The following is a 143,721-nucleotide window of genomic DNA, read 5'->3' as shown; positions in this document are numbered from 1 at the left end:
TAATTCTAGAACGCTTCCGACCGGCTTGGGAGGCGTGAATTTCGGCTCAACTGCTCTGCCGCGACTGAAACACTGCGTGTCCGGCTGGAGTTGCATAATTCTAGAACGCTTCCGACCGCCTTGGGAGCTGAGAATTTCGGCTCAACTGTTCTGCCGCGACTGAAACACTGCGTGTCCGGCTGGCGTTGCATAACTCTAGAACACTTCCGACCGCCTTGGGAGCTGAGAATTTCGGCTCAACTGCTCTGCCGCGACTGAAACACTGCGTGTTCGGCTGGCGTTGCATAATTCTAGAACGCTTCCGACCGCCTTGGGAGCTGAGAATTTCGGCTCAACTGCTCTGCCGCGACTAAAACACAGCGAGTCCGGCTGGCGTTGCATAATTCTAGAACGCTTCCGACCGCCTTGGGAGCTGAGAATTTCGGCTCAACAGCTCTGTCGCGACTGACACACTGCATGTCCGGCTGGCGTTCCATAATTCTAGAACACTTCCGACCGCCTTGGGAGCTGAGAATTTCGGCTCAACAGCTCTGTCGCGACTGACACACTGCATGTCCGGCAGGCGTTGCATAATTCTAGGACACTTCCCACCGCCTAGGGAGCTGAGAATTTCGGCTCAACTGCTCTGCCGCGACTAAAACACCTCGTGTCCGGCTGGCGTTGCATAATTCTAGGACGCTTCCGACCGCCTTGGGAGGTGAGAATTTAGGCTCAACTGCTCTGCCGAGACAGACACTGCGTGTCCGGCTGGCGTTGCATAATTCTAGAACACTTCCGACCGCCTTGGGAGCTGAGAATTTCGGCTCAACTGCTCTGAGCGACTGAAAAACAACGTGTCCGGCTGGCGTTGCATAATTCTAGAACGCTTCCGACCGCCTTGGGAGCTGAGAATTTCGGCTCAACTGCTCATCCGCAACTGAAACACTGCGTGTCCGGCTGGCGTTGCATAATTCTAGAACGCTTCCGACCGCCTTGGGAGGTGAGAATTTCGGCTCAACTGCTCTGCCGCGACTGAAACACTGCGTGTCCGGCTGGAGTTGCATAATTCTAGAACGCTTCCGACCGCCTTGGGAGCTGAGAATTTCGGCTCAACTGCTCTGCCGCGACTAAAACACTGCGTGTCCGGCTGGCGTTGCATAATTCTAGAACACTTCCGACCGCCTTGGGAGGCGAGAATTTCGGCTCAACTGCTCTGCCGCGACTGAAACACTGCGTGTCCGGCTGGCGTTGCATAATTCTAGAACGCTTCCGACCGCCTTGGGAGCTGAGAATTTCGGCTGAACTGCTCTGCCGCGACCGAAACACTGCGTGTCCGGCTGGCGTTGCATAATTCTAGAATGCTTCCGACCGCCTTGGGAGCTGAGAATTTGGGCTCAACTGCTCTGCCGCGACTGAAACACTGCGTGTCCGGCTGGCGTTGCACAATTCTAGAAGGCTTCCGACCGCCTTGGGAGCTGAGAATTTCGGCTCAACTTCTCTGCCGCGATTGAAATACTGCGTGTCCGGCTGGCGTTGCACAATTCTAGAACGCTTCCGACCGCCTTGGGAGCTGAGAATTTCGGCTCAACTGCTCTGCCGCGACTGAAACACTGCGTGTCCGGCTGGCGTTGCATAATTCTAGAACGCTTCCGACCGCCTTGGGAGCTGAGAATTTCGGCTCAACTGCTCTGCCGCGACTGAAATACTGCATGTCCGGCTGGCGTTGCATGATTCTAGAACACTTCCGACCGCCTTGGGAGCTGAGAATTTCGGCTCAACTGCTCTGCCGCGACTAAAACACTGCGTGTCCGGCTGGCGTTGCATAATTCTAGTACACTTCCGACCGCCTTGGGAGCTGAGAATTTCGGCTCAACTGCTCTGAGCGACTGAAAAACAACGTGTCCGGCTGGCGTTGCATAATTCTAGAACGCTTCCGACCGCCTTGGGAGCTGAGAATTTCGGCTCAACTGCTCTGCCGCGACTGAAACACTGCGTGTCCGGCTGGCGTTGCACAATTCTAGAAGGCTTCCGACCGCCTTGGGAGCTGAGAATTTCGGCTCAACTTCTCTGCCGCGATTGAAATACTGCGTGTCCGGCTGGCGTTGCACAATTCTAGAACGCTTCCGACCGCCTTGGGAGCTGAGAATTTCGGCTCAACTGCTCTGCCGCGACTGAAACACTGCGTGTCCGGCTGGCGTTGCATAATTCTAGAACGCTTCCGACCGCCTTGGGAGCTGAGAATTTCGGCTCAACTGCTCTGCCGCGACTGAAATACTGCGTGTCCGGCTGGCGTTGCATAATTCTAGAACACTTCCGACCGCCTTGGGAGCTGAGAATTTCGGCTCAACTGCTCTGCCGCGACTAAAACACTGCGTGTCCGGCTGGGGTTGCATAATTCTAGTACACTTCCGACCGCCTTGGGAGCTGAGAATTTCGGCTCAACTGCTCTGAGCGACTGAAAAACAACGTGTCCGGCTGGCGTTGCATAATTCTAGAACGCTTCCGACCGCATTGGGAGCTGAGAATTTCGGCTCAACTGCTCTGCCGCGACTGAAACACTGCGTGTCCGGCTGGCGTTGCATAATTTTAGAAAACTTCCGACCGCCTTGGGAGCTGAGAATTTCGGCTCAACTGCTCTGCCGCGACTGAAACACAGCGTGTCCGGCTGGCGTTGCATAATTCTTGAACGCTTCCGACCGCCTTGGGAGGCGAGAATTTCGGCTCAACTGCTCTGCCGCGACTGAAACACTGCGTGTCCGGCTGGCGTTGCATAATTCTAGAACGCTTCCAACCGCATTGGGAGGCGAGAATTTCGGCTCAAGTGCTCTGCCGCGACTGAAACACTGCGTGTCCGGCTGGAGTTGCATAATTCTAGAACGCTTCCGACCGCCTTGGGAGCAGAGAATTTCGGCTAAACTGCTCTGCCGCGACTGAAACACTGCGTGCCTGGCTGGCGTTGCATAATTCTAGAACGCTTCCGACCGCCTTGGAAGCTGAGAATTTCGGCTAAACTGCTCTGCCGCGACAGAAACACTGCGTGTCCGGCTGGCGTTGCATAATTCTAGAACACTTCCGACCGCCTTGGGAGCTGAGAATTTCGGCTCAACTGCTCTGCCGCGACTGAAACACTGCGTGTCCGGCTGGCGTTGCATAATTCTAGAACACTTCCGACCGCCTTGGGAGCTGAGAATTTCGGCTCAACTGCTCTGCGACTGAAACACTGCGCGTCCGGCTGGCGTTGCATAATTCTAGAATGCTTCCGACCGCCTTGGGAGCTGAGACTTTCGGCTCAACTGCTCTGCCGCGACTGAAACACTGCGTGTCCGGCTGGCGTTGCATAATTCTAGAACGCTTCCGACCGCCTTGGGAGGCGAGAATTTCGGCTCAACTGCTCTGCCGCGACTGAAACACTGCGTGTCCGGCAGGAGTTGCATAATTCTAGAACGCTTCCGACCGCCTTGGGAGCTGAGAATTTCGGCTCAACTGCTCTGACGCGACTGAAAGACTGCGTGTCCGGCTGGCGTTGTATAATTCTAGAACGCTTCCGACCGCCTTGGGAGCTGAGAATTTCGGCTCAAGTGTTCTGCCGCGACTGAAACACTGCGTTTCCGGCTGGCGTTGCATAACTCTAGAACACTTCCGACCGCCTTGGGAGCTGAGAATTTCGGCTCAACTGCTCTGCTGCGACTGAAACACTGCGTGTCCGGCTGGCGTTGCATAATTCTAGAACGCTCCCGACCGCCTTGGGAGCTGAGAATTTCGGCTCAACTGCTCTGCCGCGACTGAAACACTGCGTGTCCGGCTGTCGTTGCGTAATTCTAAAACGCTTCCGACCGCCTTGGGAGCTGAGAATTTCGGCTGAACTGCTCTGCCGCGACCGACTCACGGCCGTGTCCGGCTGGCGTTGCATAATTCTAGAACGCTTGCGACCGCCTTGGGAGCTGAGAATTTCGGCTCAACTGCTCTGCCGCGACTGAAACACTGCGTGTCCGGCTGGCGTTGCATAATTCTAGAACGCTTCCGACCGCCTTGGGAGCTGAAAATTTCGGCTCAACTGCTCTGCCGCGACTGAAACACTGCGTGTCCGGCTGGCGTTGCATAATTCTAGAAAGCTTCCGACCGCCTTGGGAGCTGAGAATTTCAGCACAACTGCTCTGCCGCGACTGAAACACTGCGTGTCCGGCTGGCGTTGCATAATTCTAGAACGCTTCCGACCGCCTTGGGAGCTGAGAATTTCGGCTCAACTTCTCTGCCGCTACTGAAATACTGCGTGTCCGGCTGGCGTTGCATAATTCTAGAACACTTCCGACCGCCTTGGGAGCTGATAATTTCGGCTCAACTACTCTGCCGCGACTGAAACACTGCGTGTCCGGCTGGCGTTGCATAATTCTAGAACGCTTCCGACCGCCTTGGGAGCTGAGAATTTTGGCATAACTGCTCTTCCGCGACTGAAATACTGCGTGTCCGGCTGGCGTTGCATAATTCTAGAACACTTCCGACCGCCTTGGGAGCTGAGAATGTCGGCTCAATTGCTCTGCCGCGACTGAAACACTGTGTGTCCGGCTGGCGTTGCATAATTCTAGAACACTTCCGACCGCCTTGGGAGCTGATAATTTCGGCTCAACTGCTCTGCCGCGACTGAAACACTGCGTATCCGGCTGTCTTTGCATAATTCTAGGACACTTCCGACCGCCTTGGGAGCTGAGAATTTCGGCTCAACTGCTCTGCCGCGACTGAAACACTGCGTGTCTGGCTGGCGTTGCATAATTCTAGAACGCTTCCGACCGCCTTGGGAGCTGAGACTTTCGGCTCAACTGCTCTGCCGCGACTGAAACACTGCGTGTCCGGCTGGAGTTGCATAATTCTAGAACGCTTCCGACCGCCTTGGGAGCTGAGAATTTCGGCTCAACTGTTCTGCCGCGACTGAAACACTGCGTGTCCGGCTGGCGTTGCATAACTCTAGAACACTTCCGACCGCCTTGGGAGCTGAGAATTTCGGCTCAACTGCTCTGCCGCGACTGAAACACTGCGTGTTCGGCTGGCGTTGCATAATTCTAGAACGCTTCCGACCGCCTTGGGAGCTGAGAATTTCGGCTCAACTGCTCTGCCGCGACTAAAACACAGCGAGTCCGGCTGGCGTTGCATAATTCTAGAACGCTTCCGACCGCCTTGGGAGCTGAGAATTTCGGCTCAACTGCTCTGTCGCGACTGACACACTGCATGTCCGGCTGGCGTTCCATAATTCTAGAACACTTCCGACCGCCTTGGGAGCTGAGAATTTCGGCTAAACTGCTCTGCCGAGACTGAGACACTGCGTGTCTGGCTGGCGATCCATAATTCTAGAACACTTACGACCGCCTTGGGAGCTCAGAATTTCGGCTCAACTACTCTGCCGCGACTGAAACACTGCGTGTCCGGCAGGCGTTGCATAATTCTAGGACACTTCCCACCGCCTAGGGAGCTGAGAATTTCGGCTCAACTGCTCTGCCGCGACTAAAACACCTCGTGTCCGGCTGGCGTTGCATAATTCTAGGACGCTTCCGACCGCCTTGGGAGGTGAGAATTTAGGCTCAACTGCTCTGCCGAGACTGAGACACTGCGTGTCCGGCTGGCGTTGCATAATTCTAGAACACTTCCGACCGCCTTGGGAGCTGAGAATTTCGGCTCAACTGCTCTGAGCGACTGAAAAACAACGTGTCCGGCTGGCGTTGCATAATTCTAGAACGCTTCCGACGGCCTTGGGAGCTGAGAATTTCGGCTCAACTGCTCATCCGCGACTGAAACACTGCGTGTCCGGCTGGCGTTGCATAATTCTAGAACGCTTCCGACCACCTTGGGAGCTGAGAATTTCGGCTCAACTGCTCTGCCGCGACTGAAACACTGCGTGTCCGGCTGGAGTTGCATAATTCTAGAACGCTTCCGACCGCCTTGGGAGCTGAGAATTTCGGCTCAACTGCTCTGCCGCGACTGAAACACTGCGTGTCCGGCTGGCGTTGCATAATTCTAGAACACTTCCGACCGCCTTGGGAGGCGAGAATTTCGGCTCAACTGCTCTGCCGCGACTGAAACACTGCGTGTCCGGCTGGCGTTGCATAATTCTAGAACGCTTCCGACCGCCTTGGGAGCTGAGAATTTCGGCTGAACTGCTCTGCCGCGACCGAAACACTGCGTGTCCGGCTGGCGTTGCATAATTCTAGAATGCTTCCGACCGCCTTGGGAGCTGAGAATTTCGGCTCAACTGCTCTGCCGCGACTGAAACACTGCGTGTCCGGCTGGCGTTGCATAATTCTAGAACGCTTCCGACCGCCTTGGGAGCTGAGAATTTCGGCTCAACTGCTCTGCCGCGACTGAAACACTGCGTGTCCGGCTGGCGTTGCATAATTCTAGAAAGCTTCCGACCGCCTTGGGAGCTGAGAATTTCGGCTCAACTGCTCTGCCGCGACTAAAACACTGCGTGTCCGGCTGGCGTTGCATAATTCTAGTACACTTCCGACCGCCTTGGGAGCTGAGAATTTCGGCTCAACTGCTCTGAGCGACTGAAAAACAACGTGTCCGGCTGGCGTTGCATAATTCTAGAACGCTTCCGACCGCCTTGGGAGCTGAGAATTTCGGCTCAACTGCTCTGCCGCGACTGAAACACTGCGTGTCCGGCTGGCGTTGCACAATTCTAGAAGGCTTCCGACCGCCTTGGGAGCTGAGAATTTCGGCTCAACTTCTCTGCCGCGATTGAAATACTGCGTGTCCGGCTGGCGTTGCACAATTCTAGAACGCTTCCGACCGCCTTGGGAGCTGAGAATTTCGGCTCAACTGCTCTGCCGCGACTGAAACACTGCGTGTCCGGCTGGCGTTGCATAATTCTAGAACGCTTCCGACCGCCTTGGGAGCTGAGAATTTCGGCTCAACTGCTCTGCCGCGACTGAAATACTGCGTGTCCGGCTGGCGTTGCATAATTCTAGAACACTTCCGACCGCCTTGGGAGCTGAGAATTTCGGCTCAACTGCTCTGCCGCGACTAAAACACTGCGTGTCCGGCTGGGGTTGCATAATTCTAGTACACTTCCGACCGCCTTGGGAGCTGAGAATTTCGGCTCAACTGCTCTGAGCGACTGAAAAACAACGTGTCCGGCTGGCGTTGCATAATTCTAGAACGCTTCCGACCGCATTGGGAGCTGAGAATTTCGGCTCAACTGCTCTGCCGCGACTGAAACACTGCGTGTCCGGCTGGCGTTGCATAATTTTAGAAAACTTCCGACCGCCTTGGGAGCTGAGAATTTCGGCTCAACTGCTCTGCCGCGACTGAAACACAGCGTGTCCGGCTGGCGTTGCATAATTCTTGAACGCTTCCGACCGCCTTGGGAGGCGAGAATTTCGGCTCAACTGCTCTGCCGCGACTGAAACACTGCGTGTCCGGCTGGCGTTGCATAATTCTAGAACGCTTCCAACCGCATTGGGAGGCGAGAATTTCGGCTCAAGTGCTCTGCCGCGACTGAAACACTGCGTGTCCGGCTGGAGTTGCATAATTCTAGAACGCTTCCGACCGCCTTGGGAGCAGAGAATTTCGGCTAAACTGCTCTGCCGCGACTGAAACACTGCGTGCCTGGCTGGCGTTGCATAATTCTAGAACGCTTCCGACCGCCTTGGAAGCTGAGAATTTCGGCTAAACTGCTCTGCCGCGACAGAAACACTGCGTGTCCGGCTGGCGTTGCATAATTCTAGAACACTTCCGACCGCCTTGGGAGCTGAGAATTTCGGCTCAACTGCTCTGCCGCGACTGAAACACTGCGTGTCCGGCTGGCGTTGCATAATTCTAGAACACTTCCGACCGCCTTGGGAGCTGAGAATTTCGGCTCAACTGCTCTGCGACTGAAACACTGCGCGTCCGGCTGGCGTTGCATAATTCTAGAATGCTTCCGACCGCCTTGGGAGCTGAGACTTTCGGCTCAACTGCTCTGCCGCGACTGAAACACTGCGTGTCCGGCTGGCGTTGCATAATTCTAGAACGCTTCCGACCGCCTTGGGAGGCGAGAATTTCGGCTCAACTGCTCTGCCGCGACTGAAACACTGCGTGTCCGGCAGGAGTTGCATAATTCTAGAACGCTTCCGACCGCCTTGGGAGCTGAGAATTTCGGCTCAACTGCTCTGACGCGACTGAAAGACTGCGTGTCCGGCTGGCGTTGTATAATTCTAGAACGCTTCCGACCGCCTTGGGAGCTGAGAATTTCGGCTCAAGTGTTCTGCCGCGACTGAAACACTGCGTTTCCGGCTGGCGTTGCATAACTCTAGAACACTTCCGACCGCCTTGGGAGCTGAGAATTTCGGCTCAACTGCTCTGCTGCGACTGAAACACTGCGTGTCCGGCTGGCGTTGCATAATTCTAGAACGCTCCCGACCGCCTTGGGAGCTGAGAATTTCGGCTCAACTGCTCTGCCGCGACTGAAACACTGCGTGTCCGGCTGTCGTTGCGTAATTCTAAAACGCTTCCGACCGCCTTGGGAGCTGAGAATTTCGGCTGAACTGCTCTGCCGCGACCGACTCACGGCCGTGTCCGGCTGGCGTTGCATAATTCTAGAACGCTTGCGACCGCCTTGGGAGCTGAGAATTTCGGCTCAACTGCTCTGCCGCGACTGAAACACTGCGTGTCCGGCTGGCGTTGCATAATTCTAGAACGCTTCCGACCGCCTTGGGAGCTGAAAATTTCGGCTCAACTGCTCTGCCGCGACTGAAACACTGCGTGTCCGGCTGGCGTTGCATAATTCTAGAAAGCTTCCGACCGCCTTGGGAGCTGAGAATTTCAGCACAACTGCTCTGCCGCGACTGAAACACTGCGTGTCCGGCTGGCGTTGCATAATTCTAGAACGCTTCCGACCGCCTTGGGAGCTGAGAATTTCGGCTCAACTTCTCTGCCGCTACTGAAATACTGCGTGTCCGGCTGGCGTTGCATAATTCTAGAACACTTCCGACCGCCTTGGGAGCTGATAATTTCGGCTCAACTACTCTGCCGCGACTGAAACACTGCGTGTCCGGCTGGCGTTGCATAATTCTAGAACGCTTCCGACCGCCTTGGGAGCTGAGAATTTTGGCATAACTGCTCTTCCGCGACTGAAATACTGCGTGTCCGGCTGGCGTTGCATAATTCTAGAACACTTCCGACCGCCTTGGGAGCTGAGAATGTCGGCTCAATTGCTCTGCCGCGACTGAAACACTGTGTGTCCGGCTGGCGTTGCATAATTCTAGAACACTTCCGACCGCCTTGGGAGCTGATAATTTCGGCTCAACTACTCTGCCGCGACTGAAACACTGCGTGTCCGGCTGGCGTTGCATAATTATAGGAGACTTCCGACCGCCTTGGGAGCTGAGAATTTCGGCTCAACTGCTCTGCCGCGACTGAAACACTGCGTATCCGGCTGTCTTTGCATAATTCTAGGACACTTCCGACCGCCTTGGGAGCTGAGAATTTCGGCTCAACTGCTCTGCCGCGACTGAAACACTGCGTGTCTGGCTGGCGTTGCATAATTCTAGAACGCTTCCGACCGCCTTGGGAGCTGAGACTTTCGGCTCAACTGCTCTGCCGCGACTGAAACACTGCGTGTCCGGCTGGAGTTGCATAATTCTAGAACGCTTCCGACCGCCTTGGGAGCTGAGAATTTCGGCTCAACTGTTCTGCCGCGACTGAAACACTGCGTGTCCGGCTGGCGTTGCATAACTCTAGAACACTTCCGACCGCCTTGGGAGCTGAGAATTTCGGCTCAACTGCTCTGCCGCGACTGAAACACTGCGTGTTCGGCTGGCGTTGCATAATTCTAGAACGCTTCCGACCGCCTTGGGAGCTGAGAATTTCGGCTCAACTGCTCTGCCGCGACTAAAACACAGCGAGTCCGGCTGGCGTTGCATAATTCTAGAACGCTTCCGACCGCCTTGGGAGCTGAGAATTTCGGCTCAACTGCTCTGTCGCGACTGACACACTGCATGTCCGGCTGGCGTTCCATAATTCTAGAACACTTCCGACCGCCTTGGGAGCTGAGAATTTCGGCTAAACTGCTCTGCCGAGACTGAGACACTGCGTGTCTGGCTGGCGATCCATAATTCTAGAACACTTACGACCGCCTTGGGAGCTCAGAATTTCGGCTCAACTACTCTGCCGCGACTGAAACACTGCGTGTCCGGCAGGCGTTGCATAATTCTAGGACACTTCCCACCGCCTAGGGAGCTGAGAATTTCGGCTCAACTGCTCTGCCGCGACTAAAACACCTCTTGTCCGGCTGGCGTTGCATAATTCTAGGACGCTTCCGACCGCCTTGGGAGGTGAGAATTTAGGCTCAACTGCTCTGCCGAGACTGAGACACTGCGTGTCCGGCTGGCGTTGCATAATTCTAGAACACTTCCGACCGCCTTGGGAGCTGAGAATTTCGGCTCAACTGCTCTGAGCGACTGAAAAACAACGTGTCCGGCTGGCGTTGCATAATTCTAGAACGCTTCCGACGGCCTTGGGAGCTGAGAATTTCGGCTCAACTGCTCATCCGCGACTGAAACACTGCGTGTCCGGCTGGCGTTGCATAATTCTAGAACGCTTCCGACCACCTTGGGAGCTGAGAATTTCGGCTCAACTGCTCTGCCGCGACTGAAACACTGCGTGTCCGGCTGGAGTTGCATAATTCTAGAACGCTTCCGACCGCCTTGGGAGCTGAGAATTTCGGCTCAACTGCTCTGCCGCGACTGAAACACTGCGTGTCCGGCTGGCGTTGCATAATTCTAGAACACTTCCGACCGCCTTGGGAGGCGAGAATTTCGGCTCAACTGCTCTGCCGCGACTGAAACACTGCGTGTCCGGCTGGCGTTGCATAATTCTAGAACGCTTCCGACCGCCTTGGGAGCTGAGAATTTCGGCTGAACTGCTCTGCCGCGACCGAAACACTGCGTGTCCGGCTGGCGTTGCATAATTCTAGAATGCTTCCGACCGCCTTGGGAGCTGAGAATTTCGGCTCAACTGCTCTGCCGCGACTGAAACACTGCGTGTCCGGCTGGCGTTGCATAATTCTAGAACGCTTCCGACCGCCTTGGGAGCTGAGAATTTCGGCTCAACTGCTCTGCCGCGACTGAAACACTGCGTGTCCGGCTGGCGTTGCATAATTCTAGAAAGCTTCCGACCGCCTTGGGAGCTGAGAATTTCAGCACAACTGCTCTGCCGCGACTGAAACACTGCGTGTCCGGCTGGCGTTGCATAATTCTAGAACGCTTCCGACCGCCTTGGGAGCTGAGAATTTCGGCTCAACTTCTCTGCCGCGACTGAAATACTGCGTGTCCGGCTGGCGTTGCATAATTCTAGAACACTTCCGACCGCCTTGGGAGCTGATAATTTCGGCTCAACTACTCTGCCGCGACTGAAATACTGCGTGTCCGGCTGGCGTTGCATAATTCTAGAACGCTTCCGACCGCCTTGGGAGCTGAGAATTTTGGCATAACTGCTCTTCCGCGACTGAAATACTGCGTGTCCGGCTGGCGTTGCATAATTCTAGAACACTTCCGACCGCCTTGGGAGCTGAGAATGTCGGCTCAATTGCTCTGCCGCGACTGAAACACTGTGTGTCCGGCTGGCGTTGCATAATTCTAGAACACTTCCGACCGCCTTGGGAGCTGATAATTTCGGCTCAACTACTCTGCCGCGACTGAAACACTGCGTGTCCGGCTGGCGTTGCATAATTATAGGAGACTTCCGACCGCCTTGGGAGCTGAGAATTTCGGCTCAACTGCTCTGCCGCGACTGAAACACTGCGTATCCGGCTGTCTTTGCATAAATCTAGAACGCTTCCGACCGCCTTGGGAGCTGAGACTTTCGGCTCAACTGCTCTGCCGCGACTGAAACACTGCGTGTCCGGCTGGCGTTGCATAATTCTAGAACGCTTCCGACCGGCTTGGGAGGCGATAATTTCGGCTCAACTGCTCTGCCGCGACTGAAACACTGCGTGTCCGGCTGGAGTTGCATAATTCTAGAACGCTTCCGACCGCCTTGGGAGCTGAGAATTTCGGCTCAACTGTTCTGCCGCGACTGAAACACTGCGTGTCCGGCTGGCGTTGCATAACTCTAGAACACTTCCGACCGCCTTGGGAGCTGAGAATTTCGGCTCAACTGCTCTGCCGCGACTGAAACACTGCGTGTTCGGCTGGCGTTGCATAATTCTAGAACGCTTCCGACCGCCTTGGGAGCTGAGAATTTCGGCTCAACTGCTCTGCCGCGACTAAAACACAGCGAGTCCGGCTGGCGTTGCATAATTCTAGAACGCTTCCGACCGCCTTGGGAGCTGAGAATTTCGGCTCAACAGCTCTGTCGCGACTGACACACTGCATGTCCGGCTGGCGTTCCATAATTCTAGAACACTTCCGACCGCCTTGGGAGCTGAGAATTTCGGCTAAACTGCTCTGCCGAGACTGAGACACTGCGTGTCTGGCTGGCGATCCATAATTCTAGAACACTTACGACCGCCTTGGGAGCTCAGAATTTCGGCTCAACTACACTGCCGCGACTGAAACACTGCGTGTCCGGCAGGCGTTGCATAATTCTAGGACACTTCCCACCGCCTAGGGAGCTGAGAATTTCGGCTCAACTGCTCTGCCGCGACTAAAACACCTCGTGTCCGGCTGGCGTTGCATAATTCTAGGACGCTTCCGACCGCCTTGGGAGGTGAGAATTTAGGCTCAACTGCTCTGCCGAGACAGACACTGCGTGTCCGGCTGGCGTTGCATAATTCTAGAACACTTCCGACCGCCTTGGGAGCTGAGAATTTCGGCTCAACTGCTCTGAGCGACTGAAAAACAACGTGTCCGGCTGGCGTTGCATAATTCTAGAACGCTTCCGACCGCCTTGGGAGCTGAGAATTTCGGCTCAACTGCTCATCCGCGACTGAAACACTGCGTGTCCGGCTGGCGTTGCATAATTCTAGAACGCTTCCGACCGCCTTGGGAGCTGAGAATTTCGGCTCAACTGCCCTGCCGCGACTGAAACACTGCGTGTCCGGCTGGAGTTGCATAGTTCTAGAACGCTTCCGACCGCCTTGGGAGCTGAGAATTTCGGCTCAACTGCTCTGCCGCGACTGAAACACTGCGTGTCCGGCTGGCGTTGCATAATTCTAGAACACTTCCGACCGCCTTGGGAGGCGAGAATTTCGGCTCAACTGCTCTGCCGCGACTGAAACACTGCGTGTCCGGCTGGCGTTGCATAATTCTAGAACGCTTCCGACCGCCTTGGGAGCTGAGAATTTCGGCTGAACTGCTCTGCCGCGACCGAAACACTGCGTGTCCGGCTGGCGTTGCACAATTCTAGAATGCTTCCGATCGCCTTGGGAGCTGAGAATTTGGGCTCAACTGCTCTGCCGCGACTGAAACACTGCGTGTCCGGCTGGCGTTGCACAATTCTAGAAGGCTTCCGACCGCCTTGGGAGCTGAGAATTTCGGCTCAACTTCTCTGCCGCGATTGAAATACTGCGTGTCCGGCTGGCGTTGCACAATTCTAGAACGCTTCCGACCGCCTTGGGAGCTGAGAATTTCGGCTCAACTGCTCTGCCGCGACTGAAACACTGCGTGTCCGGCTGGCGTTGCATAATTCTAGAACGCTTCCGACCGCCTTGGGAGCTGAGAATTTCGGCTCAACTGCTCTGCCGCGACTGAAATACTGCGTGTCCGGCTGGCGTTGCATGATTCTAGAACACTTCCGACCGCCTTGGGAGCTGAGAATTTCGGCTCAACTGCTCTGCCGCGACTAAAACACTGCGTGTCCGGCTGGCGTTGCATAATTCTAGTACACTTCCGACCGCCTTGGGAGCTGAGAATTTCGGCTCAACTGCTCTGAGCGACTGAAAAACAACGTGTCCGGCTGGCGTTGCATAATTCTAGAACGCTTCCGACCGCCTTGGGAGCTGAGAATTTCGGCTCAACTGCTCTGCCGCGACCGACTCGCGGCCGTGTCCGGCTGGCGTTGCATAATTCTAGAACGCTTCCGATCGCCTTGGGAGCTGAGAATTTCGGCTCAACTGCCCTGCCGCGACTGAAACAGTGCGTGTCCGGCTGGCGTTGCATAATTCTAGAACGCTTCCGACCGCCTTGGGAGCTGAGAATTTCGGCTCAACTGCTCTGCCGCGACTGAAACACTGCGTGTCCGGCTGGCGTTGCATAATTCTAGAACACTTCCGACCGCCTTGGGAGCTGATAATTTCGGCTCAACTACTCTGCCGCGACTGAAACACTGCGTGTCCGGCTGGCGTTGGATAATTATAGGACAATTCCGACCGCCTTGGGAGCTGAGAATTTCGGCTCAACTGCTCTGCCGCGACTGAAACACTGCGTGTCTGGCTGACGTTGCATAATTCTAGAACGCTTCCGACCGCCTTGGAAGCTGAGAATTTCGGCTAAACTGCTCTGCCGCGACAGAAACACTGCGTGTCCGGCTGGCGTTGCATAATTCTAGAACACTTCCGACCGCCTTGGGAGCTGAGAATTTCGGCTCAACTGCTCTGCCGCGACTGAAACACTGCGTGTCCGGCTGGCGTTGCATAAGTTTAGAAAACTTCCGACCGCCTTGGGAGCTGAGAATTTCGGCTCAACTGCTCTGCCGCGACTGAAACACTGCGTGTCCCGCTGGCGTTGCATAATTCTAGAACGCTTCCGACCGCCTTGGGAGCTGAGAATTTCGGCTCAACTACACTGCCGCGACTGAAACACTGCGTGTCCGGCTGGCGTTGGATAATTATAGGACAATTCCGACCGCCTTGGGAGCTGAGAATTTCGGCTCAACTGCTCTGCCGCGACTGAAACACTGCGTGTCTGGCTGACGTTGCATAATTCTAGAACGCTTCCGACCGCCTTGGAAGCTGAGAATTTCGGCTCAACTGCTCTGCCGCGATGAAACACTGCGTGTCCGGCTGGAGTTGCATAATTCTAGAACGCTTCCTACCGCCTTGGGAGCTGAGAATTTCGGCTCAACTGCTCTGCCGCGACTGAAACACTGCGTGTTCGGCTGGCGTTGCATAATTCTAGAACACTTCCGACCGCCTTGGGAGGCGAGAATTTGGGCTCAACTGCTCTGCCGCGACTGAAACACTGCGTGTCCGGCTGGCGTTGCACAATTCTAGAAGGCTTCCGACCGCCTTGGGAGCTGAGAATTTCGGCTCAACTTCTCTGCCGCGATTAAAATACTGCGTGTCCGCCTGGCGTTGCACAATTCTAGAACACTTCCGACCGCCTTGGGAGCTGAGAATTTCGGCTCAACTGCTCTGAGCGACTGAAAAACAACGTGTCCGGCTGGCGTTGCATAATTCTAGAACGCTTCCGACCGCCTTGGGAGCTGAGAATTTCGGCTCAACTGCTCATCCGCAACTGAAACACTGCGTGTCCGGCTGGCGTTGCATAATTCTAGAACGCTTCCGACCGCCTTGGGAGGTGAGAATTTCGGCTCAACTGCTCTGCCGCGACTGAAACACTGCGTGTCCGGCTGGAGTTGCATAATTCTAGAACGCTTCCGACCGCCTTGGGAGCTGAGAATTTCGGCTCAACTTCTCTGCCGCGATTAAAATACTGCGTGTCCGCCTGGCGTTGCACAATTCTAGAACACTTCCGACCGCCTTGGGAGCTGAGAATTTCGGCTCAACTGCTCTGAGCGACTGAAAAACAACGTGTCCGGCTGGCGTTGCATAATTCTAGAACGCTTCCGACCGCCTTGGGAGCTGAGAATTTCGGCTCAACTGCTCATCCGCAACTGAAACACTGCGTGTCCGGCTGGCGTTGCATAATTCTAGAACGCTTCCGACCGCCTTGGGAGGTGAGAATTTCGGCTCAACTGCTCTGCCGCGACTGAAACACTGCGTGTCCGCCTGGCGTTGCACAATTCTAGAACACTTCCGACCGCCTTGGGAGCTGAGAATTTCGGCTCAACTGCTCTGAGCGACTGAAAAACAACGTGTCCGGCTGGCGTTGCATAATTCTAGAACGCTTCCGACCGCCTTGGGAGCTGAGAATTTCGGCTCAACTGCTCTGCCGCGACTGAAACACTGCGTGTCCGGCTGGCGTTGCACAATTCTAGAAGGCTTCCGACCGCCTTGGGAGCTGAGAATTTCGGCTCAACTTCTCTGCCGCGATTGAAATACTGCGTGTCCGGCTGGCGTTGCACAATTCTAGAACGCTTCCGACCGCCTTGGGAGCTGAGAATTTCGGCTCAACTGCTCTGCCGCGACTGAAACACTGCGTGTCCGGCTGGCGTTGCATAATTCTAGAACGCTTCCGACCGCCTTGGGAGCTGAGAATTTCGGCTCAACTGCTCTGCCGCGACTGAAATACTGCGTGTCCGGCTGGCGTTGCATAATTCTAGAACACTTCCGACCGCCTTGGGAGCTGAGAATTTCGGCTCAACTGCTCTGCCGCGACTAAAACACTGCGTGTCCGGCTGGGGTTGCATAATTCTAGTACACTTCCGACCGCCTTGGGAGCTGAGAATTTCGGCTCAACTGCTCTGAGCGACTGAAAAACAACGTGTCCGGCTGGCGTTGCATAATTCTAGAACGCTTCCGACCGCCTTGGGAGCTGAGAATTTCGGCTCAACTGCTCTGCCGCGACTGAAACACTGCGTGTCCGGCTGGCGTTGCATAATTTTAGAAAACTTCCGACCGCCTTGGGAGCTGAGAATTTCGGCTCAACTGCTCTGCGACTGAAACACTGCGCGTCCGGCTGGCGTTGCATAATTCTAGAATGCTTCCGACCGCCTTGGGAGCTGAGACTTTCGGCTCAACTGCTCTGCCGCGACTGAAACACTGCGTGTCCGGCTGGCGTTGCATAATTCTAGAACGCTTCCGACCGCCTTGGGAGGCGAGAATTTCGGCTCAACTGCTCTGCCGCGACTGAAACACTGCGTGTCCGGCAGGAGTTGCATAATTCTAGAACGCTTCCGACCGCCTTGGGAGCTGAGAATTTCGGCTCAACTGCTCTGACGCGACTGAAAGACTGCGTGTCCGGCTGGCGTTGTATAATTCTAGAACGCTTCCGACCGCCTTGGGAGCTGAGAATTTCGGCTCAAGTGTTCTGCCGCGACTGAAACACTGCGTTTCCGGCTGGCGTTGCATAACTCTAGAACACTTCCGACCGCCTTGGGAGCTGAGAATTTCGGCTCAACTGCTCTGCTGCGACTGAAACACTGCGTGTCCGGCTGGCGTTGCATAATTCTAGAACGCTCCCGACCGCCTTGGGAGCTGAGAATTTCGGCTCAACTGCTCTGCCGCGACTGAAACACTGCGTGTCCGGCTGTCGTTGCGTAATTCTAAAACGCTTCCGACCGCCTTGGGAGCTGAGAATTTCGGCTGAACTGCTCTGCCGCGACCGACTCACGGCCGTGTCCGGCTGGCGTTGCATAATTCTAGAACGCTTGCGACCGCCTTGGGAGCTGAGAATTTCGGCTCAACTGCTCTGCCGCGACTGAAACACTGCGTGTCCGGCTGGCGTTGCATAATTCTAGAACGCTTCCGACCGCCTTGGGAGCTGAAAATTTCGGCTCAACTGCTCTGCCGCGACTGAAACACTGCGTGTCCGGCTGGCGTTGCATAATTCTAGAAAGCTTCCGACCGCCTTGGGAGCTGAGAATTTCAGCACAACTGCTCTGCCGCGACTGAAACACTGCGTGTCCGGCTGGCGTTGCATAATTCTAGAACGCTTCCGACCGCCTTGGGAGCTGAGAATTTCGGCTCAACTTCTCTGCCGCGACTGAAATACTGCGTGTCCGGCTGGCGTTGCATAATTCTAGAACACTTCCGACCGCCTTGGGAGCTGATAATTTCGGCTCAACTACTCTGCCGCGACTGAAACACTGCGTGTCCGGCTGGCGTTGCATAATTCTAGAACGCTTCCGACCGCCTTGGGAGCTGAGAATTTTGGCATAACTGCTCTTCCGCGACTGAAATACTGCGTGTCCGGCTGGCGTTGCATAATTCTAGAACACTTCCGACCGCCTTGGGAGCTGAGAATGTCGGCTCAATTGCTCTGCCGCGACTGAAACACTGTGTGTCCGGCTGGCGTTGCATAATTCTAGAACACTTCCGACCGCCTTGGGAGCTGATAATTTCGGCTCAACTACTCTGCCGCGACTGAAACACTGCGTGTCCGGCTGGCGTTGCATAATTATAGGAGACTTCCGACCGCCTTGGGAGCTGAGAATTTCGGCTCAACTGCTCTGCCGCGACTGAAACACTGCGTATCCGGCTGTCTTTGCATAATTCTAGGACACTTCCGACCGCCTTGGGAGCTGAGAATTTCGGCTCAACTGCTCTGCCGCGACTGAAACACTGCGTGTCTGGCTGGCGTTGCATAATTCTAGAACGCTTCCGACCGCCTTGGGAGCTGAGACTTTCGGCTCAACTGCTCTGCCGCGACTGAAACACTGCGTGTCCGGCTGGCGTTGCATAATTCTAGAACGCTTCCGACCGGCTTGGGAGGCGAGAATTTCGGCTCAACTGCTCTGCCGCGACTGAAACACTGCGTGTCCGGCTGGAGTTGCATAATTCTAGAACGCTTCCGACCGCCTTGGGAGCTGAGAATTTCGGCTCAACTGTTCTGCCGCGACTGAAACACTGCGTGTCCGGCTGGCGTTGCATAACTCTAGAACACTTCCGACCGCCTTGGGAGCTGAGAATTTCGGCTCAACTGCTCTGCCGCGACTGAAACACTGCGTGTTCGGCTGGCGTTGCATAATTCTAGAACGCTTCCGACCGCCTTGGGAGCTGAGAATTTCGGCTCAACTGCTCTGCCGCGACTAAAACACAGCGAGTCCGGCTGGCGTTGCATAATTCTAGAACGCTTCCGACCGCCTTGGGAGCTGAGAATTTCGGCTCAACTGCTCTGTCGCGACTGACACACTGCATGTCCGGCTGGCGTTCCATAATTCTAGAACACTTCCGACCGCCTTGGGAGCTGAGAATTTCGGCTAAACTGCTCTGCCGAGACTGAGACACTGCGTGTCTGGCTGGCGATCCATAATTCTAGAACACTTACGACCGCCTTGGGAGCTCAGAATTTCGGCTCAACTACTCTGCCGCGACTGAAACACTGCGTGTCCGGCAGGCGTTGCATAATTCTAGGACACTTCCCACCGCCTAGGGAGCTGAGAATTTCGGCTCAACTGCTCTGCCGCGACTAAAACACCTCGTGTCCGGCTGGCGTTGCATAATTCTAGGACGCTTCCGACCGCCTTGGGAGGTGAGAATTTAGGCTCAACTGCTCTGCCGAGACTGAGACACTGCGTGTCCGGCTGGCGTTGCATAATTCTAGAACACTTCCGACCGCCTTGGGAGCTGAGAATTTCGGCTCAACTGCTCTGAGCGACTGAAAAACAACGTGTCCGGCTGGCGTTGCATAATTCTAGAACGCTTCCGACGGCCTTGGGAGCTGAGAATTTCGGCTCAACTGCTCATCCGCGACTGAAACACTGCGTGTCCGGCTGGCGTTGCATAATTCTAGAACGCTTCCGACCGCCTTGGGAGCTGAGAATTTCGGCTCAACTGCTCTGCCGCGACTGAAACACTGCGTGTCCGGCTGGAGTTGCATAATTCTAGAACGCTTCCGACCGCCTTGGGAGCTGAGAATTTCGGCTCAACTGCTCTGCCGCGACTGAAACACTGCGTGTCCGGCTGGCGTTGCATAATTCTAGAACACTTCCGACCGCCTTGGGAGGCGAGAATTTCGGCTCAACTGCTCTGCCGCGACTGAAACACTGCGTGTCCGGCTGGCGTTGCATAATTCTAGAACGCTTCCGACCGCCTTGGGAGCTGAGAATTTCGGCTGAACTGCTCTGCCGCGACCGAAACACTGCGTGTCCGGCTGGCGTTGCATAATTCTAGAATGCTTCCGACCGCCTTGGGAGCTGAGAATTTCGGCTCAACTGCTCTGCCGCGACTGAAACACTGCGTGTCCGGCTGGCGTTGCATAATTCTAGAACGCTTCCGACCGCCTTGGGAGCTGAGAATTTCGGCTCAACTGCTCTGCCGCGACTGAAACACTGCGTGTCCGGCTGGCGTTGCATAATTCTAGAAAGCTTCCGACCGCCTTGGGAGCTGAGAATTTAAGCACAACTGCTCTGCCGCGACTGAAACACTGCGTGTCCGGCTGGCGTTGCATAATTCTAGAACGCTTCCGACCGCCTTGGGAGCTGAGAATTTCGGCTCAACTTCTCTGCCGCGACTGAAATACTGCGTGTCCGGCTGGCGTTGCATAATTCTAGAACACTTCCGACCGCCTTGGGAGCTGATAATTTCGGCTCAACTACTCTGCCGCGACTGAAATACTGCGTGTCCGGCTGGCGTTGCATAATTCTAGAACGCTTCCGACCGCCTTGGGAGCTGAGAATTTTGGCATAACTGCTCTTCCGCGACTGAAATACTGCGTGTCCGGCTGGCGTTGCATAATTCTAGAACACTTCCGACCGCCTTGGGAGCTGAGAATGTCGGCTCAATTGCTCTGCCGCGACTGAAACACTGTGTGTCCGGCTGGCGTTGCATAATTCTAGAACACTTCCGACCGCCTTGGGAGCTGATAATTTCGGCTCAACTACTCTGCCGCGACTGAAACACTGCGTGTCCGGCTGGCGTTGCATAATTATAGGAGACTTCCGACCGCCTTGGGAGCTGAGAATTTCGGCTCAACTGCTCTGCCGCGACTGAAACACTGCGTATCCGGCTGTCTTTGCATAAATCTAGAACGCTTCCGACCGCCTTGGGAGCTGAGACTTTCGGCTCAACTGCTCTGCCGCGACTGAAACACTGCGTGTCCGGCTGGCGTTGCATAATTCTAGAACGCTTCCGACCGGCTTGGGAGGCGATAATTTCGGCTCAACTGCTCTGCCGCGACTGAAACACTGCGTGTCCGGCTGGAGTTGCATAATTCTAGAACGCTTCCGACCGCCTTGGGAGCTGAGAATTTCGGCTCAACTGTTCTGCCGCGACTGAAACACTGCGTGTCCGGCTGGCGTTGCATAACTCTAGAACACTTCCGACCGCCTTGGGAGCTGAGAATTTCGGCTCAACTGCTCTGCCGCGACTGAAACACTGCGTGTTCGGCTGGCGTTGCATAATTCTAGAACGCTTCCGACCGCCTTGGGAGCTGAGAATTTCGGCTCAACTGCTCTGCCGCGACTAAAACACAGCGAGTCCGGCTGGCGTTGCATAATTCTAGAACGCTTCCGACCGCCTTGGGAGCTGAGAATTTCGGCTCAACAGCTCTGTCGCGACTGACACACTGCATGTCCGGCTGGCGTTCCATAATTCTAGAACACTTCCGACCGCCTTGGGAGCTGAGAATTTCGGCTAAACTGCTCTGCCGAGACTGAGACACTGCGTGTCTGGCTGGCGATCCATAATTCTAGAACACTTACGACCGCCTTGGGAGCTCAGAATTTCGGCTCAACTACACTGCCGCGACTGAAACACTGCGTGTCCGGCAGGCGTTGCATAATTCTAGGACACTTCCCACCGCCTAGGGAGCTGAGAATTTCGGCTCAACTGCTCTGCCGCGACTAAAACACCTCGTGTCCGGCTGGCGTTGCATAATTCTAGGACGCTTCCGACCGCCTTGGGAGGTGAGAATTTAGGCTCAACTGCTCTGCCGAGACAGACACTGCGTGTCCGGCTGGCGTTGCATAATTCTAGAACACTTCCGACCGCCTTGGGAGCTGAGAATTTCGGCTCAACTGCTCTGAGCGACTGAAAAACAACGTGTCCGGCTGGCGTTGCATAATTCTAGAACGCTTCCGACCGCCTTGGGAGCTGAGAATTTCGGCTCAACTGCTCATCCGCGACTGAAACACTGCGTGTCCGGCTGGCGTTGCATAATTCTAGAACGCTTCCGACCGCCTTGGGAGCTGAGAATTTCGGCTCAACTGCCCTGCCGCGACTGAAACACTGCGTGTCCGGCTGGAGTTGCATAGTTCTAGAACGCTTCCGACCGCCTTGGGAGCTGAGAATTTCGGCTCAACTGCTCTGCCGCGACTGAAACACTGCGTGTCCGGCTGGCGTGGCATAATTCTAGAACACTTCCGACCGCCTTGGGAGGCGAGAATTTCGGCTCAACTGCTCTGCCGCGACTGAAACACTGCGTGTCCGGCTGGCGTTGCATAATTCTAGAACGCTTCCGACCGCCTTGGGAGCTGAGAATTTCGGCTGAACTGCTCTGCCGCGACCGAAACACTGCGTGTCCGGCTGGCGTTGCACAATTCTAGAATGCTTCCGATCGCCTTGGGAGCTGAGAATTTGGGCTCAACTGCTCTGCCGCGACTGAAACACTGCGTGTCCGGCTGGCGTTGCACAATTCTAGAAGGCTTCCGACCGCCTTGGGAGCTGAGAATTTCGGCTCAACTTCTCTGCCGCGATTGAAATACTGCGTGTCCGGCTGGCGTTGCACAATTCTAGAACGCTTCCGACCGCCTTGGGAGCTGAGAATTTCGGCTCAACTGCTCTGCCGCGACTGAAACACTGCGTGTCCGGCTGGCGTTGCATAATTCTAGAACGCTTCCGACCGCCTTGGGAGCTGAGAATTTCGGCTCAACTGCTCTGCCGCGACTGAAATACTGCGTGTCCGGCTGGCGTTGCATGATTCTAGAACACTTCCGACCGCCTTGGGAGCTGAGAATTTCGGCTCAACTGCTCTGCCGCGACTAAAACACTGCGTGTCCGGCTGACGTTGCATAATTCTAGTACACTTCCGACCGCCTTGGGAGCTGAGAATTTCGGCTCAACTGCTCTGAGCGACTGAAAAACAACGTGTCCGGCTGGCGTTGCATAATTCTAGAACGCTTCCGACCGCCTTGGGAGCTGAGAATTTCGGCTCAACTGCTCTGCCGCGACCGACTCACGGCCGTGTCCGGCTGGCGTTGCATAATTCTAGAACGCTTCCGATCGCCTTGGGAGCTGAGAATTTCGGCTCAACTGCCCTGCCGCGACTGAAACAGTGCGTGTCCGGCTGGCGTTGCATAATTCTAGAACGCTTCCGACCGCCTTGGGAGCTGAGAATTTCGGCTCAACTGCTCTGCCGCGACTGAAACACTGCGTGTCCGGCTGGCGTTGCATAATTCTAGAACACTTCCGACCGCCTTGGGAGCTGATAATTTCGGCTCAACTACTCTGCCGCGACTGAAACACTGCGTGTCCGGCTGGCGTTGGATAATTATAGGACAATTCCGACCGCCTTGGGAGCTGAGAATTTCGGCTCAACTGCTCTGCCGCGACTGAAACACTGCGTGTCTGGCTGACGTTGCATAATTCTAGAACGCTTCCGACCGCCTTGGAAGCTGAGAATTTCGGCTAAACTGCTCTGCCGCGACAGAAACACTGCGTGTCCGGCTGGCGTTGCATAATTCTAGAACACTTCCGACCGCCTTGGGAGCTGAGAATTTCGGCTCAACTGCTCTGCCGCGACTGAAACACTGCGTGTCCGGCTGGCGTTGCATAATTTTAGAAAACTTCCGACCGCCTTGGGAGCTGAGAATTTCGGCTCAACTGCTCTGCCGCGACTGAAACACTGCGTGTCCCGCTGGCGTTGCATAATTCTAGAACGCTTCCGACCGCCTTGGGAGCTGAGAATTTCGGCTCAACTACACTGCCGCGACTGAAACACTGCGTGTCCGGCTGGCGTTGGATAATTATAGGACAATTCCGACCGCCTTGGGAGCTGAGAATTTCGGCTCAACTGCTCTGCCGCGACTGAAACACTGCGTGTCTGGCTGACGTTGCATAATTCTAGAACGCTTCCGACCGCCTTGGAAGCTGAGAATTTCGGCTCAACTGCTCTGCCGCGACTGAAACACTGCGTGTCCGGCTGGAGTTGCATAATTCTAGAACGCTTCCTACCGCCTTGGGAGCTGAGAATTTCGGCTCAACTGCTCTGCCGCGACTGAAGCACTGCGTGTTCGGCTGGCGTTGCATAATTCTAGAACACTTCCGACCGCCTTGGGAGGCGAGAATTTGGGCTCAACTGCTCTGCCGCGACTGAAACACTGCGTGTCCGGCTGGCGTTGCACAATTCTAGAAGGCTTCCGACCGCCTTGGGAGCTGAGAATTTCGGCTCAACTTCTCTGCCGCGATTAAAATACTGCGTGTCCGCCTGGCGTTGCACAATTCTAGAACGCTTCCGACCGCCTTGGGAGCTGAGAATTTCGGCTCAACTGCTCTGCCGCGACTGAAACACTGCGTGTCCGGCTGGCGTTGCATAATTCTAGAACGCTTAAGACCGCCTTGGGAGCTGAGAATTTCGTCTCAACTGCTCTGCCGCGACTGAAATACTGCGTGTCCGGCTGGCGTTGCATAATTCTTGAACACTTCCGACCGCCTTGGGAGCTGAGAATTTCGGCTCAACTGCTCTGCCGCGACTAAAACACTGCGTGTCCGGCTGGCGTTGCATAATTCTAGTACACTTCTGACCGCCTTGGGAGCTGAGAATTTCGGCTCAACTGCTCTGAGCGACTGAAAAACAACGTGTCCGGCTGGCGTTGCAAAATTCTAGAACGCTTCCGACCGCCTTGAGAGCTGAGAATTTCGGCTCAACTGCTCTGCCGCGACTGAAACACTGCGTGTCCGGCTGGCGTTGCATAATTCTAGAAAGCTTCCGAACGCCTTGGGAGCTGAGAATTTCGGCTCAACTGCTCTGCCGCGACTGAAACACTGCGTGTCCGGCTGGCGTTGCATAATTCTAGAACGCTTCCGACCGGCTTGGGAGGCGAGAATTTCATCTCAACTGCTCTGCCGCGACTGAAACACTGCGTGTCCGGCTGGAGTTGCATAATTCTAGAACGCTTCCGACCGCCTTGGGAGCTGAGAATTTCGGCTCAACTGTTCTGCCGCGACTGAAACACTGCGTGTCCGGCTGGCGTTGCATAACTCTAGAACACTTCCGACCGCCTTGGGAGCTGAGAATTTCGGCTCAACTGCTCTGCCGCGACTGAAACACTGCGTGTTCGGCTGGCGTTGCATAATTCTAGAACGCTTCCGACCGCCTTGGGAGCTGAGAATTTCGGCTCAACTGCTCTGCCGCGACTAAAACACAGCGAGTCCGGCTGGCGTTGCATAATTCTAGAACGCTTCCGACCGCCTTGGGAGCTGAGAATTTCGGCTCAACTGCTCTGTCGCGACTGACACACTGCATGTCCGGCTGGCGTTCCATAATTCTAGAACACTTCCGACCGCCTTGGGAGCTGAGAATTTCGGCTAAACTGCTCTGCCGAGACTGAGACACTGCGTGTCTGGCTGGCGATCCATAATTCTAGAACACTTACGACCGCCTTGGGAGCTCAGAATTTCGGCTCAACTACTCTGCCGCGACTGAAACACTGCGTGTCCGGCAGGCGTTGCATAATTCTAGGACACTTCCCACCGCCTAGGGAGCTGAGAATTTCGGCTCAACTGCTCTGCCGCGACTAAAACACCTCGTGTCCGGCTGGCGTTGCTTAATTCTAGGACGCTTCCGACCGCTTTGGGAGGTGAGAATTTAGGCTCAACTGCTCTGCCGAGACTGAGACACTGCGTGTCCGGCTGGCGTTGCATAATTCTAGAACACTTCCGACCGCCTTGGGAGCTGAGAATTTCGGCTCAACTGCTCTGAGCGACTGAAAAACAACGTGTCCGGCTGGCGTTGCATAATTCTAGAACGCTTCCGACCGCCTTGGGAGCTGAGAATTTCGGCTCAACTGCTCTGCCGCGACTGAAACACTGCGTGTCCGGCTGGCGTTGCATAATTCTAGAACGCTTCCGACCGCCTTGGGAGCTGAGAATTTCGGCTCAACTGCTCTGCCGCGACTGAAACACTGCGTGTCCGGCTGGAGTTGCATAATTCTAGAACGCTTCCGACCGCCTTGGGAGCTGAGAATTTCGGCTCAACTGCTCTGCCGCGACTGAAACTCTGCGTGTCCGGCTGGCGTTGCATAATTCTAGAACACTTCCGACCGCCTTGGGAGGCGAGAATTTCGGCTCAACTGCTCTGCCGCGACTGAAACACTGCGTGTCCGGCTGGCGTTGCATAATTCTAGAACGCTTCCGACCGCCTTGGGAGCTGAGAATTTCGGCTGAACTGCTCTGCCGCGACTGAAACACTGCGTGTCCGGCTGGCGTTGCATAATTCTAGAACGCTTCCGACCGCCTTGGGAGCTGAGAATTTGGGCTCAACTGCTCTGCCGCGACTGAAACACTGCGTGTCCGGCTGGCGTTGCACAATTCCAGAAGGCTTCCGACCGCCTTGGGAGCTGAGAATTTCGGCTCAACTTCTCTGCCGCGATTGAAATACTGCGTGTCCGGCTGGCGTTGCACAATTCTAGAACGCTTCCGACCGCCTTGGGAGCTGAGAATTTCGGCTCAACTGCTCTGCCGCGACTGAAACACTGCGTGTCCGGCTGGCGTTGCATAATTCTAGAACGCTTCCGACCGGCTTGGGAGGCGAGAATTTCATCTCAACTGCTCTGCCGCGACTGAAACACTGCGTGTCCGGCTGGAGTTGCATAATTCTAGAACGCTTCCGACCGCCTTGGGAGCTGAGAATTTCGGCTCAACTGTTCTGCCGCGACTGAAACACTGCGTGTCCGGCTGGCGTTGCATAACTCTAGAACACTTCCGACCGCCTTGGGAGCTGAGAATTTCGGCTCAACTGCTCTGCCGCGACTGAAACACTGCGTGTTCGGCTGGCGTTGCATAATTCTAGAACGCTTCCGACCGCCTTGGGAGCTGAGAATTTCGGCTCAACTGCTCTGCCGCGACTAAAACACAGCGAGTCCGGCTGGCGTTGCATAATTCTAGAACGCTTCCGACCGCCTTGGGAGCTGAGAATTTCGGCTCAACTGCTCTGTCGCGACTGACACACTGCATGTCCGGCTGGCGTTCCATAATTCTAGAACACTTCCGACCGCCTTGGGAGCTGAGAATTTCGGCTAAACTGCTCTGCCGAGACTGAGACACTGCGTGTCTGGCTGGCGATCCATAATTCTAGAACACTTACGACCGCCTTGGGAGCTCAGAATTTCGGCTCAACTACTCTGCCGCGACTGAAACACTGCGTGTCCGGCAGGCGTTGCATAATTCTAGGACACTTCCCACCGCCTAGGGAGCTGAGAATTTCGGCTCAACTGCTCTGCCGCGACTAAAACACCTCGTGTCCGGCTGGCGTTGCTTAATTCTAGGACGCTTCCGACCGCTTTGGGAGGTGAGAATTTAGGCTCAACTGCTCTGCCGAGACTGAGACACTGCGTGTCCGGCTGGCGTTGCATAATTCTAGAACACTTCCGACCGCCTTGGGAGCTGAGAATTTCGGCTCAACTGCTCTGAGCGACTGAAAAACAACGTGTCCGGCTGGCGTTGCATAATTCTAGAACGCTTCCGACCGCCTTGGGAGCTGAGAATTTCGGCTCAACTGCTCTGCCGCGACTGAAACACTGCGTGTCCGGCTGGCGTTGCATAATTCTAGAACGCTTCCGACCGCCTTGGGAGCTGAGAATTTCGGCTCAACTGCTCTGCCGCGACTGAAACACTGCGTGTCCGGCTGGAGTTGCATAATTCTAGAACGCTTCCGACCGCCTTGGGAGCTGAGAATTTCGGCTCAACTGCTCTGCCGCGACTGAAACTCTGCGTGTCCGGCTGGCGTTGCATAATTCTAGAACACTTCCGACCGCCTTGGGAGGCGAGAATTTCGGCTCAACTGCTCTGCCGCGACTGAAACACTGCGTGTCCGGCTGGCGTTGCATAATTCTAGAACGCTTCCGACCGCCTTGGGAGCTGAGAATTTCGGCTGAACTGCTCTGCCGCGACTGAAACACTGCGTGTCCGGCTGGCGTTGCATAATTCTAGAACGCTTCCGACCGCCTTGGGAGCTGAGAATTTGGGCTCAACTGCTCTGCCGCGACTGAAACACTGCGTGTCCGGCTGGCGTTGCACAATTCCAGAAGGCTTCCGACCGCCTTGGGAGCTGAGAATTTCGGCTCAACTTCTCTGCCGCGATTGAAATACTGCGTGTCCGGCTGGCGTTGCACAATTCTAGAACGCTTCCGACCGCCTTGGGAGCTGAGAATTTCGGCTCAACTGCTCTGCCGCGACTGAAACACTGCGTGTCCGGCTGGCGTTGCATAATTCTAGAACACTTCCGACCGCCTTGGGAGCTGAGAATTTCGGCTCAACTGCTCTGCCGTGACTAAAACACTGCGTGTCCGGCTGGCGTTGCATAATTCTAGTACACTTCCGACCGCCTTGGGAGCTGAGAATTTCGGCTCAACTGCTCTGAGCGACTGAAAAACAACGTGTCCGGCTGGCGTTGCATAATTCTAGAACGCTTCCGACCGCCTTGGGAGCTGAGAATTTCGGCTCAACTGCTCTGCCGCGACCGACTCACGGCCGTGTCCGGCTGGCGTTGCATAATTCTAGAACGCTTCCGATCGCCTTGGGAGCTGAGAATTTCGGCTCAACTGCCCTGCCGCGACTGAAACAGTGCGTGTCCGGCTGGCGTTGCATAATTCTAGAACGCTTCCGACCGTCTTGGGAGCTGAGAATTTCGGCTCAACTGCTCTGCCGCGACTGAAACACTGCGTGTCCGGCTGGCGTTGCATAATTCTAGAACACTTCCGACCGCCTTGGGAGCTGATAATTTCGGCTCAACTACTCTGCCGCGACTGAAACACTGCGTGTCCGGCTGGCGTTGGATAATTATAGGACAATTCCGACCGCCTTGGGAGCTGAGAATTTCGGCTCAACTGCTCTGCCGCGACTGAAACACTGCGTGTCTGGCTGACGTTGCATAATTCAAGAACGCTTCCGACCGCCTTGGAAGCTGAGAATTTCGGCTAAACTGCTCTGCCGCGACAGAACCACTGCGTGTCCGGCTGGCGTTGCATAATTCTAGAACACTTCCGACCGCCTTGGGAGCTGAGAATTTCGGCTCAACTGCTCTGCCGCGACTGAAACACTGCGTGTCCGGCTGGCGTTGCATAATTTTAGAAAACTTCCGACCGCCTTGGGAGCTGAGAATTTCGGCTCAACTGCTCTGCCGCGACTGAAACACTGCGTGTCCCGCTGGCGTTGCATAATTCTAGAACGCTTCCGACCGCCTTGGGAGCTGAGAATTTCGGCTCAACTGCTCTGCCGCGACTGAAACACAGCGTGTCCGGCTGGCGTTGCATAATTCTTGAACGCTTCCGACCGCCTTGGGAGGCGAGAATTTCGGCTCAACTGCTCTGCCGCGACTGAAACACTGCGTGTCCGGCTGGAGTTGCATAATTCTAGAACTCTTCCGACCGCCTTGGGAGCTGAGAATTTCGGCTCAACTGCTCTGCCGCGACTGGAACACTGCGTGTCCGGCTGGCGTTGCATAATTCTAGAACGCTTCCGACCGCATTGGGAGGCGAGAATTTCGGCTCAAGTGCTCTGCCGCGACTGAAACACTGCGTGTCCGGCTGGAGTTGCATAATTCTAGAACGCTTCCGACCGCCTTGGGAGGCGAGAATTTCGGCTCAACTGCTCTGCCGCGACTGAAACACTGCGTGCCTGGCTGGCGTTGCATAATTCTAGAACGCTTCCGACCGCCTTGGAAGCTGAGAATTTCGGCTAAACTGCTCTGCCGCGACAGAAACACTGCGTGTCCGGCTGGCGTTGCATAATTCTAGAACACTTCCGACCGCCTTGGGAGCTGAGAATTTCGGCTCAACTGCTCTGCCGCGACTGAAACACTGCGTGTCCGGCTGGCGTTGCATAATTCTAGAACACTTCCGACCGCCTTGGGAGCTGAGAATTTCGGCTCAACTGCTCTGCGACTGAAACACTGCGCGTCCGGCTGGCGTTGCATAATTCTAGAATGCTTCCGACCGCCTTGGGAGCTGAGACTTTCGGCTCAACTGCTCTGCCGCGACTGAAACACTGCGTGTCCGGCTGGCGTTGCATAATTCTAGAACGCTTCCGACCGCCTTGGGAGGCGAGAATTTCGGCTCAACTGCTCTGCCGCGACTGAAACACTGCGTGTCCGGCAGGAGTTGCATAATTCTAGAACGCTTCCGACCGCCTTGGGAGCTGAGAATTTCGGCTCAACTGCTCTGACGCGACTGAAAGACTGCGTGTCCGGCTGGCGTTGTATAATTCTAGAACGCTTCCGACCGCCTTGGGAGCTGAGAATTTCGGCTCAAGTGTTCTGCCGCGACTGAAACACTGCGTTTCCGGCTGGCGTTGCATAACTCTAGAACACTTCCGACCGCCTTGGGAGCTGAGAATTTCGGCTCAACTGCTCTGCTGCGACTGAAACACTGCGTGTCCGGCTGGCGTTGCATAATTCTAGAACGCTCCCGACCGCCTTGGGAGCTGAGAATTTCGGCTCAACTGCTCTGCCGCGACTGAAACACTGCGTGTCCGGCTGTCGTTGCGTAATTCTAAAACGCTTCCGACCGCCTTGGGAGCTGAGAATTTCGGCTGAACTGCTCTGCCGCGACCGACTCACGGCCGTGTCCGGCTGGCGTTGCATAATTCTAGAACGCTTGCGACCGCCTTGGGAGCTGAGAATTTCGGCTCAACTGCTCTGCCGCGACTGAAACACTGCGTGTCCGGCTGGCGTTGCATAATTCTAGAACGCTTCCGACCGCCTTGGGAGCTGAAAATTTCGGCTCAACTGCTCTGCCGCGACTGAAACACTGCGTGTCCGGCTGGCGTTGCATAATTCTAGAAAGCTTCCGACCGCCTTGGGAGCTGAGAATTTCAGCACAACTGCTCTGCCGCGACTGAAACACTGCGTGTCCGGCTGGCGTTGCATAATTCTAGAACGCTTCCGACCGCCTTGGGAGCTGAGAATTTCGGCTCAACTTCTCTGCCGCGACTGAAATACTGCGTGTCCGGCTGGCGTTGCATAATTCTAGAACACTTCCGACCGCCTTGGGAGCTGATAATTTCGGCTCAACTACTCTGCCGCGACTGAAACACTGCGTGTCCGGCTGGCGTTGCATAATTCTAGAACGCTTCCGACCGCCTTGGGAGCTGAGAATTTTGGCATAACTGCTCTTCCGCGACTGAAATACTGCGTGTCCGGCTGGCGTTGCATAATTCTAGAACACTTCCGACCGCCTTGGGAGCTGAGAATGTCGGCTCAATTGCTCTGCCGCGACTGAAACACTGTGTGTCCGGCTGGCGTTGCATAATTCTAGAACACTTCCGACCGCCTTGGGAGCTGATAATTTCGGCTCAACTACTCTGCCGCGACTGAAACACTGCGTGTCCGGCTGGCGTTGCATAATTATAGGAGACTTCCGACCGCCTTGGGAGCTGAGAATTTCGGCTCAACTGCTCTGCCGCGACTGAAACACTGCGTATCCGGCTGTCTTTGCATAATTCTAGGACACTTCCGACCGCCTTGGGAGCTGAGAATTTCGGCTCAACTGCTCTGCCGCGACTGAAACACTGCGTGTCTGGCTGGCGTTGCATAATTCTAGAACGCTTCCGACCGCCTTGGGAGCTGAGACTTTCGGCTCAACTGCTCTGCCGCGACTGAAACACTGCGTGTCCGGCTGGCGTTGCATAATTCTAGAACGCTTCCGACCGGCTTGGGAGGCGAGAATTTCGGCTCAACTGCTCTGCCGCGACTGAAACACTGCGTGTCCGGCTGGAGTTGCATAATTCTAGAACGCTTCCGACCGCCTTGGGAGCTGAGAATTTCGGCTCAACTGTTCTGCCGCGACTGAAACACTGCGTGTCCAGCTGGCGTTGCATAACTCTAGAACACTTCCGACCGCCTTGGGAGCTGAGAATTTCGGCTCAACTGCTCTGCCGCGACTGAAACACTGCGTGTTCGGCTGGCGTTGCATAATTCTAGAACGCTTCCGACCGCCTTGGGAGCTGAGAATTTCGGCTCAACTGCTCTGCCGCGACTAAAACACAGCGAGTCCGGCTGGCGTTGCATAATTCTAGAACGCTTCCGACCGCCTTGGGAGCTGAGAATTTCGGCTCAACTGCTCTGTCGCGACTGACACACTGCATGTCCGGCTGGCGTTCCATAATTCTAGAACACTTCCGACCGCCTTGGGAGCTGAGAATTTCGGCTAAACTGCTCTGCCGAGACTGAGACACTGCGTGTCTGGCTGGCGATCCATAATTCTAGAACACTTACGACCGCCTTGGGAGCTCAGAATTTCGGCTCAACTACTCTGCCGCGACTGAAACACTGCGTGTCCGGCAGGCGTTGCATAATTCTAGGACACTTCCCACCGCCTAGGGAGCTGAGAATTTCGGCTCAACTGCTCTGCCGCGACTAAAACACCTCGTGTCCGGCTGGCGTTGCATAATTCTAGGACGCTTCCGACCGCCTTGGGAGGTGAGAATTTAGGCTCAACTGCTCTGCCGAGACTGAGACACTGCGTGTCCGGCTGGCGTTGCATAATTCTAGAACACTTCCGACCGCCTTGGGAGCTGAGAATTTCGGCTCAACTGCTCTGAGCGACTGAAAAACAACGTGTCCGGCTGGCGTTGCATAATTCTAGAACGCTTCCGACGGCCTTGGGAGCTGAGAATTTCGGCTCAACTGCTCATCCGCGACTGAAACACTGCGTGTCCGGCTGGCGTTGCATAATTCTAGAACGCTTCCGACCGCCTTGGGAGCTGAGAATTTCGGCTCAACTGCTCTGCCGCGACTGAAACACTGCGTGTCCGGCTGGAGTTGCATAATTCTAGAACGCTTCCGACCGCCTTGGGAGCTGAGAATTTCGGCTCAACTGCTCTGCCGCGACTGAAACACTGCGTGTCCGGCTGGCGTTGCATAATTCTAGAACACTTCCGACCGCCTTGGGAGGCGAGAATTTCGGCTCAACTGCTCTGCCGCGACTGAAACACTGCGTGTCCGGCTGGCGTTGCATAATTCTAGAACGCTTCCGACCGCCTTGGGAGCTGAGAATTTCGGCTGAACTGCTCTGCCGCGACCGAAACACTGCGTGTCCGGCTGGCGTTGCATAATTCTAGAATGCTTCCGACCGCCTTGGGAGCTGAGAATTTCGGCTCAACTGCTCTGCCGCGACTGAAACACTGCGTGTCCGGCTGGCGTTGCATAATTCTAGAACGCTTCCGACCGCCTTGGGAGCTGAGAATTTCGGCTCAACTGCTCTGCCGCGACTGAAACACTGCGTGTCCGGCTGGCGTTGCATAATTCTAGAAAGCTTCCGACCGCCTTGGGAGCTGAGAATTTCAGCACAACTGCTCTGCCGCGACTGAAACACTGCGTGTCCGGCTGGCGTTGCATAATTCTAGAACGCTTCCGACGGCCTTGGGAGCTGAGAATTTCGGCTCAACTTCTCTGCCGCGACTGAAATACTGCGTGTCCGGCTGGCGTTGCATAATTCTAGAACACTTCCGACCGCCTTGGGAGCTGATAATTTCGGCTCAACTACTCTGCCGCGACTGAAATACTGCGTGTCCGGCTGGCGTTGCATAATTCTAGAACGCTTCCGACCGCCTTGGGAGCTGAGAATTTTGGCATAACTGCTCTTCCGCGACTGAAATACTGCGTGTCCGGCTGGCGTTGCATAATTCTAGAACACTTCCGACCGCCTTGGGAGCTGAGAATGTCGGCTCAATTGCTCTGCCGCGACTGAAACACTGTGTGTCCGGCTGGCGTTGCATAATTCTAGAACACTTCCGACCGCCTTGGGAGCTGATAATTTCGGCTCAACTACTCTGCCGCGACTGAAACACTGCGTGTCCGGCTGGCGTTGCATAATTATAGGAGACTTCCGACCGCCTTGGGAGCTGAGAATTTCGGCTCAACTGCTCTGCCGCGACTGAAACACTGCGTATCCGGCTGTCTTTGCATAAATCTAGAACGCTTCCGACCGCCTTGGGAGCTGAGACTTTCGGCTCAACTGCTCTGCCGCGACTGAAACACTGCGTGTCCGGCTGGCGTTGCATAATTCTAGAACGCTTCCGACCGGCTTGGGAGGCGATAATTTCGGCTCAACTGCTCTGCCGCGACTGAAACACTGCGTGTCCGGCTGGAGTTGCATAATTCTAGAACGCTTCCGACCGCCTTGGGAGCTGAGAATTTCGGCTCAACTGTTCTGCCGCGACTGAAACACTGCGTGTCCGGCTGGCGTTGCATAACTCTAGAACACTTCCGACCGCCTTGGGAGCTGAGAATTTCGGCTCAACTGCTCTGCCGCGACTGAAACACTGCGTGTTCGGCTGGCGTTGCATAATTCTAGAACGCTTCCGACCGCCTTGGGAGCTGAGAATTTCGGCTCAACTGCTCTGCCGCGACTAAAACACAGCGAGTCCGGCTGGCGTTGCATAATTCTAGAACGCTTCCGACCGCCTTGGGAGCTGAGAATTTCGGCTCAACAGCTCTGTCGCGACTGACACACTGCATGTCCGGCTGGCGTTCCATAATTCTAGAACACTTCCGACCGCCTTGGGAGCTGAGAATTTCGGCTAAACTGCTCTGCCGAGACTGAGACACTGCGTGTCTGGCTGGCGATCCATAATTCTAGAACACTTACGACCGCCTTGGGAGCTCAGAATTTCGGCTCAACTACACTGCCGCGACTGAAACACTGCGTGTCCGGCAGGCGTTGCATAATTCTAGGACACTTCCCACCGCCTAGGGAGCTGAGAATTTCGGCTCAACTGCTCTGCCGCGACTAAAACACCTCGTGTCCGGCTGGCGTTGCATAATTCTAGGACGCTTCCGACCGCCTTGGGAGGTGAGAATTTAGGCTCAACTGCTCTGCCGAGACAGACACTGCGTGTCCGGCTGGCGTTGCATAATTCTAGAACACTTCCGACCGCCTTGGGAGCTGAGAATTTCGGCTCAACTGCTCTGAGCGACTGAAAAACAACGTGTCCGGCTGGCGTTGCATAATTCTAGAACGCTTCCGACCGCCTTGGGAGCTGAGAATTTCGGCTCAACTGCTCATCCGCGACTGAAACACTGCGTGTCCGGCTGGCGTTGCATAATTCTAGAACGCTTCCGACCGCCTTGGGAGCTGAGAATTTCGGCTCAACTGCCCTGCCGCGACTGAAACACTGCGTGTCCGGCTGGAGTTGCATAGTTCTAGAACGCTTCCGACCGCCTTGGGAGCTGAGAATTTCGGCTCAACTGCTCTGCCGCGACTGAAACACTGCGTGTCCGGCTGGCGTTGCATAATTCTAGAACACTTCCGACCGCCTTGGGAGGCGAGAATTTCGGCTCAACTGCTCTGCCGCGACTGAAACACTGCGTGTCCGGCTGGCGTTGCATAATTCTAGAACGCTTCCGACCGCCTTGGGAGCTGAGAATTTCGGCTGAACTGCTCTGCCGCGACCGAAACACTGCGTGTCCGGCTGGCGTTGCACAATTCTAGAATGCTTCCGATCGCCTTGGGAGCTGAGAATTTGGGCTCAACTGCTCTGCCGCGACTGAAACACTGCGTGTCCGGCTGGCGTTGCACAATTCTAGAAGGCTTCCGACCGCCTTGGGAGCTGAGAATTTCGGCTCAACTTCTCTGCCGCGATTGAAATACTGCGTGTCCGGCTGGCGTTGCACAATTCTAGAACGCTTCCGACCGCCTTGGGAGCTGAGAATTTCGGCTCAACTGCTCTGCCGCGACTGAAACACTGCGTGTCCGGCTGGCGTTGCATAATTCTAGAACGCTTCCGACCGCCTTGGGAGCTGAGAATTTCGGCTCAACTGCTCTGCCGCGACTGAAATACTGCGTGTCCGGCTGGCGTTGCATGATTCTAGAACACTTCCGACCGCCTTGGGAGCTGAGAATTTCGGCTCAACTGCTCTGCCGCGACTAAAACACTGCGTGTCCGGCTGGCGTTGCATAATTCTAGTACACTTCCGACCGCCTTGGGAGCTGAGAATTTCGGCTCAACTGCTCTGAGCGACTGAAAAACAACGTGTCCCGCTGGCGTTGCATAATTCTAGAACGCTTCCGACCGCCTTGGGAGCTGAGAATTTCGGCTCAACTGCTCTGCCGCGACCGACTCACGGCCGTGTCCGGCTGGCGTTGCATAATTCTAGAACGCTTCCGATCGCCTTGGGAGCTGAGAATTTCGGCTCAACTGCCCTGCCGCGACTGAAACAGTGCGTGTCCGGCTGGCGTTGCATAATTCTAGAACGCTTCCGACCGCCTTGGGAGCTGAGAATTTCGGCTCAACTGCTCTGCCGCGACTGAAACACTGCGTGTCCGGCTGGCGTTGCATAATTCTAGAACACTTCCGACCGCCTTGGGAGCTGATAATTTCGGCTCAACTACTCTGCCGCGACTGAAACACTGCGTGTCCGGCTGGCGTTGGATAATTATAGGACAATTCCGACCGCCTTGGGAGCTGAGAATTTCGGCTCAACTGCTCTGCCGCGACTGAAACACTGCGTGTCTGGCTGACGTTGCATAATTCTAGAACGCTTCCGACCGCCTTGGAAGCTGAGAATTTCGGCTAAACTGCTCTGCCGCGACAGAAACACTGCGTGTCCGGCTGGCGTTGCATAATTCTAGAACACTTCCGACCGCCTTGGGAGCTGAGAATTTCGGCTCAACTGCTCTGCCGCGACTGAAACACTGCGTGTCCGGCTGGCGTTGCATAATATTAGAAAACTTCCGACCGCCTTGGGAGCTGAGAATTTCGGCTCAACTGCTCTGCCGCGACTGAAACACTGCGTGTCCCGCTGGCGTTGCATAATTCTAGAACGCTTCCGACCGCCTTGGGAGCTGAGAATTTCGGCTCAACTACACTGCCGCGACTGAAACACTGCGTGTCCGGCTGGCGTTGGATAATTATAGGACAATTCCGACCGCCTTGGGAGCTGAGAATTTCGGCTCAACTGCTCTGCCGCGACTGAAACACTGCGTGTCTGGCTGACGTTGCATAATTCTAGAACGCTTCCGACCGCCTTGGAAGCTGAGAATTTCGGCTCAACTGCTCTGCCGCGACTGAAACACTGCGTGTCCGGCTGGAGTTGCATAATTCTAGAACGCTTCCTACCGCCTTGGGAGCTGAGAATTTCGGCTCAACTGCTCTGCCGCGACTGAAACACTGCGTGTTCGGCTGGCGTTGCATAATTCTAGAACACTTCCGACCGCCTTGGGAGGCGAGAATTTGGGCTCAACTGCTCTGCCGCGACTGAAACACTGCGTGTCCGGCTGGCGTTGCACAATTCTAGAAGGCTTCCGACCGCCTTGGGAGCTGAGAATTTCGGCTCAACTTCTCTGCCGCGATTAAAATACTGCGTGTCCGCCTGGCGTTGCACAATTCTAGAACGCTTCCGACCGCCTTGGGAGCTGAGGATTTCGGCTCAACTGCTCTGCCGCGACTGAAACACTGCGTGTCCGGCTGGCGTTGCATAATTCTAGAACGCTTCCGACCGCCTTGGGAGCTGAGAATTTCGTCTCAACTGCTCTGCCGCGACTGAAATACTGCGTGTCCGGCTGGCGTTGCATAATTCTTGAACACTTCCGACCGCCTTGGGAGCTGAGAATTTCGGCTCAACTGCTCTGCCGCGACTAAAACACTGCGTGTCCGGCTGGCGTTGCATAATTCTAGTACACTTCTGACCGCCTTGGGAGCTGAGAATTTCGGCTCAACTGCTCTGAGCGACTGAAAAACAACGTGTCCGGCTGGCGTTGCAAAATTCTAGAACGCTTCCGACCGCCTTGAGAGCTGAGAATTTCGGCTCAACTGCTCTGCCGCGACTGAAACACTGCGTGTCCGGCTGGCGTTGCATAATTCTAGAAAGCTTCCGAACGCCTTGGGAGCTGAGAATTTCGGCTCAACTGCTCTGCCGCGACTGAAACACTGCGTGTCCGGCTGGCGTTGCATAATTCTAGAACGCTTCCGACCGGCTTGGGAGGCGAGAATTTCATCTCAACTGCTCTGCCGCGACTGAAACACTGCGTGTCCGGCTGGAGTTGCATAATTCTAGAACGCTTCCGACCGCCTTGGGAGCTGAGAATTTCGGCTCAACTGTTCTGCCGCGACTGAAACACTGCGTGTCCGGCTGGCGTTGCATAACTCTAGAACACTTCCGACCGCCTTGGGAGCTGAGAATTTCGGCTCAACTGCTCTGCCGCGACTGAAACACTGCGTGTTCGGCTGGCGTTGCATAATTCTAGAACGCTTCCGACCGCCTTGGGAGCTGAGAATTTCGGCTCAACTGCTCTGCCGCGACTAAAACACAGCGAGTCCGGCTGGCGTTGCATAATTCTAGAACGCTTCCGACCGCCTTGGGAGCTGAGAATTTCGGCTCAACTGCTCTGTCGCGACTGACACACTGCATGTCCGGCTGGCGTTCCATAATTCTAGAACACTTCCGACCGCCTTGGGAGCTGAGAATTTCGGCTAAACTGCTCTGCCGAGACTGAGACACTGCGTGTCTGGCTGGCGATCCATAATTCTAGAACACTTACGACCGCCTTGGGAGCTCAGAATTTCGGCTCAACTGCTCTGCCGCGACTAAAACACCTCGTGTCCGGCTGGCGTTGCTTAATTCTAGGACGCTTCCGACCGCCTTGGGAGGTGAGAATTTAGGCTCAACTGCTCTGCCGAGACTGAGACACTGCGTGTCCGGCTGGCGTTGCATAATTCTAGAACACTTCCGACCGCCTTGGGAGCTGAGAATTTCGGCTCAACTGCTCTGAGCGACTGAAAAACAGCGTGTCCGGCTGGCGTTGCATAATTCTAGAACGCTTCCGACCGCCTTGGGAGCTGAGAATTTCGGCTCAACTGCTCTGCCGCGACTGAAACACTGCGTGTCCGGCTGGCGTTGCATAATTCTAGAACGCTTCCGACCGCCTTGGGAGCTGAGAATTTCGGCTCAACTGCTCTGCCGCGACTGAAACACTGCGTGTCCGGCTGGAGTTGCATAGTTCTAGAACGCTTCCGACCGCCTTGGGAGCTGAGAATTTCGGCTCAACTGCTCTGCCGCGACTGAAACACTGCGTGTCCGGCTGGCGTTGCATAATTCTAGAACACTTCCGACCGCCTTGGGAGGCGAGAATTTCGGCTCAACTGCTCTGCCGCGACTGAAACACTGCGTGTCCGGCTGGCGTTGCATAATTCTAGAACGCTTCCGACCGCCTTGGGAGCTGAGAATTTCGGCTGAACTGCTCTGCCGCGACCGAAACACTGCGTGTCCGGCTGGCGTTGCACAATTCTAGAATGCTTCCGATCGCCTTGGGAGCTGAGAATTTGGGCTCAACTGCTCTGCCGCGACTGAAACACTGCGTGTCCGGCTGGCGTTGCACAATTCTAGAAGGCTTCCGACCGCCTTGGGAGCTGAGAATTTCGGCTCAACTTCTCTGCCGCGATGGAAATACTGCGTGTCCGGCTGGCGTTGCACAATTCTAGAACGCTTCCGACCGCCTTGGGAGCTGAGAATTTCGGCTCAACTGCTCTGCCGCGACTGAAACACTGCGTGTCCGGCTGGCGTTGCATAATTCTAGAACGCTTCCGACCGCCTTGGGAGCTGAGAATTTCGGCTCAACTGCTCTGCCGCGACTGAAATACTGCGTGTCCGGCTGGCGTTGCATGATTCTAGAACACTTCCGACCGCCTTGGGAGCTGAGAATTTCGGCTCAACTGCTCTGCCGCGACTAAAACACTGCGTGTCCGGCTGGCGTTGCATAATTCTAGTACACTTCCGACCGCCTTGGGAGCTGAGAATTTCGGCTCAACTGCTCTGAGCGACTGAAAAACAACGTGTCCGGCTGGCGTTGCATAATTCTAGAACGCTTCCGACCGCCTTGGGAGCTGAGAATTTCGGCTCAACTGCTCTGCCGCGACCGACTCACGGCCGTGTCCGGCTGGCGTTGCATAATTCTAGAACGCTTCCGATCGCCTTGGGAGCTGAGAATTTCGGCTCAACTGCCCTGCCGCGACTGAAACAGTGCGTGTCCGGCTGGCGTTGCATAATTCTAGAACGCTTCCGACCGCCTTGGGAGCTGAGAATTTCGGCTCAACTGCTCTGCCGCGACTGAAACACTGCGTGTCCGGCTGGCGTTGCATAATTCTAGAACACTTCCGACCGCCTTGGGAGCTGATAATTTCGGCTCAACTACTCTGCCGCGACTGAAACACTGCGTGTCCGGCTGGCGTTGGATAATTATAGGACAATTCCGACCGCCTTGGGAGCTGAGAATTTCGGCTCAACTGCTCTGCCGCGACTGAAACACTGCGTGTCTGGCTGACGTTGCATAATTCTAGAACGCTTCCGACCGCCTTGGAAGCTGAGAATTTCGGCTAAACTGCTCTGCCGCGACAGAAACACTGCGTGTCCGGCTGGCGTTGCATAATTCTAGAACACTTCCGACCGCCTTGGGAGCTGAGAATTTCGGCTCAACTGCTCTGCCGCGACTGAAACACTGCGTGTCCGGCTGGCGTTGCATAATTTTAGAAAACTTCCGACCGCCTTGGGAGCTGAGAATTTCGGCTCAACTGCTCTGCCGCGACTGAAACACTGCGTGTCCCGCTGGCGTTGCATAATTCTAGAACGCTTCCGACCGCCTTGGGAGCTGAGAATTTCGGCTCAACTACACTGCCGCGACTGAAACACTGCGTGTCCGGCTGGCGTTGGATAATTATAGGACAATTCCGACCGCCTTGGGAGCTGAGAATTTCGGCTCAACTGCTCTGCCGCGACTGAAACACTGCGTGTCTGGCTGACGTTGCATAATTCTAGAACGCTTCCGACCGCCTTGGAAGCTGAGAATTTCGGCTCAACTGCTCTGCCGCGACTGAAACACTGCGTGTCCGGCTGGAGTTGCATAATTCTAGAACGCTTCCTACCGCCTTGGGAGCTGAGAATTTCGGCTCAACTGCTCTGCCGCGACTGAAACACTGCGTGTTCGGCTGGCGTTGCATAATTCTAGAACACTTCCGACCGCCTTGGGAGGCGAGAATTTGGGCTCAACTGCTCTGCCGCGACTGAAACACTGCGTGTCCGGCTGGCGTTGCACAATTCTAGAAGGCTTCCGACCGCCTTGGGAGCTGAGAATTTCGGCTCAACTTCTCTGCCGCGATTAAAATACTGCGTGTCCGCCTGGCGTTGCACAATTCTAGAACGCTTCCGACCGCCTTGGGAGCTGAGAATTTCGGCTCAACTGCTCTGCCGCGACTGAAACACTGCGTGTCCGGCTGGCGTTGCATAATTCTAGAACGCTTCCGACCGCCTTGGGAGCTGAGAATTTCGTCTCAACTGCTCTGCCGCGACTGAAATACTGCGTGTCCGGCTGGCGTTGCATAATTCTTGAACACTTCCGACCGCCTTGGGAGCTGAGAATTTCGGCTCAACTGCTCTGCCGCGACTAAAACACTGCGTGTCCGGCTGGCGTTGCATAATTCTAGTACACTTCTGACCGCCTTGGGAGCTGAGAATTTCGGCTCAACTGCTCTGAGCGACTGAAAAACAACGTGTCCGGCTGGCGTTGCAAAATTCTAGAACGCTTCCGACCGCCTTGAGAGCTGAGAATTTCGGCTCAACTGCTCTGCCGCGACTGAAACACTGCGTGTCCGGCTGGCGTTGCATAATTCTAGAAAGCTTCCGAACGCCTTGGGAGCTGAGAATTTCGGCTCAACTGCTCTGCCGCGACTGAAACACTGCGTGTCCGGCTGGCGTTGCATAATTCTAGAACGCTTCCGACCGGCTTGGGAGGCGAGAATTTCATCTCAACTGCTCTGCCGCGACTGAAACACTGCGTGTCCGGCTGGAGTTGCATAATTCTAGAACGCTTCCGACCGCCTTGGGAGCTGAGAATTTCGGCTCAACTGTTCTGCCGCGACTGAAACACTGCGTGTCCGGCTGGCGTTGCATAACTCTAGAACACTTCCGACCGCCTTGGGAGCTGAGAATTTCGGCTCAACTGCTCTGCCGCGACTGAAACACTGCGTGTTCGGCTGGCGTTGCATAATTCTAGAACGCTTCCGACCGCCTTGGGAGCTGAGAATTTCGGCTCAACTGCTCTGCCGCGACTAAAACACAGCGAGTCCGGCTGGCGTTGCATAATTCTAGAACGCTTCCGACCGCCTTGGGAGCTGAGAATTTCGGCTCAACTGCTCTGTCGCGACTGACACACTGCATGTCCGGCTGGCGTTCCATAATTCTAGAACACTTCCGACCGCCTTGGGAGCTGAGAATTTCGGCTAAACTGCTCTGCCGAGACTGAGACACTGCGTGTCTGGCTGGCGATCCATAATTCTAGAACACTTACGACCGCCTTGGGAGCTCAGAATTTCGGCTCAACTACTCTGCCGCGACTGAAACACTGCGTGTCCGGCAGGCGTTGCATAATTCTAGGACACTTCCCACCGCCTAGGGAGCTGAGAATTTCGGCTCAACTGCTCTGCCGCGACTAAAACACCTCGTGTCCGGCTGGCGTTGCTTAATTCTAGGACGCTTCCGACCGCCTTGGGAGGTGAGAATTTAGGCTCAACTGCTCTGCCGAGACTGAGACACTGCGTGTCCGGCTGGCGTTGCATAATTCTAGAACACTTCCGACCGCCTTGGGAGCTGAGAATTTCGGCTCAACTGCTCTGAGCGACTGAAAAACAACGTGTCCGGCTGGCGTTGCATAATTCTAGAACGCTTCCGACCGCCTTGGGAGCTGAGAATTTCGGCTCAACTGCTCTGCCGCGACTGAAACACTGCGTGTCCGGCTGGCGTTGCATAATTCTAGAACGCTTCCGACCGCCTTGGGAGCTGAGAATTTCGGCTCAACTGCTCTGCCGCGACTGAAACACTGCGTGTCCGGCTGGAGTTGCATAATTCTAGAACGCTTCCGACCGCCTTGGGAGCTGAGAATTTCGGCTCAACTGCTCTGCCGCGACTGAAACTCTGCGTGTCCGGCTGGCGTTGCATAATTCTAGAACACTTCCGACCGCCTTGGGAGGCGAGAATTTCGGCTCAACTGCTCTGCCGCGACTGAAACACTGCGTGTCCGGCTGGCGTTGCATAATTCTAGAACGCTTCCGACCGCCTTGGGAGCTGAGAATTTCGGCTGAACTGCTCTGCCGCGACTGAAACACTGCGTGTCCGGCTGGCGTTGCATAATTCTAGAACGCTTCCGACCGCCTTGGGAGCTGAGAATTTGGGCTCAACTGCTCTGCCGCGACTGAAACACTGCGTGTCCGGCTGGCGTTGCACAATTCCAGAAGGCTTCCGACCGCCTTGGGAGCTGAGAATTTCGGCTCAACTTCTCTGCCGCGATTGAAATACTGCGTGTCCGGCTGGCGTTGCACAATTCTAGAACGCTTCCGACCGCCTTGGGAGCTGAGAATTTCGGCTCAACTGCTCTGCCGCGACTGAAACACTGCGTGTCCGGCTGGCGTTGCATAATTCTAGAACACTTCCGACCGCCTTGGGAGCTGAGAATTTCGGCTCAACTGCTCTGCCGTGACTAAAACACTGCGTGTCCGGCTGGCGTTGCATAATTCTAGTACACTTCCGACCGCCTTGGGAGCTGAGAATTTCGGCTCAACTGCTCTGAGCGACTGAAAAACAACGTGTCCGGCTGGCGTTGCATAATTCTAGAACGCTTCCGACCGCCTTGGGAGCTGAGAATTTCGGCTCAACTGCTCTGCCGCGACCGACTCACGGCCGTGTCCGGCTGGCGTTGCATAATTCTAGAACGCTTCCGATCGCCTTGGGAGCTGAGAATTTCGGCTCAACTGCCCTGCCGCGACTGAAACAGTGCGTGTCCGGCTGGCGTTGCATAATTCTAGAACGCTTCCGACCGTCTTGGGAGCTGAGAATTTCGGCTCAACTGCTCTGCCGCGACTGAAACACTGCGTGTCCGGCTGGCGTTGCATAATTCTAGAACACTTCCGACCGCCTTGGGAGCTGATAATTTCGGCTCAACTACTCTGCCGCGACTGAAACACTGCGTGTCCGGCTGGCGTTGGATAATTATAGGACAATTCCGACCGCCTTGGGAGCTGAGAATTTCGGCTCAACTGCTCTGCCGCGACTGAAACACTGCGTGTCTGGCTGACGTTGCATAATTCTAGAACGCTTCCGACCGCCTTGGAAGCTGAGAATTTCGGCTAAACTGCTCTGCCGCGACAGAACCACTGCGTGTCCGGCTGGCGTTGCATAATTCTAGAACACTTCCGACCGCCTTGGGAGCTGAGAATTTCGGCTCAACTGCTCTGCCGCGACTGAAACACTGCGTGTCCGGCTGGCGTTGCATAATTTTAGAAAACTTCCGACCGCCTTGGGAGCTGAGAATTTCGGCTCAACTGCTCTGCCGCGACTGAAACACTGCGTGTCCCGCTGGCGTTGCATAATTCTAGAACGCTTCCGACCGCCTTGGGAGCTGAGAATTTCGGCTCAACTGCTCTGCCGCGACTGAAACACAGCGTGTCCGGCTGGCGTTGCATAATTCTTGAACGCTTCCGACCGCCTTGGGAGGCGAGAATTTCGGCTGAACTGCTCTGCCGCGACTGAAACACTGCGTGTCCGGCTGGAGTTGCATAATTCTAGAACTCTTCCGACCGCCTTGGGAGCTGAGAATTTCGGCTCAACTGCTCTGCCGCGACTGGAACACTGCGTGTCCGGCTGGCGTTGCATAATTCTAGAACGCTTCCGACCGCATTGGGAGGCGAGAATTTCGGCTCAAGTGCTCTGCCGCGACTGAAACACTGCGTGTCCGGCTGGAGTTGCATAATTCTAGAACGCTTCCGACCGCCTTGGGAGCAGAGAATTTCGGCTAAACTGCTCTGCCGCGACTGAAACACTGCGTGCCTGGCTGGCGTTGCATAATTCTAGAACGCTTCCGACCGCCTTGGAAGCTGAGAATTTCGGCTAAACTGCTCTGCCGCGACAGAAACACTGCGTGTCCGGCTGGCGTTGCATAATTCTAGAACACTTCCGACCGCCTTGGGAGCTGAGAATTTCGGCTCAACTGCTCTGCCGCGACTGAAACACTGCGTGTCCGGCTGGCGTTGCATAATTCTAGAACACTTCCGACCGCCTAGGGACCTGAGAATTTCGGCTCAACTGCTCTGCGACTGAAACACTGCGCGTCCGGATGGCGTTGCATAATTCTAGAATGCTTCCGACCGCCTTGGGAGCTGAGACTTTCGGCTCAACTGCTCTGCCGCGACTGAAACACTGCGTGTCCGGCTGGCGTTGCATAATTCTAGAACGCTTCCGACCGCCTTGGGAGGCGAGAATTTCGGCTCAACTGCTCTGCCGCGACTGAAACACTGCGTGTCCGGCAGGAGTTGCATAATTCTAAAACGCTTCCGACCGCCTTGGGAGCTGAGAATTTCGGCTCAACTGCTCTGACGCGACTGAAACACTGCGTGTCCGGCTGGCGTTGCATAATTCTAGAACGCTTCCGACCGCCTTGGGAGCTGAGAATTTCGGCTCAAGTGTTCTGCCGCGACTGAAACACTGCGTTTCCGGCTGGCGTTGCATAACTCTAGAACACTTCCGACCGCCTTGGGAGCTGAGAATTTCGGCTCAACTGCTCTGCCGCGACTGAAACACTGCGTGTCCGGCTGGCGTTGCATAATTCTAGAACGCTCCCGACCGCCTTGGGAGCTGAGAATTTCGGCTCAACTGCTCTGCCGCGACTGAAACACTGCGTGTCCGGCTGTCTATGCGTAATTCTAAAACGCTTCCGACCGCCTTGGGAGCTGAGAATTTCGGCTGAACTGCTCTGCCGCGACCGACTCACGGCCGTGTCCGGCTGGCGTTGCATAATTCTAGAACGCTTCCGACCGCCTTGGGAGCTGAGAATTTCGGCTCAACTGCTCTGCCGCGACTGAAACACTGCGTGTCCGGCTGGCATTGCATAATTCTAGAACGCTTCCGACCGCCTTGGGAGCTGAGAATTTCGGCTCAACTGCTCTGCCGCGACTGAAATACTGCGTGTCCGGCTGGCGTTGCATAATTCTAGAACACTTCCGACTGCCTTGGGAGCTGAGAATTTCGGCTCAACTGCTCTGCCGCGACTGAAACACTGCGTGTCCGGCTGGCGTTGCATAATTCTAGAACGCTTCCGACCGCCTTGGGAGCTGAGAATTTCGGCTCAACTGCTCTGCCGCGACTGAAACACTGCGTGTCCGGCTGGCGTTGCATAATTCTAGAACGCTTCCGACCGCCTTGGGAGCTGAGAATTTCGGCTCAACTTCTCTGCCGCGACTGAAATACTGCGTGTCCGGCTGGCGTTGCATAATTCTAGAACACTTCCGACCACCTTGGGAGCTGATAATTTCGGCTCAACTACACTGCCGCGACTGAAACACTGCGTGTCCGGCTGGCGTTGGATAATTATAGGACAATTCCGACCGCCTTGGGAGCTGAGAATTTCGGCTCAACTGCTCTGCCGCGACTGAAACACTGCGTGTCTGGCTGACGTTGCATAATTCTAGAACGCTTCCGACCGCCTTGGAAGCTGAGAATTTCGGCTCAACTGCTCTGCCGCGACTGAAACACTGCGTGTCCGGCTGGAGTTGCATAATTCTAGAACGCTTCCGACCGCCTTGGGAGCTGAGAATTTCGGCTCAACTGCTCTGCCGCGACTGAAACACTGCGTGTCCGGCTGGCGTTGCATAATTCTAGAACACTTCCGACCGCCTTGGGAGGCGAGAGTTTCTGCTCAACTGCTCTGCCCCGACTGAAACACTGCGTGTCCGGCTGGCGTTGCATAATTCTAGAACGCTTCCGACCGCCTTGGGAGCTGAGAATTCCGGCTGAACTGCTCTGCCGCGACTGAAACACTGCGTGTCCGGCTGGCGTTGCATAATTCTAGAACGCTTCCGACCGCCTTGGGAGCTGAGAATTTCGGCTAAACTGCTCTGCCGAGACTGAGACACTGAGTGTCTGGCTGGCGATCCATAATTCTAGAACACTTACGACCGCCTTGGGAGCTCAGAATTTCGGCTCAACTACTCTGCCGCGACTGAAACACTGCGTGTCCGGCAGGCGTTGCATAATTCTAGGACACTTCCCACCGCCTAGGGAGCTGAGAATTTCGGCTCAACTGCTCTGCCGCGACTAAAACACCTCGTGTCCGGCTGGCGTTGCATAATTCTAGGACGCTTCCGACCGCCTTGGGAGGTGAGAATTTAGGCTCAACTGCTCTGCCGAGACTGAGACACTGCGTGTCCGGCTGGCGTTGCATAATTCTAGAACACTTCCGACCGCCTTGGGAGCTGAGAATTTCGGCTCAACTGCTCTGAGCGACTGAAAAACAACGTGTCCGGCTGGCGTTGCATAATTCTAGAACGCTTCCGACCGCCTTGGGAGCTGAGAATTTCGGCTCAACTGCTCTGCCGCGACTGAAACACTGCGTGTCCGGCTGGCGTTGGATAATTCTAGAACGCTTCCGACCGCCTTGGGAGCTGAGAATTTCGGCTCAACTGCTCTGCCGCGACTGAAACACTGCGTGTCCGGCTGGAGTTGCATAATTCTAGAACGCTTCCGACCGCCTTGGGAGCTGAGAATTTCGGCTGAACTGCTCTGCCGCGACTGAAACACTGCGTGTCCGGCTGGCGTTGCATAATTCTAGAACGCTTCCGACCGCCTTGGGAGCTGAGAATTTGGGCTCAACTGCTCTGCCGCGACTGAAACACTGCGTGTCCGACTGGCGTTGCATAATTCTAGAACACTTCCGACCGCCTTGGGAGCTGAGAATTTCGGCTCAACTGCTCTGCCGCGACTGAAACACTGCGTGTCCGGCTGGCGTTGCATAATTCTAGAACACTTCCGACCGCCTTGGGAGGCGAGAATTTCGGCTCAACTGCTCTGCCGCGACTGAAACACTGCGTGTCCGGCTGGCGTTGCATAATTCTAGAACGCTTCCGACCGCCTTGGGAGCTGAGAATTTCGGCTGAACTGCTCTGCCGCGACTGAAACACTGCGTGTCCGGCTGGCGTTGCATAATTCTAGAACGCTTCCGACCGCCTTGGGTGCTGAGAATTTGGGCTCAACTGCTCTGCCGCGACTGAAACACTGCGTGTCCGGCTGGCGTTGCACAATTCTAGAAGGCTTCCGACCGCCTTGGGAGCTGAGAATTTCGGCTCAACTTCTCTGCCGCGATTGAAATACTGCGTGTCCGGCTGGCGTTGCACAATTCTAGAACGCTTCCGACCGCCTTGGGAGCTGAGAATTTCGGCTCAACTGCTCTGCCGCGACTGAAACACTGCGTGTCCGGCTGGCGTTGTATAATTCTAGAACGCTTCCGACCGCCTTGGGAGCTGAGAATTTCGGCTCAACTGCTCTGCCGCGACTGAAATACTGCGTGTCCGGCTGGCGTTGCATAATTCTAGAACACTTCCGACCGCCTTGGGAGCTGAGAATTTCGGCTCAACTGCTCTGCCGCGACTAAAACACTGCGTGTCCGGCTGGCGTTGCATAATTCTAGTACACTTCCGACCGCCTTGGGAGCTGAGAATTTCGGCTCAACTGCTCTGAGCGACTGAAAAACAACGTGTCCGGCTGGGGTTGCATAATTCTAGAACGCTTCCGACCGCCTTGGGAGCTGAGAATTTCGGCTCAACTGCTCTGCCGCGACCGACTCACGGCCGTGTCCGGCTGGCGTTGCATAATTCTAGAACGCTTCCGATCGCCTTGGGAGCTGATAATTTCGGCTCAACTACACTGCCGCGACTGAAACACTGCGTGTCCGGCTGGCGTTGGATAATTATAGGACAATTCCGACCGCCTTGGGAGCTGAGAATTTCGGCTCAACTGCTCTGCCGCGACTGAAACACTGCGTGTCTGGCTGACGTTGCATAATTCTAGAACGCTTCCGACCGCCTTGGAAGCTGAGAATTTCGGCTCAACTGCTCTGCCGCGACTGAAACACTGCGTGTCCGGCTGGAGTTGCATAATTCTAGAACGCTTCCGACCGCCTTGGGAGCTGAGAATTTCGGCTCAACTGCTCTGCCGCGACTGAAACACTGCGTGTCCGGCTGGCGTTGCATAATTCTAGAACACTTCCGACCGCCTTGGGAGGCGAGAGTTTCTGCTCAACTGCTCTGCCCCGACTGAAACACTGCGTGTCCGGCTGGCGTTGCATAATTCTAGAACGCTTCCGACCGCCTTGGGAGCTGAGAATTCCGGCTGAACTGCTCTGCCGCGACTGAAACACTGCGTGTCCGGCTGGCGTTGCATAATTCTAGAACGCTTCCGACCGCCTTGGGAGCTGAGAATTTCGGCTAAACTGCTCTGCCGAGACTGAGACACTGCGTGTCTGGCTGGCGATCCATAATTCTAGAACACTTACGACCGCCTTGGGAGCTCAGAATTTCGGCTCAACTACTCTGCCGCGACTGAAACACTGCGTGTCCGGCAGGCGTTGCATAATTCTAGGACACTTCCCACCGCCTAGGGAGCTGAGAATTTCGGCTCAACTGCTCTGCCGCGACTAAAACACCTCGTGTCCGGCTGGCGTTGCATAATTCTAGGACGCTTCCGACCGCCTTGGGAGGTGAGAATTTAGGCTCAACTGCTCTGCCGAGACTGAGACACTGCGTGTCCGGCTGGCGTTGCATAATTCTAGAACACTTCCGACCGCCTTGGGAGCTGAGAATTTCGGCTCAACTGCTCTGAGCGACTGAAAAACAACGTGTCCGGCTGGCGTTGCATAATTCTAGAACGCTTCCGACCGCCTTGGGAGCTGAGAATTTCGGCTCAACTGCTCTGCCGCGACTGAAACACTGCGTGTCCGGCTGGCGTTGGATAATTCTAGAACGCTTCCGACCGCCTTGGGAGCTGAGAATTTCGGCTCAACTGCTCTGCCGCGACTGAAACACTGCGTGTCCGGCTGGAGTTGCATAATTCTAGAACGCTTCCGACCGCCTTGGGAGCTGAGAATTTCGGCTGAACTGCTCTGCCGCGACTGAAACACTGCGTGTCCGGCTGGCGTTGCATAATTCTAGAACGCTTCCGACCGCCTTGGGAGCTGAGAATTTGGGCTCAACTGCTCTGCCGCGACTGAAACACTGCGTGTCCGACTGGCGTTGCATAATTCTAGAACACTTCCGACCGCCTTGGGAGCTGAGAATTTCGGCTCAACTGCTCTGCCGCGACTGAAACACTGCGTGTCCGGCTGGCGTTGCATAATTCTAGAACACTTCCGACCGCCTTGGGAGGCGAGAATTTCGGCTCAACTGCTCTGCCGCGACTGAAACACTGCGTGTCCGGCTGGCGTTGCATAATTCTAGAACGCTTCCGACCGCCTTGGGAGCTGAGAATTTCGGCTGAACTGCTCTGCCGCGACTGAAACACTGCGTGTCCGGCTGGCGTTGCATAATTCTAGAACGCTTCCGACCGCCTTGGGTGCTGAGAATTTGGGCTCAACTGCTCTGCCGCGACTGAAACACTGCGTGTCCGGCTGGCGTTGCACAATTCTAGAAGGCTTCCGACCGCCTTGGGAGCTGAGAATTTCGGCTCAACTTCTCTGCCGCGATTGAAATACTGCGTGTCCGGCTGGCGTTGCACAATTCTAGAACGCTTCCGACCGCCTTGGGAGCTGAGAATTTCGGCTCAACTGCTCTGCCGCGACTGAAACACTGCGTGTCCGGCTGGCGTTGTATAATTCTAGAACGCTTCCGACCGCCTTGGGAGCTGAGAATTTCGGCTCAACTGCTCTGCCGCGACTGAAACACTGCGTGTCCGGCTGGCGTTGCATAATTCTAGAACACTTCCGACCGCCTAGGGACCTGAGAATTTCGGCTCAACTGCTCTGCGACTGAAACACTGCGTGTCCGGCTGGCGTTGCATAATTCTAGAACGCTTCCGACCGCCTTGGGAGCTGAGAATTCTGGCTGAACTGCTCTGCCGCGACTGAAACACTGCGTGTCCGGCTGGCGTTGCATAATTCTAGAACGCTTCCGACCGCCTTGGGAGCTGAGAATTTCGGCTAAACTGCTCTGCCGAGACTGAGACACTGAGTGTCTGGCTGGCGATCCATAATTCTAGAACACTTACGACCGCCTTGGGAGCTCAGAATTTCGGCTCAACTACTCTGCCGCGACTGAAACACTGCGTGTCCGGCAGGCGTTGCATAATTCTAGGACACTTCCCACCGCCTAGGGAGCTGAGAATTTCGGCTCAACTGCTCTGCCGCGACTAAAACACCTCGTGTCCGGCTGGCGTTGCATAATTCTAGGACGCTTCCGACCGCCTTGGGAGGTGAGAATTTAGGCTCAACTGCTCTGCCGAGACTGAGACACTGCGTGTCCGGCTGGCGTTGCATAATTCTAGAACACTTCCGACCGCCTTGGGAGCTGAGAATTTCGGCTCAACTGCTCTGAGCGACTGAAAAACAACGTGTCCGGCTGGCGTTGCATAATTCTAGAACGCTTCCGACCGCCTTGGGAGCTGAGAATTTCGGCTCAACTGCTCTGCCGCGACTGAAACACTGCGTGTCCGGCTGGCGTTGGATAATTCTAGAACGCTTCCGACCGCCTTGGGAGCTGAGAATTTCGGCTCAACTGCTCTGCCGCGACTGAAACACTGCGTGTCCGGCTGGAGTTGCATAATTCTAGAACGCTTCCGACCGCCTTGGGAGCTGAGAATTTCGGCTGAACTGCTCTGCCGCGACTGAAACACTGCGTGTCCGGCTGGCGTTGCATAATTCTAGAACGCTTCCGACCGCCTTGGGAGCTGAGAATTTGGGCTCAACTGCTCTGCCGCGACTGAAACACTGCGTGTCCGACTGGCGTTGCATAATTCTAGAACACTTCCGACCGCCTTGGGAGCTGAGAATTTCGGCTCAACTGCTCTGCCGCGACTGAAACACTGCGTGTCCGGCTGGCGTTGCATAATTCTAGAACACTTCCGACCGCCTTGGGAGGCGAGAATTTCGGCTCAACTGCTCTGCCGCGACTGAAACACTGCGTGTCCGGCTGGCGTTGCATAATTCTAGAACGCTTCCGACCGCCTTGGGAGCTGAGAATTTCGGCTGAACTGCTCTGCCGCGACTGAAACACTGCGTGTCCGGCTGGCGTTGCATAATTCTAGAACGCTTCCGACCGCCTTGGGTGCTGAGAATTTGGGCTCAACTGCTCTGCCGCGACTGAAACACTGCGTGTCCGGCTGGCGTTGCACAATTCTAGAAGGCTTCCGACCGCCTTGGGAGCTGAGAATTTCGGCTCAACTTCTCTGCCGCGATTGAAATACTGCGTGTCCGGCTGGCGTTGCACAATTCTAGAACGCTTCCGACCGCCTTGGGAGCTGAGAATTTCGGCTCAACTGCTCTGCCGCGACTGAAACACTGCGTGTCCGGCTGGCGTTGTATAATTCTAGAACGCTTCCGACCGCCTTGGGAGCTGAGAATTTCGGCTCAACTGCTCTGCCGCGACTGAAATACTGCGTGTCCGGCTGGCGTTGCATAATTCTAGAACACTTCCGACCGCCTTGGGAGCTGAGAATTTCGGCTCAACTGCTCTGCCGCGACTAAAACACTGCGTGTCCGGCTGGCGTTGCATAATTCTAGTACACTTCCGACCGCCTTGGGAGCTGAGAATTTCGGCTCAACTGCTCTGAGCGACTGAAAAACAACGTGTCCGGCTGGGGTTGCATAATTCTAGAACGCTTCCGACCGCCTTGGGAGCTGAGAATTTCGGCTCAACTGCTCTGCCGCGACCGACTCACGGCCGTGTCCGGCTGGCGTTGCATAATTCTAGAACGCTTCCGATCGCCTTGGGAGCTGATAATTTCGGCTCAACTACACTGCCGCGACTGAAACACTGCGTGTCCGGCTGGCGTTGGATAATTATAGGACAATTCCGACCGCCTTGGGAGCTGAGAATTTCGGCTCAACTGCTCTGCCGCGACTGAAACACTGCGTGTCTGGCTGACGTTGCATAATTCTAGAACGCTTCCGACCGCCTTGGAAGCTGAGAATTTCGGCTCAACTGCTCTGCCGCGACTGAAACACTGCGTGTCCGGCTGGAGTTGCATAATTCTAGAACGCTTCCGACCGCCTTGGGAGCTGAGAATTTCGGCTCAACTGCTCTGCCGCGACTTAAACACTGCGTGTCCGGCTGGCGTTGCATAATTCTAGAACACTTCCGACCGCCTTGGGAGGCGAGAGTTTCTGCTCAACTGCTCTGCCCCGACTGAAACACTGCGTGTCCGGCTGGCGTTGCATAATTCTAGAACGCTTCCGACCGCCTTGGGAGCTGAGAATTCCGGCTGAACTGCTCTGCCGCGACTGAAACACTGCGTGTCCGGCTGGCGTTGCATAATTCTAGAACGCTTCCGACCGCCTTGGGAGCTGAGAATTTCGGCTAAACTGCTCTGCCGAGACTGAGACACTGCGTGTCTGGCTGGCGATCCATAATTCTAGAACACTTACGACCGCCTTGGGAGCTCAGAATTTCGGCTCAACTACTCTGCCGCGACTGAAACACTGCGTGTCCGGCAGGCGTTGCATAATTCTAGGACACTTCCCACCGCCTAGGGAGCTGAGAATTTCGGCTCAACTGCTCTGCCGCGACTAAAACACCTCGTGTCCGGCTGGCGTTGCATAATTCTAGGACGCTTCCGACCGCCTTGGGAGGTGAGAATTTAGGCTCAACTGCTCTGCCGAGACTGAGACACTGCGTGTCCGGCTGGCGTTGCATAATTCTAGAACACTTCCGACCGCCTTGGGAGCTGAGAATTTCGGCTCAACTGCTCTGAGCGACTGAAAAACAACGTGTCCGGCTGGCGTTGCATAATTCTAGAACGCTTCCGACCGCCTTGGGAGCTGAGAATTTCGGCTCAACTGCTCTGCCGCGACTGAAACACTGCGTGTCCGGCTGGCGTTGGATAATTCTAGAACGCTTCCGACCGCCTTGGGAGCTGAGAATTTCGGCTCAACTGCTCTGCCGCGACTGAAACACTGCGTGTCCGGCTGGAGTTGCATAATTCTAGAACGCTTCCGACCGCCTTGGGAGCTGAGAATTTCGGCTGAACTGCTCTGCCGCGACTGAAACACTGCGTGTCCGGCTGGCGTTGCATAATTCTAGAACGCTTCCGACCGCCTTGGGAGCTGAGAATTTGGGCTCAACTGCTCTGCCGCGACTGAAACACTGCGTGTCCGACTGGCGTTGCATAATTCTAGAACACTTCCGACCGCCTTGGGAGCTGAGAATTTCGGCTCAACTGCTCTGCCGCGACTGAAACACTGCGTGTCCGGCTGGCGTTGCATAATTCTAGAACACTTCCGACCGCCTAGGGACCTGAGAATTTCGGCTCAACTGCTCTGCGACTGAAACACTGCGTGTCCGGCTGGCGTTGCATAATTCTAGAACGCTTCCGACCGCCTTGGGAGCTGAGAATTCCGGCTGAACTGCTCTGCCGCGACTGAAACACTGCGTGTCCGGCTGGCGTTGCATAATTCTAGAACGCTTCCGACCGCCTTGGGAGCTGAGAATTTCGGCTAAACTGCTCTGCCGAGACTGAGACACTGAGTGTCTGGCTGGCGATCCATAATTCTAGAACACTTACGACCGCCTTGGGAGCTCAGAATTTCGGCTCAACTACTCTGCCGCGACTGAAACACTGCGTGTCCGGCAGGCGTTGCATAATTCTAGGACACTTCCCACCGCCTAGGGAGCTGAGAATTTCGGCTCAACTGCTCTGCCGCGACTAAAACACCTCGTGTCCGGCTGGCGTTGCATAATTCTAGGACGCTTCCGACCGCCTTGGGAGGTGAGAATTTAGGCTCAACTGCTCTGCCGAGACTGAGACACTGCGTGTCCGGCTGGCGTTGCATAATTCTAGAACACTTCCGACCGCCTTGGGAGCTGAGAATTTCGGCTCAACTGCTCTGAGCGACTGAAAAACAACGTGTCCGGCTGGCGTTGCATAATTCTAGAACGCTTCCGACCGCCTTGGGAGCTGAGAATTTCGGCTCAACTGCTCTGCCGCGACTGAAACACTGCGTGTCCGGCTGGCGTTGGATAATTCTAGAACGCTTCCGACCGCCTTGGGAGCTGAGAATTTCGGCTCAACTGCTCTGCCGCGACTGAAACACTGCGTGTCCGGCTGGAGTTGCATAATTCTAGAACGCTTCCGACCGCCTTGGGAGCTGAGAATTTCGGCTGAACTGCTCTGCCGCGACTGAAACACTGCGTGTCCGGCTGGCGTTGCATAATTCTAGAACGCTTCCGACCGCCTTGGGAGCTGAGAATTTGGGCTCAACTGCTCTGCCGCGACTGAAACACTGCGTGTCCGACTGGCGTTGCATAATTCTAGAACACTTCCGACCGCCTTGGGAGCTGAGAATTTCGGCTCAACTGCTCTGCCGCGACTGAAACACTGCGTGTCCGGCTGGCGTTGCATAATTCTAGAACACTTCCGACCGCCTTGGGAGGCGAGAATTTCGGCTCAACTGCTCTGCCGCGACTGAAACACTGCGTGTCCGGCTGGCGTTGCATAATTCTAGAACGCTTCCGACCGCCTTGGGAGCTGAGAATTTCGGCTGAACTGCTCTGCCGCGACTGAAACACTGCGTGTCCGGCTGGCGTTGCATAATTCTAGAACGCTTCCGACCGCCTTGGGTGCTGAGAATTTGGGCTCAACTGCTCTGCCGCGACTGAAACACTGCGTGTCCGGCTGGCGTTGCACAATTCTAGAAGGCTTCCGACCGCCTTGGGAGCTGAGAATTTCGGCTCAACTTCTCTGCCGCGATTGAAATACTGCGTGTCCGGCTGGCGTTGCACAATTCTAGAACGCTTCCGACCGCCTTGGGAGCTGAGAATTTCGGCTCAACTGCTCTGCCGCGACTGAAACACTGCGTGTCCGGCTGGCGTTGTATAATTCTAGAACGCTTCCGACCGCCTTGGGAGCTGAGAATTTCGGCTCAACTGCTCTGCCGCGACTGAAATACTGCGTGTCCGGCTGGCGTTGCATAATTCTAGAACACTTCCGACCGCCTTGGGAGCTGAGAATTTCGGCTCAACTGCTCTGCCGCGACTAAAACACTGCGTGTCCGGCTGGCGTTGCATAATTCTAGTACACTTCCGACCGCCTTGGGAGCTGAGAATTTCGGCTCAACTGCTCTGAGCGACTGAAAAACAACGTGTCCGGCTGGGGTTGCATAATTCTAGAACGCTTCCGACCGCCTTGGGAGCTGAGAATTTCGGCTCAACTGCTCTGCCGCGACCGACTCACGGCCGTGTCCGGCTGGCGTTGCATAATTCTAGAACGCTTCCGATCGCCTTGGGAGCTGATAATTTCGGCTCAACTACACTGCCGCGACTGAAACACTGCGTGTCCGGCTGGCGTTGGATAATTATAGGACAATTCCGACCGCCTTGGGAGCTGAGAATTTCGGCTCAACTGCTCTGCCGCGACTGAAACACTGCGTGTCTGGCTGACGTTGCATAATTCTAGAACGCTTCCGACCGCCTTGGAAGCTGAGAATTTCGGCTCAACTGCTCTGCCGCGACTGAAACACTGCGTGTCCGGCTGGAGTTGCATAATTCTAGAACGCTTCCGACCGCCTTGGGAGCTGAGAATTTCGGCTCAACTGCTCTGCCGCGACTTAAACACTGCGTGTCCGGCTGGCGTTGCATAATTCTAGAACACTTCCGACCGCCTTGGGAGGCGAGAGTTTCTGCTCAACTGCTCTGCCCCGACTGAAACACTGCGTGTCCGGCTGGCGTTGCATAATTCTAGAACGCTTCCGACCGCCTTGGGAGCTGAGAATTCCGGCTGAACTGCTCTGCCGCGACTGAAACACTGCGTGTCCGGCTGGCGTTGCATAATTCTAGAACGCTTCCGACCGCCTTGGGAGCTGAGAATTTCGGCTAAACTGCTCTGCCGAGACTGAGACACTGCGTGTCTGGCTGGCGATCCATAATTCTAGAACACTTACGACCGCCTTGGGAGCTCAGAATTTCGGCTCAACTACTCTGCCGCGACTGAAACACTGCGTGTCCGGCAGGCGTTGCATAATTCTAGGACACTTCCCACCGCCTAGGGAGCTGAGAATTTCGGCTCAACTGCTCTGCCGCGACTAAAACACCTCGTGTCCGGCTGGCGTTGCATAATTCTAGGACGCTTCCGACCGCCTTGGGAGGTGAGAATTTAGGCTCAACTGCTCTGCCGAGACTGAGACACTGCGTGTCCGGCTGGCGTTGCATAATTCTAGAACACTTCCGACCGCCTTGGGAGCTGAGAATTTCGGCTCAACTGCTCTGAGCGACTGAAAAACAACGTGTCCGGCTGGCGTTGCATAATTCTAGAACGCTTCCGACCGCCTTGGGAGCTGAGAATTTCGGCTCAACTGCTCTGCCGCGACTGAAACACTGCGTGTCCGGCTGGCGTTGGATAATTCTAGAACGCTTCCGACCGCCTTGGGAGCTGAGAATTTCGGCTCAACTGCTCTGCCGCGACTGAAACACTGCGTGTCCGGCTGGAGTTGCATAATTCTAGAACGCTTCCGACCGCCTTGGGAGCTGAGAATTTCGGCTGAACTGCTCTGCCGCGACTGAAACACTGCGTGTCCGGCTGGCGTTGCATAATTCTAGAACGCTTCCGACCGCCTTGGGAGCTGAGAATTTGGGCTCAACTGCTCTGCCGCGACTGAAACACTGCGTGTCCGACTGGCGTTGCATAATTCTAGAACACTTCCGACCGCCTTGGGAGCTGAGAATTTCGGCTCAACTGCTCTGCCGCGACTGAAACACTGCGTGTCCGGCTGGCGTTGCATAATTCTAGAACACTTCCGACCGCCTTGGGAGGCGAGAATTTCGGCTCAACTGCTCTGCCGCGACTGAAACACTGCGTGTCCGGCTGGCGTTGTATAATTCTAGAACGCTTCCGACCGCCTTGGGAGCTGAGAATTTCGGCTCAACTGCTCTGCCGCGACTGAAACACTGCGTGTCCGGCTGGCGTTGCATAATTCTAGAACACTTCCGACTGCCTAGGGACCTGAGAATTTCGGCTCAACTGCTCTGCGACTGAAACACTGCGCGTCCGGATGGCGTTGCATAATTCTAGAATGCTTCCGACCGCCTTGGGAGCTGAGACTTTCGGCTCAACTGCTCTGCCGCGACTGAAACACTGCGTGTCCGGCTGGCGTTGCATAATTCTAGAACGCTTCCGACCGCCTTGGGAGGCGAGAATTTCGGCTCAACTGCTCTGCCGCGACTGAAACACTGCGTGTCCGGCAGGAGTTGCATAATTCTAAAACGCTTCCGACCGCCTTGGGAGCTGAGAATTTCGGCTCAACTGCTCTGACGCGACTGAAACACTGCGTGTCCGGCTGGCGTTGCATAATTCTAGAACGCTTCCGACCGCCTTGGGAGCTGAGAATTTCGGCTCAAGTGTTCTGCCGCGACTGAAACACTGCGTTTCCGGCTGGCGTTGCATAACTCTAGAACACTTCCGACCGCCTTGGGAGCTGAGAATTTCGGCTCAACTGCTCTGCCGCGACTGAAACACTGCGTGTCCGGCTGGCGTTGCATAATTCTAGAACGCTCCCGACCGCCTTGGGAGCTGAGAATTTCGGCTCAACTGCTCTGCCGCGACTGAAACACTGCGTGTCCGGCTGTCGTTGCGTAATTCTAAAACGCTTCCGACCGCCTTGGGAGCTGAGAATTTCGGCTGAACTGCTCTGCCGCGACCGACTCACGGCCGTGTCCGGCTGGCGTTGCATAATTCTAGAACGCTTCCGACCGCCTTGGGAGCTGAGAATTTCGGCTCAACTGCTCTGCCGCGACTGAAACACTGCGTGTCCGGCTGGCATTGCATAATTCTAGAACGCTTCCGACCGCCTTGGGAGCTGAGAATTTCGGCTCAACTGCTCTGCCGCGACTGAAATACTGCGTGTCCGGCTGGCGTTGCATAATTCTAGAACACTTCCGACCGCCTTGGGAGCTGAGAATTTCGGCTCAACTGCTCTGCCGCGACTGAAACACTGCGTGTCCGGCTGGCGTTGCATAATTCTAGAACGCTTCCGACCGCCTTGGGAGCTGAGAATTTCGGCTCAACTGCTCTGCCGCGACTGAAACACTGCGTGTCCGGCTGGCGTTGCATAATTCTAGAACGCTTCCGACCGCCTTGGGAGCTGAGAATTTCGGCTCAACTTCTCTGCCGCGACTGAAATACTGCGTGTCCGGCTGGCGTTGCATAATTCTAGAACACTTCCGACCACCTTGGGAGCTGATAATTTCGGCTCAACTACACTGCCGCGACTGAAACACTGCGTGTCCGGCTGGCGTTGGATAATTATAGGACAATTCCGACCGCCTTGGGAGCTGAGAATTTCGGCTCAACTGGTCTGCCGCGACTGAAACACTGCGTGTCTGGCTGACGTTGCATAATTCTAGAACGCTTCCGACCGCCTTGGAAGCTGAGAATTTCGGCACAACTGCTCTGCCGCGACTGAAACACTGCGTGTCCGGCTGGAGTTGCATAATTCTAGAACGCTTCCGACCGCCTTGGGAGCTGAGAATTTCGGCTCAACTGCTCTGCCGCGACTGAAACACTGCGTGTCCGGCTGGCGTTGCATAATTCTAGAACACTTCCGACCGCCTTGGGAGGCGAGAGTTTCTGCTCAACTGCTCTGCCCCGACTGAAACACTGCGTGTCCGGCTGGCGTTGCATAATTCTAGAACGCTTCCGACCGCCTTGGGAGCTGAGAATTCCGGCTGAACTGCTCTGCCGCGACTGAAACACTGCGTGTCCGGCTGGCGTTGCATAATTCTAGAACGCTTCCGACCGCCTTGGGAGCTGAGAATTTCGGCTAAACTGCTCTGCCGAGACTGAGACACTGCGTGTCTGGCTGGCGATCCATAATTCTAGAACACTTACGACCGCCTTGGGAGCTCAGAATTTCGGCTCAACTACTCTGCCGCGACTGAAACACTGCGTGTCCGGCAGGCGTTGCATAATTCTAGGACACTTCCCACCGCCTAGGGAGCTGAGAATTTCGGCTCAACTGCTCTGCCGCGACTAAAACACCTCGTGTCCGGCTGGCGTTGCATAATTCTAGGACGCTTCCGACCGCCTTGGGAGGTGAGAATTTAGGCTCAACTGCTCTGCCGAGACTGAGACACTGCGTGTCCGGCTGGCGTTGCATAATTCTAGAACACTTCCGACCGCCTTGGGAGCTGAGAATTTCGGCTCAACTGCTCTGAGCGACTGAAAAACAACGTGTCCGGCTGGCGTTGCATAATTCTAGAACGCTTCCGGCCGCCTTGGGAGCTGAGAATTTCGGCTCAACTGCTCTGCCGCGACTGAAACACTGCGTGTCCGGCTGGCGTTGGATAATTCTAGAACGCTTCCGACCGCCTTGGGAGCTGAGAATTTCGGCTCAACTGCTCTGCCGCGACTGAAACACTGCGTGTCCGGCTGGAGTTGCATAATTCTAGAACGCTTCCGACCGCCTTGGGAGCTGAGAATTTCGGCTGAACTGCTCTGCCGCGACTGAAACACTGCGTGTCCGGCTGGCGTTGCATAATTCTAGAACGCTTCCGACCGCCTTGGGAGCTGAGAATTTGGGCTCAACTGCTCTGCCGCGACTGAAACACTGCGTGTCCGACTGGCGTTGCATAATTCTAGAACACTTCCGACCGCCTTGGGAGCTGAGAATTTCGGCTCAACTGCTCTGCCGCGACTGAAACACTGCGTGTCCGGCTGGCGTTGCATAATTCTAGAACACTTCCGACCGCCTTGGGAGGCGAGAATTTCGGCTCAACTGCTCTGCCGCGACTGAAACACTGCGTGTCCGGCTGGCGTTGCATAATTCTAGAACGCTTCCGACCGCCTTGGGAGCTGAGAATTTCGGCTGAACTGCTCTGCCGCGACTGAAACACTGCGTGTCCGGCTGGCGTTGCATACTTCTAGAACGCTTCCGACCGCCTTGGGTGCTGAGAATTTGGGCTCAACTGCTCTGCCGCGACTGAAACACTGCGTGTCCGGCTGGCGTTGCACAATTCTAGAAGGCTTCCGACCGCCTTGGGAGCTGAGAATTTCGGCTCAACTTCTCTGCCGCGATTGAAATACTGCGTGTCCGGCTGGCGTTGCACAATTCTAGAACGCTTCCGACCGCCTTGGGAGCTGAGAATTTCGGCTCAACTGCTCTGCCGCGACTGAAACACTGCGTGTCCGGCTGGCGTTGTATAATTCTAGAACGCTTCCGACCGCCTTGGGAGCTGAGAATTTCGGCTCAACTGCTCTGCCGCGACTGAAATACTGCGTGTCCGGCTGGCGTTGCATAATTCTAGAACACTTCCGACCGCCTTGGGAGCTGAGAATTTCGGCTCAACTGCTCTGCCGCGACTAAAACACTGCGTGTCCGGCTGGCGTTGCATAATTCTAGTACACTTCCGACCGCCTTGGGAGCTGAGAATTTCGGCTCAACTGCTCTGAGCGACTGAAAAACAACGTGTCCGGCTGGGGTTGCATAATTCTAGAACGCTTCCGACCGCCTTGGGAGCTGAGAATTTCGGCTCAACTGCTCTGCCGCGACCGACTCACGGCCGTGTCCGGCTGGCGTTGCATAATTCTAGAACGCTTCCGATCGCCTTGGGAGCTGATAATTTCGGCTCAACTACACTGCCGCGACTGAAACACTGCGTGTCCGGCTGGCGTTGGATAATTATAGGACAATTCCGACCGCCTTGGGAGCTGAGAATTTCGGCTCAACTGCTCTGCCGCGACTGAAACACTGCGTGTCTGGCTGACGTTGCATAATTCTAGAACGCTTCCGAGCGCCTTGGAAGCTGAGAATTTCGGCTCAACTGCTCTGCCGCGACTGAAACACTGCGTGTCCGGCTGGAGTTGCATAATTCTAGAACGCTTCCGACCGCCTTGGGAGCTGAGAATTTCGGCTCAACTGCTCTGCCGCGACTGAAACACTGCGTGTCCGGCTGGCGTTGCATAATTCTAGAACACTTCCGACCGCCTTGGGAGGCGAGAGTTTCTGCTCAACTGCTCTGCCCCGACTGAAACACTGCGTGTCCGGCTGGCGTTGCATAATTCTAGAACGCTTCCGACCGCCTTGGGAGCTGAGAATTCCGGCTGAACTGCTCTGCCGCGACTGAAACACTGCGTGTCCGGCTGGCGTTGCATAATTCTAGAACGCTTCCGACCGCCTTGGGAGCTGAGAATTTCGGCTAAACTGCTCTGCCGAGACTGAGACACTGCGTGTCTGGCTGGCGATCCATAATTCTAGAACACTTACGACCGCCTTGGGAGCTCAGAATTTCGGCTCAACTACTCTGCCGCGACTGAAACACTGCGTGTCCGGCAGGCGTTGCATAATTCTAGGACACTTCCCACCGCCTAGGGAGCGGAGAATTTCGGCTCAACTGCTCTGCCGCGACTAAAACACCTCGTGTCCGGCTGGCGTTGCATAATTCTAGGACGCTTCCGACCGCCTTGGGAGGTGAGAATTTAGGCTCAACTGCTCTGCCGAGACTGAGACACTGCGTGTCCGGCTGGCGTTGCATAATTCTAGAACACTTCCGACCGCCTTGGGAGCTGAGAATTTCGGCTCAACTGCTCTGAGCGACTGAAAAACAACGTGTCCGGCTGGCGTTGCATAATTCTAGAACGCTTCCGACCGCCTTGGGAGCTGAGAATTTCGGCTCAACTGCTCTGCCGCGACTGAAACACTGCGTGTCCGGCTGGCGTTGGATAATTCTAGAACGCTTCCGACCGCCTTGGGAGCTGAGAATTTCGGCTCAACTGCTCTGCCGCGACTGAAACACTGCGTGTCCGGCTGGAGTTGCATAATTCTAGAACGCTTCCGACCGCCTTGGGAGCTGAGAATTTCGGCTGAACTGCTCTGCCGCGACTGAAACACTGCGTGTCCGGCTGGCGTTGCATAATTCTAGAACGCTTCCGACCGCCTTGGGAGCTGAGAATTTGGGCTCAACTGCTCTGCCGCGACTGAAACACTGCGTGTCCGACTGGCGTTGCATAATTCTAGAACACTTCCGACCGCCTTGGGAGCTGAGAATTTCGGCTCAACTGCTCTGCCGCGACTGAAACACTGCGTGTCCGGCTGGCGTTGCATAATTCTAGAACACTTCCGACCGCCTTGGGAGGCGAGAATTTCGGCTCAACTGCTCTGCCGCGACTGAAACACTGCGTGTCCGGCTGGCGTTGCATAATTCTAGAACGCTTCCGACCGCCTTGGGAGCTGAGAATTTCGGCTGAACTGCTCTGCCGCGACTGAAACACTGCGTGTCCGGCTGGCGTTGCATAATTCTAGAACGCTTCCGACCGCCTTGGGTGCTGAGAATTTGGGCTCAACTGCTCTGCCGCGACTGAAACACTGCGTGTCCGGCTGGCGTTGCACAATTCTAGAAGGCTTCCGACCGCCTTGGGAGCTGAGAATTTCGGCTCAACTGCTCTGCCGCGACTAAAACACCTCGTGTCCGGCTGGCGTTGCATAATTCTAGGACGCTTCCGACCGCCTTGGGAGGTGAGAATTTAGGCTCAACTGCTCTGCCGAGACTGAGACACTGCGTGTCCGGCTGGCGTTGCATAATTCTAGAACACTTCCGACCGCCTTGGGAGCTGAGAATTTCGGCTCAACTGCTCTGAGCGACTGAAAAACAACGTGTCCGGCTGGCGTTGCATAATTCTAGAACGCTTCCGACCGCCTTGGGAGCTGAGAATTTCGGCTCAACTGCTCTGCCGCGACTGAAACACTGCGTGTCCGGCTGGCGTTGGATAATTCTAGAACGCTTCCGACCGCCTTGGGAGCTGAGAATTTCGGCTCAACTGCTCTGCCGCGACTGAAACACTGCGTGTCCGGCTGGAGTTGCATAATTCTAGAACGCTTCCGACCGCCTTGGGAGCTGAGAATTTCGGCTGAACTGCTCTGCCGCGACTGAAACACTGCGTGTCCGGCTGGCGTTGCATAATTCTAGAACGCTTCCGACCGCCTTGGGAGCTGAGAATTTGGGCTCAACTGCTCTGCCGCGACTGAAACACTGCGTGTCCGACTGGCGTTGCATAATTCTAGAACACTTCCGACCGCCTTGGGAGCTGAGAATTTCGGCTCAACTGCTCTGCCGCGACTGAAACACTGCGTGTCCGGCTGGCGTTGCATAATTCTAGAACACTTCCGACCGCCTTGGGAGGCGAGAATTTCGGCTCAACTGCTCTGCCGCGACTGAAACACTGCGTGTCCGGCTGGCGTTGTATAATTCTAGAACGCTTCCGACCGCCTTGGGAGCTGAGAATTTCGGCTCAACTGCTCTGCCGCGACTGAAACACTGCGTGTCCGGCTGGCGTTGCATAATTCTAGAACACTTCCGACTGCCTAGGGACCTGAGAATTTCGGCTCAACTGCTCTGCGACTGAAACACTGCGCGTCCGGATGGCGTTGCATAATTCTAGAATGCTTCCGACCGCCTTGGGAGCTGAGACTTTCGGCTCAACTGCTCTGCCGCGACTGAAACACTGCGTGTCCGGCTGGCGTTGCATAATTCTAGAACGCTTCCGACCGCCTTGGGAGGCGAGAATTTCGGCTCAACTGCTCTGCCGCGACTGAAACACTGCGTGTCCGGCAGGAGTTGCATAATTCTAAAACGCTTCCGACCGCCTTGGGAGCTGAGAATTTCGGCTCAACTGCTCTGACGCGACTGAAACACTGCGTGTCCGGCTGGCGTTGCATAATTCTAGAACGCTTCCGACCGCCTTGGGAGCTGAGAATTTCGGCTCAAGTGTTCTGCCGCGACTGAAACACTGCGTTTCCGGCTGGCGTTGCATAACTCTAGAACACTTCCGACCGCCTTGGGAGCTGAGAATTTCGGCTCAACTGCTCTGCCGCGACTGAAACACTGCGTGTCCGGCTGGCGTTGCATAATTCTAGAACGCTCCCGACCGCCTTGGGAGCTGAGAATTTCGGCTCAACTGCTCTGCCGCGACTGAAACACTGCGTGTCCGGCTGTCGTTGCGTAATTCTAAAACGCTTCCGACCGCCTTGGGAGCTGAGAATTTCGGCTGAACTGCTCTGCCGCGACCGACTCACGGCCGTGTCCGGCTGGCGTTGCATAATTCTAGAACGCTTCCGACCGCCTTGGGAGCTGAGAATTTCGGCTCAACTGCTCTGCCGCGACTGAAACACTGCGTGTCCGGCTGGCATTGCATAATTCTAGAACGCTTCCGACCGCCTTGGGAGCTGAGAATTTCGGCTCAACTGCTCTGCCGCGACTGAAATACTGCGTGTCCGGCTGGCGTTGCATAATTCTAGAACACTTCCGACCGCCTTGGGAGCTGAGAATTTCGGCTCAACTGCTCTGCCGCGACTGAAACACTGCGTGTCCGGCTGGCGTTGCATAATTCTAGAACGCTTCCGACCGCCTTGGGAGCTGAGAATTTCGGCTCAACTGCTCTGCCGCGACTGAAACACTGCGTGTCCGGCTGGCGTTGCATAATTCTAGAACGCTTCCGACCGCCTTGGGAGCTGAGAATTTCGGCTCAACTTCTCTGCCGCGACTGAAATACTGCGTGTCCGGCTGGCGTTGCATAATTCTAGAACACTTCCGACCACCTTGGGAGCTGATAATTTCGGCTCAACTACACTGCCGCGACTGAAACACTGCGTGTCCGGCTGGCGTTGGATAATTATAGGACAATTCCGACCGCCTTGGGAGCTGAGAATTTCGGCTCAACTGGTCTGCCGCGACTGAAACACTGCGTGTCTGGCTGACGTTGCATAATTCTAGAACGCTTCCGACCGCCTTGGAAGCTGAGAATTTCGGCACAACTGCTCTGCCGCGACTGAAACACTGCGTGTCCGGCTGGAGTTGCATAATTCTAGAACGCTTCCGACCGCCTTGGGAGCTGAGAATTTCGGCTCAACTGCTCTGCCGCGACTGAAACACTGCGTGTCCGGCTGGCGTTGCATAATTCTAGAACACTTCCGACCGCCTTGGGAGGCGAGAGTTTCTGCTCAACTGCTCTGCCCCGACTGAAACACTGCGTGTCCGGCTGGCGTTGCATAATTCTAGAACGCTTCCGACCGCCTTGGGAGCTGAGAATTCCGGCTGAACTGCTCTGCCGCGACTGAAACACTGCGTGTCCGGCTGGCGTTGCATAATTCTAGAACGCTTCCGACCGCCTTGGGAGCTGAGAATTTCGGCTAAACTGCTCTGCCGAGACTGAGACACTGCGTGTCTGGCTGGCGATCCATAATTCTAGAACACTTACGACCGCCTTGGGAGCTCAGAATTTCGGCTCAACTACTCTGCCGCGACTGAAACACTGCGTGTCCGGCAGGCGTTGCATAATTCTAGGACACTTCCCACCGCCTAGGGAGCTGAGAATTTCGGCTCAACTGCTCTGCCGCGACTAAAACACCTCGTGTCCGGCTGGCGTTGCATAATTCTAGGACGCTTCCGACCGCCTTGGGAGGTGAGAATTTAGGCTCAACTGCTCTGCCGAGACTGAGACACTGCGTGTCCGGCTGGCGTTGCATAATTCTAGAACACTTCCGACCGCCTTGGGAGCTGAGAATTTCGGCTCAACTGCTCTGAGCGACTGAAAAACAACGTGTCCGGCTGGCGTTGCATAATTCTAGAACGCTTCCGGCCGCCTTGGGAGCTGAGAATTTCGGCTCAACTGCTCTGCCGCGACTGAAACACTGCGTGTCCGGCTGGCGTTGGATAATTCTAGAACGCTTCCGACCGCCTTGGGAGCTGAGAATTTCGGCTCAACTGCTCTGCCGCGACTGAAACACTGCGTGTCCGGCTGGAGTTGCATAATTCTAGAACGCTTCCGACCGCCTTGGGAGCTGAGAATTTCGGCTGAACTGCTCTGCCGCGACTGAAACACTGCGTGTCCGGCTGGCGTTGCATAATTCTAGAACGCTTCCGACCGCCTTGGGAGCTGAGAATTTGGGCTCAACTGCTCTGCCGCGACTGAAACACTGCGTGTCCGACTGGCGTTGCATAATTCTAGAACACTTCCGACCGCCTTGGGAGCTGAGAATTTCGGCTCAACTGCTCTGCCGCGACTGAAACACTGCGTGTCCGGCTGGCGTTGCATAATTCTAGAACACTTCCGACCGCCTTGGGAGGCGAGAATTTCGGCTCAACTGCTCTGCCGCGACTGAAACACTGCGTGTCCGGCTGGCGTTGCATAATTCTAGAACGCTTCCGACCGCCTTGGGAGCTGAGAATTTCGGCTGAACTGCTCTGCCGCGACTGAAACACTGCGTGTCCGGCTGGCGTTGCATACTTCTAGAACGCTTCCGACCGCCTTGGGTGCTGAGAATTTGGGCTCAACTGCTCTGCCGCGACTGAAACACTGCGTGTCCGGCTGGCGTTGCACAATTCTAGAAGGCTTCCGACCGCCTTGGGAGCTGAGAATTTCGGCTCAACTTCTCTGCCGCGATTGAAATACTGCGTGTCCGGCTGGCGTTGCACAATTCTAGAACGCTTCCGACCGCCTTGGGAGCTGAGAATTTCGGCTCAACTGCTCTGCCGCGACTGAAACACTGCGTGTCCGGCTGGCGTTGTATAATTCTAGAACGCTTCCGACCGCCTTGGGAGCTGAGAATTTCGGCTCAACTGCTCTGCCGCGACTGAAATACTGCGTGTCCGGCTGGCGTTGCATAATTCTAGAACACTTCCGACCGCCTTGGGAGCTGAGAATTTCGGCTCAACTGCTCTGCCGCGACTAAAACACTGCGTGTCCGGCTGGCGTTGCATAATTCTAGTACACTTCCGACCGCCTTGGGAGCTGAGAATTTCGGCTCAACTGCTCTGAGCGACTGAAAAACAACGTGTCCGGCTGGGGTTGCATAATTCTAGAACGCTTCCGACCGCCTTGGGAGCTGAGAATTTCGGCTCAACTGCTCTGCCGCGACCGACTCACGGCCGTGTCCGGCTGGCGTTGCATAATTCTAGAACGCTTCCGATCGCCTTGGGAGCTGATAATTTCGGCTCAACTACACTGCCGCGACTGAAACACTGCGTGTCCGGCTGGCGTTGGATAATTATAGGACAATTCCGACCGCCTTGGGAGCTGAGAATTTCGGCTCAACTGCTCTGCCGCGACTGAAACACTGCGTGTCTGGCTGACGTTGCATAATTCTAGAACGCTTCCGAGCGCCTTGGAAGCTGAGAATTTCGGCTCAACTGCTCTGCCGCGACTGAAACACTGCGTGTCCGGCTGGAGTTGCATAATTCTAGAACGCTTCCGACCGCCTTGGGAGCTGAGAATTTCGGCTCAACTGCTCTGCCGCGACTGAAACACTGCGTGTCCGGCTGGCGTTGCATAATTCTAGAACACTTCCGACCGCCTTGGGAGGCGAGAGTTTCTGCTCAACTGCTCTGCCCCGACTGAAACACTGCGTGTCCGGCTGGCGTTGCATAATTCTAGAACGCTTCCGACCGCCTTGGGAGCTGAGAATTCCGGCTGAACTGCTCTGCCGCGACTGAAACACTGCGTGTCCGGCTGGCGTTGCATAATTCTAGAACGCTTCCGACCGCCTTGGGAGCTGAGAATTTCGGCTAAACTGCTCTGCCGAGACTGAGACACTGCGTGTCTGGCTGGCGATCCATAATTCTAGAACACTTACGACCGCCTTGGGAGCTCAGAATTTCGGCTCAACTACTCTGCCGCGACTGAAACACTGCGTGTCCGGCAGGCGTTGCATAATTCTAGGACACTTCCCACCGCCTAGGGAGCGGAGAATTTCGGCTCAACTGCTCTGCCGCGACTAAAACACCTCGTGTCCGGCTGGCGTTGCATAATTCTAGGACGCTTCCGACCGCCTTGGGAGGTGAGAATTTAGGCTCAACTGCTCTGCCGAGACTGAGACACTGCGTGTCCGGCTGGCGTTGCATAATTCTAGAACACTTCCGACCGCCTTGGGAGCTGAGAATTTCGGCTCAACTGCTCTGAGCGACTGAAAAACAACGTGTCCGGCTGGCGTTGCATAATTCTAGAACGCTTCCGACCGCCTTGGGAGCTGAGAATTTCGGCTCAACTGCTCTGCCGCGACTGAAACACTGCGTGTCCGGCTGGCGTTGGATAATTCTAGAACGCTTCCGACCGCCTTGGGAGCTGAGAATTTCGGCTCAACTGCTCTGCCGCGACTGAAACACTGCGTGTCCGGCTGGAGTTGCATAATTCTAGAACGCTTCCGACCGCCTTGGGAGCTGAGAATTTCGGCTGAACTGCTCTGCCGCGACTGAAACACTGCGTGTCCGGCTGGCGTTGCATAATTCTAGAACGCTTCCGACCGCCTTGGGAGCTGAGAATTTGGGCTCAACTGCTCTGCCGCGACTGAAACACTGCGTGTCCGACTGGCGTTGCATAATTCTAGAACACTTCCGACCGCCTTGGGAGCTGAGAATTTCGGCTCAACTGCTCTGCCGCGACTGAAACACTGCGTGTCCGGCTGGCGTTGCATAATTCTAGAACACTTCCGACCGCCTTGGGAGGCGAGAATTTCGGCTCAACTGCTCTGCCGCGACTGAAACACTGCGTGTCCGGCTGGCGTTGCATAATTCTAGAACGCTTCCGACCGCCTTGGGAGCTGAGAATTTCGGCTGAACTGCTCTGCCGCGACTGAAACACTGCGTGTCCGGCTGGCGTTGCATAATTCTAGAACGCTTCCGACCGCCTTGGGTGCTGAGAATTTGGGCTCAACTGCTCTGCCGCGACTGAAACACTGCGTGTCCGGCTGGCGTTGCACAATTCTAGAAGGCTTCCGACCGCCTTGGGAGCTGAGAATTTCGGCTCAACTTCTCTGCCGCGATTGAAATACTGCGTGTCCGGCTGGCGTTGCACAATTCTAGAACGCTTCCGACCGCCTTGGGAGCTGAGAATTTCGGCTCAACTGCTCTGCCGCGACTGAAACACTGCGTGTCCGGCTGGCGTTGTATAATTCTAGAACGCTTCCGACCGCCTTGGGAGCTGAGAATTTCGGCTCAACTGCTCTGCCGCGACTGAAATACTGCGTGTCCGGCTGGCGTTGCATAATTCTAGAACACTTCCGACCGCCTTGGGAGCTGAGAATTTCGGCTCAACTGCTCTGCCGCGACTAAAACACTGCGTGTCCGGCTGGCGTTGCATAATTCTAGTACACTTCCGACCGCCTTGGGAGCTGAGAATTTCGGCTCAACTGCTCTGAGCGACTGAAAAACAACGTGTCCGGCTGGGGTTGCATAATTCTAGAACGCTTCCGACCGCCTTGGGAGCTGAGAATTTCGGCTCAACTGCTCTGCCGCGACCGACTCACGGCCGTGTCCGGCTGGCGTTGCATAATTCTAGAACGCTTCCGATCGCCTTGGGAGCTGAGAATTTCGGCTCAACTGCCCTGCCGCGACTGAAACAGTGCGTGTCCGGCTGGCGTTGCATAATTCTAGAACGCTTCGGACCGCCTTGGGAGCTGAGAATTTCGGCTCAACTGCTCTACCGCGACTGAAACACTGCGTGTCCGGCTGGCGTTGCATAATTCTAGAACGCTTCCGACCGCCTTGGGAGCTGAGAATTTTGGCTCAACTGCTCTGCCGCGACTGAAATACTGCGTGTCCGGCTGGCGTTGCATAATTCTAGAACACTTCCGACCGCCTTGGGAGCTGAGAATTTCGGCTCAATTGCTCTGCCGCGACTGAAACACTGCGTGTCCGGCTGGCGTTGCCTAATCCTAGAACACTTCCGACCGCCTTGGGAGGCGAGAATTTCGGCTCAACTGCTCTGCCGCGACTGAAACACTGCGTGTCCGGCTGGCGTTGCATAATTCTAGAAAGATTCCGACCGCCTTGGGAGCTGAGAATTTCGGCTCAACTGCTCTGCCGCGACTGAAACACTGCGTGTCCGGCTGGCGTTGCATAATTCTAGAACGCTTCCGACCGGCTTGGGAGGCGAGAATTTCGGCTCAACTGCTCTGCCGCGACTGAAACACTGCGTGTCCGGCTGGAGTTGCATAATTCTAGAACGCTTCCGACCGCCTTGGGAGCTGAGAATTTCGGCTCAACTGTTCTGCCGCGACTGAAACACTGCGTGTCCGGCTGGCGTTGCATAACTCTAGAACACTTCCGACCGCCTTGGGAGCTGAGAATTTCGGCTCAACTGCTCTGCCGCGACTGAAACACTGCGTGTTCGGCTGGCGTTGCATAATTCTAGAACGCTTCCGACCGCCTTGGGAGCTGAGAATTTCGGCTCAACTGCTCTGCCGCGACTAAAACACAGCGAGTCCGGCTGGCGTTGCATAATTCTAGAACGCTTCCGACCGCCTTGGGAGCTGAGAATTTCGGCTCAACTGCTCTGTCGCGACTGACACACTGCATGTCCGGCTGGCGTTCCATAATTCTAGAACACTTCCGACCGCCTTGGGAGCTGAGAATTTCGGCTAAACTGCTCTGCCGAGACTGAGACACTGCGTGTCTGGCTGGCGATCCATAATTCTAGAACACTTACGACCGCCTTGGGAGCTGAGAATTTTGGCTCAACTGCTCTGCCGCGACTGAAAAACAACGTGTCCGGCTGGGGTTGCATAATTCTAGAACGCTTCCGACCGCCTTGGGAGCTGAGAATTTCGGCTCAACTGCTCTGCCGCGACCGACTCACGGCCGTGTCCGGCTGGCGTTGCATAATTCTAGAACGCTTCCGATCGCCTTGGGAGCTGAGAATTTCGGCTCAACTGCCCTGCCGCGACTGAAACAGTGCGTGTCCGGCTGGCGTTGCATAATTCTAGAACGCTTCGGACCGCCTTGGGAGCTGAGAATTTCGGCTCAACTGCTCTACCGCGACTGAAACACTGCGTGTCCGGCTGGCGTTGCATAATTCTAGAACGCTTCCGACCGCCTTGGGAGCTGAGAATTTTGGCTCAACTGCTCTGCCGCGACTGAAATACTGCGTGTCCGGCTGGCGTTGCATAATTCTAGAACACTTCCGACCGCCTTGGGAGCTGAGAATTTCGGCTCAATTGCTCTGCCGCGACTGAAACACTGCGTGTCCGGCTGGCGTTGCCTAATCCTAGAACACTTCCGACCGCCTTGGGAGGCGAGAATTTCGGCTCAACTGCTCTGCCGCGACTGAAACACTGCGTGTCCGGCTGGCGTTGCATAATTCTAGAAAGATTCCGACCGCCTTGGGAGCTGAGAATTTCGGCTCAACTGCTCTGCCGCGACTGAAACACTGCGTGTCCGGCTGGCGTTGCATAATTCTAGAACGCTTCCGACCGGCTTGGGAGGCGAGAATTTCGGCTCAACTGCTCTGCCGCGACTGAAACACTGCGTGTCCGGCTGGAGTTGCATAATTCTAGAACGCTTCCGACCGCCTTGGGAGCTGAGAATTTCGGCTCAACTGTTCTGCCGCGACTGAAACACTGCGTGTCCGGCTGGCGTTGCATAACTCTAGAACACTTCCGACCGCCTTGGGAGCTGAGAATTTCGGCTCAACTGCTCTGCCGCGACTGAAACACTGCGTGTTCGGCTGGCGTTGCATAATTCTAGAACGCTTCCGACCGCCTTGGGAGCTGAGAATTTCGGCTCAACTGCTCTGCCGCGACTAAAACACAGCGAGTCCGGCTGGCGTTGCATAATTCTAGAACGCTTCCGACCGCCTTGGGAGCTGAGAATTTCGGCTCAACTGCTCTGTCGCGACTGACACACTGCATGTCCGGCTGGCGTTCCATAATTCTAGAACACTTCCGACCGCCTTGGGAGCTGAGAATTTCGGCTAAACTGCTCTGCCGAGACTGAGACACTGCGTGTCTGGCTGGCGATCCATAATTCTAGAACACTTACGACCGCCTTGGGAGCTCAGAATTTCGGCTCAACTACTCTGCCGCGACTGAAACACTGCGTGTCCGGCAGGCGTTGCATAATTCTAGGACACTTCCCACCGCCTAGGGAGCTGAGAATTTCGGCTCAACTGCTCTGCCGCGACTAAAACACCTCGTGTCCGGCTGGCGTTGCTTAATTCTAGGACGCTTCCGACCGCCTTGGGAGGTGAGAATTTAGGCTCAACTGCTCTGCCGAGACTGAGACACTGCGTGTCCGGCTGGCGTTGCATAATTCTAGAACACTTCCGACCGCCTTGGGAGCTGAGAATTTCGGCTCAACTGCTCTGAGCGACTGAAAAACAACGTGTTGTGAAGGTAAAGGATGCGCAATCAAAGGACGAACCACGAAGAAAGACACAGGGACACACACAAGCGCTTGTGTGTGTCCCTGTGTCTTTCTTCGTGGTTCGTCCTTTGATTGCGCATCCTTTACCTTCACAACATCATGTACCAACTAGGCCCTACCCAAGTTTTGTTGAAAAACAACGTGTCCGGCTGGCGTTGCATAATTCTAGAACGCTTCCGACCGCCTTGGGAGCTGAGAATTTCGGCTCAACTGCTCTGCCGCGACTGAAACACTGCGTGTCCGGCTGGCGTTGCATAATTCTAGAACGCTTCCGACCGCCTTGGGAGCTGAGAATTTCGGCTCAACTGCTCTGCCGCGACTGAAACACTGCGTGTCCGGCTGGAGTTGCATAATTCTAGAACGCTTCCGACCGCCTTGGGAGCTGAGAATTTCGGCTCAACTGCTCTGCCGCGACTGAAACTCTGCGTGTCCGGCTGGCGTTGCATAATTCTAGAACACTTCCGACCGCGTTGGGAGGCGAGAATTTCGGCTCAACTGCTCTGCCGCGACTGAAACACTGCGTGTCCGGCTGGCGTTGCATAATTCTAGAACGCTTCCGACCGCCTTGGGAGCTGAGATTTTCGGCTGAACTGCTCTGCCGCGACTGAAACACTGCGTGTCCGGCTGGCGTTGCATAATTCTAGAACGCTTCCGACCGCCTTGGGAGCTGAGAATTTGGGCTCAACTGCTCTGCCGCGACTGAAACACTGCGTGTCCGGCTGGCGTTGCACAATTCCAGAAGGCTTCCGACCGCCTTGGGAGCTGAGAATTTCGGCTCAACTTCTCTGCCGCGATTGAAATACTGCGTGTCCGGCTGGCGTTGCACAATTCTAGAACGCTTCCGACAGCCTTGGGAGCTGAGAATTTCGGCTCAACTGCTCTGCCGCGACTGAAATACTGCGTGTCCGGCTGGCGTTGCATAATTCTAGAACACTTCCGACCGCCTTGGGAGCTGAGAATTTCGGCTCAACTGCTCTGCCGCGACTAAAACACTGCGTGTCCGGCTGGCGTTGCATAATTCTAGTACACTTCCGACCGCCTTGGGAGCTGAGAATTTCGGCTCAACTGCTCTGAGCGACTGAAAAACAACGTGTCCGGCTGGCGTTGCATAATTCTAGAACGCTTCCGACCGCCTTGGGAGCTGAGAATTTCGGCTCAACTGCTCTGCCGCGACCGACTCACGGCCGTGTCCGGCTGGCGTTGCATAATTCTAGAACGCTTCCGATCGCCTTGGGAGCTGAGAATTTCGGCTCAACTGCCCTGCCGCGACTGAAACAGTGCGTGTCCGGCTGGCGTTGCATAATTCTAGAACGCTTCCGACCGCCTTGGGAGCTGAGAATTTCGGCTCAACTGCTCTGCCGCGACTGAAACACTGCGTGTCTGGCTGACGTTGCATAATTCTAGAACGCTTCCGACCGCCTTGGAAGCTGAGAATTTCGGCTAAACTGCTCTGCCGCGACAGAAACACTGCGTGTCCGGCTGGCGTTGCATAATTCTAGAACACTTCCGACCGCCTTGGGAGCTGAGAATTTCGGCTCAACTGCTCTGCCGCGACTGAAACACTGCGTGTCCGGCTGGCGTTGCATAATTTTAGAAAACTTCCGACCGCCTTTGGAGCTGATTATTTCGGCTCAACTGCTCTGCCGCGACTGAAACACTGCGTGTCCCGCTGGCGTTGCATAATTCTAGAACGCTTCCGACCGCCTTGGGAGCTGAGAATTTCGGCTCAACTGCTCTGCCGCGACTGAAACACAGCGTGTCCGGCTGGCGTTGCATAATTCTTGAACGCTTCCGACCGCCTTGGGAGGCGAGAATTTCGGCTCAACTGCTCTGCCGCGACTGAAACACTGCGTCTCCGGCTGGAGTTGCATAATTCTAGAACTCTTCCGACCGCCTTGGGAGCTGAGAATTTCGGCTCAACTGCTCTGCCGCGACTGGAACACTGCGTGTCCGGCTGGCGTTGCATAATTCTAGAACGCTTCCGACCGCATTGGGAGGCGAGAATTTCGGCTCAAGTGCTCTGCCGCGACTGAAACACTGCGTGTCCGGCTGGAGTTGCATAATTCTAGAACGCTTCCGACCGCCTTGGGAGCAGAGAATTTCGGCTAAACTGCTCTGCCGCGACTGAAACACTGCGTGCCTGGCTGGCGTTGCATAATTCTAGAACGCTTCCGACCGCCTTGGAAGCTGAGAATTTCGGCTAAACTGCTCTGCCGCGACAGAAACACTGCGTGTCCGGCTGGCGTTGCATAATTCTAGAACACTTCCGACCGCCTTGGGGGCTGAGAATTTCGGCTCAACTGCTCTGCCGCGATTGAAATACTGCGTGTCCGGCTGGCGTTGCACAATTCTAGAACGCTTCCGACAGCCTTGGGAGCTGAGAATTTCGGCTCAACTGCTCTGCCGCGACTGAAATACTGCGTGTCCGGCTGGCGTTGCATAATTCTAGAACACTTCCGACCGCCTTGGGAGCTGAGAATTTCGGCTCAACTGCTCTGCCGCGACTAAAACACTGCGTGTCCGGCTGGCGTTGCATAATTCTAGTACACTTCCGACCGCCTTGGGAGCTGAGAATTTCGGCTCAACTGCTCTGAGCGACTGAAAAACAACGTGTCCGGCTGGCGTTGCATAATTCTAGAACGCTTCCGACCGCCTTGGGAGCTGAGAATTTCGGCTCAACTGCTCTGCCGCGACCGACTCACGGCCGTGTCCGGCTGGCGTTGCATAATTCTAGAACGCTTCCGACCGCCTTGGAAGCTGAGAATTTCGGCTAAACTGCTCTGCCGCGACAGAAACACTGCGTGTCCGGCTGGCGTTGCATAATTCTAGAACACTTCCGACCGCCTTGGGAGCTGAGAATTTCGGCTCAACTGCTCTGCCGCGATTGAAATACTGCGTGTCCGGCTGGCGTTGCACAATTCTAGAACGCTTCCGACAGCCTTGGGAGCTGAGAATTTCGGCTCAACTGCTCTGCCGCGACTGAAACACTGCGTGTCCGGCTGGCGTTGCATAATTCTAGAACGCTTCCGACCGCCTTGGGAGCTGAGAATTTTGGCTCAACTGCTCTGCCGCGACTGAAATACTGCGTGTCCGGCTGGCGTTGCATAATTCTAGAACACTTCCGACCGCCTTGGGAGCTGAGAATTTCGGCTCAATTGCTCTGCCGCGACTGAAACACTGCGTGTCCGGCTGGCGTTGCCTAATCCTAGAACACTTCCGACCGCCTTGGGAGGCGAGAATTTCGGCTCAACTGCTCTGCCGCGACTGAAACACTGCGTGTCCGGCTGGCGTTGCATAATTCTAGAAAGATTCCGACCGCCTTGGGAGCTGAGAATTTCGGCTCAACTGCTCTGCCGCGACTGAAACACTGCGTGTCCGGCTGGCGTTGCATAATTCTAGAACGCTTCCGACCGGCTTGGGAGGCGAGAATTTCGGCTCAACTGCTCTGCCGCGACTGAAACACTGCGTGTCCGGCTGGAGTTGCATAATTCTAGAACGCTTCCGACCGCCTTGGGAGCTGAGAATTTCGGCTCAACTGTTCTGCCGCGACTGAAACACTGCGTGTCCGGCTGGCGTTGCATAACTCTAGAACACTTCCGACCGCCTTGGGAGCTGAGAATTTCGGCTCAACTGCTCTGCCGCGACTGAAACACTGCGTGTTCGGCTGGCGTTGCATAATTCTAGAACGCTTCCGACCGCCTTGGGAGCTGAGAATTTCGGCTCAACTGCTCTGCCGCGACTAAAACACAGCGAGTCCGGCTGGCGTTGCATAATTCTAGAACGCTTCCGACCGCCTTGGGAGCTGAGAATTTCGGCTCAACTGCTCTGTCGCGACTGACACACTGCATGTCCGGCTGGCGTTCCATAATTCTAGAACACTTCCGACCGCCTTGGGAGCTGAGAATTTCGGCTAAACTGCTCTGCCGAGACTGAGACACTGCGTGTCTGGCTGGCGATCCATAATTCTAGAACACTTACGACCGCCTTGGGAGCTCAGAATTTCGGCTCAACTACTCTGCCGCGACTGAAACACTGCGTGTCCGGCAGGCGTTGCATAATTCTAGGACACTTCCCACCGCCTAGGGAGCTGAGAATTTCGGCTCAACTGCTCTGCCGCGACTAAAACACCTCGTGTCCGGCTGGCGTTGCTTAATTCTAGGACGCTTCCGACCGCCTTGGGAGGTGAGAATTTAGGCTCAACTGCTCTGCCGAGACTGAGACACTGCGTGTCCGGCTGGCGTTGCATAATTCTAGAACACTTCCGACCGCCTTGGGAGCTGAGAATTTCGGCTCAACTGCTCTGAGCGACTGAAAAACAACGTGTTGTGAAGGTAAAGGATGCGCAATCAAAGGACGAACCACGAAGAAAGACACAGGGACACACACAAGCGCTTGTGTGTGTCCCTGTGTCTTTCTTCGTGGTTCGTCCTTTGATTGCGCATCCTTTACCTTCACAACATCATGTACCAACTAGGCCCTACCCAAGTTTTGTTGAAAAACAACGTGTCCGGCTGGCGTTGCATAATTCTAGAACGCTTCCGACCGCCTTGGGAGCTGAGAATTTCGGCTCAACTGCTCTGCCGCGACTGAAACACTGCGTGTCCGGCTGGCGTTGCATAATTCTAGAACGCTTCCGACCGCCTTGGGAGCTGAGAATTTCGGCTCAACTGCTCTGCCGCGACTGAAACACTGCGTGTCCGGCTGGAGTTGCATAATTCTAGAACGCTTCCGACCGCCTTGGGAGCTGAGAATTTCGGCTCAACTGCTCTGCCGCGACCGAAACTCTGCGTGTCCGGCTGGCGTTGCATAATTCTAGAACACTTCCGACCGCGTTGGGAGGCGAGAATTTCGGCTCAACTGCTCTGCCGCGACTGAAACACTGCGTGTCCGGCTGGCGTTGCATAATTCTAGAACGCTTCCGACCGCCTTGGGAGCTGAGATTTTCGGCTGAACTGCTCTGCCGCGACTGAAACACTGCGTGTCCGGCTGGCGTTGCATAATTCTAGAACGCTTCCGACCGCCTTGGGAGCTGAGAATTTGGGCTCAACTGCTCTGCCGCGACTGAAACACTGCGTGTCCGGCTGGCGTTGCACAATTCCAGAAGGCTTCCGACCGCCTTGGGAGCTGAGAATTTCGGCTCAACTTCTCTGCCGCGATTGAAATACTGCGTGTCCGGCTGGCGTTGCACAATTCTAGAACGCTTCCGACAGCCTTGGGAGCTGAGAATTTCGGCTCAACTGCTCTGCCGCGACTGAAATACTGCGTGTCCGGCTGGCGTTGCATAATTCTAGAACACTTCCGACCGCCTTGGGAGCTGAGAATTTCGGCTCAACTGCTCTGCCGCGACTAAAACACTGCGTGTCCGGCTGGCGTTGCATAATTCTAGTACACTTCCGACCGCCTTGGGAGCTGAGAATTTCGGCTCAACTGCTCTGAGCGACTGAAAAACAACGTGTCCGGCTGGCGTTGCATAATTCTAGAACGCTTCCGACCGCCTTGGGAGCTGAGAATTTCGGCTCAACTGCTCTGCCGCGACCGACTCACGGCCGTGTCCGGCTGGCGTTGCATAATTCTAGAACGCTTCCGATCGCCTTGGGAGCTGAGAATTTCGGCTCAACTGCCCTGCCGCGACTGAAACAGTGCGTGTCCGGCTGGCGTTGCATAATTCTAGAACGCTTCCGACCGCCTTGGGAGCTGAGAATTTCGGCTCAACTGCTCTGCCGCGACTGAAACACTGCGTGTCTGGCTGACGTTGCATAATTCTAGAACGCTTCCGACCGCCTTGGAAGCTGAGAATTTCGGCTAAACTGCTCTGCCGCGACAGAAACACTGCGTGTCCGGCTGGCGTTGCATAATTCTAGAACACTTCCGACCGCCTTGGGAGCTGAGAATTTCGGCTCAACTGCTCTGCCGCGACTGAAACACTGCGTGTCCGGCTGGCGTTGCATAATTTTAGAAAACTTCCGACCGCCTTTGGAGCTGATTATTTCGGCTCAACTGCTCTGCCGCGACTGAAACACTGCGTGTCCCGCTGGCGTTGCATAATTCTAGAACGCTTCCGACCGCCTTGGGAGCTGAGAATTTCGGCTCAACTGCTCTGCCGCGACTGAAACACAGCGTGTCCGGCTGGCGTTGCATAATTCTTGAACGCTTCCGACCGCCTTGGGAGGCGAGAATTTCGGCTCAACTGCTCTGCCGCGACTGAAACACTGCGTCTCCGGCTGGAGTTGCATAATTCTAGAACTCTTCCGACCGCCTTGGGAGCTGAGAATTTCGGCTCAACTGCTCTGCCGCGACTGGAACACTGCGTGTCCGGCTGGCGTTGCATAATTCTAGAACGCTTCCGACCGCATTGGGAGGCGAGAATTTCGGCTCAAGTGCTCTGCCGCGACTGAAACACTGCGTGTCCGGCTGGAGTTGCATAATTCTAGAACGCTTCCGACCGCCTTGGGAGCAGAGAATTTCGGCTAAACTGCTCTGCCGCGACTGAAACACTGCGTGCCTGGCTGGCGTTGCATAATTCTAGAACGCTTCCGACCGCCTTGGAAGCTGAGAATTTCGGCTAAACTGCTCTGCCGCGACAGAAACACTGCGTGTCCGGCTGGCGTTGCATAATTCTAGAACACTTCCGACCGCCTTGGGAGCTGAGAATTTCGGCTCAACTGCTCTGCCGCGATTGAAATACTGCGTGTCCGGCTGGCGTTGCACAATTCTAGAACGCTTCCGACAGCCTTGGGAGCTGAGAATTTCGGCTCAACTGCTCTGCCGCGACTGAAATACTGCGTGTCCGGCTGGCGTTGCATAATTCTAGAACACTTCCGACCGCCTTGGGAGCTGAGAATTTCGGCTCAACTGCTCTGCCGCGACTAAAACACTGCGTGTCCGGCTGGCGTTGCATAATTCTAGTACACTTCCGACCGCCTTGGGAGCTGAGAATTTCGGCTCAACTGCTCTGAGCGACTGAAAAACAACGTGTCCGGCTGGCGTTGCATAATTCTAGAACGCTTCCGACCGCCTTGGGAGCTGAGAATTTCGGCTCAACTGCTCTGCCGCGACCGACTCACGGCCGTGTCCGGCTGGCGTTGCATAATTCTAGAACGCTTCCGATCGCCTTGGGAGCTGAGAATTTCAGCTCAACTGCCCTGCCGCGACTGAAACAGTGCGTGTCCGGCTGGCGTTGCATAATTCTAGAACGCTTCCGACCGCCTTGGGAGCTGAGAATTTCGGCTCAACTGCTCTGCCGCGACTGAAACACTGCGTGTCTGGCTGACGTTGCATAATTCTAGAACGCTTCCGACCGCCTTGGAAGCTGAGAATTTCGGCTAAACTGCTCTGCCGCGACAGAAACACTGCGTGTCCGGCTGGCGTTGCATAATTCTAGAACACTTCCGACCGCCTTGGGAGCTGAGAATTTCGGCTCAACTGCTCTGCCGCGACTGAAACACTGCGTGTCCGGCTGGCGTTGCATAATTTTAGAAAACTTCCGACCGCCTTTGGAGCTGATTATTTCGGCTCAACTGCTCTGCCGCGACTGAAACACTGCGTGTCCCGCTGGCGTTGCATAATTCTAGAACGCTTCCGACCGCCTTGGGAGCTGAGAATTTCGGCTCAACTGCTCTGCCGCGACTGAAACACAGCGTGTCCGGCTGGCGTTGCATAATTCTTGAACGCTTCCGACCGCCTTGGGAGGCGAGAATTTCGGCTCAACTGCTCTGCCGCGACTGAAACACTGCGTCTCCGGCTGGAGTTGCATAATTCTAGAACTCTTCCGACCGCCTTGGGAGCTGAGAATTTCGGCTCAACTGCTCTGCCGCGACTGGAACACTGCGTGTCCGGCTGGCGTTGCATAATTCTAGAACGCTTCCGACCGCATTGGGAGGCGAGAATTTCGGCTCAAGTGCTCTGCCGCGACTGAAACACTGCGTGTCCGGCTGGAGTTGCATAATTCTAGAACGCTTCCGACCGCCTTGGGAGCAGAGAATTTCGGCTAAACTGCTCTGCCGCGACTGAAACACTGCGTGCCTGGCTGGCGTTGCATAATTCTAGAACGCTTCCGACCGCCTTGGAAGCTGAGAATTTCGGCTAAACTGCTCTGCCGCGACAGAAACACTGCGTGTCCGGCTGGCGTTGCATAATTCTAGAACACTTCCGACCGCCTTGGGAGCTGAGAATTTCGGCTCAACTGCTCTGCCGCGACTGAAACACTGCGTGTCCGGCTGGCGTTGCATAATTCTAGAACACTTCCGACCGCCTTGGGAGCTGAGAATTTCGGCTCAACTGCTCTGCGACTGAAACACTGCGCGTCCGGCTGGCGTTGCATAATTCTAGAATGCTTCCGACCGCCTTGGGAGCTGAGACTTTCGGCTCAACTGCTCTGCCGCGACTGAAACACTGCGTGTCCGGCTGGCGTTGCATAATTCTAGAACGCTTCCGACCGCCTTGGGAGGCGAGAATTTCGGCTCAACTGCTCTGCCGCGACTGAAACACTGCGTGTCCGGCAGGAGTTGCATAATTCTAAAACGCTTCCGACCGCCTTGGGAGCTGAGAATTCCGGCTCAACTGTTCTGACGCGACTGAAACACTGCGTGTCCGGCTGGCGTTGCATAATTCTAGAACGCTTCCGACCGCCTTGGGAGCTGAGAATTTCGGCTCAAGTGTTCTGCCGCGACTGAAACACTGCGTTTCCGGCTGGCGTTGCATAACTCTAGAACACTTCCGACCGCCTTGGGAGCTGAGAATTTCGGCTCAACTGCTCTGCCGCGACTGAAACACTGCGTGTCCGGCTGGCGTTGCATAATTCTAGAACGCTCCCGACCGCCTTGGGAGCTGAGAATTTCGGCTCAACTGCTCTGCCGCGACTGAAACACTGCGTGTCCGGCTGTCGTTGCGTAATTCTAAAACGCTTCCGACCGCCTTGGGAGCTGAGAATTTCGGCTGAACTGCTCTGCCGCGACCGACACACGGCCGTGCCCGGCTGGCGTTGCATAATTCTAGAACGCTTCCGACCGCCTTGGGAGCTGAGAATTTCGGCTCAACTGCTCTGCCGCGACTGAAACACTGCGTGTCCGGCTGGCGTTGCATAATTCTAGAACGCTTCCGACCGCCTTGGGAGCTGAGAATTTCGGCTCAACTGCTCTGCCGCGACTGAAATACTGCGTGTCCGGCTGGCGTTGCATAATTCTAGAACGCTTCCGACCGCCTTGGGAGCTGGGAATTCCGGCTGAACTGCTCTGCCGCGACTGAAACACTGCGTGTCCGGCTGGCGTTGCATAATTCTAGAACGCTTCCGACCGCCTTGGGAGCTGAGAATTTGGGCTCAACTGCTCTGCCGCGACTGAAACACTGCGTGTCCGGCTGGCGTTGCACAATTCTAGAAGGCTTCCGACCGCCTTGGGAGCTGAGAATTTCGGCTCAACATCTCTGCCGCGATTGAAATACTGCGTGTCCGGCTGGCGTTGCAGAATTCTAGAAAGCTTCCGACCGCCTTGGGAGCTGAGAATTTCGGCTCAACTGCTCTGCCGCGACTGAAACACTGCGTGTCCGGCTGGCGTTGCATAATACTAGAACGCTTCCGACCGCCTTGGGAGCTGAGAATTTCGGCTCAACTGCTCTGCCGCGACTGAAATACTGCGTGTCCGGCTGGCGTTGCATAATTCTAGAACACTTCCGACCGCCTTGGGAGCTGAGAATTTCGGCTCAACTGCTCTGCCGCGACTAAAACACTGCGTGTCCGGCTGGCGTTGCATAATTCTAGAACGCTTCCGACCGCCTTGGGAGCTGAGAATTTCGGCTCAACTTCTCTGCCGCGACTGAAATACTGCGTGTCCGGCTGGCGTTGCATAATTCTAGAACACTTCCGACCGCCTTGGGAGCTGATAATTTCGGCTCAACTACTCTGCCGCGACTGAAACACTGCGTGTCCGGCTGGCGTTGCATAATTCTAGAACGCTTCCGACCGCCTTGGGAGCTGAGAATTTTGGCATAACTGCTCTGCCGCGACTGAAATACTGCGTGTCCGGCTGGCGTTGCATAATTCTAGAACACTTCCGACCGCCTTGGGAGCTGAGAATGTCGGCTCAATTGCTCTGCCGCGACTGAAACACTGCGTGTCCGGCTGGCGTTGCATAATTCTAGAACACTTCCGACCGCCTTGGGAGCTGATAATTTCGGCTCAACTACTCTGCCGCGACTGAAACACTGTGTGTCCGGCTGGCGTTGCATAATTATAGGAGACTTCCGACCGCCTTGGGAGCTGAGAATTTCGGCTCAACTGCTCTGCCGCGACTGAAACACTGCGTATCCGGCTGTCTTTGCATAATTCTAGGACACTTCCGACCGCCTTGGGAGCTGAGACTTTCGGCTCAACTGCTCTCCCGTGACTGAGACACTGCGTGTCCGGCTGGCGTTACATAATTCTAGAACGCTTCCGATCGGCTTGGGAGGCGAGAATTTCGGCTCAACTGCTCTGCCGCGACTGAAACACTGCGTGTCCGGCTGGAGTTGCATAATTCTAGAACGCTTCCGACCGCCTTGGGAGCTGAGAATTTCGGCTCAACTGTTCTGCCGCGACTGAAACACTGCGTGTCCGGCCGGCGTTGCATAACTCTAGAACACTTCCGACCGCCTTGGGAGCTGAGAATTTCGGCTCAACTGCTCTGCCGCGACTGAAACACTGCGTGTTCGGCTGGCGTTGCATAATTCTAGAACGCTTCCGACCGCCTTGGGAGCTGAGAATTTCGGCTCAACTGCTCTGCCGCGACTAAAACACAGCGAGTCCGGCTGGCGTTGCATAATTCTAGAACGCTTCCGACCGCCTTGGGAGCTGAGAATTTCGGCTCAACTGCTCTGTCGCGACTGACACACTGCATGTCCGGCTGGCGTTCCATAATTCTAGAACACTTCCGACCGCCTTGGGAGCTGAGAATTTCGGCTAAACTGCTCTGCCGAGACTGAGACACTGCGTGTCTGGCTGGCGATCCATAATTCTAGAACACTTCCCACCGCCTAGGGAGCTGAGAATTTCGGCTCAACTGCTCTGCCGCGACTAAAACACCTCGTGTCCGGCTGGCGTTGCATAATTCTAGGACGCTTCCGACCGCCTTGGGAGGTGAGAATTTAGGCTCAACTGCTCTGCCGAGACTGAGACACTGCGTGTCCGGCTGGCGTTGCATAATTCTAGAACACTTCCGACCGCCTTGGGAGCTGAGAATTTCGGCTCAACTGCTCTGAGCGACTGAAAAACAACGTGTCCGGCTGGCGTTGCATAATTCTAGAACGCTTCCGACCGCCTTGGGAGCTGAGAATTTCGGCTCAACTGCTCTGCCGCGACTGAAACACTGCGTGTCCGGCTGGCGTTGCATAATTCTAGAACGCTTCCGACCGCCTTGGGAGCTGAGAATTTCGGCTCAACTGCTCTGCCGCGACTGAAACACTGCGTGTCCGGCTGGAGTTGCATAATTCTAGAACGCTTCCGACCGCCTTGGGAGCTGAGAATTTCGGCTCAACTGCTCTGCCGCGACTGAAACACTGCGTGTCCGGCTGGCGTTGCATAATTCTAGAACGTTTCCGACCGCCTTGGGAGCTGAGAATTTCGGCTCAACTGCTCTGCCGCGACCGACTCACGGCCGTGTCCGGCTGGCGTTGCATAATTCTAGAACGCTTCCGATCGCCTTGGGAGCTGAGAATTTCGGCTCAACTGCCCTGCCGCGACTGAAACAGTGCGTGTCCGGCTGGCGTTGCATAATTCTAGAACGCTTCGGACCGCCTTGGGAGCTGAGAATTTCGGCTCAACTGCTCTGCCGCGACTGAAACACTGCGTGTCCGGCTGGCGTTGCATAATTCTAGAACACTTCCGACCGCCTTGGGAGGCGAGAATTTCGGCTCAACTGCTCTGCCGCGACTGAAACACTGCGTGTCCGGCTGGCGTTGCATAATTCTAGAACGCTTCCGACCGCCTTGGGAGCTGAGAATTTCGGCTGAACTGCTCTGCCGCGACTGAAACACTGCGTGTCCGGCTGGCGTTGCATAATTCTAGAACGCTTCCGACCGCCTTGGGAGCTGAGAATTTGGGCTCAACTGCTCTGCCGCGACTGAAACACTGCGTGTCCGGCTGGCGTTGCACAATTCTAGAAGGCTTCCGACCGCCTTGGGAGCTGAGAATTTCGGCTCAACTTCTGTGCCGCGATTGAAATACTGCGTGTCCGGCTGGCGTTGCACAATTCTAGAACGCTTCCGACCGCCTTGGGAGCTGAGAATTTCGGCTCAACTGCTCTGCCGCGACTGAAACACTGCGTGTCCGGCTGGCGTTGCATAATTCTAGAACGCTTCCGACCGCCTTGGGAGCTGAGAATTTCGGCTCAACTGCTCTGCCGCGACTGAAATACTGCGTGTCCGGCTGGCGTTGCATAATTCTAGAACACTTCCGACCGCCTTGGGAGCTGAGAATTTCGGCTCAACTGCTCTGCCGCGACTAAAACACTGCGTGTCCGGCTGGCGTTGCATAATTCTAGTACACTTCCGACCGCCTTGGGAGCTGAGAATTTCGGCTCAACTGCTCTGAGCGACTGAAAAACAACGTGTCCGGCTGGCGTTGCATAATTCTAGAACGTTTCCGACCGCCTTGGGAGCTGAGAATTTCGGCTCAACTGCTCTGCCGCGACCGACTCACGGCCGTGTCCGGCTGGCGTTGCATAATTCTAGAACGCTTCCGATCGCCTTGGGAGCTGAGAATTTCGGCTCAACTGCCCTGCCGCGACTGAAACAGTGCGTGTCCGGCTGGCGTTGCATAATTCTAGAACGCTTCGGACCGCCTTGGGAGCTGAGAATTTCGGCTCAACTGCTCTACCGCGACTGAAACACTGCGTGTCCGGCTGGCGTTGCATAATTCTAGAACGCTTCCGACCGCCTTGGGAGCTGAGAATTTTGGCTCAACTGCTCTGCCGCGACTGAAATACTGCGTGTCCGGCTGGCGTTGCATAATTCTAGAACACTTCCGACCGCCTTGGGAGCTGAGAATTTCGGCTCAATTGCTCTGCCGCGACTGAAACACTGCGTGTCCGGCTGGCGTTGCCTAATCATAGAACACTTCCGACCGCCTTGGGAGGCGAGAATTTTGGCTCAACTGCTCTGCCGCGACTGAAACACTGCGTGTCCGGCTGGCGTTGCATAATTCTAGAAAGATTCCGACCGCCTTGGGAGCTGAGAATTTCGGCTCAACTGCTCTGCCGCGACTGAAACACTGCGTGTCCGGCTGGCGTTGCATAATTCTAGGACACTTCCGACCGCCTTGGGAGCTGAGAATTTCGGCTCAACTGCTCTGCCGCGACTGAAACACTGCGTGTCTGGCTGGCGTTGCATAATTCTAGAACGCTTCCGACCGCCTTGGGAGCTGAGAATTTCGGCTAAACTGCTCTGCCGCGACAGAAACACTGCGTGTCCGGCTGGCGTTGCATAATTCTAGAACACTTCCGACCGCCTTGGGAGCTGAGAACTCCGGCTCAACTGCTCTGCCGCGACTGAAACACTGCGTGTCCGGCTGGCGTTGCATAATTCTAGAACACTTCCGACCGCCTTAGGAGCTGAGAATTTGGGCTAAACTGCTCTGCCGCGACTGAAACACTGCGTGTCCGGCTGGCGTTGCATAATTCTAGAACGCTTCCGACCGCCTTGGGAGCTGAGAATTTCGGCTCAACTGCTCTGCCGCGACTGAAACACTGCGTGTCCGGCTGGCGTTGCATAATTCTAGAACGCTTCCGACCGCCTTGGGAGCTGAGAATTTCGGCTCAACTGCTCTGAGCGACTGAAAAACAACGTGTCCGGCTGGCGTTGCATAATTCTAGAACGCTTCCGACCGCCTTGGGAGCTGAGAATTTCGGCTCAACTGCTCTGCCGCGACTGAAACACTGCGTGTCCGGCTTTCGTTGCATAATTCTAGAACGCTTCCGACCGCCTTGGGAGCTGAGAATTTCGGCTCAACTGCTCTGCCGCGACTGAAACACTGCGTGTCCGGCTGGAGTTGCATAATTCTAGAACGCTTCCGACCGCCTTGGGAGCTGAGAATTTCGGCTGAACTGCTCTGCCGCGACTGAAACACTGCGTGTCCGGCTGGCGTTGCATAATTCTAGAACGCTTCCGACCGCCTTGGGAGCTGAGAATTTGGGCTCAACTGCTCTGCCGCGACTGAAACACTGCGTGTCCGGCTGGCGTTGCATAATTCTAGAACACTTCCGACCGCCTTGGGAGCTGAGAATTTCGGCTCAACTGCTCTGCCGCGACTGAAACACTGCGTGTCCGGCTGGCGTTGCATAATTCTAGAACACTTCCGACCGCCTTGGGAGGCGAGAATTTCGGCTCAACTGCTCTGCCGCGACTGAAACACTGCGTGTCCGGCTGGCGTTGCATAATTCTAGAACGCTTCCGACCGCCTTGGGAGCTGAGAATTTCGGCTGAACTGCTCTGCCGCGACTGAAACACTGCGTGTCCGGCTGGCGTTGCATAATTCTAGAACGCTTCCGACCGCCTTGGGAGCTGAGAATTTGGGCTCAACTGCTCTGCCGCGACTGAAACACTGCGTGTCCGGCTGGCGTTGCACAATTCTAGAAGGCTTCCGACCGCCTTGGGAGCTGAGAATTTCGGCTCAACTTCTGTGCCGCGATTGAAATACTGCGTGTCCGGCTGGCGTTGCACAATTCTAGAACGCTTCCGACCGCCTTGGGAGCTGAGAATTTCGGCTCAACTGCTCTGCCGCGACTGAAACACTGCGTGTCCGGCTGGCGTTGCATAATTCTAGAACGCTTCCGACCGCCTTGGGAGCTGAGAATTTCGGCTCAACTGCTCTGCCGCGACTGAAATACTGCGTGTCCGGCTGGCGTTGCATAATTCTAGAACACTTCCGACCGCCTTGAGAGCTGAGAATTTCGGCTCAACTGCTCTGCCGCGACTAAAACACTGCGTGTCCGGCTGGCGTTGCATAATTCTAGTACACTTCCGACCGCCTTGGGAGCTGAGAATTTCGGCTCAACTGCTCTGAGCGACTGAAAAACAACGTGTCCGGCTGGCGTTGCATAATTCTAGAACGTTTCCGACCGCCTTGGGAGCTGAGAATTTCGGCTCAACTGCTCTGCCGCGACCGACTCACGGCCGTGTCCGGCTGGCGTTGCATAATTCTAGAACGCTTCCGTTCGCCTTGGGAGCTGAGAATTTCGGCTCAACTGCCCTGCCGCGACTGAAACAGTGCGTGTCCGGCTGGCGTTGCATAATTCTAGAACGCTTCGGACCGCCTTGGGAGCTGAGAATTTCGGCTCAACTGCTCTGCCGCGACTGAAACACTGCGTGTCCGGCTGGCGTTGCATAATTCTAGAACACTTCCGACCGCCTTGGGAGGCGAGAATTTCGGCTCAACTGCTCTGCCGCGACTGAAACACTGCGTGTCCGGCTGACGTTGCATAATTCTAGAACGCTTCCGACCGCCTTGGGAGCTGAGAATTTCGGCTGAACTGCTCTGCCGCGACTGAAACACTGCGTGTCCGGCTGGCGTTGCATAATTCTAGAACGCTTCCGACCGCCTTGGGAGCTGAGAATTTGGGCTCAACTGCTCTGCCGCGACTGAAACACTGCGTGTCCGGCTGGCGTTGCACAATTCTAGAAGGCTTCCGACCGCCTTGGGAGCTGAGAATTTCGGCTCAACTTCTGTGCCGCGATTGAAATACTGCGTGTCCGGCTGGCGTTGCATAATTCTAGAACGTTTCCGACCGCCTTGGGAGCTGAGAATTTCGGCTCAACTGCTCTGCCGCGACCGACTCACGGCCGTGTCCGGCTGGCGTTGCATAATTCTAGAACGCTTCCGATCGCCTTGGGAGCTGAGAATTTCGGCTCAACTGCCCTGCCGCGACTGAAACAGTGCGTGTCCGGCTGGCGTTGCATAATTCTAGAACGCTTCGGACCGCCTTGGGAGCCGAGAATTTCGGCTCAACTGCTCTACCGCGACTGAAACACTGCGTGTCCGGCTGGCGTTGCATAATTCTAGAACGCTTCCGACCGCCTTGGGAGCTGAGAATTTTGGCTCAACTGCTCTGCCGCGACTGAAATACTGCGTGTCCGGCTGGCGTTGCATAATTCTAGAACACTTCCGACCGCCTTGGGAGCTGAGAATTTCGGCTCAATTGCTCTGCCGCGACTGAAACACTGCGTGTCCGGCTGGCGTTGCCTAATCCTAGAACACTTCCGACCGCCTTGGGAGGCGAGAATTTTGGCTCAACTGCTCTGCCGCGACTGAAACACTGCGTGTCCGGCTGGCGTTGCATAATTCTAGAAAGATTCCGACCGCCTTGGGAGCTGAGAATTTCGGCTCAACTGCTCTGCCGCGACTGAAACACTGCGTGTCCGGCTGGCGTTGCATAATTCTAGGACACTTCCGACCGCATTGGGAGCTGAGAATTTCGGCTCAACTGCTCTGCCGCGACTGAAACACTGCGTGTCTGGCTGGCGTTGCATAATTCTAGAACGCTTCCGACCGCCTTGGGAGCTGAGAATTTCGGCTAAACTGCTCTGCCGCGACAGAAACACTGCGTGTCCGGCTGGCGTTGCATAATTCTAGAACACTTCCGACCGCCTTGGGAGCTGAGAACTCCGGCTGAACTGCTCTGCCGCGACTGAAACACTGCGTGTCCGGCTGGCGTTGCATAATTCTAGAACACTTCCGACCGCCTTAGGAGCTGAGAATTTGGGCTAAACTGCTCTGCCGCGACTGAAACACTGCGTGTCCGGCTGGCGTTGCATAATTCTAGAACGCTTCCGACCGCCTTGGGAGCTGAGAATTTCGGCTCAACTGCTCTGCCGCGACTGAAACACTGCGTGTCCGGCTGGCGTTGCATAATTCTAGAACGCTTCCGACCGCCTTGGGAGCTGAGAATTTTGGCTCAACTGCTCTGAGCGACTGAAAAACAACGTGTCCGGCTGGCGTTGCATAATTCTAGAACGCTTCCGACCGCCTTGGGAGCTGAGAATTTCGGCTCAACTGCTCTGCCGCGACTGAAACACTGCGTGTCCGGCTTTCGTTGCATAATTCTAGAACGCTTCCGACCGCCTTGGGAGCTGAGAATTTCGGCTCAACTGCTCTGCCGCGACTGAAACACTGCGTGTCCGGCTGGAGTTGCATAATTCTAGAACGCTTCCGACCGCCTTGGGAGCTGAGAATTTCGGCTGAACTGCTCTGCCGCGACTGAAACACTGCGTGTCCGGCTGGCGTTGCATAATTCTAGAACGCTTCCGACCGCCTTGGGAGCTGAGAATTTGGGCTCAACTGCTCTGCCGCGACTGAAACACTGCGTGTCCGGCTGGCGTTGCATAATTCTAGAACACTTCCGACCGCCTTGGGAGCTGAGAATTTCGGCTCAACTGCTCTGCCGCGACTGAAACACTGCGTGTCCGGCTGGCGTTGCATAATTCTAGAACACTTCCGACCGCCTTGGGAGGCGAGAATTTCGGCTCAACTGCTCTGCCGCGACTGAAACACTGCGTGTCCGGCTGGCGTTGCATAATTCTAGAACGCTTCCGACCGCCTTGGGAGCTGAGAATTTCGGCTGAACTGCTCTGCCGCGACTGAAACACTGCGTGTCCGGCTTTCGTTGCATAATTCTAGAAAGCTTCCGACCGCCTTGGGAGCTGAGAATTTGGGCTCAACTGCTCTGCCGCGACTGAAACACTGCGTGTCCGGCTGGCGTTGCACAATTCTAGAAGGCTTCCGACCGCCTTGGGAGCTGAGAATTTCGGCTCAACTTCTGTGCCGCGATTGAAATACTGCGTGTCCGGCTGGCGTTGCACAATTCTAGAACACTTCCGACCGCCTTGGGAGCTGAGAATTTCGGCTCAACTGCTCTGCCACGACTGAAACACTGCGTGTCCGGCTGGCGTTGCATAATTCTAGAACGCTTCCGACCGCCTTGGGAGCTGAGAATTTCGGCTCAACTGCTCTGCCGCGACTGAAATACTGCGTGTCCGGCTGGCGTTGCATAATTCTAGAACACTTCCGACCGCCTTGAGAGCTGAGAATTTCGGCTCAACTGCTCTGCCGCGACTAAAACACTGCGTGTCCGGCTGGCGTTGCATAATTCTAGTACACTTCCGACCGCCTTGGGAGCTGAGAATTTCGGCTCAACTGCTCTGAGCGACTGAAAAACAACGTGTCCGGCTGGCGTTGCATAATTCTAGAACGTTTCCGACCGCCTTGGGAGCTGAGAATTTCGGCTCAACTGCTCTGCCGCGACCGACTCACGGCCGTGTCCGGCTGGCGTTGCATAATTCTAGAACGCTTCCGTTCGCCTTGGGAGCTGAGAATTTCGGCTCAACTGCCCTGCCGCGACTGAAACAGTGCGTGTCCGGCTGGCGTTGCATAATTCTAGAACGCTTCGGACCGCCTTGGGAGCTGAGAATTTCGGCTCAACTGCTCTGCCGCGACTGAAACACTGCGTGTCCGGCTGGCGTTGCATAATTCTAGAACACTTCCGACCGCCTTGGGAGGCGAGAATTTCGGCTCAACTGCTCTGCCGCGACTGAAACACTGCGTGTCCGGCTGGCGTTGCATAATTCTAGAACGCTTCCGACCGCCTTGGGAGCTGAGAATTTCGGCTGAACTGCTCTGCCGCGACTGAAACACTGCGTGTCCGGCTGGCGTTGCATAATTCTAGAACGCTTCCGACCGCCTTGGGAGCTGAGAATTTGGGCTCAACTGCTCTGCCGCGACTGAAACACTGCGTGTCCGGCTGGCGTTGCACAATTCTAGAAGGCTTCCGACCGCCTTGGGAGCTGAGAATTTCGGCTCAACTTCTGTGCCGCGATTGAAATACTGCGTGTCCGGCTGGCGTTGCACAATTCTAGAACGCTTCCGACCGCCTTGGGAGCTGAGAATTTCGGCTCAACTGCTCTGCCGCGACTGAAACACTGCGTGTCCGGCTGGCGTTGCATAATTCTAGAACGCTTCCGACCGCCTTGGGAGCTGAGAATTTCGGCTCAACTGCTCTGCCGCGACTGAAATACTGCGTGTCCGGCTGGCGTTGCATAATTCTAGAACACTTCCGACCGCCTTGGGAGCTGAGAATTTCGGCTCAACTGCTCTGCCGCGACTAAAACACTGCGTGTCCGGCTGGCGTTGCATAATTCTAGTACACTTCCGACCGCCTTGGGAGCTGAGAATTTCGGCTCAACTGCTCTGAGCGACTGAAAAACAACGTGTCCGGCTGGCGTTGCATAATCCTAGAACGTTTCCGACCGCCTTGGGAGCTGAGAATTTCGGCTCAACTGCTCTGCCGCGACCGACTCACGGCCGTGTCCGGCTGGCGTTGCATAATTCTAGAACGCTTCCGATCGCCTTGGGAGCTGAGAATTTCGGCTCAACTGCCCTGCCGCGACTGAAACAGTGCGTGTCCGGCTGGCGTTGCATAATTCTAGAACGCTTCGGACCGCCTTGGGAGCTGAGAATTTCGGCTCAACTGCTCTACCGCGACTGAAACACTGCGTGTCCGGCTGGCGTTGCATAATTCTAGAACGCTTCCGACCGCCTTGGGAGCTGAGAATTTTGGCTCAACTGCTCTGCCGCGACTGAAATACTGCGTGTCCGGCTGGCGTTGCATAATTCTAGAACACTTCCGACCGCCTTGGGAGCTGAGAATTTCGGCTCAATTGCTCTGCCGCGACTGAAACACTGCGTGTCCGGCTGGCGTTGCCTAATCCTAGAACACTTCCGACCGCCTTGGGAGGCGAGAATTTTGGCTCAACTGCTCTGCCGCGACTGAAACACTGCGTGTCCGGCTGGCGTTGCATAATTCTAGAAAGATTCCGACCGCCTTGGGAGCTGAGAATTTCGGCTCAACTGCTCTGCCGCGACTGAAACACTGCGTGTCCGGCTGGCGTTGCATAATTCTAGGACACTTCCGACCGCCTTGGGAGCTGAGAATTTCGGCTCAACTGCTCTGCCGCGACTGAAACACTGCGTGTCTGGCTGGCGTTGCATAATTCTAGAACGCTTCCGACCGCCTTGGGAGCTGAGAATTTCGGCTAAACTGCTCTGCCGCGACAGAAACACTGCGTGTCCGGCTGGCGTTGCATAATTCTAGAACACTTCCGACCGCCTTGGGAGCTGAGAACTCCGGCTCAACTGCTCTGCCGCGACTGAAACACTGCGTGTCCGGCTGGCGTTGCATAATTCTAGAACACTTCCGACCGCCTTAGGAGCTGAGAATTTGGGCTAAACTGCTCTGCCGCGACTGAAACACTGCGTGTCCGGCTGGCGTTGCATAATTCTAGAACGCTTCCGACCGCCTTGGGAGCTGAGAATTTCGGCTCAACTGCTCTGCCGCGACTGAAACACTGCGTGTCCGGCTGGCGTTGCATAATTCTAGAACGCTTCCGACCGCCTTGGGAGCTGAGAATTTGGGCTCAACTGCTCTGCCGCGACTGAAACACTGCGTGTCCGGCTGGCGTTGCATAATTCTAGAACGCTTCCGACCGCCTTGGGAGCTGAGAATTTCGGCTCAACTGCTCTGCCGCGACTGAAACACTGCGTGTCCGGCTGGCGTTGCATAATTCTAGAACGCTTCCGACCGCCTTGGGAGGCGAGAATTTCGGCTCAACTGCTCTGCCGCGACTGAAACACTGCGTGTCCGGCTGGCGTTGCATAATTCTAGAACGCTTCCGACCGCCTTGGGAGCTGAGAATTTCGGCTGAACTGCTCTGCCGCGACTGAAACACTGCGTGTCCGGCTGGCGTTGCATAATTCTAGAACGCTTCCGACCGCCTTGGGAGCTGAGAATTTGGGCTCAAGTGCTCTGCCGCGACTGAAACACTGCGTGTCCGGCTGGCGTTGCACAATTCTAGAAGGCTTCCGACCGCCTTGGGAGCTGAGAATTTCGGCTCAACTTCTGTGCCGCGATTGAAATACTGCGTGTCCGGCTGGCGTTGCACAATTCTAGAACGCTTCCGACCGCCTTGGGAGCTGAGAATTTCGGCTCAACTGCTCTGCCGCGACTGAAACACTGCGTGTCCGGCTGGCGTTGCATAATTCTAGAACGCTTCCGACCGCCTTGGGAGCTGAGAATTTCGGCTCAACTGCTCTGCCGCGACTGAAATACTGCGTGTCCGGCTGGCGTTGCATAATTCTAGAACACTTCCGACCGCCTTGAGAGCTGAGAATTTCGGCTCAACTGCTCTGCCGCGACTAAAACACTGCGTGTCCGGCTGGCGTTGCATAATTCTAGTACACTTCCGACCGCCTTGGGAGCTGAGAATTTCGGCTCAACTGCTCTGAGCGACTGAAAAACAACGTGTCCGGCTGGCGTTGCATAATTCTAGAACGTTTCCGACCGCCTTGGGAGCTGAGAATTTCGGCTCAACTGCTCTGCCGCGACCGACTCACGGCCGTGTCCGGCTGGCGTTGCATAATTCTAGAACGCTTCCGTTCGCCTTGGGAGCTGAGAATTTCGGCTCAACTGCCCTGCCGCGACTGAAACAGTGCGTGTCCGGCTGGCGTTGCATAATTCTAGAACGCTTCGGACCGCCTTGGGAGCTGAGAATTTCGGCTCAACTGCTCTGCCGCGACTGAAACAATGCGTGTCCGGCTGGCGTTGCATAATTCTAGAACACTTCCGACCGCCTTGGGAGGCGAGAATTTCGGCTCAACTGCTCTGCCGCGACTGAAACACTGCGTGTCCGGCTGGCGTTGCATAATTCTAGAACGCTTCCGACCGCCTTGGGAGCTGAGAATTTCGGCTGAACTGCTCTGCCGCGACTGAAACACTGCGTGTCCGGCTGGCGTTGCATAATTCTAGAACGCTTCCGACCGCCTTGGGAGCTGAGAATTTGGGCTCAACTGCTCTGCCGCGACTGAAACACTGCGTGTCCGGCTGGCGTTGCACAATTCTAGAAGGCTTCCGACCGCCTTGGGAGCTGAGAATTTCGGCTCAACTTCTGTGCCGCGATTGAAATACTGCGTGTCCGGCTGGCGTTGCACAATTCTAGAACGCTTCCGACCGCCTTGGGAGCTGAGAATTTCGGCTCAACTGCTCTGCCGCGACTGAAACACTGCGTGTCCGGCTGGCGTTGCATAATTCTAGAACGCTTCCGACCGCCTTGGGAGCTGAGAATTTCGGCTCAACTGCTCTGCCGCGACTGAAATACTGCGTGTCCGGCTGGCGTTGCATAATTCTAGAACACTTCCGACCGCCTTGGGAGCTGAGAATTTCGGCTCAACTGCTCTGCCGCGACTAAAACACTGCGTGTCCGGCTGGCGTTGCATAATTCTAGTACACTTCCGACCGCCTTGGGAGCTGAGAATTTCGGCTCAACTGCTCTGAGCGACTGAAAAACAACGTGTCCGGCTGGCGTTGCATAATTCTAGAACGTTTCCGACCGCCTTGGGAGCTGAGAATTTCGGCTCAACTGCTCTGCCGCGACCGACTCACGGCCGTGTCCGGCTGGCGTTGCATAATTCTAGAACGCTTCCGATCGCCTTGGGAGCTGAGAATTTCGGCTCAACTGCCCTGCCGCGACTGAAACAGTGCGTGTCCGGCTGGCGTTGCATAATTCTAGAACGCTTCGGACCGCCTTGGGAGCTGAGAATTTCGGCTCAACTGCTCTACCGCGACTGAAACACTGCGTGTCCGGCTGGCGTTGCATAATTCTAGAACGCTTCCGACCGCCTTGGGAGCTGAGAATTTTGGCTCAACTGCTCTGCCGCGACTGAAATACTGCGTGTCCGGCTGGCGTTGCATAATTCTAGAACACTTCCGACCGCCTTGGGAGCTGAGAATTTCGGCTCAATTGCTCTGCCGCGACTGAAACACTGCGTGTCCGGCTGGCGTTGCCTAATCCTAGAACACTTCCGACCGCCTTGGGAGGCGAGAATTTTGGCTCAACTGCTCTGCCGCGACTGAAACACTGCGTGTCCGGCTGGCGTTGCATAATTCTAGAAAGATTCCGACCGCCTTGGGAGCTGAGAATTTCGGCTCAACTGCTCTGCCGCGACTGAAACACTGCGTGTCCGGCTGGCGTTGCATAATTCTAGGACACTTCCGACCGCCTTGGGAGCTGAGAATTTCGGCTCAACTGCTCTGCCGCGACTGAAACACTGCGTGTCTGGCTGGCGTTGCATAATTCTAGAACGCTTCCGACCGCCTTGGGAGCTGAGAATTTCGGCTAAACTGCTCTGCCGCGACAGAAACACTGCGTGTCCGGCTGGCGTTGCATAATTCTAGAACACTTCCGACCGCCTTGGGAGCTGAGAACTCCGGCTCAACTGCTCTGCCGCGACTGAAACACTGCGTGTCCGGCTGGCGTTGCATAATTCTAGAACACTTCCGACCGCCTTAGGAGCTGAGAATTTGGGCTAAACTGCTCTGCCGCGACTGAAACACTGCGTGTCCGGCTGGCGTTGCATAATTCTAGAACGCTTCCGACCGCCTTGGGAGCTGAGAATTTCGGCTCAACTGCTCTGCCGCGACTGAAACACTGCGTGTCCGGCTGGCGTTGCATAATTCTAGAACGCTTCCGACCGCCTTGGGAGCTGAGAATCTTGGCTCAACTGCTCTGCCGCGACTGAAATACTGCGTGTCCGGCTGGCGTTGCATAATTCTAGAACACTTCCGACCGCCTTGGGAGCTGAGAATTTCGGCTCAATTGCTCTGCCGCGACTGAAACACTGCGTGTCCGGCTGGCGTTGCATAATTCTAGAACACTTCCGACCGCCTTGGGAGCTGATAATTTCGGCTCAACTACTCTGCCGCGACTGAAACACTGCGTGTCCGGCTGGCGTTGCATAATTATAGGAGACTTCCGACCGCCTTGGGAGCTGAGAATTTCGGCTCAACTGCTCTGCCGCGACTGAAACACTGCGTATCCGGCTGTTTTTGCATAATTCTAGGACACTTCCGACCGCCTTGGGAGCTGAGAATTTCGGCTCAACTTCTCTGCCGCGACTGAAATACTGCGTGTCCGGCTGGCGTTGCATAATTCTAGAACACTTCCGACCGCCTTGGGAGCTGATAATTTCGGCTCAACTACTCTGCCGCGACTGAAACACTGCGTGTCCGGCTGGCGTTGCATAATTCTAGAACGCTTCCGACCGCCTTGGGAGCTGAGAATTTTGGCATAACTGCTCTGCCGCGACTGAAATACTGCGTGTCCGGCTGGCGTTGCATAATTCTAGAACACTTCCGACCGCCTTGGGAGCTGAGAATGTCGGCTCAATTGCTCTGCCGCGACTGAAACACTGCGTGTCCGGCTGGCGTTGCATAATTCTAGAACACTTCCGACCGCCTTGGGAGCTGATAATTTCGGCTCAACTACTCTGCCGCGACTGAAACACTGCGTGTCCGGCTGGCGTTGCATAATTATAGGAGACTTCCGACCGCCTTGGGAGCTGAGAATTTCGGCTCAACTGCTCTGCCGCGACTGAAACACTGCGTATCCGGCTGTCTTTGCATAATTCTAGGACACTTCCGACCGCCTTGGGAGCTGAGACTTTCGGCTCAACTGCTCTGCCGCGACTGAGACACTGCGTGTCCGGCTGGCGTTGCATAATTCTAGAACGCTTCCGATCGGCTTGGGAGGCGAGAATTTCGGCTCAACTGCTCTGCCGCGACTGAAACACTGCGTGTCCGGCTGGAGTTGCATAATTCTAGAACGCTTCCGACCGCCTTGGGAGCTGAGAATTTCGGCTCAACTGTTCTGCCGCGACTGAAACACTGCGTGTCCGGCTGGCGTTGCATAACTCTAGAACACTTCCGACCGCCTTGGGAGCTGAGAATTTCGGCTCAACTGCTCTGCCGCGACTGAAACACTGCGTGTTCGGCTGGCGTTGCATAATTCTAGAACGCTTCCGACCGCCTTGGGAGCTGAGAATTTCGGCTCAACTGCTCTGCCGCGACTAAAACACAGCGAGTCCGGCTGGCGTTGCATAATTCTAGAACGCTTCCGACCGCCTTGGGAGCTGAGAATTTCGGCTCAACTGCTCTGTCGCGACTGACACACTGCATGTCCGGCTGGCGTTCCATAATTCTAGAACACTTCCGACCGCCTTGGGAGCTGAGAATTTCGGCTAAACTGCTCTGCCGAGACTGAGACACTGCGTGTCTGGCTGGCGATCCATAATTCTAGAACACTTACGACCGCCTTGGGAGCTCAGAATTTCGGCTCAACTACTCTGCCGCGACTGAAACACTGCGTGTCCGGCAGGCGTTGCATAATTCTAGGACACTTCCCACCGCCTAGGGAGCTGAGAATTTCGGCTCAACTGCTCTGCCGCGACTAAAACACCTCGTGTCCGGCTGGCGTTGCATAATTCTAGGACGCTTCCTACCGCCTTGGGAGGTGAGAATTTAGGCTAAACTGCTCCGCCGAGACTGAGACACTGCGTGTCCGGCTGGCGTTGCATAATTCTAGAACACTTCCGACCGCCTTGGGAGCTGAGAATTTCGGCTCAACTGCTCTGAGCGACTGAAAAACAACGTGTCCGGCTGGCGTTGCATAATTCTAGAACGCTTCCGACCGCCTTGGGAGCTGAGAATTTCGGCTCAACTGCTCTGCCGCGACTGAAACACTGCGTGTCCGGCTGGCGTTGCATAATTCTAGAACGCTTCCGACCGCCTTGGGAGCTGAGAATTTCGGCTCAACTGCTCTGCCGCGACTGAAACACTGCGTGTCCGGCTGGAGTTGCATAATTCTAGAACGCTTCCGACCGCCTTGGGAGCTGAGAATTTCGGCTGAACTGCTCTGCCGCGACTGAAACACTGCGTGCCCGGCTGGCGTTGCATAATTCTAGAACGCTTCCGACCGCCTTGGGAGCTGAGAATTTGGGCTCAACTGCTCTGCCGCGACTGAAACACTGCGTGTCCGGCTGGCGTTGCATAATTCTAGAACACTTCCGACCGCCTTGGGAGCTGAGAATTTCGGCTCAACTGCTCTGCCGCGACTGAAACACTGCGTGTCCGGCTGGCGTTGCATAATTCTAGAACGCTTCCGACCGCCTTGGGAGCTGAGAATTTGGGCTCAACTGCTCTGCCGCGACTGAAACACTGCGTGTCCGGCTGGCGTTGCACAATTCTAGAAGGCTTCCGACCGCCTTGGGAGCTGAGAATTTCGGCTCAACTTCTGTGCCGCGATTGAAATACTGCGTGTCCGGCTGGCGTTGCACAATTCTAGAACGCTTCCGACCGCCTTGGGAGCTGAGAATTTCGGCTCAACTGCTCTGCCGCGACTGAAACACTGCGTGTCCGGCTGGCGTTGCATAATTCTAGAACGCTTCCGACTGCCTTGGGAGCTGAGAATTTCGGCTCAACTGCTCTGCCGCGACTGAAATACTGCGTGTCCGGCTGGCGTTGCATAATTCTAGAACACTTCCGACCGCCTTGAGAGCTGAGAATTTCGGCTCAACTGCTCTGCCGCGACTAAAACACTGCGTGTCCGGCTGGCGTTGCATAATTCTAGTACACTTCCGACCGCCTTGGGAGCTGAGAATTTCGGCTCAACTGCTCTGAGCGACTGAAAAACAACGTGTCCGGCTGGCGTTGCATAATTCTAGAACGTTTCCGACCGCCTTGGGAGCTGAGAATTTCGGCTCAACTGCTCTGCCGCGACCGACTCACGGCCGTGTCCGGCTGGCGTTGCATAATTCTAGAACGCTTCCGATCGCCTTGGGAGCTGAGAATTTCGGCTCAACTGCCCTGCCGCGACTGAAACAGTGCGTGTCCGGCTGGCGTTGCATAATTCTAGAACGCTTCGGACCGCCTTGGGAGCTGAGAATTTCGGCTCAACTGCTCTGCCGCGACTGAAACACTGCGTGTCCGGCTGGCGTTGCATAATTCTAGAACACTTCCGACCGCCTTGGGAGGCGAGAATTTCGGCTCAACTGCTCTGCCGCGACTGAAACACTGCGTGTCCGGCTGGCGTTGCATAATTCTAGAACGCTTCCGACCGCCTTGGGAGCTGAGAATTTCGGCTGAACTGCTCTGCCGCGACTGAAACACTGCGTGTCCGGCTGGCGTTGCATAATTCTAGAACGCTTCCGACCGCCTTGGGAGCTGAGAATTTGGGCTCAACTGCTCTGCCGCGACTGAAACACTGCGTGTCCGGCTGGCGTTGCACAATTCTAGATGGCTTCCGACCGCCTTGGGAGCTGAGAATTTCGGCTCAACTTCTGTGCCGCGATTGAAATACTGCGTGTCCGGCTGGCGTTGCACAATTCTAGAACGCTTCCGACCGCCTTGGGAGCTGAGAATTTCGGCTCAACTGCTCTGCCGCGACTGAAACACTGCGTGTCCGGCTGGCGTTGCATAATTCTAGAACGCTTCCGACCGCCTTGGGAGCTGAGAATTTCGGCTCAACTGCTCTGCCGCGACTGAAATACTGCGTGTCCGGCTGGCGTTGCATAATTCTAGAACACTTCCGACCGCCTTGGGAGCTGAGAATTTCGGCTCAACTGCTCTGCCGCGACTAAAACACTGCGTGTCCGGCTGGCGTTGCATAATTCTAGTACACTTCCGACCGCCTTGGGAGCTGAGAATTTCGGCTCAACTGCTCTGAGCTACTGAAAAACAACGTGTCCGGCTGGCGTTGCATAATTCTAGAACGTTTCCGACCGCCTTGGGAGCTGAGAATTTCGGCTCAACTGCTCTGCCGCGACCGACTCACGGCCGTGTCCGGCTGGCGTTGCATAATTCTAGAACGCTTCCGATCGCCTTGGGAGCTGAGAATTTCGGCTCAAGTGCCCTGCCGCGACTGAAACAGTGCGTGTCCGGCTGGCGTTGCATAATTCTAGAACGCTTCGGACCGCCTTGGGAGCTGAGAATTTCGGCTCAACTGCTCTACCGCGACTGAAACACTGCGTGTCCGGCTGGCGTTGCATAATTCTAGAACGCTTCCGACCGCCTTGGGAGCTGAGAATTTTGGCTCAACTGCTCTGCCGCGACTGAAATACTGCGTGTCCGGCTGGCGTTGCATAATTCTAGAACACTTCCGACCGCCTTGGGAGCTGAGAATTTCGGCTCAATTGCTCTGCCGCGACTGAAACACTGCGTGTCCGGCTGGCGTTGCCTAATCCTAGAACACTTCCGACCGCCTTGGGAGGCGAGAATTTTGGCTCAACTGCTCTGCCGCGACTGAAACACTGCGTGTCCGGCTGGCGTTGCATAATTCTAGAAAGATTCCGACCGCCTTGGGAGCTGAGAATTTCGGCTCAACTGCTCTGCCGCGACTGAAACACTGCGTGTCCGGCTGGCGTTGCATAATTCTAGGACACTTCCGACCGCCTTGGGAGCTGAGAATTTCGGCTCAACTGCTCTGCCGCGACTGAAACACTGCGTGTCTGGCTGGCGTTGCATAATTCTAGAACGCTTCCGACCGCCTTGGGAGCTGAGAATTTCGGCTAAACTGCTCTGCCGCGACAGAAACACTGCGTGTCCGGCTGGCGTTGCATAATTCTAGAACACTTCCGACCGCCTTGGGAGCTGAGAACTCCGGCTCAACTGCTCTGCCGCGACTGAAACACTGCGTGTCCGGCTGGCGTTGCATAATTCTAGAACACTTCCGACCGCCTTAGGAGCTGAGAATTTGGGCTAAACTGCTCTGCCGCGACTGAAACACTGCGTGTCCGGCTGGCGTTGCATAATTCTAGAACGCTTCCGACCGCCTTGGGAGCTGAGAATTTCGGCTCAACTGCTCTGCCGCGACTGAAACACTGCGTGTCCGGCTGGCGTTGCATAATTCTAGAACGCTTCCGACCGCCTTGGGAGCTGAGAATCTTGGCTCAACTGCTCTGCCGCGACTGAAATACTGCGTGTCCGGCTGGCGTTGCATAATTCTAGAACACTTCCGACCGCCTTGGGAGCTGAGAATTTCGGCTCAATTGCTCTGCCGCGACTGAAACACTGCGTGTCCGGCTGGCGTTGCATAATTCTAGAACACTTCCGACCGCCTTGGGAGCTGATAATTTCGGCTCAACTACTCTGCCGCGACTGAAACACTGCGTGTCCGGCTGGCGTTGCATAATTATAGGAGACTTCCGACCGCCTTGGGAGCTGAGAATTTCGGCTCAACTGCTCTGCCGCGACTGAAACACTGCGTATCCGGCTGTTTTTGCATAATTCTAGGACACTTCCGACCGCCTTGGGAGCTGAGAATTTCGGCTCAACTTCTCTGCCGCGACTGAAATACTGCGTGTCCGGCTGGCGTTGCATAATTCTAGAACACTTCCGACCGCCTTGGGAGCTGATAATTTCGGCTCAACTACTCTGCCGCGACTGAAACACTGCGTGTCCGGCTGGCGTTGCATAATTCTAGAACGCTTCCGACCGCCTTGGGAGCTGAGAATTTTGGCATAACTGCTCTGCCGCGACTGAAATACTGCGTGTCCGGCTGGCGTTGCATAATTCTAGAACACTTCCGACCGCCTTGGGAGCTGAGAATGTCGGCTCAATTGCTCTGCCGCGACTGAAACACTGCGTGTCCGGCTGGCGTTGCATAATTCTAGAACACTTCCGACCGCCTTGGGAGCTGATAATTTCGGCTCAACTACTCTGCCGCGACTGAAACACTGCGTGTCCGGCTGGCGTTGCATAATTATAGGAGACTTCCGACCGCCTTGGGAGCTGAGAATTTCGGCTCAACTGCTCTGCCGCGACTGAAACACTGCGTATCCGGCTGTCTTTGCATAATTCTAGGACACTTCCGACCGCCTTGGGAGCTGAGACTTTCGGCTCAACTGCTCTGCCGCGACTGAGACACTGCGTGTCCGGCTGGCGTTGCATAATTCTAGAACGCTTCCGATCGGCTTGGGAGGCGAGAATTTCGGCTCAACTGCTCTGCCGCGACTGAAACACTGCGTGTCCGGCTGGAGTTGCATAATTCTAGAACGCTTCCGACCGCCTTGGGAGCTGAGAATTTCGGCTCAACTGTTCTGCCGCGACTGAAACACTGCGTGTCCGGCTGGCGTTGCATAACTCTAGAACACTTCCGACCGCCTTGGGAGCTGAGAATTTCGGCTCAACTGCTCTGCCGCGACTGAAACACTGCGTGTTCGGCTGGCGTTGCATAATTCTAGAACGCTTCCGACCGCCTTGGGAGCTGAGAATTTCGGCTCAACTGCTCTGCCGCGACTTAAACACAGCGAGTCCGGCTGGCGTTGCATAATTCTAGAACGCTTCCGACCGCCTTGGGAGCTGAGAATTTCGGCTCAACTGCTCTGTCGCGACTGACACACTGCATGTCCGGCTGGCGTTCCATAATTCTAGAACACTTCCGACCGCCTTGGGAGCTGAGAATTTCGGCTAAACTGCTCTGCCGAGACTGAGACACTGCGTGTCTGGCTGGCGATCCATAATTCTAGAACACTTACGACCGCCTTGGGAGCTCAGAATTTCGGCTCAACTACTCTGCCGCGACTGAAACACTGCGTGTCCGGCAGGCGTTGCATAATTCTAGGACACTTCCCACCGCCTAGGGAGCTGAGAATTTCGGCTCAACTGCTCTGCCGCGACTAAAACACCTCGTGTCCGGCTGGCGTTGCATAATTCTAGGACGCTTCCGACCGCCTTGGGAGGTGAGAATTTAGGCTCAACTGCTCTGCCGAGACTGAGACACTGCGTGTCCGGCTGGCGTTGCATAATTCTAGAACACTTCCGACCGCCTTGGGAGCTGAGAATTTCGGCTCAACTGCTCTGAGCGACTGAAAAACAACGTGTCCGGCTGGCGTTGCATAATTCTAGAACGCTTCCGACCGCATTGGGAGCTGAGAATTTCGGCTCAACTGCTCTGCCGCGACTGAAACACTGCGTGTCCGGCTGGCGTTGCATAATTCTAGAACGCTTCCGACCGCCTTGGGAGCTGAGAATTTCGGCTCAACTGCTCTGCCGCGACTGAAATACTGCGTGTCCGGCTGGCGTTGCATAATTCTAGAACACTTCCGACCGCCTTGAGAGCTGAGAATTTCGGCTCAACTGCTCTGCCGCGACTAAAACACTGCGTGTCCGGCTGGCGTTGCATAATTCTAGTACAGTCAGGCCGGAATGAAACGCGAACAGAGCATGTCAACAAAACAAAATATTTTACCTGCCTATTTGCAGCTGAAGTGTACAACTAGCGCGATTCATGTGTCTGGGTAAATTGCCTACTGAAATACAAAATCGAAAATAGGTTGTAAAGGAATATCTCGCTGCAAAGTAGAAATGTATGACATATGCGTGTTCGCGTTTCATTCCGGCCTGACTGTACACTTCCGACCGCCTTGGGAGCTGAGAATTTCGGCTCAACTGCTCTGAGCGACTGAAAAACAACGTGTCCGGCTGGCGTTGCATAATTCTAGAACGTTTCCGACCGCCTTGGGAGCTGAGAATTTCGGCTCAACTGCTCTGCCGCGACCGACTCACGGCCGTGTCCGGCTGGCGTTGCATAATTCTAGAACGCTTCCGATCGCCTTGGGAGCTGAGAATTTCGGCTCAACTGCCCTGCCGCGACTGAAACAGTGCGTGTCCGGCTGGCGTTGCATAATTCTAGAACGCTTCGGACCGCCTTCGGAGCTGAGAATTTCGGCTCAACTGCTCTGCCGCGACTGAAACACTGCGTGTCCGGCTGGCGTTGCATAATTCTAGAACACTTCCGACCGCCTTGGGAGGCGAGAATTTCGGCTCAACTGCTCTGCCGCGACTGAAACACTGCGTGTCCGGCTGGCGTTGCATAATTCTAGAACGCTTCCGACCGCCTTGGGAGCTGAGAATTTCGGCTGAACTGCTCTGCCGCGACTGAAACACTGCGTGTCCGGCTGGCGTTGCATAATTCTAGAACGCTTCCGACCGCCTTGGGAGCTGAGAATTTGGGCTCAACTGCTCTGCCGCGACTGAAACACTGCGTGTCCGGCTGGCGTTGCACAATTCTAGATGGCTTCCGACCGCCTTGGGAGCTGAGAATTTCGGCTCAACTTCTGTGCCGCGATTGAAATACTGCGTGTCCGGCTGGCGTTGCACAATTCTAGAACGCTTCCGACCGCCTTGGGAGCTGAGAATTTCGGCTCAACTGCTCTGCCGCGACTGAAACACTGCGTGTCCGGCTGGCGTTGCATAATTCTAGAACGCTTCCGACCGCCTTGGGAGCTGAGAATTTCGGCTCAACTGCTCTGCCGCGACTGAAATACTGCGTGTCCGGCTGGCGTTGCATAATTCTAGAACACTTCCGACCGCCTTGGGAGCTGAGAATTTCGGCTCAACTGCTCTGCCGCGACTAAAACACTGCGTGTCCGGCTGGCGTTGCATAATTCTAGTACACTTCCGACCGCCTTGGGAGCTGAGAATTTCGGCTCAACTGCTCTGAGCTACTGAAAAACAACGTGTCCGGCTGGCGTTGCATAATTCTAGAACGTTTCCGACCGCCTTGGGAGCTGAGAATTTCGGCTCAACTGCTCTGCCGCGACCGACTCACGGCCGTGTCCGGCTGGCGTTGCATAATTCTAGAACGCTTCCGATCGCCTTGGGAGCTGAGAATTTCGGCTCAAGTGCCCTGCCGCGACTGAAACAGTGCGTGTCCGGCTGGCGTTGCATAATTCTAGAACGCTTCGGACCGCCTTGGGAGCTGAGAATTTCGGCTCAACTGCTCTACCGCGACTGAAACACTGCGTGTCCGGCTGGCGTTGCATAATTCTAGAACGCTTCCGACCGCCTTGGGAGCTGAGAATTTTGGCTCAACTGCTCTGCCGCGACTGAAATACTGCGTGTCCGGCTGGCGTTGCATAATTCTAGAACACTTCCGACCGCCTTGGGAGCTGAGAATTTCGGCTCAATTGCTCTGCCGCGACTGAAACACTGCGTGTCCGGCTGGCGTTGCCTAATCCTAGAACACTTCCGACCGCCTTGGGAGGCGAGAATTTTGGCTCAACTGCTCTGCCGCGACTGAAACACTGCGTGTCCGGCTGGCGTTGCATAATTCTAGAAAGATTCCGACCGCCTTGGGAGCTGAGAATTTCGGCTCAACTGCTCTGCCGCGACTGAAACACTGCGTGTCCGGCTGGCGTTGCATAATTCTAGGACACTTCCGACCGCCTTGGGAGCTGAGAATTTCGGCTCAACTGCTCTGCCGCGACTGAAACACTGCGTGTCTGGCTGGCGTTGCATAATTCTAGAACGCTTCCGACCGCCTTGGGAGCTGAGAATTTCGGCTAAACTGCTCTGCCGCGACAGAAACACTGCGTGTCCGGCTGGCGTTGCATAATTCTAGAACACTTCCGACCGCCTTGGGAGCTGAGAACTCCGGCTCAACTGCTCTGCCGCGACTGAAACACTGCGTGTCCGGCTGGCGTTGCATAATTCTAGAACACTTCCGACCGCCTTAGGAGCTGAGAATTTGGGCTAAACTGCTCTGCCGCGACTGAAACACTGCGTGTCCGGCTGGCGTTGCATAATTCTAGAACGCTTCCGACCGCCTTGGGAGCTGAGAATTTCGGCTCAACTGCTCTGCCGCGACTGAAACACTGCGTGTCCGGCTGGCGTTGCATAATTCTAGAACGCTTCCGACCGCCTTGGGAGCTGAGAATCTTGGCTCAACTGCTCTGCCGCGACTGAAATACTGCGTGTCCGGCTGGCGTTGCATAATTCTAGAACACTTCCGACCGCCTTGGGAGCTGAGAATTTCGGCTCAATTGCTCTGCCGCGACTGAAACACTGCGTGTCCGGGTGGCGTTGCATAATTCTAGAACACTTCCGACCGCCTTGGGAGCTGATAATTTCGGCTCAACTACTCTGCCGCGACTGAAACACTGCGTGTCCGGCTGGCGTTGCATAATTATAGGAGACTTCCGACCGCCTTGGGAGCTGAGAATTTCGGCTCAACTGCTCTGCCGCGACTGAAACACTGCGTATCCGGCTGTTTTTGCATAATTCTAGGACACTTCCGACCGCCTTGGGAGCTGAGAATTTCGGCTCAACTTCTCTGCCGCGACTGAAATACTGCGTGTCCGGCTGGCGTTGCATAATTCTAGAACACTTCCGACCGCCTTGGGAGCTGATAATTTCGGCTCAACTACTCTGCCGCGACTGAAACACTGCGTGTCCGGCTGGCGTTGCATAATTCTAGAACGCTTCCGACCGCCTTGGGAGCTGAGAATTTTGGCATAACTGCTCTGCCGCGACTGAAATACTGCGTGTCCGGCGGGCGTTGCATAATTCTAGAACACTTCCGACCGCCTTGGGAGCTGAGAATGTCGGCTCAATTGCTCTGCCGCGACTGAAACACTGCGTGTCCGGCTGGCGTTGCATAATTCTAGAACACTTCCGACCGCCTTGGGAGCTGATAATTTCGGCTCAACTACTCTGCCGCGACTGAAACACTGCGTGTCCGGCTGGCGTTGCATAATTATAGGAGACTTCCGACCGCCTTGGGAGCTGAGAATTTCGGCTCAACTGCTCTGCCGCGACTGAAACACTGCGTATCCGGCTGTCTTTGCATAATTCTAGGACACTTCCGACCGCCTTGGGAGCTGAGACTTTCGGCTCAACTGCTCTGCCGCGACTGAGACACTGCGTGTCCGGCTGGCGTTGCATAATTCTAGAACGCTTCCGATCGGCTTGGGAGGCGAGAATTTCGGCTCAACTGCTCTGCCGCGACTGAAACACTGCGTGTCCGGCTGGAGTTGCATAATTCTAGAACGCTTCCGATCGCCTTGGGAGCTGAGAATTTCGGCTCAACTGTTCTGCCGCGACTGAAACACTGCGTGTCCGGCTGGCGTTGCATAACTCTAGAACACTTCCGACCGCCTTGGGAGCTGAGAATTTCGGCTCAACTGCTCTGCCGCGACAGAAACACTGCGTGTTCGGCTGGCGTTGCATAATTCTAGAACGCTTCCGACCGCCTTGGGAGCTGAGAATTTCGGCTCAACTGCTCTGCCGCGACTAAAACACAGCGAGTCCGGCTGGCGTTGCATAATTCTAGAACGCTTCCGACCGCCTTGGGAGCTGAGAATTTCGGCTCAACTGCTCTGTCGCGACTGACACACTGCATGTCGGGCTGGCGTTCCATAATTCTAGAACACTTCCGACCGCCTTGGGAGCTGAGAATTTCGGCTAAACTGCTCTGCCGAGACTGAGACACTGCGTGTCTGGCTGGCGATCCATAATTCTAGAACACTTACGACCGCCTTGGGAGCTCAGAATTTCGGCTCAACTACTCTGCCGCGACTGAAACACTGCGTGTCCGGCAGGCGTTGCATAATTCTAGGACACTTCCCACCGCCTAGGGAGCTGAGAATTTCGGCTCAACTGCTCTGCCGCGACTAAAACACCTCGTGTCCGGCTGGCGTTGCATAATTCTAGGACGCTTCCGACCGCCTTGGGAGGTGAGAATTTAGGCTCAACTGCTCTGCCGAGACTGAGACACTGCGTGTCCGGCTGGCGTTGCATAATTCTAGAACACTTCCGACCGCCTTGGGAGCTGAGAATTTCGGCTCAACTGCTCTGAGCAACTGAAAAACAACGTGTCCGGCTGGCGTTGCATAATTCTAGAACGCTTCCGACCGCCTTGGGAGCTGAGAATTTCGGCTCAACTGCTCTGCCGCGACTGAAACACTGCGTGTCCGGCTGGCGTTGCATAATTCTAGAACGCTTCCGACCGCCTTGGGAGCTGAGAATTTCGGCTCAACTGCTCTGCCGCGACTGAAACACTGCGTGTCCGGCTGGAGTTGCATAATTCTAGAACGCTTCCGACCGCCTTGGGAGCTGAGAATTTCGGCTGAACTGCTCTGCCGCGATTGAAATACTGCGTGTCCGGCTGGCGTTGCACAATTCTAGAACGCTTCCGACCGCCTTGGGAGCTGAGAATTTCGGCTCAACTGCTCTGCCGCGACTGAAACACTGCGTGTCCGGCTGGCGTTGCATAATTCTAGAACGCTTCCGACCGCCTTGGGAGCTGAGAATTTCGGCTCAACTGCTCTGCCGCGACTGAAATACTGCGTGTCCGGCTGGCGTTGCATAATTCTAGAACACTTCCGACCGCCTTGGGAGCTGAGAATTTCGGCTCAACTGCTCTGCCGCGACTAAAACACTGCGTGTCCGGCTGGCGTTGCATAATTCTAGTACACTTCTGACCGCCTTGGGAGCTGAGAATTTCGGCTCAACTGCTCTGAGCGACTGAAAAACAACGTGTCCGGCTTTCGTTGCATAATTCTAGAACGCTTCCGACCGCCTTGAGAGCTGAGAATTTCGGCTCAACTGCTCTGCCGCGACTGAAACACTGCGTGTCCGGCTGGCGTTGCATAATTCTAGAAAGCTTCCGACCGCCTTGGGAGCTGAGAATTTCGGCTCAACTGCTGTGCCGCGACTGAAACACTGCGTGTCCGGCTGGCGTTGCATAATTCTAGAACGCTTCCGACCGCCTTGGGAGCTGAGAATTTCGGCTCAACTTCTCTGCCGCGACTGAAATACTGCGTGTCCGGCTGGCGTTGCATAATTCTAGAACACTTCCGACCGCCTTGGGAGCTGATAATTTCGGCTCAACTACTCTGCCGCGACTGAAACACTGCGTGTCCGGCTGGCGTTGCATAATTCTAGAACGCTTCCGACCGCCTTGGGAGCTGAGAATTTTGGCATAACTGCTCTGCCGCGACTGAAATACTGCGTGTCCGGCTGGCGTTGCATAATTCTAGAACACTTCCGACCGCCTTGGGAGCTGAGAATGTCGGCTCAATTGCTCTGCCGCGACTGAAACACTGCGTGTCCGGCTGGCGTTGCATAATTCTAGAACACTTCCGACCGCCTTGGGAGCTGAGAATTTCGGCTCAACTGCTCTGCCGCGACTAAAACACTTCGTGTCCGGCTGGCGTTGCATAATTCTAGTACACTTCTGACCGCCTTGGGAGCTGAGAATTTCGGCTCAACTGCTCTGAGCGACTGAAAAACAACGTGTCCGGCTTTCGTTGCATAATTCTAGAACGCTTCCGACCGCCTTGAGAGCTGAGAATTTTGGCTCAACTGCTCTGCCGCGACTGAAACACTGCGTGTCCGGCTGGCGTTGCATAATTCTAGAAAGATTCCGACCGCCTTGGGAGCTGAGAATTTCGGCTCAACTGCTCTGCCGCGACTGAAACACTGCGTGTCCGGCTGGCGTTGCATAATTCTAGGACACTTCCGACCGCCTTGGGAGCTGAGAATTTCGGCTCAACTGCTCTGCCGCGACTGAAACACTGCGTGTCTGGCTGGCGTTGCATAATTCTAGAACGCTTCCGACCGCCTTGGGAGCTGAGAATTTCGGCTAAACTGCTCTGCCACGACAGAAACACTGCGTGTCCGGCTGGCGTTGCATAATTCTAGAACACTTCCGACCGCCTTGGGAGCTGAGAACTCCGGCTCAACTGCTCTGCCGCGACTGAAACACTGCGTGTCCGGCTGGCGTTGCATAATTCTAGAACACTTCCGACCGCCTTAGGAGCTGAGAATTTGGGCTAAACTGCTCTGCCGCGACTGAAACACTGCGTGTCCGGCTGGCGTTGCATAATTCTAGAACGCTTCCGACCGCCTTGGGAGCTGAGAATTTCGGCTCAACTGCTCTGCCGCGACTGAAACACTGCGTGTCCGGCTGGCGTTGCATAATTCTAGAACACTTCCGACCGCCTTGGGAGCTGATAATTTCGGCTCAACTACTCTGCCGCGACTGAAACACTGCGTGTCCGGCTGGCGTTGCATAATTATAGGAGACTTCCGACCGCCTTGGGAGCTGAGAATTTCGGCTCAACTGCTCTGCCGCGACTGAAACACTGCGTATCCGGCTGTTTTTGCATAATTCTAGGACACTTCCGACCGCCTTGGGAGCTGAGAATTTCGGCTCAACTGCTCTGCCGCGACTGAAACACTGCGTGTCCGGCTGGCGTTGCATAATTCTAGGACACTTCCGACCGCCTTGGGAGCTGAGAATTTCGGCTCAACTGCTCTGCCGCGACTGAAACACTGCGTGTCTGGCTGGCGTTGCATAATTCTAGAACGCTTCCGACCGCCTTGGGAGCTGAGAATTTCGGCTAAACTGCTCTGCCGCGACAGAAACACTGCGTGTCCGGCTGGCGTTGCATAATTCTAGAACACTTCCGACCGCCTTGGGAGCTGAGAACTCCGGCTCAACTGCTCTGCCGCGACTGAAACACTGCGTGTCCGGCTGGCGTTGCATAATTCTAGAACACTTCCGACCGCCTTAGGAGCTGAGAATTTGGGCTAAACTGCTCTGCCGCGACTGAAACACTGCGTGTCCGGCTGGCGTTGCATAATTCTAGAACGCTTCCGACCGCCTTGGGAGCTGAGAATTTCGGCTCAACTGCTCTGCCGCGACTGAAACACTGCGTGTCCGGCTGGCGTTGCATAATTCTAGAACGCTTCCGACCGCCTTGGGAGCTGAGAATCTTGGCTCAACTGCTCTGCCGCGACTGAAATACTGCGTGTCCGGCTGGCGTTGCATAATTCTAGAACACTTCCGACCGCCTTGGGAGCTGAGAATTTCGGCTCAATTGCTCTGCCGCGACTGAAACACTGCGTGTCCGGGTGGCGTTGCATAATTCTAGAACACTTCCGACCGCCTTGGGAGCTGATAATTTCGGCTCAACTACTCTGCCGCGACTGAAACACTGCGTGTCCGGCTGGCGTTGCATAATTATAGGAGACTTCCGACCGCCTTGGGAGCTGAGAATTTCGGCTCAACTGCTCTGCCGCGACTGAAACACTGCGTATCCGGCTGTTTTTGCATAATTCTAGGACACTTCCGACCGCCTTGGGAGCTGAGAATTTCGGCTCAACTTCTCTGCCGCGACTGAAATACTGCGTGTCCGGCTGGCGTTGCATAATTCTAGAACACTTCCGACCGCCTTGGGAGCTGATAATTTCGGCTCAACTACTCTGCCGCGACTGAAACACTGCGTGTCCGGCTGGCGTTGCATAATTCTAGAACGCTTCCGACCGCCTTGGGAGCTGAGAATTTTGGCATAACTGCTCTGCCGCGACTGAAATACTGCGTGTCCGGCGGGCGTTGCATAATTCTAGAACACTTCCGACCGCCTTGGGAGCTGAGAATGTCGGCTCAATTGCTCTGCCGCGACTGAAACACTGCGTGTCCGGCTGGCGTTGCATAATTCTAGAACACTTCCGACCGCCTTGGGAGCTGATAATTTCGGCTCAACTACTCTGCCGCGACTGAAACACTGCGTGTCCGGCTGGCGTTGCATAATTATAGGAGACTTCCGACCGCCTTGGGAGCTGAGAATTTCGGCTCAACTGCTCTGCCGCGACTGAAACACTGCGTATCCGGCTGTCTTTGCATAATTCTAGGACACTTCCGACCGCCTTGGGAGCTGAGACTTTCGGCTCAACTGCTCTGCCGCGACTGAGACACTGCGTGTCCGGCTGGCGTTGCATAATTCTAGAACGCTTCCGATCGGCTTGGGAGGCGAGAATTTCGGCTCAACTGCTCTGCCGCGACTGAAACACTGCGTGTCCGGCTGGAGTTGCATAATTCTAGAACGCTTCCGATCGCCTTGGGAGCTGAGAATTTCGGCTCAACTGTTCTGCCGCGACTGAAACACTGCGTGTCCGGCTGGCGTTGCATAACTCTAGAACACTTCCGACCGCCTTGGGAGCTGAGAATTTCGGCTCAACTGCTCTGCCGCGACAGAAACACTGCGTGTTCGGCTGGCGTTGCATAATTCTAGAACGCTTCCGACCGCCTTGGGAGCTGAGAATTTCGGCTCAACTGCTCTGCCGCGACTAAAACACAGCGAGTCCGGCTGGCGTTGCATAATTCTAGAACGCTTCCGACCGCCTTGGGAGCTGAGAATTTCGGCTCAACTGCTCTGTCGCGACTGACACACTGCATGTCGGGCTGGCGTTCCATAATTCTAGAACACTTCCGACCGCCTTGGGAGCTGAGAATTTCGGCTAAACTGCTCTGCCGAGACTGAGACACTGCGTGTCTGGCTGGCGATCCATAATTCTAGAACACTTACGACCGCCTTGGGAGCTCAGAATTTCGGCTCAACTACTCTGCCGCGACTGAAACACTGCGTGTCCGGCAGGCGTTGCATAATTCTAGGACACTTCCCACCGCCTAGGGAGCTGAGAATTTCGGCTCAACTGCTCTGCCGCGACTAAAACACCTCGTGTCCGGCTGGCGTTGCATAATTCTAGGACGCTTCCGACCGCCTTGGGAGGTGAGAATTTAGGCTCAACTGCTCTGCCGAGACTGAGACACTGCGTGTCCGGCTGGCGTTGCATAATTCTAGAACACTTCCGACCGCCTTGGGAGCTGAGAATTTCGGCTCAACTGCTCTGAGCAACTGAAAAACAACGTGTCCGGCTGGCGTTGCATAATTCTAGAACGCTTCCGACCGCCTTGGGAGCTGAGAATTTCGGCTCAACTGCTCTGCCGCGACTGAAACACTGCGTGTCCGGCTGGCGTTGCATAATTCTAGAACGCTTCCGACCGCCTTGGGAGCTGAGAATTTCGGCTCAACTGCTCTGCCGCGACTGAAACACTGCGTGTCCGGCTGGAGTTGCATAATTCTAGAACGCTTCCGACCGCCTTGGGAGCTGAGAATTTCGGCTGAACTGCTCTGCCGCGATTGAAATACTGCGTGTCCGGCTGGCGTTGCACAATTCTAGAACGCTTCCGACCGCCTTGGGAGCTGAGAATTTCGGCTCAACTGCTCTGCCGCGACTGAAACACTGCGTGTCCGGCTGGCGTTGCATAATTCTAGAACGCTTCCGACCGCCTTGGGAGCTGAGAATTTCGGCTCAACTGCTCTGCCGCGACTGAAATACTGCGTGTCCGGCTGGCGTTGCATAATTCTAGAACACTTCCGACCGCCTTGGGAGCTGAGAATTTCGGCTCAACTGCTCTGCCGCGACTAAAACACTGCGTGTCCGGCTGGCGTTGCATAATTCTAGTACACTTCTGACCGCCTTGGGAGCTGAGAATTTCGGCTCAACTGCTCTGAGCGACTGAAAAACAACGTGTCCGGCTTTCGTTGCATAATTCTAGAACGCTTCCGACCGCCTTGAGAGCTGAGAATTTCGGCTCAACTGCTCTGCCGCGACTGAAACACTGCGTGTCCGGCTGGCGTTGCATAATTCTAGAAAGCTTCCGACCGCCTTGGGAGCTGAGAATTTCGGCTCAACTGCTGTGCCGCGACTGAAACACTGCGTGTCCGGCTGGCGTTGCATAATTCTAGAACGCTTCCGACCGCTTGGGAGCTGAGAATTTCGGCTCAACTTCTCTGCCGCGACTGAAATACTGCGTGTCCGGCTGGCGTTGCATAATTCTAGAACACTTCCGACCGCCTTGGGAGCTGATAATTTCGGCTCAACTACTCTGCCGCGACTGAAACACTGCGTGTCCGGCTGGCGTTGCATAATTCTAGAACGCTTCCGACCGCCTTGGGAGCTGAGAATTTTGGCATAACTGCTCTGCCGCGACTGAAATACTGCGTGTCCGGCTGGCGTTGCATAATTCTAGAACACTTCCGACCGCCTTGGGAGCTGAGAATGTCGGCTCAATTGCTCTGCCGCGACTGAAACACTGCGTGTCCGGCTGGCGTTGCATAATTCTAGAACACTTCCGACCGCCTTGGGAGCTGAGAATTTCGGCTCAACTGCTCTGCCGCGACTAAAACACTTCGTGTCCGGCTGGCGTTGCATAATTCTAGTACACTTCTGACCGCCTTGGGAGCTGAGAATTTCGGCTCAACTGCTCTGAGCGACTGAAAAACAACGTGTCCGGCTTTCGTTGCATAATTCTAGAACGCTTCCGACCGCCTTGAGAGCTGAGAATTTTGGCTCAACTGCTCTGCCGCGACTGAAACACTGCGTGTCCGGCTGGCGTTGCATAATTCTAGAAAGATTCCGACCGCCTTGGGAGCTGAGAATTTCGGCTCAACTGCTCTGCCGCGACTGAAACACTGCGTGTCCGGCTGGCGTTGCATAATTCTAGGACACTTCCGACCGCCTTGGGAGCTGAGAATTTCGGCTCAACTGCTCTGCCGCGACTGAAACACTGCGTGTCTGGCTGGCGTTGCATAATTCTAGAACGCTTCCGACCGCCTTGGGAGCTGAGAATTTCGGCTAAACTGCTCTGCCACGACAGAAACACTGCGTGTCCGGCTGGCGTTGCATAATTCTAGAACACTTCCGACCGCCTTGGGAGCTGAGAACTCCGGCTCAACTGCTCTGCCGCGACTGAAACACTGCGTGTCCGGCTGGCGTTGCATAATTCTAGAACACTTCCGACCGCCTTAGGAGCTGAGAATTTGGGCTAAACTGCTCTGCCGCGACTGAAACACTGCGTGTCCGGCTGGCGTTGCATAATTCTAGAACGCTTCCGACCGCCTTGGGAGCTGAGAATTTCGGCTCAACTGCTCTGCCGCGACTGAAACACTGCGTGTCCGGCTGGCGTTGCAGAATTCTAGAACACTTCCGACCGCCTTGGGAGCTGATAATTTCGGCTCAACTACTCTGCCGCGACTGAAACACTGCGTGTCCGGCTGGCGTTGCATAATTATAGGAGACTTCCGACCGCCTTGGGAGCTGAGAATTTCGGCTCAACTGCTCTGCCGCGACTGAAACACTGCGTATCCGGCTGTTTTTGCATAATTCTAGGACACTTCCGACCGCCTTGGGAGCTGAGAATTTCGGCTCAACTTCTCTGCCGCGACTGAAATACTGCGTGTCCGGCTGGCGTTGCATAATTCTAGAACACTTCCGACCGCCTTGGGAGCTGATAATTTCGGCTCAACTACTCTGCCGCGACTGAAACACTGCGTGTCCGGCTGGCGTTGCATAATTCTAGAACGCTTCCGACCGCCTTGGGAGCTGAGAATTTTGGCATAACTGCTCTGCCGCGACTGAAATACTGCGTGTCCGGCTGGCGTTGCATAATTCTAGAACACTTCCGACCGCCTTGGGAGCTGAGAATGTCGGCTCAATTGCTCTGCCGCGACTGAAACACTGCGTGTCCGGCTGGCGTTGCATAATTCTAGAACACTTCCGACCGCCTTGGGAGCTGATAATTTCGGCTCAACTACTCTGCCGCGACTGAAACACTGCGTGTCCGGCTGGCGTTGCATAATTATAGGAGACTTCCGACCGCCTTGGGAGCTGAGAATTTCGGCTCAACTGCTCTGCCGCGACTGAAACACTGCGTATCCGGCTGTCTTTGCATAATTCTAGGACACTTCCGACCGCCTTGGGAGCTGAGACTTTCGGCTCAACTGCTCTGCCGCGACTGAGACACTGCGTGTCCGGCTGGCGTTGCATAATTCTAGAACGCTTCCGATCGGCTTGGGAGGCGAGAATTTCGGCTCAACTGCTCTGCCGCGACTGAAACACTGCGTGTCCGGCTGGCGTTGCATAACTCTAGAACACTTCCGACCGCCTTGGGAGCTGAGAATTTCGGCTCAACTGCTCTGCCGCGACTGAAACACTGCGTGTTCGGCTGGCGTTGCATAATTCTAGAACGCTTCCGACCGCCTTGGGAGCTGAGAATTTCGGCTCAACTGCTCTGCCGCGACTAAAACACAGCGAGTCCGGCTGGCGTTGCATAATTCTAGAACGCTTCCGACCGCCTTGGGAGCTGAGAATTTCGGCTCAACTGCTCTGTCGCGACTGACACACTGCATGTCCGGCTGGCGTTCCATAATTCTAGAACACTTCCGACCGCCTTGGGAGCTGAGAATTTCGGCTAAACTGCTCTGCCGAGACTGAGACACTGCGTGTCTGGCTGGCGATCCATAATTCTAGAACACTTACGACCGCCTTGGGAGCTCAGAATTTCGGCTCAACTACTCTGCCGCGACTGAAACACTGCGTGTCCGGCAGGCGTTGCATAATTCTAGGACACTTCCCACCGCCTAGGGAGCTGAGAATTTCGGCTCAACTGCTCTGCCGCGACTAAAACACCTCGTGTCCGGCTGGCGTTGCATAATTCTAGGACGCTTCCGACCGCCTTGGGAGGTGAGAATTTAGGCTCAACTGCTCTGCCGAGACTGAGACACTGCGTGTCCGGCTGGCGTTGCATAATTCTAGAACACTTCCGACCGCCTTGGGAGCTGAGAATTTCGGCTCAACTGCTCTGAGCGACTGAAAAACAACGTGTCCGGCTGGCGTTGCATAATTCTAGAACGCTTCCGACCGCCTTGGGAGCTGAGAATTTCGGCTCAACTGCTCTGCCGCGACTGAAACACTGCGTGTCCGGCTGGCGTTGCATAATTCTAGAACGCTTCCGACCGCCTTGGGAGCTGAGAATTTCGGCTCAACTGCTCTGCCGCGACTGAAACACTGCGTGTCCGGCTGGAGTTGCATAATTCTAGAACGCTTCCGACCGCCTTGGGAGCTGAGAATTTCGGCTGAACTGCTCTGCCGCGATTGAAATACTGCGTGTCCGGCTGGCGTTGCACAATTCTAGAACGCTTCCGACCGCCTTGGGAGCTGAGAATTTCGGCTCAACTGCTCTGCCGCGACTGAAACACTGCGTGTCCGGCTGGCGTTGCATAATTCTAGAACGCTTCCGACCGCCTTGGGAGCTGAGAATTTCGGCTCAACTGCTCTGCCGCGACTGAAATACTGCGTGTCCGGCTGGCGTTGCATAATTCTAGAACACTTCCGACCGCCTTGGGAGCTGAGAATTTCGGCTCAACTGCTCTGCCGCGACTAAAACACTGCGTGTCCGGCTGGCGTTGCATAATTCTAGTACACTTCTGACCGCCTTGGGAGCTGAGAATTTCGGCTCAACTGCTCTGAGCGACTGAAAAACAACGTGTCCGGCTTTCGTTGCATAATTCTAGAACGCTTCCGACCGCCTTGAGAGCTGAGAATTTCGGCTCAACTGCTCTGCCGCGACTGAAACACTGCGTGTCCGGCTGGCGTTGCATAATTCTAGAAAGCTTCCGACCGCCTTGGGAGCTGAGAATTTCGGCTCAACTGCTGTGCCGCGACTGAAACACTGCGTGTCCGGCTGGCGTTGCATAATTCTAGAACGCTTCCGACCGCCTTGGGAGCTGAGAATTTCGGCTCAACTTCTCTGCCGCGACTGAAATACTGCGTGTCCGGCTGGCGTTGCATAATTCTAGAACACTTCCGACCGCCTTGGGAGCTGATAATTTCGGCTCAACTACTCTGCCGCGACTGAAACACTGCGTGTCCGGCTGGCGTTGCATAATTCTAGAACGCTTCCGACCGCCTTGGGAGCTGAGAATTTTGGCATAACTGCTCTGCCGCGACTGAAATACTGCGTGTCCGGCTGGCGTTGCATAATTCTAGAACACTTCCGACCGCCTTGGGAGCTGAGAATGTCGGCTCAATTGCTCTGCCGCGACTGAAACACTGCGTGTCCGGCTGGCGTTGCATAATTCTAGAACACTTCCGACCGCCTTGGGAGCTGAGAATTTCGGCTCAACTGCTCTGCCGCGACTAAAACACTTCGTGTCCGGCTGGCGTTGCATAATTCTAGTACACTTCTGACCGCCTTGGGAGCTGAGAATTTCGGCTCAACTGCTCTGAGCGACTGAAAAACAACGTGTCCGGCTTTCGTTGCATAATTCTAGAACGCTTCCGACCGCCTTGAGAGCTGAGAATTTCGGCTCAACTGCTCTGCCGCGACTGAAACACTGCGTGTCCGGCTGGCGTTGCATAATTCTAGAAAGCTTCCGACCGCCTTGGGAGCTGAGAATTTCGGCTCAACTGCTGTGCCGCGACTGAAACACTGCGTGTCCGGCTGGCGTTGCATAATTCTAGAACGCTTCCGACCGCCTTGGGAGCTGAGAATTTCGGCTCAACTTCTCTGTCGCGACTGAAATACTGCGTGTCCGGCTGGGGTTGCATAATTCTAGAACACTTCCGACCGCCTTGGGAGCTGATAATTTCGGCTCAACTACTCTGCCGCGACTGAAACACTGCGTGTCCGGCTGGCGTTGCATAATTCTAGAACGCTTCCGACCGCCTTGGGAGCTGAGAATTTTGGCATAACTGCTCTGCCGCGACTGAAATACTGCGTGTCCGGCTGGCGTTGCATAATTCTAGAACACTTCCGACCGCCTTGGGAGCTGAGAATGTCGGCTCAATTGCTCTGCCGCGACTGAAACACTGCGTGTCCGGCTGGCGTTGCATAATTCTAGAACACTTCCGACCGCCTTGGGAGCTGATAATTTCGGCTCAACTACTCTGCCGCGACTGAAACACTGCGTGTCCGGCTGGCGTTGCATAATTATAGGAGACTTCCGACCGCCTTGGGAGCTGAGAATTTCGGCTCAACTGCTCTGCCGCGACTGAAACACTGCGTATCCGGCTGTCTTTGCATAATTCTAGGACACTTCCGACCGCCTTGGGAGCTGAGACTTTCGGCTCAACTGCTCTGCCGCGACTGAGACACTGCGTGTCCGGCTGGCGTTGCATAATTCTAGAACGCTTCCGATCGGCTTGGGAGGCGAGAATTTCGGCTCAACTGCTCTGCCGCGACTGAAACACTGCGTGTCCGGCTGGAGTTGCATAATTCTAGAACGCTTCCGACCGCCTTGGGAGCTGAGAATTTCGGCTGAACTGCTCTGCCGCGATTGAAATACTGCGTGTCCGGCTGGCGTTGCACAATTCTAGAACGCTTCCGACCGCCTTGGGAGCTCAGAATTTCGGCTCAACTGCTCTGCCGCGACTGAAACACTGCGTGTCCGGCTGGCGTTGCATAATTCTAGAACGCTTCCGACCGCCTTGGGAGCTGAGAATTTCGGCTCAACTGCTCTGCCGCGACTGAAATACTGCGTGTCCGGCTGGCGTTGCATAATTCTAGAACACTTCCGACCGCCTTGGGAGCTGAGAATTTCGGCTCAACTGCTCTGCCGCGACTGAAACACTGCGTGTCCGGCTGGCGTTGCATAATTCTAGAAAGCTTCCGACCGCCTTGGGAGCTGAGAATTTCGGCTCAACTGCTGTGCCGCGACTGAAACACTGCGTGTCCGGCTGGCGTTGCATAATTCTAGAACGCTTCCGACCGCCTTGGGAGCTGAGAATTTCGGCTCAACTTCTCTGCCGCGACTGAAATACTGCGTGTCCGGCTGGCGTTGCATAATTCTAGAACACTTCCGACCGCCTTGGGAGCTGATAATTTCGGCTCAACTACTCTGCCGCGACTGAAACACTGCGTGTCCGGCTGGCGTTGCATAATTCTAGAACGCTTTCGACCGCCTTGGGAGCTGAGAATTTTGGCATAACTGCTCTGCCGCGACTGAAATACTGCGTGTCCGGCTGGCGTTGCATAATTCTAGAACACTTCCGACCGCCTTGGGAGCTGAGAATGTCGGCTCAATTGCTCTGCCGCGACTGAAACACTGCGTGTCCGGCTGGCGTTGCATAATTCTAGAACACTTCCGACCGCCTTGGGAGCTGAGAATTTCGGCTCAACTGCTCTGCCGCGACTAAAACACTTCGTGTCCGGCTGGCGTTGCATAATTCTAGTACACTTCTGACCGCCTTGGGAGCTGAGAATTTCGGCTCAACTGCTCTGAGCGACTGAAAAACAACGTGTCCGGCTTTCGTTGCATAATTCTAGAACGCTTCCGACCGCCTTGAGAGCTGAGAATTTCGGCTCAACTGCTCTGCCGCGACTGAAACACTGCGTGTCCGGCTGGCGTTGCATAATTCTAGAAAGCTTCCGACCGCCTTGGGAGCTGAGAATTTCGGCTCAACTGCTGTGCCGCGACTGAAACACTGCGTGTCCGGCTGGCGTTGCATAATTCTAGAACGCTTCCGACCGCCTTAGGAGCTGAGAATTTCGGCTCAACTTCTCTGCCGCGACTGAAATACTGCGTGTCCGGCTGGCGTTGCATAATTCTAGAACACTTCCGACCGCCTTGGGAGCTGATAATTTCGGCTCAACTACTCTGCCGCGACTGAAACACTGCGTGTCCGGCTGGCGTTGCATAATTCTAGAACGCTTCCGACCGCCTTGGGAGCTGAGAATTTTGGCATAACTGCTCTGCCGCGACTGAAATACTGCGTGTCCGGCTGGCGTTGCATAATTCTAGAACACTTCCGACCGCCTTGGGAGCTGAGAATGTCGGCTCAATTGCTCTGCCGCGACTGAAACACTGCGTGTCCGGCTGGCGTTGCATAATTCTAGAACACTTCCGACCGCCTTGGGAGCTGATAATTTCGGCTCAACTACTCTGCCGCGACTGAAACACTGCGTGTCCGGCTGGCGTTGCATAATTATAGGAGACTTCCGACCGCCTTGGGAGCTGAGAATTTCGGCTCAACTGCTCTGCCGCGACTGAAACACTGCGTATCCGGCTGTCTTTGCATAATTCTAGGACACTTCCGACCGCCTTGGGAGCTGAGACTTTCGGCTCAACTGCTCTGCCGCGACTGAGACACTGCGTGTCCGGCTGGCGTTGCATAATTCTAGAACGCTTCCGATCGGCTTGGGAGGCGAGAATTTCGGCTCAACTGCTCTGCCGCGACTGAAACACTGCGTGTCCGGCTGGAGTTGCATAATTCTAGAACGCTTCCGACCGCCTTGGGAGCTGAGAATTTCGGCTCAACTGTTCTGCCGCGACTGAAACACTGCGTGTCCGGCTGGCGTTGCATAACTCTAGAACACTTCCGACCGCCTTGGGAGCTGAGAATTTCGGCTCAACTGCTCTGCCGCGACTGAAACACTGCGTGTTCGGCTGGCGTTGCATAATTCTAGAACGCTTCCGACCGCCTTGGGAGCTGAGAATTTCGGCTCAACTGCTCTGCCGCGACTAAAACACCTCGTGTCCGGCTGGCGTTGCATAATTCTAGGACGCTTCCGACCGCCTTGGGAGGTGAGAATTTAGGCTCAACTGCTCTGCCGAGACTGAGACACTGCGTGTCCGGCTGGCGTTGCATAATTCTAGAACACTTCCGACCGCCTTGGGAGCTGAGAATTTCGGCTCAACTGCTCTGAGCGACTGAAAAACAACGTGTCCGGCTGGCGTTTCATAATTCTAGAACGCTTCCGACCGCCTTGGGAGCTGAGAATTTCGGCTCAACTGCTCTGCCGCGACTGAAACACTGCGTGTCCGGCTGGCGTTGCATAATTCTAGAACGCTTCCGACCGCCTTGGGAGCTGAGAATTTCGGCTCAACTGCTCTGCCGCGACTGAAACACTGCGTGTCCGGCTGGAGTTGCATAATTCTAGAACGCTTCCGACCGCCTTGGGAGCTGAGAATTTCGGCTGAACTGCTCTGCCGCGACTGAAACACTGCGTGTCCGGCTGGCGTTGCATAATTCTAGAACGCTTCCGACCGCCTTGGGAGCTGAGAATTTGGGCTCAACTGCTCTGCCGCGACTGAAACACTGCGTGTCCGGCTGGCGTTGCATAATTCTAGAACACTTCCGACCGCCTTGGGAGCTGAGAATTTCGGCTCAACTGCTCTGCCGCGACTGAAACACTGCGTGTCCGACTGGCGTTGCATAATTCTAGAACACTTCCGACCGCCTTGGGAGGCGAGAATTTCGGCTCAACTGCTCTGCCGCGACTGAAACACTGCGTGTCCGGCTGGCGTTGCATAATTCTAGAACGCTTCCGACCGCCTTGGGAGCTGAGAATTTCGGCTGAACTGCTCTGCCGCGACTGAAACACTGCGTGTCCGGCTGGCGTTGCATAATTCTAGAACGCTTCCGACCGCCTTGGGAGCTGAGAATTTGGGCTCAACTGCTCTGCCGCGACTGAAACACTGCGTGTCCGGCTGGCGTTGCACAATTCTAGAAGGCTTCCGACCGCCTTGGGAGCTGAGAATTTCGGCTCAACTTCTGTGCCGCGATTGAAATACTGCGTGTCCGGCTGGCGTTGCACAATTCTAGAACGGTTCCGACCGCCTTGGGAGCTGAGAATTTCGGCTCAACTGCTCTGCCGCGACTGAAACACTGCGTGTCCGGCTGGCGTTGCATAATTCTAGAACGCTTCCGACCGCCTTGGGAGCTGAGAATTTCGGCTCAACTGCTCTGCCGCGACTGAAATACTGCGTGTCCGGCTGGCGTTCCATAATTCTAGAACACTTCCGACCGCCTTGGGAGCTGAGAATTTCGGCTCAACTGCTCTGAGCGACTGAAAAACAACGTGTCCGGCTGGCGTTGCATAATTCTAGAACGTTTCCGACCGCCTTGGGAGCTGAGAATTTCGGCTCAACTGCTCTGCCGCGACCGACTCACGGCCGCGTCCGGCTGGCGTTGCATAATTCTAGAACGCTTCCGATCGCCTTGGGAGCTGAGAATTTCGGCTCAACTGCCCTGCCGCGACTGAAACAGTGCGTGTCCGGCTGGCGTTGCATAATTCTAGAACGCTTCGGACCGCCTTGGGAGCTGAGAATTTCGGCTCAACTGCTCTACCGCGACTGAAACACTGCGTGTCCGGCTGGCGTTGCATAATTCTAGAACGCTTCCGACCGCCTTGGGAGCTGAGAATTTTGGCTCAACTGCTCTGCCGCGACTGAAATACTGCGTGTCCGGCTGGCGTTGCATAATTCTAGAACACTTCCGACCGCCTTGGGAGCTGAGAATTTCGGCTCAATTGCTCTGCCGCGACTGAAACACTGCGTGTCCGGCTGGCGTTGCCTAATCCTAGAACACTTCCGACCGCCTTGGGAGGCGAGAATTTCGGCTCAACTGCTCTGCCGCGACTGAAACACTGCGTGTCCGGCTGGCGTTGCATAATTCTAGAAAGATTCCGACCGCCTTGGGAGCTGAGAATTTCGGCTCAACTGCTCTGCTGCGACTGAAACACTGCGTGTCCGGCTGGCGTTGCATAATTCTAGGACACTTCCGACCGCCTTGGGAGCTGAGAATTTCGGCTCAACTGCTCTGCCGCGACTGAAACACTGCGTGTCTGGCTGGCGTTGCATAATTCTAGAACGCTTCCGACCGCCTTGGGAGCTGAGAATTTCGGCTAAACTGCTCTGCCGCGACAGAAACACTGCGTGTCCGGCTGGCGTTGCATAATTCTAGAACACTTCCGACCGCCTTGGGAGCTGAGAATTCCGGCTCAACTGCTCTGCCGCGACTGAAACACTGCGTGTCCGGCTGGCGTTGCATAATTCTAGAACACTTCCGACCGCCTTAGGAGCTGAGAATTTGGGCTAAACTGCTCTGCCGCGACTGAAACACTGCGTGTCCGGCTGGCGTTGCATAATTCTAGAACGCTTCCGACCGCCTTGGGAGCTGAGAATTTCGGCTCAACTGCTCTGCCGCGACTGAAACACTGCGTGTCCGGCTGGCGTTGCATAATTCTAGAACGCTTCCGACCGCCTTGGGAGCTGAGAATCTTGGCTCAACTGCTCTGCCGCGACTGAAATACTGCGTGTCCGGCTGGCGTTGCATAATTCTAGAACACTTCCGACCGCCTTGGGAGCTGAGAATTTCGGCTCAATTGCTCTGCCGCGACTGAAAAACTGCGTGTCCGGCTGGCGTTGCATAATTCTAGAACACTTCCGACCGCCTTGGGAGCTGATAATTTCGGCTCAACTGCTCTGAGGGACTGAAAAACAACGTGTCCGGCTGGCGTTGCATAATTCTAGAACGCTTCCGACCGCCTTGGGAGCTGAGAATCTTGGCTCAACTGCTCTGCCGCGACTGAAATACTGCGTGTCCGGCTGGCGTTGCATAATTCTAGAACACTTCCGACCGCCTTGGGAGCTGAGACTTTCGGCTCAACTGCTCTGCCGCGACTGAGACACTGCGTGTCCGGCTGGCGTTGCATAATTCTAGAACGCTTCCGATCGGCTTGGGAGGCGAGAATTTCGGCTCAACTGCTCTGCCGCGACTGAAACACTGCGTGTCCGGCTGGAGTTGCATAATTCTAGAACGCTTCCGACCGCCTTGGGAGCTGAGAATTTCGGCTCAACTGTTCTGCCGCGACTGAAACACTGCGTGTCCGGCTGGCGTTGCATAACTCTAGAACACTTCCGACCGCCATGGGAGCTGAGAATTTCGGCTCAACTGCTCTGCCGCGACTGAAACACTGCGTGTTCGGCTGGCGTTGCATAATTCTAGAACGCTTCCGACCGCCTTGGGAGCTGAGAATTTCGGCTCAACTGCTCTGCCGCGACTAAAACACAGCGAGTCCGGCTGGCGTTGCATAATTCTAGAACGCTTCCGACCGCCTTGGGAGCTGAGAATTTCGGCTCAACTGCTCTGTCGCGACTGACACACTGCATGTCCGGCTGGCGTTCCATAATTCTAGAACACTTCCGACCGCCTTGGGAGCTGAGAATTTCGGCTAAACTGCTCTGCCGAGACTGAGACACTGCGTGTCTGGCTGGCGATCCATAATTCTAGAACACTTACGACCGCCTTGAGAGCTGAGAATTTCGGCTCAACTGCTCTGCCGCGACTGAAATACTGCGTGTCCGGCTGGCGTTGCATAATTCTAGAACACTTCCGACCGCCTTGGGAGCTGAGAATTTCGGCTCAACTGCTCTGCCGCGACTAAAACACTGCGTGTCCGGCTGGCGTTGCATAATTCTAGTACACTTCCGACCGCCTTGGGAGCTGAGAATTTCGGCTCAACTGCTCTGAGCGACTGAAAAACAACGTGTCCGGCTGGCGTTGCATAATTCTAGAACGTTTCCGACCGCCTTGGGAGCTGAGAATTTCGGCTCAACTGCTCTGCCGCGACCGACTCACGGCCGTGTCCGGCTGGCGTTGCATAATTCTAGAACGCTTCCGATCGCCTTGGGAGCTGAGAATTTCGGCTCAACTGCCCTGCCGCGACTGAAACAGTGCGTGTCCGGCTGGCGTTGCATAATTCTAGAACGCTTCGGACCGCCTTGGGAGCTGAGAATTTCGGCTCAACTGCTCTACCGCGACTGAAACACTGCGTGTCCGGCTGGCGTTGCATAATTCTAGAACGCTTCCGACCGCCTTGGGAGCTGAGAATTTTGGCTCAACTGCTCTGCCGCGACTGAAATACTGCGTGTCCGGCTGGCGTTGCATAATTCTAGAACACTTCCGACCGCCTTGGGAGCTGAGAATTTCGGCTCAATTGCTCTGCCGCGACTGAAACACTGCGTGTCCGGCTGGCGTTGCCTAATCCTAGAACACTTCCGACCGCCTTGGGAGGCGAGAATTTCGGCTCAACTGCTCTGCCGCGACTGAAACACTGCGTGTCCGGCTGGCGTTGCATAATTCTAGAAAGATTCCGACCGCCTTGGGAGCTGAGAATTTCGGCTCAACTGCTCTGCTGCGACTGAAACACTGCGTGTCCGGCTGGCGTTGCATAATTCTAGGACACTTCCGACCGCCTTGGGAGCTGAGAATTTCGGCTCAACTGCTCCGCCGCGACTGAAACACTGCGTGTCTGGCTGGCGTTGCATAATTCTAGAACGCTTCCGACCGCCTTGGGAGCTGAGAATTTCGGCTAAACTGCTCTGCCGCGACAGAAACACTGCGTGTCCGGCTGGCGTTGCATAATTCTAGAACACTTCCGACCGCCTTGGGAGCTGAGAATTCCGGCTCAACTGCTCTGCCGCGACTGAAACACTGCGTGTCCGGCTGGCGTTGCATAATTCTAGAACACTTCCGACCGCCTTAGGAGCTGAGAATTTGGGCTAAACTGCTCTGCCGCGACTGAAACACTGCGTGTCCGGCTGGCGTTGCATAATTCTAGAACGCTTCCGACCGCCTTGGGAGCTGAGAATTTCGGCTCAACTGCTCTGCCGCGACTGAAACACTGCGTGTCCGGCTGGCGTTGCATAATTCTAGAACGCTTCCGACCGCCTTGGGAGCTGAGAATCTTGGCTCAACTGCTCTGCCGCGACTGAAATACTGCGTGTCCGGCTGGCGTTGCATAATTCTAGAACACTTCCGACCGCCTTGGGAGCTGAGAATTTCGGCTCAATTGCTCTGCCGCGACTGAAAAACTGCGTGTCCGGCTGGCGTTGCATAATTCTAGAACACTTCCGACCGCCTTGGGAGCTGATAATTTCGGCTCAACTGCTCTGAGCGACTGAAAAACAACGTGTCCGGCTGGCGTTGCATAATTCTAGAACGCTTCCGACCGCCTTGGGAGCTGAGAATCTTGGCTCAACTGCTCTGCCGCGACTGAAATACTGCGTGTCCGGCTGGCGTTGCATAATTCTAGAACACTTCCGACCGCCTTGGGAGCTGAGACTTTCGGCTCAACTGCTCTGCCGCGACTGAGACACTGCGTGTCCGGCTGGCGTTGCATAATTCTAGAACGCTTCCGATCGGCTTGGGAGGCGAGAATTTCGGCTCAACTGCTCTGCCGCGACTGAAACACTGCGTGTCCGGCTGGAGTTGCATAATTCTAGAACGCTTCCGACCGCCTTGGGAGCTGAGAATTTCGGCTCAACTGTTCTGCCGCGACTGAAACACTGCGTGTCCGGCTGGCGTTGCATAACTCTGGAACACTTCCGACCGCCTTGGGAGCTGAGAATTTCGGCTCAACTGCTCTGCCGCGACTGAAACACTGCGTGTTCGGCTGGCGTTGCATAATTCTAGAACGCTTCCGACCGCCTTGGGAGCTGAGAATTTCGGCTCAACTGCTCTGCCGCGACTAAAACACAGCGAGTCCGGCTGGCGTTGCATAATTCTAGAACGCTTCCGACCGCCTTGGGAGCTGAGAATTTCGGCTCAACTACTCTGCCGCGACTGAAACACTGCGTGTCCGGCAGGCGTTGCATAATTCTAGGACACTTCCCACCGCCTAGGGAGCTGAGAATTTCGGCTCAACTGCTCTGCCGCGACTAAAACACCTCGTGTCCGGCTGGCGTTGCATAATTCTAGGACGCTTCCGACCGCCTTGGGAGGTGAGAATTTAGGCTCAACTGCTATGCCGAGACTGAGACACTGCGTGTCCGGCTGGCGTTGCATAATTCTAGAACACTTCCGACCGCCTTGGGAGCTGAGAATTTCGGCTCAACTGCTCTGAGCGACTGAAAAACAACGTGTCCGGCTGGCGTTGCATAATTCTAGAACGCTTCCGACCGCCTTGGGAGCTGAGAATTTCGGCTCAACTGCTCTGCCGCGACTGAAACACTGCGTGTCCGGCTGGCGTTGCATAATTCTAGAACGCTTCCGACCGCCTTGGGAGCTGAGAATTTCGGCTCAACTGCTCTGCAGCGACTGAAACACTGCGTGTCCGGCTGGAGTTGCATAATTCTAGAACGCTTCCGACCGCCTTGGGAGCTGAGAATTTCGGCTGAACTGCTCTGCCGCGACTGAAACACTGCGTGTCCGGCTGGCGTTGCATAATTCTAGAACGCTTCCGACCGCCTTGGGAGCTGAGAATTTGGGCTCAACTGCTCTGCCGCGACTGAAACACTGCGTGTCCGGCTGGCGTTGCATAATTCTAGAACACTTCCGACCGCCTTGGGAGCTGAGAATTTCGGCTCAACTGCTCTGCCGCGACTGAAACACTGCGTGTCCGGCTGGCGTTGCATAATTCTAGAACACTTCCGACCGCCTTGGGAGGCGAGAATTTCGGCTCAACTGCTCTGCCGCGACTGAAACACTGCGTGTCCGGCTGGCGTTGCATAATTCTAGAACGCTTCCGACCGCCTTGGGAGCTGAGAATTTCGGCTGAACTGCTCTGCCGCGACTGAAACACTGCGTGTCCGGCTGGCGTTGCATAATTCTAGAACGCTTCCGACCGCCTTGGGAGCTGAGAATTTGGGCTCAACTGCTCTGCCGCGACTGAAACACTGCGTGTCCGGCTGGCGTTGCACAATTCTAGAAGGCTTCCGACCGCCTTGGGAGCTGAGAATTTCGGCTCAACTTCTGTGCCGCGATTGAAATACTGCGTGTCCGGCTGGCGTTGCACAATTCTAGAACGCTTCCGACCGCCTTGGGAGCTGAGAATTTCGGCTCAACTGCTCTGCCGCGACTGAAACACTGCGTGTCCGGCTGGCGTTGCATAATTCTAGAACGCTTCCGACCGCCTTGGGAGCTGAGAATTTCGGCTCAACTGCTCTGCCGCGACTGAAATACTGCGTGTCCGGCTGGCGTTGCATAATTCTAGAACACTTCCGACCGCCTTGGGAGCTGAGAATTTCGGCTCAACTGCTCTGCCGCGACTAAACACTGCGTGTCCGGCTGGCGTTGCATAATTCTAGTACACTTCCGACCGCCTTGGGAGCTGAGAATTTCGGCTCAACTGCTCTGAGCGACTGAAAAACAACGTGTCCGGCTGGCGTTGCATAATTCTAGAACGTTTCCGACCGCCTTGGGAGCTGAGAATTTCGGCTCAACTGCTCTGCCGCGACCGACTCACGGCCGTGTCCGGCTGGCGTTGCATAATTCTAGAACGCTTCCGATCGCCTTGGGAGCTGAGAATTTCGGCTCAACTGCCCTGCCGCGACTGAAACAGTGCGTGTCCGGCTGGCGTTGCATAATTCTAGAACGCTTCGGACCGCCTTGGGAGCTGAGAATTTCGGCTCAACTGCTCTACCGCGACTGAAACACTGCGTGTCCGGCTGGCGTTGCATAATTCTAGAACGCTTCCGACCGCCTTGGGAGCTGAGAATTTTGGCTCAACTGCTCTGCAGCGACTGAAATACTGCGTGTCCGGCTGGCGTTGCATAATTCTAGAACACTTCCGACCGCCTTGGGAGCTGAGAATTTCGGCTCAATTGCTCTGCCGCGACTGAAACACTGCGTGTCCGGCTGGCGTTGCCTAATCCTAGAACACTTCCGACCGCCTTGGGAGGCGAGAATTTCGGCTCAACTGCTCTGCCGCGACTGAAACACTGCGTGTCCGGCTGGCGTTGCATAATTCTAGAAAGATTCCGACCGCCTTGGGAGCTGAGAATTTCGGCTCAACTGCTCTGCTGCGACTGAAACACTGCGTGTCCGGCTGGCGTTGCATAATTCTAGGACACTTCCGACCGCCTTGGGAGCTGAGAATTTCGGCTCAACTGCTCTGCCGCGACTGAAACACTGCGTGTCTGGCTGGCGTTGCATAATTCTAGAACGCTTCCGACCGCCTTGGGAGCTGAGAATTTCGGCTAAACTGCTCTGCCGCGACAGAAACACTGCGTGTCCGGCTGGCGTTGCATAATTCTAGAACACTTCCGACCGCCTTGGGAGCTGAGAATTCCGGCTCAACTGCTCTGCCGCGACTGAAACACTGCGTGTCCGGCTGGCGTTGCATAATTCTAGAACACTTCCGACCGCCTTAGGAGCTGAGAATTTGGGCTAAACTGCTCTGCCGCGACTGAAACACTGCGTGTCCGGCTGGCGTTGCATAATTCTAGAACGCTTCCGACCGCCTTGGGAGCTGAGAATTTCGGCTCAACTGCTCTGCCGCGACTGAAACACTGCGTGTCCGGCTGGCGTTGCATAATTCTAGAACGCTTCCGACCGCCTTGGGAGCTGAGAATCTTGGCTCAACTGCTCTGCCGCGACTGAAATACTGCGTGTCCGGCTGGCGTTGCATAATTCTAGAACACTTCCGACCGCCTTGGGAGCTGAGAATTTCGGCTCAATTGCTCTGCCGCGACTGAAAAACTGCGTGTCCGGCTGGCGTTGCATAATTCTAGAACACTTCCGACCGCCTTGGGAGCTGATAATTTCGGCTCAACTACTCTGCCGCGACTGAAACACTGCGTGTCCGGCTGGCGTTGCATAATTATAGGAGACTTCCGACCGCCTTGGGAGCTGAGAATTTCGGCTCAACTGCTCTGCCGCGACTGAAACACTGCGTATCCGGCTGTTTTTGCATAATTCTAGGACACTTCCAACCGCCTTGGGAGCTGAGAATTTCGGCTCAACTGCTCTGCCGCGACTGAAACACTGCGTGTCTGGCTGGCGTTGCATAATTCTAGAACGCTTCCGACCGCCTTGGGAGCTGAGACTTTCGGCTCAACTGCTCTGCCGCGACTGAAACACTGCGTGTCCGGCTGGCGTTGCATAATTCTAGAACGCTTCCGACCGGCTTGGGAGGCGAGAATTTCGGCTCAACTGCTCTGCCGCGACTGAAACACTGCGTGTCCGGCTGGAGTTGCATAATTCTAGAACGCTTCCGACCGCCTTGGGAGCTGAGAATTTCGGCTCAACTGTTCTGCCGCGACTGAAACACTGCGTTTCCGGCTGGCGTTGCATAACTCTAGAACACTTCCAACCGCCTTGGGAGCTGAGAATTTCGGCTCAACTGCTCTGCCGGGACTGAAACACTGCGTGTTCGGCTGGCGTTGCATAGTTCTAGAACGCTTCCGACCGCCTTGGGAGCTGAGAATTTCGGCTCAACTGCTCTGCCGCGACTAAAACACAGCGAGTCCGGCTGGCGTTGCATAATTCTAGAACGCTTCCGACCGCCTTGGGAGCTGAGAATTTCGGCTCAACTGCTCTGTCGCGACTGACACACTGCATGTCCGGCTGGCGTTCCATAATTCTAGAACACTTCCGACCGCCTTGGGAGCTGAGAATTTCGGCTAAACTGCTCTGCCGAGACTGAGACACTGCGTGTCTGGCTGGCGATCCATAATTCTAGAACACTTACGACCGCCTTGGGAGCTCAGAATTTCGGCTCAACTACTCTGCCGCGACTGAAACACTGCGTGTCCGGCAGGCGTTGCATAATTCTAGGACACTTCCCACCGCCTAGGGAGCTGAGAATTTCGGCTCAACTGCTCTGCCGCGACTAAAACACCTCGTGTCCGGCTGGCGTTGCATAATTCTAGGACGCTTCTGACCGCCTTGGGAGGTGAGAATTTAGGCTCAACTGCTCTGCCGAGACTAAGACACTGTGTGTCCGGCTGGCGTTGCATAATTCTAGACCACTTCCGACCGCCTTGGGAGCTGAGAATTTCGGCTCAACTGCTCTGCCGCGACTGAAACACTGCGTGTCCAGCTGGCGTTGCATAATTCTAGAACGCTTCCGACCGCCTTGGGAGCTGAGAATTTCGGCTCAACTGCTCTGCCGCGACTGAAACACTGCGTGTCCGGCTGGAGTTGCATAATTCTAGAACGCTTCCGACCGCCTTGGGAGCTGAGAATTTCGGCTCAACTGCTCTGCCGCGACTGAAACACTGCGTGTCCGGCTGGCGTTGCATAATTCTAGAACACTTCCGACCGCCTTGGGAGGCGAGAATTTCGGCTCAACTGCTCTGCCGCGACTGAAACACTGCGTGTCCGGCTGGCGTTGCATAATTCTAGAACGCTTCCGACCGCCTTGGGAGCTGAGAATTTCGTCTCAACTGCTCTGCCGCGACTGAAATACTGCGTGTCCGGCTGGCGTTGCATAATTCTAGAACACTTCCGACCGCCTTGGGAGCTGAGAATTTCGGCTCAACTGCTCTGCCGCGACTAAAACACTGCGTGTCCGGCTGGCGTTGCATAATTCTACTACACTTCCGACCGCCTTGTGAGCTGAGAATTTCGGCTCAACTGCTCTGAGCGACTGAAAAACAACGTGTCCGGCTGGCGTTGCATAATTCTAGAACGCTTCCGACCGCCTTGGGAGCTGAGAATTTCGGCTCAACTGCTCTGCAGCGACCGACTCACGGCCGTGTCCGGCTGGCGTTGCATAATTCTAGAACGCTTCCGATCGCCTTGGGAGCTGAGAATTTCGGCTCAACTGCCCTGCCGCGACTGAAACAGTGCGTGTCCGGCTGGCGTTGCATAATTCTAGAACGCTTCGGACCGCCTTGGGAGCTGAGAATTTCGGCTCAACTGCTCTACCGCGACTGAAACACTGCGTGTCCGGCTGGCGTTGGATAATTCTAGAACGCTTCCGACCGCCTTGGGAGCTGAGAATTTCGGCTCAACTGCTCTGCCGCGACTGAAACACTGCGTGTCCGGCTGGAGTTGCATAATTCTAGAACGCTTCCGACCGCCTTGGGAGCTGAGAATTTCGGCTCAACTGCTCTGCCGCGACTGAAACACTGCGTGTCCGGCTGGCGTTGCATAATTCTAGAACACTTCCGACCGCCTTGGGAGGCGAGAATTTCGGCTCAACTGCTCTGCCGCGACTGAAACACTGCGTGTCCGGCTGGCGTTGCATAATTCTAGAACGCTTCCGACCGCCTTGGGAGCTGAGAATTTCGTCTCAACTGCTCTGCCGCGACTGAAATACTGCGTGTCCGGCTGGCGTTGCATAATTCTAGAACACTTCCGACCGCCTTGGGAGCTGAGAATTTCGGCTCAACTGCTCTGCCGCGACTAAAACACTGCGTGTCCGGCTGGCGTTGCATAATTCTAGTACACTTCCGACCGCCTTGGGAGCTGAGAATTTCGGCTCAACTGCTCTGAGCGACTGAAAAACAACGTGTCCGGCTGGCGTTGCATAATTCTAGAACGCTTCCGACCGCCTTGGGAGCTGAGAATTTCGGCTCAACTGCTCTGCCGCGACCGACTCACGGCCGTGTCCGGCTGGCGTTGCATAATTTTAGAACGCTTCCGATCGCCTTGGGAGCTGAGAATTTCGGCTCAACTGCCCTGCCGCGACTGAAACAGTGCGTGTCCGGCTGGCGTTGCATAATTCTAGAACGCTTCGGACCGCCTTGGGAGCTGAGAATTTCGGCTCAACTGCTCTACCGCGACTGAAACACTGCGTGTCCGGCTGGCGTTGCATAATTCTAGAACGCTTCCGACCGCCTTGGGAGCTGAGAATTTTGGCTCAACTGCTCTGCAGCGACTGAAATACTGCGTGTCCGGCTGGCGTTGCATAATTCTAGAACACTTCCGACCGCCTTGGGAGCTGAGAATTTCGGCTCAATTGCTCTGCCGCGACTGAAACACTGCGTGTCCGGCTGGCGTTGCCTAATCCTAGAACACTTCCGACCGCCTTGGGAGGCGAGAATTTCGGCTCAACTGCTCTGCCGCGACTGAAACACTGCGTGTCCGGCTGGCGTTGCATAATTCTAGAAAGATTCCGACCGCCTTGGGAGCTGAGAATTTCGGCTCAACTGCTCTGCTGCGACTGAAACACTGCGTGTCCGGCTGGCGTTGCATAATTCTAGGACACTTCCGACCGCCTTGGGAGCTGAGAATTTCGGCTCAACTGCTCTGCCGCGACTGAAACACTGCGTGTCTGGCTGGCGTTGCATAATTCTAGAACGCTTCCGACCGCCTTGGGAGCTGAGAATTTCGGCTAAACTGCTCTGCCGCGACAGAAACACTGCGTGTCCGGCTGGCGTTGCATAATTCTAGAACACTTCCGACCGCCTTGGGAGCTGAGAATTCCGGCTCAACTGCTCTGCCGCGACTGAAACACTGCGTGTCCGGCTGGCGTTGCATAATTCTAGAACACTTCCGACCGCCTTAGGAGCTGAGAATTTGGGCTAAACTGCTCTGCCGCGACTGAAACACTGCGTGTCCGGCTGGCGTTACATAATTCTAGAACGCTTCCGACCGCCTTGGGAGCTGAGAATTTCGGCTCAACTGCTCTGCCGCGACTGAAACACTGCGTGTCCGGCTGGCGTTGCATAATTCTAGAACGCTTCCGACCGCCTTGGGAGCTGAGAATCTTGGCTCAACTGCTCTGCCGCGACTGAAATACTGCGTGTCCGGCTGGCGTTGCATAATTCTAGAACACCTCCGACCGCCTTGGGAGCTGAGAATTTCGGCTCAATTGCTCTGCCGCGACTGAAAAACTGCGTGTCCGGCTGGCGTTGCATAATTCTAGAACACTTCCGACCGCCTTGGGAGCTGATAATTTCGGCTCAACTACTCTGCCGCGACTGAAACACTGCGTGTCCGGCTGGCGTTGCATAATTATAGGAGACTTCCGACCGCCTTGGGAGCTGAGAATTTCGGCTCAACTCCTCTGCCGCGACTGAAACACTGCGTATCCGGCTGTTTTTGCATAATTCTAGGACACTTCCGACCGCCATGGGAGCTGAGAATTTCGGCTCAACTGCTCTGCCGCGACTGAAACACTGCGTGTCTGGCTGGCGTTGCATAATTCTAGAACGCTTCCGACCGCCTTGGGAGCTGAGACTTTCGGCTCAACTGCTCTGCCGCGACTGAAACACTGCGTGTCCGGCTGGCGTTGCATAATTCTAGAACGCTTCCGACCGGCTTGGGAGGCGAGAATTTCGGCTCAACTGCTCTGCCGCGACTGAAACACTGCGTGTCCGGCTGGAGTTGCATAATTCTAGAACGCTTCCGACCGCCTTGGGAGCTGAGAATTTCGGCTCAACTGTTCTGCCGCGACTGAAACACTGCGTTTCCGGCTGGCGTTGCATAACTCTAGAACACTTCCAACCGCCTTGGGAGCTGAGAATTTCGGCTCAACTGCTCTGCCGGGACTGAAACACTGCGTGTTCGGCTGGCGTTGCATAGTTCTAGAACGCTTCCGACCGCCTTGGGAGCTCAGAATTTCGGCTCAACTACTCTGCCGCGACTGAAACACTGCGTGTCCGGCAGGCGTTGCATAATTCTAGGACACTTCCCACCGCCTAGGGAGCTGAGAATTTCGGCTCAACTGCTCTGCCGCGACTAAAACACCTCGTGTCCGGCTGGCGTTGCATAATTCTAGGACGCTTCTGACCGCCTTGGGAGGTGAGAATTTAGGCTCAACTGCTCTGCCGAGACTAAGACACTGTGTGTCCGGCTGGCGTTGCATAATTCTAGACCACTTCCGACCGCCTTGGGAGCTGAGAATTTCGGCTCAACTGCTCTGCCGCGACTGAAACACTGCGTGTCCGGCTGGCGTTGCATAATTCTAGAACGCTTCCGACCGCCTTGGGAGCTGAGAATTTCGGCTCAACTGCTCTGCCGCGACTGAAACACTGCGTGTCCGGCTGGAGTTGCATAATTCTAGAACGCTTCCGACCGCCTTGGGAGCTGAGAATTTCGGCTCAACTGCTCTGCCGCGACTGAAACACTGCGTGTCCGGCTGGCGTTGCATAATTCTAGAACACTTCCGACCGCCTTGGGAGGCGAGAATTTCGGCTCAACTGCTCTGCCGCGACTGAAACACTGCGTGTCCGGCTGGCGTTGCATAATTCTAGAACGCTTCCGACCGCCTTGGGAGCTGAGAATTTCGTCTCAACTGCTCTGCCGCGACTGAAATACTGCGTGTCCGGCTGGCGTTGCATAATTCTAGAACACTTCCGACCGCCTTGGGAGCTGAGAATTTCGGCTCAACTGCTCTGCCGCGACTAAAACACTGCGTGTCCGGCTGGCGTTGCATAATTCTACTACACTTCCGACCGCCTTGTGAGCTGAGAATTTCGGCTCAACTGCTCTGAGCGACTGAAAAACAACGTGTCCGGCTGGCGTTGCATAATTCTAGAACGCTTCCGACCGCCTTGGGAGCTGAGAATTTCGGCTCAACTGCTCTGCAGCGACCGACTCACGGCCGTGTCCGGCTGGCGTTGCATAATTCTAGAACGCTTCCGATCGCCTTGGGAGCTGAGAATTTCGGCTCAACTGCCCTGCCGCGACTGAAACAGTGCGTGTCCGGCTGGCGTTGCATAATTCTAGAACGCTTCGGACCGCCTTGGGAGCTGAGAATTTCGGCTCAACTGCTCTACCGCGACTGAAACACTGCGTGTCCGGCTGGCGTTGGATAATTCTAGAACGCTTCCGACCGCCTTGGGAGCTGAGAATTTCGGCTCAACTGCTCTGCCGCGACTGAAACACTGCGTGTCCGGCTGGAGTTGCATAATTCTAAACGCTTCCGACCGCCTTGGGAGCTGAGAATTTCGGCTCAACTGCTCTGCCGCGACTGAAACACTGCGTGTCCGGCTGGCATTGCATAATTCTAGAACACTTCCGACCGCCTTGGGAGGCGAGAATTTCGGCTCAACTGCTCTGCCGCGACTGAAACACTGCGTGTCCGGCTGGCGTTGCATAATTCTAGAACGCTTCCGACCGCCTTGGGAGCTGAGAATTTCGTCTCAACTGCTCTGCCGCGACTGAAATACTGCGTGTCCGGCTGGCGTTGCATAATTCTAGAACACTTCCGACCGCCTTGGGAGCTGAGAATTTCGGCTCAACTGCTCTGCCGCGACTAAAACACTGCGTGTCCGGCTGGCGTTGCATAATTCTAGTACACTTCCGACCGCCTTGGGAGCTGAGAATTTCGGCTCAACTGCTCTGAGCGACTGAAAAACAACGTGTCCGGCTGGCGTTGCATAATTCTAGAACGCTTCCGACCGCCTTGGGAGCTGAGAATTTCGGCTCAACTGGTCTGCCGCGACCGACTCACGGCCGTGTCCGGCTGGCGTTGCATAATTCTAGAACGCTTCCGATCGCCTTGGGAGCTGAGAATTTCGGCTCAACTGCCCTGCCGCGACTGAAACAGTGCGTGTCCGGCTGGCGTTGCATAATTCTAGAACGCTTCGGACCGCCTTGGGAGCTGAGAATTTCGGCTCAACTGCTCTACCGCGACTGAAACACTGCGTGTCCGGCTGGCGTTGGATAATTCTAGAACGCTTCCGACCGCCTTGGGAGCTGAGAATTTTGGCTCAACTGCTCTGCCGCGACTGAAATACTGCGTGTCCGGCTGGCGTTGCATAATTCTAGAACACTTCCGACCGCCTTGGGAGCTGAGAATTTCGGCTCAATTGCTCTGCCGCGACTGAAACACTGCGTGTCCGGCTGGCGTTCCATAATTCTAGAACACTTCCGACCGCCTTGGGAGCTGAGAATTTCGGCTAAACTGCTCTGCCGAGACTGAGACACTGCGTGTCTGGCTGGCGATCCATAATTCTAGAACACTTACGACCGGCTTAAGAGCTCAGAATTTCGGCTCAACTACTCTGCCGCGACTGAAACACTGCGTGTCCGGCAGGCGTTGCATAATTCTAGGACACTTCCCACCGCCTAGGGAGCTGAGACTTTCGGCTCAACTGCTCTGCCGCGACTGAAACACTGCGTGTCCGGCTGGCGTTGCATAATTCTAGAACGCTTCCGACCGGCTTGGGAGGCGAGAATTTCGGCTCAACTGCTCTGCCGCGACTGAAACACTGCGTGTCCGGCTGGAGTTGCATAATTATAGAACGCTTCCGACCGCCTTGGGAGCTGAGAATTTCGGCTCAACTGTTCTGCCGCGACTGAAACACTGCGTGTCCGGCTGGCGTTGCATAACTCTAGAACACTTCCGACCGCCTTGGGAGCTGAGAATTTCGGCTCAACTGCTCTGCCGCGACTGAAACACTGCGTGTTCGGCTGGCGTTGCATAATTCTAGAACGCTTCCGACCGCCTTGGGAGCTGAGAATTTCGGCTCAACTGCTCTGCCGCGACTAAAACACAGCGAGTCCGGCTGGCGTTGCATAATTCTAGAACGCTTCCGACCGCCTTGGGAGCTGAGAATTTCGGCTCAACTGCTCTGTCGCGACTGACACACTGCATGTCCGGCTGGCGTTCCATAATTCTAGAACACTTCCGACCGCCTTGGGAGCTGAGAATTTCGGCTAAACTGCTCTGCCGAGACTGAGACACTGCGTGTCTGGCTGGCGATCCATAATTCTAGAACACTTACGACCGGCTTAAGAGCTCAGAATTTCGGCTCAACTACTCTGCCGCGACTGAAACACTGCGTGTCCGGCAGGCGTTGCATAATTCTAGGACACTTCCCACCGCCTAGGGAGCTGAGAATTTCGGCTCAACTGCTCTGCCGCGACTAAAACACCTCGTGTCCGGCTGGCGTTGCATAATTCTAGGACGCTTCCGACCGCCTTGGGAGGTGAGAATTTAGGCTCAACTGCTCTGCCGAGACTGAGACACTGCGTGTCCGGCTGGCGTTGCATAATTCTAGAACACTTCCCACCGCCTTGGGAGCTGAGAATTTCGGCTCAACTGCTCTGAGCGACTGAAAAACAACGTGTCCGGCTGGCGATGCATAATTCTAGAACGCTTCCGACCGCCTTGGGAGCTGAGAATTTCGGCTCAACTGCTCTGCCGCGACTGAAACACTGCGTGTCCGGCTGGCGTTGCATAATTCTAGAACGCTTCCGACCGCCTTGGGAGCTGAGAATTTCGGCTCAACTGCTCTGCCGCGACTGAAACACTGCGTGTCCGGCTGAAGTTGCATAATTCTAGAACGCTTCCGACCGCCTTGGGAGCTGAGAATTTCGGCTCAACTGCTCTGCCGCGACTGAAACACTGCGTGTCCGGCTGGCGTTGCATAATTCTAGAACACTTCCGACCGCCTTGGGAGGCGAGAATTTCGGCTCAACTGCTCTGCCGCGACTGAAACACTGCGTGTCCGGCTGGCGTTGCATAATTCTAGAACGCTTCCGACCGCCTTGGGAGCTGAGAATTTCGGCTGAACTGCTCTGCCGCGACTGAAACACTGCGTGTCCGGCTGGCGTTGCATAATTCTAGAACGCTTCCGACCGCCTTGGGAGCTGAGAATTTGGGCTCGACTGCTCTGCCGCGACTGAAACACTGCGTGTCCGGCTGGCGTTGCACAATTCTAGAAGGCTTCCGACCGCCTTGGGAGCTGAGAATTTCGGCTCAACTTCTCTGCCGCGATTGAAATACTGCGTGTCCGGCTGGCGTTGCACAATTCTAGAACGCTTCCGACCGCCTTGGGAGCTGAGAATTTCGGCTCAACTGCTCTGAGCGACTGAAAAACAACGTGTCCGGCTGGCGTTGCATAATTCTAGAACGCTTCCGACCGCCTTGGGAGCTGAGAATTTCGGCTCAACTGCTCTGCCGCGACCGACTCACGGCCGTGTCCGGCTGGCGTTGCATAATTCTAGAACGCTTTCGATCGCCTTGGGAGCTGAGAATTTCGGCTCAACTGCCCTGCCGCGACTGAAACAGTGCGTGTCCGGCTGGCGTTGCATAATTCTAGAACGCTTCCGACCGCCTTGGGAGCTGAGAATTTCGGCTCAACTGCTCTACCGCGACTGAAACACTGCGTGTCCGGCTGGCGTTGCATAATTCTAGAACGCTTCCGACCGCCTTGGGAGCTGAGAATTTCGGCTCAACTGCTCTACCGCGACTGAAACACTGCGTGTCCGGCTGCAGTTGCATAATTCTAGAACGCTTCCGACCGCCTTGGGAGCTGAGAATTTCGGCTGAACTGCTCTGCCGCGACTGAAACACTGCGTGTCCGGCTGGCGTTGCCTAATCCTGAACACGTCCGACCGCCTTGGGAGGCAAGAATTTCGGCTCAACTGCTCTGCCGCGACTGAAACACTGCGTGTCCGGCTGGCGTTGCATAATTCTAGAACGCTTCCGACCGCCTTGGGAGCTGAGAATTTCGGCTCAACTGCTCTGCCGCGACCGACTCACGGCCGTGTCCGGCTGGCGTTGCATAATTCTAGAACGCTTCCGATCGCCTTGCGAGCTGAGAATTTCGGCTCAACTGCCCTGCCGCGACTGAAACAGTGCGTGTTCGGCTGGCGTTGCATAATTCTAGAACGCTTCCGACCGCCTTGGGAGCTGAGAATTTCGGCTCAACTGCTCTGCCGCGACTAAAACACAGCGAGTCCGGCTGAAGTTGCATATTCTAGAATGCTTCCGACCGCCGTGGGAGCTGAGAATTTCGGCTCAACTGCTCTACCGCGACTGAAACACTGCGTGTCCGGCTGCAGTTGCATAATTCTAGAACGCTTCCGACCGCCTTGGGAGCTGAGAATTTCGGCTCAACTGCTCTGCCGCGACTGAAATACTGCGTGTCCGGCTGGCGTTGCATAATTCTAGAACACTTCCGACCGCCTTGGGAGCTGAGAATTTCGGCTCAACTGCTCTGCCGCGACTAAAACACTGCGTGTCCGGCTGGCGTTGCATAATTCTAGTACACATCCGACCGCCTTGGGAGCTGAGAATTTCGGCTCAACTGCTCTGAGCGACTGAAAAACAACGTGTCCGGCTGACGTTGCATAATTCTAGAACGCTTCCGACCGCCTTGGGAGCTGAGAATTTCGGCTCAACTGCTCTGCCGCGACCGACTCACGGCCGTGTCCGGCTGGCGTTGCATAATTCTAGAACGCTTCCGATCGCCTTGGGAGCTGAGAATTTCGGCTCAACTGCCCTGCCGCGACTGAAACACTGCGTGTCCGGCTGGCGTTGCATAATTCTAGAACGCTTCGGACCGCCTTGGGAGCTGAGAATTTCGGCTCAACTGCTCTACCGCGACTGAAACACTGCGTGTCCGGCTGGCGTTGCATAATTCTAGAACGCTTCCGACCGCCTTGGGAGCTGAGAATTTTGGCTCAACTGCTCTGCCGCGACTGAAATACTGCGTGTACGGCTGGCGTTGCATAATTCTAGAACACTTCCGACCGCCTTGGGAGCTGAGAATATCGGCTCAATTGCTCTGCCGCGACTGAAACACTGCGTGTCCGGCTTGCGTTGCATAATTCTAGAACACTTCCGACCGCCTTGGGAGCTTATAATTTCGGCTCAACTACTCTGCCGCGACTGAAACACTGCGTGTCCGGCTGGCGTTGCATAATTATAGGAGACTTCCGACCGCCTTGGGAGCTGAGAATTTCGGCTCAACTGCTCTGGCGCGACTGAAACACTGCGTGTCTGGCTGGCGTTGCATAATTCTAGAACACTTACGACCGGCTTAAGAGCTCAGAATTTCGGCTCAACTACTCTGCCGCGACTGAAACACTGCGTGTCCGGCAGGCGTTGCATAATTCTAGGACACTTCCCACCGCCTAGGGAGCTGAGAATTTCGGCTCAACTGCTCTGCCGCGACTAAAACACCTCGTGTCCGGCTGGCGTTGCATAATTCTAGGACGCTTCCGACCGCCTTGGGAGGTGAGAATTTAGGCTCAACTGCTCTGCCGAGACTGAGACACTGCGTGTCCGGCTGGCGTTGCATAATTCTAGAACACTTCCCACCGCCTTGGGAGCTGAGAATTTCGGCTCAACTGCTCTGAGCGACTGAAAAACAACGTGTCCGGCTGGCGATGCATAATTCTAGAACGCTTCCGACCGCCTTGGGAGCTGAGAATTTCGGCTCAACTGCTCTGCCGCGACTGAAACACTGCGTGTCCGGCTGGCGTTGCATAATTCTAGAACGCTTCCGACCGCCTTGGGAGCTGAGAATTTCGGCTCAACTGCTCTGCCGCGACTGAAACACTGCGTGTCCGGCTGAAGTTGCATAATTCTAGAACGCTTCCGACCGCCTTGGGAGCTGAGAATTTCGGCTCAACTGCTCTGCCGCGACTGAAACACTGCGTGTCCGGCTGGCGTTGCATAATTCTAGAACACTTCCGACCGCCTTGGGAGGCGAGAATTTCGGCTCAACTGCTCTGCCGCGACTGAAACACTGCGTGTCCGGCTGGCGTTGCATAATTCTAGAACGCTTCCGACCGCCTTGGGAGCTGAGAATTTCGGCTGAACTGCTCTGCCGCGACTGAAACACTGCGTGTCCGGCTGGCGTTGCATAATTCTAGAACGCTTCCGACCGCCTTGGGAGCTGAGAATTTGGGCTCGACTGCTCTGCCGCGACTGAAACACTGCGTGTCCGGCTGGCGTTGCACAATTCTAGAAGGCTTCCGACCGCCTTGGGAGCTGAGAATTTCGGCTCAACTTCTCTGCCGCGATTGAAATACTGCGTGTCCGGCTGGCGTTGCACAATTCTAGAACGCTTCCGACCGCCTTGGGAGCTGAGAATTTCGGCTCAACTGCTCTGAGCGACTGAAAAACAACGTGTCCGGCTGGCGTTGCATAATTCTAGAACGCTTCCGACCGCCTTGGGAGCTGAGAATTTCGGCTCAACTGCTCTGCCGCGACCGACTCACGGCCGTGTCCGGCTGGCGTTGCATAATTCTAGAACGCTTTCGATCGCCTTGGGAGCTGAGAATTTCGGCTCAACTGCCCTGCCGCGACTGAAACAGTGCGTGTCCGGCTGGCGTTGCATAATTCTAGAACGCTTCCGACCGCCTTGGGAGCTGAGAATTTCGGCTCAACTGCTCTACCGCGACTGAAACACTGCGTGTCCGGCTGGCGTTGCATAATTCTAGAACGCTTCCGACCGCCTTGGGAGCTGAGAATTTCGGCTCAACTGCTCTACCGCGACTGAAACACTGCGTGTCCGGCTGCAGTTGCATAATTCTAGAACGCTTCCGACCGCCTTGGGAGCTGAGAATTTCGGCTGAACTGCTCTGCCGCGACTGAAACACTGCGTGTCCGGCTGGCGTTGCCTAATCCTGAACACGTCCGACCGCCTTGGGAGGCAAGAATTTCGGCTCAACTGCTCTGCCGCGACTGAAACACTGCGTGTCCGGCTGGCGTTGCATAATTCTAGAACGCTTCCGACCGCCTTGGGAGCTGAGAATTTCGGCTCAACTGCTCTGCCGCGACCGACTCACGGCCGTGTCCGGCTGGCGTTGCATAATTCTAGAACGCTTCCGATCGCCTTGCGAGCTGAGAATTTCGGCTCAACTGCCCTGCCGCGACTGAAACAGTGCGTGTTCGGCTGGCGTTGCATAATTCTAGAACGCTTCCGACCGCCTTGGGAGCTGAGAATTTCGGCTCAACTGCTCTGCCGCGACTAAAACACAGCGAGTCCGGCTGAAGTTGCATATTCTAGAATGCTTCCGACCGCCGTGGGAGCTGAGAATTTCGGCTCAACTGCTCTACCGCGACTGAAACACTGCGTGTCCGGCTGCAGTTGCATAATTCTAGAACGCTTCCGACCGCCTTGGGAGCTGAGAATTTCGGCTCAACTGCTCTGCCGCGACTGAAATACTGCGTGTCCGGCTGGCGTTGCATAATTCTAGAACACTTCCGACCGCCTTGGGAGCTGAGAATTTCGGCTCAACTGCTCTGCCGCG

The sequence above is a fragment of the Amblyomma mixtum genome, chromosome 1 (assembly GCF_055824585.1).
Source record: "Amblyomma mixtum isolate Tamu chromosome 1, ASM5582458v1, whole genome shotgun sequence".
NCBI lineage: Eukaryota > Metazoa > Arthropoda > Arachnida > Ixodida > Ixodidae > Amblyomma > Amblyomma mixtum.
Note: the sequence above shows the minus strand (reverse complement) of the source record.